Source organism: Trematomus bernacchii, unplaced genomic scaffold (assembly GCF_902827165.1).
Source record: "Trematomus bernacchii unplaced genomic scaffold, fTreBer1.1, whole genome shotgun sequence".
In the NCBI taxonomy this organism is placed as follows: Eukaryota; Metazoa; Chordata; class Actinopteri; order Perciformes; family Nototheniidae; genus Trematomus; species Trematomus bernacchii.
Window position 1 is genome coordinate 16,014,418 of NW_022987564.1, and position 144,179 is coordinate 16,158,596.

The 144,179-nt window shown below is 39.7% G+C and overlaps 2 protein-coding genes across 4 annotated transcripts; both read right to left on the reverse strand.

Moving 5' to 3' along the window:
- Positions 1 to 15,543: 15,543 nt before the first annotated feature.
- Positions 15,544 to 33,110, reverse strand: LOC117478437 (voltage-dependent calcium channel gamma-4 subunit-like). Of its 3 annotated transcripts, none has more exons than XM_034125491.1 (6): positions 33,000 to 33,110; positions 27,423 to 27,715; positions 24,254 to 24,505; positions 22,434 to 22,517; positions 20,131 to 20,271; positions 15,544 to 19,792 (listed from the first exon to the last, which is right to left on the reverse strand). In XM_034125491.1, exons 2-6 carry the CDS (start codon positions 27,451 to 27,453, stop codon positions 18,951 to 18,953), a joined length of 1,350 nt encoding a protein of 449 aa, XP_033981382.1. In that variant the 5' UTR covers positions 27,454 to 27,715; positions 33,000 to 33,110; the 3' UTR covers positions 15,544 to 18,950. The 3 variants fall into 3 exon arrangements, with proteins under 3 accessions (XP_033981382.1, XP_033981380.1, XP_033981383.1); XM_034125489.1 differs by lacking the exon at positions 33,000 to 33,110 and adding an exon at positions 32,712 to 32,880; XM_034125492.1 differs by lacking the exon at positions 33,000 to 33,110 and adding an exon at positions 27,954 to 27,964.
- An 8,433-nt stretch (positions 33,111 to 41,543) lies between these two features.
- cacng7a (calcium channel, voltage-dependent, gamma subunit 7a) lies at positions 41,544 to 82,928 on the reverse strand. The gene is made up of 6 exons (XM_034125268.1): positions 82,846 to 82,928; positions 61,472 to 61,667; positions 55,698 to 55,784; positions 52,358 to 52,498; positions 43,788 to 43,933; positions 41,544 to 42,059 (listed from the first exon to the last, which is right to left on the reverse strand). The coding sequence occupies exons 2-6, from the start codon at positions 61,665 to 61,667 to the stop codon at positions 41,544 to 41,546; spliced, it is 1,086 nt and encodes a 361-aa protein (XP_033981159.1). The 5' UTR covers positions 82,846 to 82,928.
- Between the last annotated feature and the right edge of the window lie 61,251 nt (positions 82,929 to 144,179).

The window sequence follows — 144,179 nt, forward strand, 5'->3', positions numbered from 1 at the left end:
GTTGGCGGCAGGTAAAGGCAATGTGAGCGTCTATTCCCATTGGATAACGGAGAATTTTACACCCGGAAGTAAGTATTCTCCTTACTGTCGATTGATTTTACAGTGATATCTGCACTACTCATCAACTCAAAAACACCAGATTATCCTTGTTAATTACACAACATTGATTGGTTTAAATTGTGTGCAATGCTTTTGTATTTTTCCTCTTCGATTCGGAGAAACAAATATGTTTTCGGAGTTTAGGATGGCAGAAGACACTACACTACCCATAATCCTCAGCTATCGTTTAGGACTACACCATGCGCTTTGCTTGACAAACCCCGTGATTAGTCTTCAAGCTCTGTGATTGGATGTTGGAGTGGCAGTGCGCAAAGTTTACGCCAAGCGTCAAACAGCACTTTGAAATGGAATGAAACCCATCGACGGCACACTATCCAAAACAGGACTCGAACGTGTCCATCCCCCCCCCCCCCCCCCCACACTTGTATTGGTCATGCGTACATAGCTACAGTGTAGTTATGATGATGAAATCTTAGGTCACAGGCTCCTCCAACAGTGCAACACAATAAAACAGATAAACAGAAAAAATTGTGCAAGTAAATACAAAAAGAAAGATAGTAAAATAGTGAAATAGTGCAATAGTGCAATAAGAGTCTATATACAAGTGATTGGAATATGATATATTAGATAAATCATTTCTAAGTCGCAGCCAGATGAATGTTCTGGATGTTGTTTCAAAAGTGCAGGTGTTTAATAGTCTTATGGCCTGTGGGATGAAGCTGTCCCTGAGTCTGGTGGTCTGTGTCCACTCCGGATGCTGCGGTACCGCCTGCCAGACGGCAGCAGACAGAACAGTTTGTGGCTGGGGTGATGGGGGTCTTTTATAATCCTGAGGGCTCTCTCTAATGTTAACCTTGTATTTTTACTCCACTACATTTATTTTAGTTACTTTGCAGATTCTGATTAATGATGTGAAATATAAACAACCCTTAAATCATACTTTAGTTACACCTGAGTAAAATTCAGTGAAGGTGATTCTCAAGTGCCAACAATCAGGCGAGATATTTGGTAGTGGGTGCTTGAAAAGACTGAACAAATGTATCTGCAGATCCCTATAAAGCATATTCACTCGTTATTCTCTACTAATAGTTCATTAAAGACTGTATATTGGCAATAAATCTACAAGAGATTGTACAGTGCAATCAGAGAGATACAGTATGTCCACGTTTTTGAGCAAGTCCACGAATCCAGTCTTCTGACTGGAGCTTGTAACCCGTAGACTGTCGCTCTGCCGTGTTGTTTCCCCGGCGCCTTTACGACGCTGCGATGAAGTGTCCTCTCCATTGCACTTGCCCGGGCGGGAATGAGGGCTCCAGCGTTTCCCAAGCTGCAGGAACCACACTTGGCCGCCGCTGACAGGACTCCAAGACAGAGGTCAATACGTTGGTGCCAACATTGGCTGCAGGAGCACGAGGAGCTCATCCACCCTTTGACAGGTTTTGTATTTAGTCCTGCTGGGTGTCTCCATCACCCTCCACACAAGACCGAGGCCAGGTGGGGGAGCCGGTTTAGTCGCCGACGACCCGACCATGGAACAGCTAGCACTGGTTTACATGGTACCAGTGGAAGTTAAGGATTTAGCTGACTCTAAAGACTGTATATAATGGCTATTTTGCACATCCCTTTCATAATTTCAAGATTTTCTAAGGTTTATTGACATATCATATTATACACAACTACGGTGTAGTTATGCAATGAATGAAAAACTTGGGTCGCAGGTTCCTCAACAGTGCATTACAAGACATCTATCAATATGTGTGTACCTCCACCATTAATCCGTCATATTCTGCACATTTCTTATTCTATCTACATACATCTTATAAGAGTATAATAAATATGTATAATATCGGTTAAAATAAGTGCTTCAACATAGTTAACATTGCAGGAAAGTTGATTGTCAAGTCCCAAAACAAACCATGCAATATATTAGACTTTAAGTACTTTGTCAGGCTTAATATTTATCTGTAGATAGATTTTACTTACATGTATTTAAAAGAAGACCTTAACCTAAATATTCTTTAATGTTTAAATAAAGCCTAATTAGTTTGTCTGTTTTGCACATCCTCCTATTAATATCTTTGTACATCCGGCACTAAACGGTTTTATTCTAGATATCATTTACAGTATCTTCTTGATATTTTCTATTCTATATTTCTATCATTGACCTTCTACTTTCCTCCTATTTTGTATGTACTCTAAATATTTAAATGTTTTCTTCCAATATAAGACATGCAACAAAACATGCAACAGACCTTAGGCAAGGCAAGGCAAGGTTTATTTATATAGCACCTTTCAACACAAGGCAATTCAAAGTGCTTTACAAAAATGAAAGACATTAAGAAAAAGGCATTTTAAAACAGTCATTAAAAAGCAACACAATCTACCTGCATTGCAATTACTCTAAACATGTAATAACGTGCTTTAACCAGTAGGTGGTTTGGGTTCAAAAGCTGTCAAGTTTACAGTGTTAACAAAATAAAATATACTGCTGTTTCCGGTTTAGTTGACGACGGATATATTTTGTTATTGTTTTGATATTTATAACACAAAAGCGATGGAAAAACCCCACAGCAACACAGAAAAGATGGTCTTAACATGACCCAGCGGTCTGGTTAATAAAAAACAATAATATCAAAACAAAATATTACTACTAACTTTATTGTGAAATAAAAACAGAACGGTAAAAGAATAGTTTCCGGTCTATTCTGAGGCCCGATCTCTGTAGATAAATAAAGAACTACGAAAGATGTGTAATATTTAATGCAGCCAAACCATTTATGACTTTCAAAGAGTAAAGCAAGCACTGCTGAATAAAGTATGATTTTATCTTTTACGAAACGTTTTTTTCATATGGAATGCAGTTGGAGGTCAACCAATCACAGAGCTTGAGGACTAATCACGGGGTTTGTCGAGCAAAGCGGAACGATAGCTGAGGATTATGGGTAGTGTAGTGTCTTCTGCGAGCCTAAACTCCGAAAACATATTTGTTTCTCCGAATCGAAGGGGAAAAATACAAAAGCATTGCACACAATTTAAACCAATCAATGTTGTGTAATTAACAAGGATAATCTGGTGTGTTTGAGTTGATGAGTAGTGCAGATATCACTTTAAAATCTATCGACAGTAAGGAGAATACTTACTTTCGGGTGTAAAATCCTCCGTTATCCAATGGGAATGGACGCTCACATTGCCTTTAACTGCCGCCGACATGGACCGATGCGGTGCTTCCCTGAGCGCCAAATACCGCCGCCGATGGGAATACATTGCAATCAGTTGAAAGCTCTTTGCGTCCGTTTATGAAGCTGAAGGAGACTCGGCGCGTCACAACTGCACGCCAAAGGACCCTGACCAAGCGTCGCTATTGGACTATCAGGGAGTGAGACTGTGTTGGTTTTTAAGGAGGGAGGCTCAGAGGGGCGAGGGGGTTTCCCAAAGACGTCTTAGCAAAGAGATTGCTTTTTATGTGAGCTAAAAAGGAATCAATATCATGTTCATGGGAGATTTGGTAGGTTCAGTGACCTGCTGTCTGTCTTGTCATTACAATATTCTTGGTTAGATGAGTTTCTTTGTCATAGTCATTGTGGATCACTGTTGCCCATATATTGATTAAATATTGTTGAAGTTCTTCCTGTTCCCCAAAATGGAGACAGCTACCTTCCAAGTTACAGGGTTTGGAGGCAATTTACTGTAAGTTCATTCAAGTCCTTTGCAAAATGCTAACTTCTTTTGAAATTCTAGCTATTGCACCCGACTTCGCTTTTTGGGTTTTCCCTTTCCTGTAGTGTGTTTTGTTTACATGTAAATGGCCAAAGTTCCCTCCAGAGAGAGTTTCTCTCCCAAGTTTAATTGATTAACTATATTCACTGTCTTCATGATCATATTTGACTTTTACTGTACAGTAGATAAGGAATCCACTTAGCACATACAAACAATGGAAAGAGTTATGTTAAGGATGAAGTAACACAGTGTTAAATCAGCTAATATTGTGAGCAGCAGCAGGCTTTTTACCTTCAGTTTTTTCTTCAGTGATTTATGTTAGAACAAAGAGCTTTTCCGTGCCTGAATGGAAGGTGAACTGCCTCTGTGACTTTTTTTGATCTGAATCGATTGAGTATGAATGACTTCATTTTATTATTAAACATGACATGAATAATTAATGTCATCCTCTCTCAGGTTCCATTTCTCTCTTATTCTGCACTCCCAACACGTTCGCAGCTTACAGTTCCTGCATAGCTGTTTTTATGAACCATCACACTTTAGACCTTGTGATAAAACACTATGCCAACAAGCTACATACTGTATTTTGGCTGTTTCTCATACACTGTTCTGAGCTATACAAAAGGCGATGCACTGTTATTTGTAAAAATCAGTATTGTGTAATCCATGTAATAGGGAACTAGAAAGTATAAAGACCGAAAAAGTATATGTGGGGTGGCAGGATGTAAAAAATACACCAGATGTACACCTAGTAGGCTGCTGTTTGTGTCTAACATGAACATTATTGGGGAAGCAATATTAAATGAAGTGCAGGTGTGGCATTAAAGCTTTATCAGCTTATACCCTAATGGTTGGGCTAAACTTTACAAGTTTTAAGTTTAGGCAAAGACGGTACAGTACAAATCAGTTTAAATTCAGACACAACAACATTTTTATACAACGCCAACCTGGCTCAGACTGGCCCGGGTTTTGAAGCACACCCAATGTTGCTATTTTCTTTGTAATAAATCAGGCTAAATGGAATAAGGAAACAAAAAAGGTGGATAATACATTTTGTGTGAACCATAACTCTGTCACACAGGCTCACTTACAACCCATGCACTGCCTATATTATACAAATAGATTATGCATTTTATTATTACCATATACATTTTAAATGAACTTACTACGTTCCAAACAAACTACCCATTTCATTTTAAACCGTGATTAAATACACTAATAAAGAATTGTCTATAACAGTGGTTCTCAACTGGTCAGGTCTCGGGACCCACTTTTTCCTTTGTCAATAAATCGCGACCCGAAATTTGAACCACTCAAATCTATTCAACAAAAAATCGTGCTGTAATATACGCTTTTCAGCATACAATGAGTACTTTTTAAAAATACTAAAATATAAACTACGCATTCTGGTACACTCTGAGAAGAAAATAAATAAATCTATTACTACCCGACATATCAATAATATTGTATGCCATTGTTTGTTTTTCACTTTGTTCTGACAGCTGAACTTGCTGCTCCACACATGCGGCTTTCACACCAGCGCTTTTCCCTTTCTAGCTCCTAGCGAGAGCTTTTCTGGTTCAGCTCCGGTTTCCCTTTTCAGCTCCCGCTCTGTTCACACTGCCCAGAGCTGCCGCTGCTGCGTCATGACGTCACAGTTTACGTCGCTGATTTTCTCCCACAACAACAATGGGCCGGGGACTGCGTCGGGTCGATGATCGTGTTGCTTTTAATCATACGAAGCCAGATTAAATTAAATAACGACTTCTCCAACCTTATACTTTTCTCCAGAGTGCCGTGGTTCATTGTTTATTAATGTGTTTCAGCGGCATTTACCGACCGCTGCAGTGCTGACTGCACTTCCACGGGAGTTTATTCTCCCGTTAGCTCCGGGTTAGCTCACACGGCTCTAAAGTATTCACTGTCTGACTGTCACACAAGCAGCTGATACATATCCCCAGTTCCCCCTTAAGTGAATGTGTGTCAGTCTGAATTGACGCTGTTTGGCATCACAACGCTGTTATGAAAGTTTCTCTGGTATAACATGGGTGATATTAGCATAGCAACCGAAGCTAAACTGACTACTTGCTAAGCCGTTTTCTACAGGCACATTTTACCGGCGTATTTTTCAAACACTACCAGTGTCTGGGTTGTAGACTAGGTGTGAGAAGGGTATTTTTGTAGGGTATGATAAAAACAGCCCAGCATACCTAGTCTACTCAATCAATGATTCAACTTGTGATAGTCGGACATGACAACCTGTACAGCCCATGTATCTCCACAATGATCAATAACAGCGAACGGATGGTCAAAGTAAGGTTTCCTGCACGCCTCGACGTAAGAGACGTAAGCGACGCCGCGTCATAGCTCCGAAGCTCTTGCCTCTGGACCGACAATTTTTTGGAGCTGGAAGTGAACCGCATTCCGGAGCTATGACGCGCCGCCGCTGCGGTGTGAACAGGAAAAACCGGCGCTTTTCCAGCTCCAGCTCCGAGCAGGAGCTGGAAAAGCGCCGGTGTGAAAGGGGCAACAGAGAGAAGAGCAAAGAGGAGAGAGTCTGTGTGAATTACTTTAAATTGTGGGTAAGGGTAGATAGCTCCCATTGTTCTGTGACCTGTCAATCATCAAACCGGGGGTCATATTTCATTAGGTGTTCATTTTGATCTGAAGTTGTACCCATGAGGCACTTTCACACCGGAGTACTTTTCCCCGTACTTTTCCCTTTTAGTTCCGATAGTTCCTGGGATTTTGCGTTCACACCAAAAAGATCTGGAACTAGAACTTAGTTCATGAGAACTTTTACCCCCTTTGTAGTCCCTGCTTTCCTGGGGAGAAAAAGGTTCCAATTTCTGATTGGCTGGGCGAATTGCAAACCACGCCCCGTGAAACTCGGAAAAGTTTTGTGAAGCCGCCATTGTATTTGCTGGCATTAGCATTATTAGCATTAGCATTAGCCCAGTGCACCAACGGAGAGAGACTAACTTATGGCAACACAAACAAAAACATGGGAGCGGTGGAGTGATGAGGAGGTGACGGCGTTCTGGCGATTTACTCGGAAGGCTTCAGTAGAAGCTGCTGGGAGTCCCAGCAGCTTCTACTGAAGCCAGTCCCCAACTCCGGGGACTTCCGGCCGGGGACTTCGGGTGGTAGTATACGCCGTGAAGTTCTTTGCGGCCTGCCAGTAAACCCAAAGCAGAAGAAGAAGAAGTGACGTCAGCGGCTTCATTTGCCTAATCCTCCCTCAGGAACTTATTCCGGTGTGAACGCATCTACTCCATGCCAAAAACATTCATATCTCAGCAACTTCATGGTCATAGTACACTCCAATTTTCCTCATATTAACGTTCTCAAGGAAGTACATTTTCTACTATAAGAGAGGGAACTGTGGAGGGCAGCAGGAAATAAGAGGAGGGAAAAGGGCCTATGACATACAACAAAGGTCCAGGCTAAATTTGAACTTGGGATGTTGCAGTAGGCTAGCATGTTAAATGCCGTTATACGATACAGTACATAGTTAGACTGCCAGACCACTGGCAGGGCCCTTTACTTTCTTTGAATGTTCATAGTTCTGATATTTCTGACAGCATCTGAAGGCAACATGAAAGAATAGATCACAGGTATGTGATATCATCAATCAATAATTTCATCAGTCAACTTTTTAATATACAAGAGTTACAAACTGTGTTTAGATTGCTTTCACTCAGGATTTCTGCCCCCCTCTCCCTCCACAAACTATTGGTTTGGTTCTCATTATCTTGCTTACTGCACATCTCAGTCACAATACTGACCTCCTTCCTGAAGCCATGCTGTTTTGGCTGCGACCTCCTGGTTAAATATAGACCGTGGCCAATAGGACTGACATGGAAGAACAAACACAAACCTGGAGACATGCTGTGCACAGAAAACACTCTCAAATTCACTTGTTCAAACATGTATGTGTACACTCATTTTCATTCACACGCATGATGTCTTTCCTGTGTTTGCAGGAGGGTACAACACTAAGGAAACACCCTGATCATGTTCACAGTGGTAGCACAATCTAAACCTGCTTTAAACTGAACCTTTACGTCATACATTCCCAGCGTTATCCAATCCACCGCAGAGAATCAATCCTCCTGAAATGGATCTGAGTGAGCACAGAAAGCTTGTGATACAAAACCCGCCTCCTCCTCCCCCGCGTGTTAGGTTGGTTTTTAGTCACAGCCCCTGTCACTCATTTTGATGTGCTGCCTAAGAAACTCTGGGGATAATCGGACACTGATCGTCTGCTTGTAGAACGCCTAAAAAAACTGGCTTACTGCCCTGAACTGTCACTGCGTCGGCCATTTGATATCAGTCATCTTGTCTCTTTTTGATGGCACCAAGGAAATACATCAGTCAAGCTTCAAACAATGTCTTTTTCTGAATGTCTACGTGTTTTACCGTTGTTTTCAACTCCCTATACCTGCTAACATCCTAACCTAACCCCATCTATATGTCTCAACATCAACACATTTCCTGTAAACTGTTGCACAAAAATCAAAGAGCCAGGGGCGGAAACATATCTTGTTGAAATTTGTAACAGCTGCCATATTTGCCAAAACCCAGTATTTCTTTAACCATACCAAATCAAGATCTCTATGTTCAGAAATAAGACGACATTCATCATTGGCAATGGGGTGGTATCGTCCATTTTTTTTTTGCAACATGTTTGAAATACCAGAGAGAGAAAAAATATACGGAAGGGGCTGATCACCAGACATTTACTTTAGCTGCTAACTGACATTCAATCTTATGCGACTTCTGCACAGAAGCATGGTTTAAAAACGTTAATTTAGTTACTTTTAGGTTAGGCTTTTATAATCACTGCTTACACTATTGACTGTTGGTCCACAGTCAGACCTGGACATTAGCAGGACCACCAAAAATAATTTGCTGTCAACATCATTCAATCCACCGGAAAGAAAATAAACTCTTCCAACAACCCGACAAGAGAAGAGTGTACTCAACGGAAACTGATATTAAGCCCTTAAATATTTGCAGCTCTAATGGCTTAAACTCAAAACAGAAGTGTGTGGTAGACGTTAGTTGGCCACTCCTTACTTGTCACTCGACAGTGAACACAAAGCCAGGCGGATATTTAAAAGGTCCAACTCAAACAGAGCAGAGTCCAGCTCCAACACACTACACTACACACTTTGGCAGTATCCACAACACATTAAACTAATATATCAAGAGTTCCACACATGTCTAGACAACCATCGTAGATTTTAAGAAACATAAGTATTGAATCAGACTTTATTGCACCTACAAATACAGCTTCATGTGTGAATATCAGATGTGTTTATAAATAACTATGGCTCTAACCACAGACCTACAATAGAAGGCAAGAATCGTACAGCATATTGACACAGTACATGTTAATACTCTCTGTGGTTTTAATTAAACTATCCTGCTTCTAATAATCTTCATGCAGTTTCAGGTAAGGCTTGATGGTACTTGAATGAATTAAACTTTCCATGACATTGTGTATACTTTAATTTCCTGGATGATCACAGTAACCCAGGCCACTGTATGCGTTACCCTAAAATTAAACCTTGTGGGGACCACCTACATAAATTGCAGATAATCCCCACAATGAGACTCTATATTTGTATTTTTCTAATATGTATGCTAATTTTAGACTTTATCCATTGTTTTTTTTTACAGTAGTTTGTATCAGTCTCGATACACAACCCATTTCGTACTACATTCAAATTAACTGAGGCCTGAACAAGCTTCAGGCTTCTCTCCAATTCCACTCCCCTAAACACACACACTACACACACACACACAATAAATACAAAGTTTGTTAATGGAATCATACAATATGAGTCTCTTTGGATAATTTTTGTAGTTTAAAATTCATAGGTGTTTGACTTTTTAAAGTGCAATATTAATTTACGTCTTTGTTGAGAAAGGAATCAGTATGACAAAGAATGCCTCTAGGAAACCATTTACGTTGATTGTTTCTGGTGTGACAAGTTTAAACAAAAGGAAATAAAACCTCTGCAATACGGGAGCACTTTAAAAGTATTGGATTTTATGATTGTATTTATCAGTTAATGTCATGTTCTAGTTAAACGTCAAATCCTAGTTTAGCCTATAGTTCCTGCAGTTTCAGGTTGAATTCAATATTCTAATAATAACAACAGATATTCTAATATTTGGTATAGAGTATAATATATTAGTAGAGTACGAAGTGTTTCAATTTTCATGAAAGTCAGTGTTAGCTTAGAAAGCTCGGGCTTCCTGTCGTGGGATGTCCCTCTCTGAGTGAGGAAGGATTTGAGCACAAGAGCAAATGAGAGCGTAATCTTGACTGACAGACCTCCTCAGCGGCGTACTGTAGGACGTCTGTCAGCATGCCTGGAGCTGTTATCAGAGACTGCAGGCATGCGCTCTTTACCACCAAAGAGCCCTATAGGGGAGACAGCCGGACAGCGAGCATCAGACTGAATGAGGAGAGGAAATTACAATGCAGCATGTCTTCACAGGTGGCAGACTCCTGTTGACTCATGAAAGCTGACACAAGGCGGTAGCTATTATCATATTTTACTGTGTGTGACAACAGGGATTATAGCTTTAGACATAATAACACAGGAGAGCCAAGTGCACCATGGGGGAATGCCGGTGTAGACTGCTGTGAAGGGTTATATTCGGCTATCATCTTGTTATCGAAATTGGTCACACAATGATTTGATGGAGGTTCTGGGAAAAATGTAATTATTTGTTCCCTTGTATCCACCAAGCCATTCTTTGTCCGTGTTGTGGGCAATGGATTATTATAATACCCAGATGCGCTCCATTAATCCATCAAAGGTAGCTGACCCATTGCAAACACCAAGAAATTATTTTTTCTCTTTGACTTTTTCTTCATTGTTTCCATGCCCATTAGTGTTTTCTTTCCCTGACTCAGCATTCTCGTTCCATATTCTAAACATTGAGATAATAACTTGAACAGAAATACCATTATGGAAATGTCATGGTTTTACTATAGAGTTCAATTTACAGAAGAAGAATAATTGACCTTGTTTGCATTTTGACAACAGTTTAACTATTGCAAGAAGAACACATTTGACAGCAAGGCAGTACACCATGTTGTATCTAGATCTCTTGATCTAGACCTAACAACCTTTATGAAATTCAAATGTTCATCAATATACAAACCAATATATTAATTTGCATCTCAACAGTTCAGCTTTGGTCAGGATTCTTGATTTCTTTTATAAATGTTGAAAATACATAGGCTTGATCCTGTCATGGCCTGGACTTACAGAATCAATTTGTATCTTCCACAAGGGGCTTTTCTTTTCTCTAGAGAGAACATGAGCCTCTTACTGTATAAAGTATTGTATAATACAGCTTGTAAAATGCTTGATCCGTCTTTAATAAAGAGGCACCCTCGGGTCCTCACTTTGAGATTCTGGTATAACATTCATCATATATTTAAGCTACTTACATTTTGACAAGTTAAAAACATTTTACAATTTTTCTTCACAAAATATTAAATACGGGGAATGTGGATAATAGTGTTACATTTGGCATGTTTTTAACACCTGTTGCTATTACCAATGTTGCTTTATGATCTGCCATTTGAAATTCTCTATGAATAAGACTCTTTTGGGCAAGGTTTTAGATCATTTAGACAATATTACTCTTTTAATATCTTGTTCTCTTTTACATTATTCCTTAGGCATATGTCTTTATAATACTACTATAACACAGCTCATGTTAATGTCTCACTGGATAGGGGAACCTTTGAAGTCTTTCTGCCATCTTTTTGAAACCGCAGGTAGCCCAATCACAAGATTGATAACGTGCCCTAGAATTTAAATGATACAGAAACCCAATTTGTGAATGTCAGACCAACATGTCTAGGGGTCTGATGTTTGTTTTCTTCAAGTTGAATACCTGTCCTTTTTTTAAATGTATTTTGTAAAAACTGACACAGATAATTCTTGAATGCTTCGAAGTATTTCTTCCTTTTATTATCATTACCTGAACAGTATGGAAACATATTTTTAGTTTCTTGCAGTAACTGGTATAATTCTCCTAATTCCTTCATTCAGTTTCTTGTTAAATTGCTTCCCTATATATATATATATATTTAGTGTTCTTATGTCTTTGCAGGGTTACAATGAACTGCAGAGGCTGCAGACACGGTAGAGTACGATTCCAGACAGAGAGGCCAACTAATTAAAACTTTGACACCGAATCACATTCCTCACGGCTTCAACCAAACACATCCCCATCTTCAGTGTGCTCTGCCAGCGGTTCTATTGTCAGCGGGATTAAAAACTGTCACATTACCCCTAGGCTGCTGACAGTCCCTCCCTGTGTTTTTCTCTAAGAAAGACATCTCAATAGAGACGGCAAGGTCTTAATTACTGCCTGTCAAAGTTTCCATTTTTAGGTCGGATTTGACAAATTATTATTATCTTTTTCATAGTATGCTACTATCTATCTATGGATCTATCCATCCACATATCGTTCCGTAAGAGCAATGGTTGTTTGTGAATTATAACTGTCAGTAGAAAAGGTTGAAGGATAGTACGTCTACAAGCCATGCACAAAAACGGATTCGACATAACATCCATCTTCCGCCACTTCATGCTTGTCAGTGTTGACATGTTGACACTAGCAAACAGCAACTATCTTCAACCATTTACATAACTCTTTTTCTGAAGTAAGGAGTCAAAAAAAAAAGGGAGGGTCAATACAGTGATCATCATCTTTTCCGGAGACATTCATTTATCTTTGCAGATTAGTAAACTTCCTAGTGTCACGGAGAGTGGAGAAGGTGGACCCAAATGCAGGAGACTGTGAGCCAAAGATTCCAAAAAGACTGAACAGGACTTAAATACAAACTAATCTGACGAAGGGATGAAGTGTTGCTGGACAGAAGCTCAGCTGAGAGTAATGAGGTGATCAGGCTGTGAGCATGCAGAGATCCGATTGGCCTAGGACCTAGAACTAACAAGGCTAAAGAAGGGAAGGCAGGAAGGCTCCTAAATAAGTGAGATCAATGCTTAGGAAAATGTGTTCAATGTGTTCTTCCTTATTTCCTTAAGCCTATAGGGGCTGCTTCTCAATGTCAAGGAAGGATCCTTCAGAGCCTCTATGAAGGATGCTATGTCATCGAATCCCGCCGAAGGACTGTTCCAATGTACAGGATCCTTGGAATTCTACCGAGGACCAAATCCTTCGTTGCAGGACATTTCAAGGCTGCTCATGTGTATCCTCGGCGGTCTTAAATTACCCAGAATTCTTTGCGCACGGACCAATTTCCACGGACTGGCACGGTGGCATTAATAATGCAGTAACAACATAAAGAATAGAGGGCAGTTTCAGTTTACTTGACAGTTATTAATTGTTAGTGGTTATTTTTTTCAAATTTGCAATTTGCTTGTGTGTGAGTATACATTATGAAAAAAACAATTTAAATGTGATTACACATTTTCTCCGCATCGATAAGTGTTAGAACGACTACAAACATGCACAAACTATATATGCAAAATTGACACGGGAGAAAAGTGTTGCTTGCTTATTGTGCGGGAAGCATGAAATAAAGGGAATAGAAAGGGGTGTCTACCAAGGGTGATTTAAACCATCATGACAACTCACAAACTAACTATAGAGTAATTATGGATGCTTCATTTACTTGATTTACATTAGAGAATAAAACTCCTACCGAAGGCAAGCAGGAAGACTTATTTAACTAGAACATCCTCCTCCTCCGAGCAGACAGACACCGACGATACTCCCGCTCTATCTCTTCCTCCATATCAAAGAATTAATGGATAAAAGACAAAAACAAAAACGTGTCCATCTTCGATCTTCGCAAATCAGTTATGAGTCTTCAAACAAATCGTGCACAATAAGGCGGGGCCTTGCATATGACCCACACCTGCACACTTGCTAGCCTGTTCCATTCTTCATTCTCCGAATACTAGGAAGGATTCTTGCCTAGCCCCTGAAGGACCTGACTCGGAAGGACATGTCCTACCAAGGAAGCGTCCTCGACTTTGAGAAACGGCTAGGGTCCAATGAACCATCATTTGTCATGATTTTAGTTTTGTGTGTCTAGTCATGGTTTTATTTTGAAGTTCTGTTCTCCCTGTGTCTTGTCTTCCTTCCTGTGTTTGCCCTCCTGTGTCTGATTGTCTCATTGTGTTCACCTGTTGCCCTTTTGTTTCTGCCTCCCTTGCCCAGCTGTGTCTTGTCCTGTGATTACCCTTCTGTGTATTTAGTCTTGTCTTCCCCTGTGCTCAGTGGCGGCGCCAGGGTATGGCTGGGGTAGGCTACAGCCATACCAAGAAATGGCTTAGCCCCACCTTAGCCCCACCATGAAAAATGATGTTAAAGTAAGCAAAATAAAGTCCGCCAACTCGCGCGGAGTAAATTGCACAGACAGCAGTTAGCAAGATTGATTTCAGTAGCCACTTGTCTGGAAATACCGAAGACTAGAAACGGTTTTGAAAACTTTTGTCACGTAGTGATCGTCTTCTCAATAGAACATCTTTGATAATGTCTTCTGGCCAATCAGAATCACGATAACGGCTTGGTGTTGTTGCAGGACGTCCCGACGGAGAATACTTTTGCTGTAGCACATCTGGCTACATCGATACAACATTACGTGTGGATAGAAATCAACACGTAATGAAATAAGACCCCACGGTTTGATGATTGATAGGTGTGTGGGCTGTCTTTCATTTTGACACACAGAACAATGGGGGCTATCCACCCTTATCCACGATGTAAAGTAATTCACACAGCCAGCCATTGAGACAGGGAAATAATCTAAACCTCACGCGTGGCGTTTCACTGTCAAGGGGGGCGATATAGCGTGTATGTAATTACATTGCAAATACTGACTTGAGCCCCACCACTGTATGGGTTAGCCCTACCATAGATTACCCAACAAAAATACTCTGGAGCCGCCACTGCCTGTGCTCCATGTCCGATCATCTTTGTTGTCACCCTCCATGTTGGTTCCTGTTGGTTTTTCTGGTCTGGATATTCCTCTTGCTATGAATTTATGGATTTATTTGTTCATCGTCAAAAGATTTTTTTAAATTAAAGCTCGCTTTTTGTTATACCTTGTACCTTCTCCTCATTCTGCATTTGGGTCCTGATTTCCCCCCTATACCTGACATAATTTACCAAAGGAAAAGAGATAATGCCTACCCATGATTTCATGTGGCCGCAACATTTAAGGCAATGCACCCTTGGGCCATTCGAAACATTTGCCGTTGCTGTCCTTATGAATTCTCTTTCATGTTTATTACTTTAGTATTCAAAAGAAAAAAAGTTGTAAAAAACATAGCACGTTATTATTTTGACGTTTTGACTGGAGCCACGTCTACAACTCAGTCCAGTCTCAACAAAAGTCTGAGAGCAGTTGGACCTAGAACTCGACTGTGACACCAACAGTATGGCCTACAATCGCTTAAGTCTTCTACCAAGTAAAACCCACTCAAATCTGCATTAGTTAAACCATTGGTCAACTTCTTTATAAACCATGGACAGGACCACTGTATTTGACAGACCAGAATGAATCATTCTTGTAATGGTCATATGGGTCTGCTTGGTAGACAGACACCTTGGAGTTTATGGTGCATCAAAAAATCAAAGCTGTATTTCATTTTTTTCACTCAATAATTCACTTGACAAAACCACATTTTCAAATAGAACTTTAATGAATATATCTATATATTTTTATATATGTATATATACCTTTTTATATTTTTTGTCTTTACTAGTGAGGATCAGTATTTTGTATTGCTTCCCCTTTTCCTTATGGTCCTTTAAATGTATCGGTCTGCTGATTTGAAATATACCAGTTTTCAATTTGAAGAGTTTCAGGTCTGACTCTTGTCAGTGGCCAAAGTGTTGGGAAAAGGAGCTGGTGGCTTTTAAAATGGCTTTTTTTCACATCAGGATATGAACTTAAAACAGAGAAACAGAACCTCCGCTTTTAAATATACTTTACAAAAGGTAAAAAAAAAGATTTGGATGCCTTAAGTAATTTTTTTCTTACATTTCACATATCTCAGAAGCATCATGTTGATGCATTTTGTTTTTCTCATTTGTTTAGCATGTAAACACCACTGACAACACCAACACAGACCACATTTAGCCCACTGTCCCAGCACTTAGGCTACTGACAATATGTCACAGGCAGGCGTGAAGCCTTTATAGCCCAAAGTTACAGGTGTAGGAACTCTGAAACAATATAACATTAAGAATATCAATACATACCACCACTAAAATAAATGGATTAATATACATTCTATCGCCAACACTTATACACTGGTCAGAACATTAAAAAACACTGATTATTAGGCTACGTTGGTAATGTTTAGAGAAAATGTCAAATGAAAGATAAAGTAGGGATGGAAATAGAGAAGAGTAATTAACTAGGACAAGAAAGACAATTGATTTTCGAAAAATAAGTAAGAAAATAATTTCCCAACAATAAAACACAAAATAACATTCACAGTATATGACAACTAGCAATGTACCGATGATCAAGGCACGTAGCGCCCAGTTGTTCCAGGGAAGCAACTCAATTACCAGCGACTACTGGGCGGTTGCCATTTTAAATGTGACAGTAAATGCGAGGTGAAGCAGAGTGTTGCTGAAAAAGAGCATGCACGCTCAGTCAACTCTCCCTATACAGATAAATGTGATGACATAATAAAATAGAGCATGATGTAAAGATGAATTTACACATGATCACCCTCTCACATTGTGCACATGCGTTCCACATAACACCACTGACTTTAGTGTACATAAGCAAGATAAAGACAATTTAAAACAGGAATATAAAAAAATTACAAAAAGAAAAATATTTCAAAATGTATAAATACCCTGCAATAACCATTACGATCATAGAAACACCAGCAACGTGATATTAATACTCAAAGAGTTACAATCTCATTAAACCGAGAGATGATAATCAATCACTGAGAATGAAAAGACAACCAAAGGATTACCATTTACAGACATTATGTGCTTTTGTTGAAGTAAATGGATTGATAATACATAATACATTTATTTTTCTAGTTTGTCAAATAGTATATAGTTATAGCTAAAAGAGAGATGGAGGGAAGGGGAACTGAAGCTAGCAGATATGCTCTTTCCTCTTTCCCTCCTCCTCCAACTTGTCTTCAACCAGGGTTGAATTCAACTTGCCAACGCAATTGGTCCGAAAGTGCATTCAGAGTTCAGTTTGTTAGTCCAAAAGTCAGATTTAGGACATGTGTATAGGTTTCAATTCAAAATGTCACGCAGTACATCTATCACAAAGGTTTATTTTCTCCTTAAAGCCTCTAAAATATATGCTGCGCACAAAATGTGACTTTGTTAGAATTTTTTATAGAGATCATTTATGACTTATTCAATAATCCATTATGTGCTTGTGTTATACGATAGGAACTTGGTTGGATAATATGGTTGATATTTCATATTAGCGTAACACGATTTAAATATTTAGCTACGTTCTAACTAAAACACCACCCCCTGAGTGTAAACTGAATTGACCCCCACCCTGTGGCCTGGTTGCAGCCCAGGAACACTCAACTGATGCTGCCTTGTAGCCTTCGGTATCAACACCTTTTCATAAACAGTCATACAAAGCCTGAAATACATTTTTGCAATTAAACATCACAAATATCTCGTAAAAGTCCATCTTTACAAGTACATCCTTTGACATAGAAGGAGCATTTAGCAACATTTCTACTCTCTGCAGTGATTTAATAATACCTCGGCCAGCTATTGAACTATCTGGGTTTGAAACCATTCTCCCAAACCAAAGCTAAACTACATTTGAAGTAATATCTTGCAATATAATTAACTGTTTGCAAAACGTTTCTGTTGTAGCTGTGCTCCAATTAATATCTTTAAAGAAAACCTCTTTATGTTGCACTTTTTGCAAACAAAGTGATGTTCACTTAAGACGACAACTTGCAGTAAGTTGTTAACGCAATTCCTACTGTCAAGTGAACCAAAAACTAGTGAAACAATAATCGCAGTCTACTTCCATTTGGACAGAGTTCAGCAAATATTTGACAGGTTTAATACAAGTCTCAAGCAATTCATTGCCAGACGAAGTAACTTGTTCAGATGGACATTTGTTACGGTGTTTGCCCAAACTGTGACAAATGGCAGTGGTGTAATGGAGGCGTACAGGGGGAGTCTAGAAGTCTATGGCAGTACCTTTCTCTTGGAGCGTGGAGAATGCCCACCTGTTACTGTAATTACTTTGAGGTATGATGACAAATAAACAGGCTCACAGTGTGTCAGCCTCTTCTCATGTGTGCGTGTATGAGGGTCAGTAGGTTCAATATGGCTATGTCCTACTCGTGGGCCTAGAGGTTAAGTAGCTACTGTTGAACTTGAATTGGCAATCAAGTCATCACTGAGCAGTTTGTTACTTGGCTGAATGTACCCGTCTGTGGCTCTCTGTTCTTTTTAAAACAGGAATGTGACAGAAAATTGTGGCTTGAGTCATTTGGCCACTCTTTGCTTTTATTATTTACGATGCTTTAAAGTTTCAAGAAGTATACCGGAAATAATACCAGAAGGCATAGATTTGTTGGTCTGCAGGATTAAACTGAACGTCTAGTTGTGAAAAAACCTCTAACCCTTACATTAGATTCAGTTCAGTTTAAACAGGGTTGCTAGCGCCTCACAACACTAAAGCTGTACCGGTTCTTCTTGTTTGAGTTGTAGTTTGTATTCCCACAGCAGCTGATTCAATGTAGAAGCGGAGAGAAATAAATAACTACTGAGCTTCCTCACCTACTCAGCAAGGCACTTACAACCAACTGCTGCACCGAACCTAGTGTTAGTGGGAACATCCCAGTTGTGTATGAGTGACGTTGTAAAATAATGAAGCTTCCTTTTTACTGAAGCCTCCACTGCACCATTGCTGTATAAATATCTGACAAACAATGTTTTGCCTCTTAAGTCATGACCATTTAAAGCCGTTGTCTAGAAGTTGTATATAATCTCAGGTGTTATACGACTGTTTATGATATTGGTAAGTAATTATGGCAGTTAGATACCCCAGGCTCAAAGACTCTCCCTCTTTCATCTTAAATACACAACATTTCAACTAATGTATTCCGCCTCTTTGAGTTTTAGTTTTAAACTGGCGTAGTTTTCCTGTTGAGTGTATCCGAGTTGCTATCCCTGTCCCTTTTGGCCGTCAGTCGGTCCAGGGTCCCCATGTTGCCCCTGTCCCTCTCCATGGTGGCTGTAGATATTGGAGCTGTCTGGGCTGGTGTGGTGGCGGATGTGGAGGTATTCAGCGGTGCTGCATTCTGGGCTACAGCCGCTGCTGCCGCCAAGTTGGACTTGGAGTGGGATGGGAGTGTGCCGCTGTTTATAACCGCTCCTCCTCCTCCTCCTCCACTGCCACTGGAATCCTTCGGGAAGTAGTTGTGGAGCTGGTACAAGGTAGCGCGATCCACCGTGCCATACAGAGGTGGGGCGCCGCCTCCTAGGCTGCCAAGCTTGGAGTCCCTCGACAGGGTGTACATGGAGATGTCGCCGCCTCCTCCACTTCCACCGCTGCTGGCGTGGTGCGGGTTGGGCAGAGTGGCCACAGAGAAGGGTGGAGCAGAGGGCGGCAGGCTGAAGGTCTTGGACGTACCAATGGGAGAGTTCTCCTGTGAGTGTGGGGGGTCTGTCGAGCGAGAGCTGGAGCGAGAGCGCCGTCTGAAGCGGTAGCTGGGCAGTCGCAAAACGGCGTGAGTGGTGCTCTTGAAAAGGTCGCTGCGAGATCTGCAGCGCAGCTCCTTGTTCTTCTCGATGTAGATGTTGACAGCGAGGACACCCACCATCTCAGCCAGGATGAAGGACAGGCCGCCAAAGTAGAAGGACCAGCCGTAGGAGTAGTGCCACTTCTTGTCCTCATCCTTCTTGGGGGAGATGTCGCTCAGAGCTGCTGAGATGTACACGATCACTCCGATGATATTGCTTAAGCCTGAGGAAATATACAAGTCTTTAAGTATAATTGCTCCTCAGAGGCACATTAACCTGCAGCTTCATTAAACTGTTTTCCAAGCAGAGATATTGGAACTGTTTTCTTTTTATTATACCGTTTAGACGCAGGCGCCATATCAAAATCTATCTGCATATCATACATAAAAATTCTCATTATATTTGTATAAGCAGATCTGAAATATTAAAATGTATGTGAGAAGCACATTACATTTCGCTTTGAGTGGAATATGACTGAACATTTTAAGCTATGGCTCAAAGCAATGAGTACAAGAACAATGGTTTCTGCCAAAACCAACATAAACTGAAGTCTTACAGTACCTGCAGCTACAAAGAGAATCCCTCCGCCTAGAATTATGTTTCTTTTGCTCTTGTAGAAGCCGCTGGCAGCAACACACACTCCACCCAGCAGAAGCAATATGGCGCTAAGGATGGGGAAGATGCTTGAGGCGCGCACCACACCTGCAGGAGAAAACATTATCAGAAACACATCATGTGTGTACTGAAATATTACTTTTTCAAGACATTGTTGTGTGTAATAAAATGATTCATTCTATACGTTTCAAATGAAGTACAACTAGTGAGGAGACTTTTTGGGTTCAACACCATTTGAAGGTGCAAAGTTAACAGCCTTGTGAAACTCCTGGGAGATGAGGTGTTACCGATACGTGCTACACAGCTGACACTACAACTTGGCTCTCGAACAGTAACTATTTTTAAGTTTTCTACATAATATTCATAAAATGATGTCATTTGGGCTCCGAGGAATAACACATTTTGAACAGAATGCCTGGATTTAAAACTGGTGGTAGTAATTGAAAGATGTGGGGGTTTAAAAGAGGCAAGGAATATTTAACCAAAGTGTGATATTACGTAATTTATAAAAAATGTATTTTGGAGGTTGGAGCCATATTATGCAACCAAAGTCACAATGTCCAGCCCTAACCCTAACCCTAAGCAGGCTTTGTTGACCCATGCAAGTCCCCAAACTTAACAGAACTGCAATGTTAATTTGCTAGAATACTTTGTGAACTGTGTTTGAGTCTATACATTTTATAATAGATGGAAGCAGGACAATCTCAAGCCTAAAACTACTCTACAGTAGTTTATTCTGCAGACACCTTGAACTTTAAAGCAGTAGTGATAACGTAAGATTAAAATGCTGAATAGTTATATCTCTAGCAGGAACATGTGGAAAAAGCAGAGTCTTCAAGTTATCAAGGTGACTTTTCCAGCTGCGTTATCTTTTGTTTGCCTCTGAAGAGAGAAGATACTGCAATGATAAGCATATACTCAAAGAAGCTTCTGTCAGACATGTCATACAGAGGTTGCAAATGTATTGCCATGTCATATACTTGTGTATTCTGCTCTTGCTCTTTTGCACTTTTCTTGCATTTGATGTATTTGTATTTGCTATGTTTGTAAATGTCATTTTCTTAAATGTTTTATGTGAGGGACTGCGGATGGAAAGTAGCTCAAAGCTAAATCCGGCATATTTACGCTTGGCACATTTATTGTTTTAAGTGTTCATTAATGTGCAATGTCCATACCAAATAAACGATTACAAAAAAAAAATAAAAAAAAATATTATTATTATTATTCTCTGCATTTGTTTTTAAATGGAAAGGGGCTCTGTGGCTCGTGTGTGAGTCTTCCGCACATTTAATTGATTATCTGGATAAGTAGCTGATAGGAAAGATTTCTGAGCTTTTGGGTCTTTGTGGTGATTTAGGGGGAAAATCCCTGGTGTGTGGTTCTTAACCAAAAAGTGTATCAAATGATTATTACCTACTCCTATGAGGTTGAACTTTTAGTCCTATCATGTAAGTCAAAAGAAGAGGCAAAATTATTAGTTGACTAAAAGATATGTAAATCAATAGAAATATCATACATCTGCAGCTATTTTGATGACTGCTGATGACAAATTGGTTAGAGCTCCTCAATATTTAGCTTATTTTCTCAAATATAATTGCCCGTTTAAAAGCTTTTGGTTTTTTGTTGGACCGAACATCCAAAGTCACCTATTACATTTGATTTTATTAAAATAAATAAAAAAACTTTGAAAAAACTTAAGATATTTAATTCAGTCAATGTTGCAAAACAATACAGACACAAAAATCTTAGGTAGCATCACAGCTTCCTTCACATACATATATATCTTCTTATGATATATGGATTGTGAAACATACATTTGGTAAAGCAACAGGTTCAGGGCTGTACGAACAGGATTTGCTATCACAATGAAAGCAGGATATGAAACCAGAATCCTGAGCTGAAAATAATCCATTAGTGAAGGCTGTTCTTTCAATCCATCTGTGAAAAAGCTTTCTGTACACCCCCAGACTCCCAACCCCATGCACCTGGGCATTTATACACACACACACACACACACACACACACACACACAGACAAATGCACACACATTTACACACACCTCCAGGAACACTTTGCTTGAATCTGACATCCGTGCATTGATGTCCGCCCACCATCCCCTTCTGTCCTTTCTGTATCCGTGTGTGATGGAAACTGCGTGTGTGTGTGTGGTGTGTTCTGTTGAGATGTGTGCGCACACTGTGTGTACTGCAGGCTCAATGTGTTTGTGTGTGTATGTGTGTGTCACTCACGCAGCAGATACTCTGCAGAATCTTGGTCATAGTCTGCATCGTCTGGGAAATGATCTATCTGGGAACACACACCTCGCTTCAAACCTGAAAAAGGCAGAGCAGAAGAGGAGAAGAGGGTGAGAAGAAGGTAGAAAAACCTGCAACTCACAAGGAAGAGAGGATAATTGATGAAATACAAGATTGCCAGAATGGTAGAATAAAAAAGGAGAAGACAAGAAAAACAATGAATAGAGAGAATTCACAAATTCAACAGATGTAGAGGCAGGACAGACAGACAAATTGATGAAGCAAAATCAAAACATTAGATATAAAAGGGGACAATGAAAAGAAGAAAGACCATAACGTTATTGAACAGAAGAATTCAATATGATGCTTCTGCACTGGCCAATCAGATAAATAGTTGTGGACTAAAAGTGTACACCTGTGCTAACGACTCTATGAGTTAAATGCTAAAGTTAGCCTGCTAACATACTTGAAATCACAAAGTTTGGCAGGTTTATTGCTTACCATGTTCAGTATCTTATGCTAATCCGCAACTAACTACAACTAAGGCTGATTGTTCTTATATTTTGGTCAAATGTCAGCCTCAAGGTGGTGAGGGGAAAAGTCTGAGTATAACCAGTCCATGAGGACACGTCAGAAAGATTCAACCCCAGTAGACCATGAATGTCTGCATTCCAATTTTTGGTAATCCTTGTTGAGATATTTCAGCCTTGTATAAACACACAACATACGATTGTGCTAAACAAACTGTCAGGAAAAAACTTGAGGTACTATAAGATATTTTCAAGACATACTATGACATACATCAATTTGACAGAAATAACAATCTATTAGGACCAGGAATCCACAATTTTCCCAGTGGACAGCAGATTGGGTTGAGAGGGCAGAGCACCTTGGATGATGATTTCTAAAAAGCTTGGAGGGATACAACTAGATGTGTTGTTACCTTTGCTATAGACAACGTGGCAACTCAGGTCATATCACAAACAAGGGTCTTTTCAGATGTAAAAGGTGGCGTAAACTAAACATTACATTTGATGGATATCGACAACATTTTGTTGTTGATTTGATTGGAAAAGGCAATTGAAAAATGCTGTCCTAATGCTGTTTTACTGGTGTTGAAATGCACATGATCACACCTTTCATTTAAACACAATAAACGTACAATAGATACCTGCGTCATGGAAGCCTCATCTTGCATATGTGAGTGTTGTGTGTGCTCTGTTCAATTGAACCTGTCTGCCAGCTTCAGTAATGCAAGGAAACCACTGTATCAGTCACTGCATGAGCCACCACTCAAGTATGAATTCTGGGGCATTGTGATTGTGAGTTTTAAGTTGAATATATAATGAGTGTAATTATTTCTGCTTGTCTGTTAACAAAAAAACGCAACAAAGGAAAAATGAAGCAAAGCACAGCTACTGTTCATACATATGTTCTTAAATGTTCTTATCTGAAGTTCGCAACAATGCCAAAAAGTTATAATTTGCTGTCTCACTGCGTCATAAGTTTGAAAAAATGTAACCATCAACAACTCATGCAGAAGTGACAATTTGAGGCCTGCACCTTACTCACTATGAGATGTTATTCTCATAACTGACCTCATATCCAAATCAAGAGCAAAACACACAAATTAGTAGGGCAATGGGAGTAAGAGAACACCTATGTATGTCTGTTCTAATCACACTGATGATCACATTGACCTTCACAAGACCCTCCAGTGACAAGCACAGGAAAACACACACAAACTTGTTTCCCTCCCTTGAAGGGTCCACATATTTTCTGCCCAATTGTGGGGTCCACACAATCAGCTTTACCTTCTAGGCAGCAGATCCTCCAGAGACCAGAGTGGGTGAGTGCCCCTGGGTCTTTCTTGTCCTTGTTGTTGGAGTCCTCCTGGGACGAGTTAGCCGTGCTGTTGCATATGAAGGCACGGGCGTACAGCCAGTAGTCTGTACCAATGGCCACCGTCATCAGGGCGAAGGCCGCAAACGCCCCCATGGTGGTCAGCAGCACCTGGATGCCCCGCTCACACCACACCAATGCTGGACGGGGAAGGAAACTAATATCTGAGAAGAAAAAAGACATGAATATCAGATGTCTAAAGTACATCCCAGAACACATGATAATACTTTAGATCTTACTCTGCCTGGTAACTGTAGGTTCCTAGACTTGATATCAACCTTTAATGTTCAAGGTGAGAACTGATTTCTTCTTCACATTCTGTAGGTTTACTTAAATAATTAACTTAATTGTAATCATTAAAAAATATGTTTATTATATGCATTTACCACAACTAGCTTAGATTTTCTGAGGGAAACATCGGTTTGAATTCTTAAAATGTAAGTCAGGGGAAAAGTCCTGTTAGCACAGAAATCATGAATGTGCCAACTTATGTGACTAAGATGTGTTTGATTTGAAGCAATTATGATAAAGGGTACCACCTATTTATGAATTCCACATGGATTTCTGAAAGATTATTGTTGAGCGAAAGCTGTGGCAAGATGTATACTCTTTGTATTGATTTCAGACTCAGGTATCACTTGTAATGAGTGATCTTTTGGTCACAAGTTTGATTCTTTTACCCATTCAAACGCCATAGTCATCCTCTACTGATTATCACTGATCACAACCATTGTGCTTGCATACAGGTTACAAATTGATTTTGAGAACTGACACAGCCAAATAAGAACATAATGTATATATTTATATGTGAAAACTAAAAGCTTTTGTTGAAGTCGTCCATTTCCAAGGGTTTCATGCCACCCTGTTCACAATTCATTCATGGACCTATCAGATATGCTATTAATGCAATAATAGAACTACTGTCCCCTATGGGTTTTCTGTGTGTGGGTGGTGTGAGCTAGTGACTTTTCTTTGAGTGACGGCCTAAAGCTGTGAAGAAGAAGAAAATTGGAAGCACGCAGCAGAGAAACAAAATGCCAATCCGATGTATCAACAACAAATATAATATTAAATATACCTACACAAACAATGTTATGTGGAAGATGGACTTCTTGAAGACATACATTCCTAATTGTCAATGAGTTTCCTAAGAAAATGTAAATGAATACAATCCATTCATTGATAGATTAGAGATTAGTGGGTTACTTCAGCAGGAGGGAACATCTGAAATTTGACCTTCCTGTCAAAACCTGCAGTTCAAAATGACTCACTTTTAAAATGCTTTCAAATCGACAAGTTGCAGGTATGAAGAATAATGCTATACAATTATCAAAACACCGAAAGGCAAATGCAGATAAGCAAGACGTAAACGGTTGCAGGGTCTTTAGGTTTACCTTCACATTAATAAACATAGAGGGTAAAATACAACACATCTGTTGTGCTTCAGGAAACATCTAAGGAGACGGAGGGATCTGCAGAGGTTCTATTTAACCATTTAGTGCCTCAATAGGATTTCAACTATTTGAATTAAAATGTATTTAGCAACATGATTTCCGTAAGTGCATTATATAAATGGTAGGTTAATGTAAACAATTGATCGAACATAGAATATTAATCCCAGTGTGGGTTAAACTATTCAGTACATCCGCTGGCATGAAGGATGTTTCTATGGCAACACAAACCCAAAAAATCAGACCACAAGTAATCTGACCCTGAAACTGACCCTTCCTAGGGTTAGTCCAAAAAACACTGAAGGACACTGCAATCATTATTTTTGATTGATTTTGCAGGATTTTGCACGTTAGTTTCTATTACATACTCTATACATAAGTCTGTGTTTGCAATTTATCTTAATGTATTCTTTTGTATTGGGTGTGAAAAGAAACATTTAACAACAAAAATCTTTGAGTTATGGTAATAATAACCAGTAAGACATTGTTGCTTGATTTGATTTGCACAGCAGTATTGTTAAAAAGAGTAACATCAAGGAGATGGTGAGGAAAATCATCGTTACCATTCTAGTTTAGGGCAGAACAAATACTCATACGTTAATTGTAGATTAAAAATGTCTACCTCGAAATTAACAGCTCATTTTGAAAACAGAATATTAAAATGTATTATTTTATAGAATGTTTTATCTTTCATCTACATTTGAATTCAGAACTTTCATAAAATTTCAAGTTTCACATTTTCGATCAGTCAAATACATTCTAATCAATTCAATTGATAGACTGTTGTGAAATATCACGCATTGTTTTATCCATAGACACAATCAAGGATTTCTTTTTTTGTACCATGCTGTTTCATGATGAGATGAGGAACAGTATAATACTGTGCACCCTGGCAACATGGCAGCAACATGTGTCCTCCATGTTCCCACTTAAAATATTTCCTGCTATAACAAATAATACCAACACGCAGTTTTTTCCTGTGTACACAATAAAACACGTGACATTTATTCTTTTACTTGATACTGATTGGTTAACCTCATCAAAAATATATAGGATACATCAAATCAAGGCTGATTTTTGCATTTGAAATGAATAAATATATCTGTTTTCCAGAGCCAAACTGCATGTAAAAACAATACCATGAACACCAAAAGCCATTTCAGAATATTCCAGTATTGCAATTGCTGTTAATTTATGCCATCACTGAATATAAATATTTTAAACAACACGTGCTCTTAAATTTCATACCTGCTTATACAGTATGTCAGCACTCCCTTTAATGATGTCCATTCTACATAAAAGCAAACGTTTAGCTCGCTAAAACCGATGCTGGGGCAGATTAATCAACGCCACTTGCCCTCTGAATCCAGACCTCTGCACACATCTACACTCCAGTGTGTGTGTGAGTGTGTGTGTGTGTGTGTGTTTCTGGTTTCCTGCAAGATTGTTTTCATGTGCTCATGTGTGTGTTTGAATGTGTCTTAAATACCTATAATCATGTGTGGATGTGTCATGTATGTGTATGTGCATACAAAAATCCACATGTGCATCTGGTGGTTTGATGTGTATTCACTTGCATGTGTGTGTTGGTGTGTGTTGGTGTGTGTGTGTGTGAGTGTGTTTGTGTTACCTGAGGGCATGTTTCTGCCTTTTGCCTCCATCGCTTCTCCCCCTTGCTGCTGCAGTTCTTCTTCGTCGGTGAAGAGCGCTCCGTAGCCCCGGTCCGAGCCGCCTCCATCCACCGTTTATCCTTCGCACTTCTCCCCTGCCTCTCCCTCTCTTCTTATCCCTTCTTGTTTTTACTCCTCTTCTCCTTCTTCCTCTCTGTAACTTGAGCACTCCTCTCTGTTCCAGCGAGCGGGGGGGATACTTCACTTGGTGTCCTCTCCTCTCATTGAATTGTCATGGCAGTCATCTTAGCTACTGAGAGTAGAAAGAAAGAGGCGGAGGGGGGTAAAGAGCAAATGAGAGGAGGGAAGCAAAACAAAAGAAGATTTGAAAGAGTGAGAGAAAGAGGGAGAAAGGATGGATATGATTAAAGAACGTGACTTGGGTTTAGAAACCAGGGGATGCTCCTGCACAGAAGCATCTCCTACACAAACAATGTGTTCTACATGACGATGATAATATGTGTTTGAGTAAACAAACAAACATCCATAACCTAATGCCGACGGGAGAAAACGAGCCCCCTGTCAAACAAGAGAAGCTGGTCTGCCTCTACACAGAGAGCGATATAAAGCAATAGAAAAGAACAGGCGATGCGAGTGAGCGTGCTCTAGTCCATTGCCATGGCAACAGTGAATTCCAAAGTCTATGGCGAAGCTGGCGAGTGTGTATGTGTGTAAGTGTTTGTGTGTCTATTGGCGGAGTAGAGGGATGGATCAAGTGTGTAAATTCCATTGGTTTGCAGAGGAGCCTATATGTCATACATGAAAGATGCAAGCTTACACACGAACATACACACACAGGTTTATATTCTGATGTGCAGAGTTGCATATCGCACATGAGGAATGAACATTCACAGGAGAGATGACAGACGTGTGAGTCATTAGCATTGTGGTCACAGTGTCTGGGCATGTTTCATCCATCCAACTTTCTCCCTGTTGGTGCGATGGCTAATTCTCAAACACTTTGTGCTGGTTCATGCTTTGAAATGCACAATGCAGATGTCTCAAAGCTGAAAGATCCGAAACAAGTAGGGAATCGATTCCTTGCTCGAGGACATTTCAGCAGAGCGGCTGCTTTCCTCCTTGAACTCACCTCCTACATTTCAACAAGCAGAATCTTTCAGAAGAGAAAATCCCCGTTAGCACTGACATAGGGTCAGGTTTTTCCTAGATTTTCTGCAAGATGTAGCCAAAACTGTGGAGCACTAAAAACTCCACTTCATAGCTAATAACAGAAAAACAGCAGGGAATCCCATCAACAGTATTACTAAAGGACCCTTTTGCCCACATTTAATTGACAAAGGTACACAATCAGATTTGAATTAGAAAATGTGTCTGTTAGGAGCCCAGTTTTACAACTACAAACCATCCTCTTTTCAAGTTGTTCTAGTGAAAAAGACCTGACGTAATCATGACACTTGTGTCAAGCTAGAAATTGTGAGAATGGATCTTTTGTAACCTCAAATGGTGACTGTTTCGCAAGCAATATTTTGCAGATGAAGGGTTCAGGTGCTATGGGTTGCTTTGGAAGGCAATTGCAAACCCTATTGTCATAGTTTGGAGGAGAAGTTAAGTGTTGGTGAACATTTTCCCCAAAATATGTCCAATGGAGGTCTTCAACATTTTGGACCCAACACAACATGAAACATGTATAGACTTATAGGTAGGGTAGGTAAGTTTGAGAAACCGGCTCGAGATACACTTTTTGTTATATTCCATGGAATACTGTTAACATCCCGATAGCAATGAATATCTTAAGTGCTTTGACAAAAAATCCATAAAAAAATGTCATCTGTGGAAGCTGTAGTACTGTAAAAAGCACGACCAATCATTTTAGCCGGCCGGGCTAAAGTAACTGGATGGCCTACCTGCCTGTCAGCCTTCCATCTGTGCACAAACTTATCTCGTGCCCTCATTGGTCATGTGCGCGTTTGTGTGTTGGAGGAGGGGCTCTGTAAGGAAGTAGCAGATTTCTTCCGGCTGTGTATTTTCAAATTCTAGCACACTCGAGCTGGTTTCTCCAAAATTACCTACCCCACCTTTAACTAAAAGGGGCAATCAGAACATGTCAGAAATAGATCTCAGGATTATTCAGGCAATAAACGTGATGCAAGCTTATAGCCAAAGTGGTATTACACATATTAAGCTACAGACCATACAAAGACCCATGGTAATAGAACAGGAAACCTCCAAGGACTTGATGAGATTCATAATAATTTGGACCTGGTCCCACTTTGGTTCTTTTTTTGTTTTCTTGGTTCCTAAAAAACAGAAGGACACATGAAGACAAACACCCAATAGAGCAGTGTTTATATCGGGTGTAAAACTACAAGTCAACCTTCATGTTGTGCCATGTGTTTGTCATACATAAGTCACATGAAGCTACCTTCACATGATAAGAGATGTTCTCTTAGCCTGTGCTGCTTCATACAGCAATCTTTAGGTTTGCAACTTTCTCTATGGAAAACAAAGCCAGCAGAGCAGTTTACGATGGCTCATGTAAAGGCAGCTTCACTCGTTTTGCAAAGTTATCGTCAACTTCGTCAACAATCACCAACCTTAGCCAAACTGTTTTTTTGCCTAAACCCAAACTTCCTCACTAAAGTTAACATCAACCACAATATTTTCCTAAACTGAGTTGTTGTATTGCCTCAGCCTAAACATCCTGAAAAAATGTGTTTATTATGAAATGACACTACGCAAGTACCGAAACCAAAATAGACACGCCGTCCCTGACACTTCAATCGTTAGAGGGGTACATAGAGCCTTATAGTTGGAAGTGAGAATGTGTTGAAGATTAACAGCAAGAGGAGTGTGACATCTGGATACATTCTCTGCCAGTGCAGCTGTCTGTCCTTTGATACAATATTAACATTGACACTTCTGTAGGAAAGATTTGACTAGATTTTAATAGTTTAAAATAAATTTGATAAGGCTGCAGTCAATCAAGCTCTAAATCACAAACTGTGTGTTGCAACTCAAAGGGTCTCCCATCTCATTCCTTTTTAAATAAATCCCATATTCTGCTGTTGTGGACAAACAAAAACAGGAACTGTTCTCAGTGAAAGTAAAGAATCAAAACAGTCAGAAACTAAAGGCTTTTTTCAAAGAAAGCAAGCAAAGAGTCCATCTAGAAAAAGCTGTACAGACTGTCTGAAACTCTTCAACACCTCCACCCCCACCAGAGAATAATAATAAGAATTGTTATGCTGCCTTGCATAATTTTTGGCTGATTTTCACCCTTTCAACTTTCAAAATGTCCTAGTGGAAGTGTGAAGTTTGCTCATCCATCATTCAAGTTCCTCTATTTGGGACACATAGACTGAGAGAAAAGCATCGATGTGTCATCTGTGATGTCAATCTTGGGTTTCTAAAGAGAAGCTTTGAAGATGGAATTTGAGTTGCCGGCTCAGGGACGAGCCTATGAAGCAAAACGCTGGATGAGCAAGCAACAGAGTCACAGGATGTCAATTAGGCAAGCATGCTCCCTAACATCTAAGTACATTTCTGTTAGAGAAAAATGCTGGTGATTTTTTGCAAGCTACTGAAAGCACAGAAATTGAAGTTATGCCGTAATTAGATGAATCCTTACAATTTTATCTCATACCTAACAGTAAATCATGTTGAAATTCAAAACTGTGGCTCATACTTTGGGTCATCCCACCATCAGCCATACCACCAGTATATACTGTACACAATATCTCAGGACCAATATCTTTTTTCAGACAGACAGCAGCCAACCTTGTCAATTTAAGGCTGAAACTGATAGGCTGACCTGATGTCAGACAAATTGTCAATATAGGTTTCCATCTACTATCTGACATTGGACCATTCTAACCAATTTCTGTGGGAGGGCATCATTTTTCCTAATCACTAAAGACCAATGTACCCACCTGAATCTAACAGCGTTTTGGTCGGCATAGCCATGACAACACAATGGTTTTGCTGGGGTTTTATAGTGGAATTGTCGAATTGTCCAGACCTTTGAATCCGCCCACTGGTTGAGTTGAAATGGAGTGTAATGTGTAGACAATGTTGTCTTCCAACGTGCAACAAGACGACCATAGCAAAGTAAAAACAAACTATGATGTTGGGCCATAATGCAGTCAAGGGAACACAGCTTGTCAACAACATTAATCCAGCCACACAACACTGATTGGCTAATCATCCGCCACACCTGCAGTGCTCATTGATGCAGCTTCATAATTATTACTTTTTGGTCTTGTAAATGCAAATCCTTTAACATTTTCAAAAGTGATCTCCCCCTCAATTGCAATGCATTGTGTTAAACAATTATAATGATATATATTTGGAGTTAATGATACATAGTGTTATTGGATAACACATCTAGTGGTCATCGGAGGAACTGCAGCTGGAAAAGGATTTTACAATTTGCATTCATGTGATTGCTGCTTTTGAAGCCCTGGAGGACCCCTGGGAGGGCCTGCAATCATAGACAACAAACAGTACAAAAGCAGGAACTCAGACATTGGTTATTTTGTGCTCGACCCCCCTAAAATAAACCTGCACTTTAGGCTTTCAGTGTAGATTATTAGGAAGGTTCAGGCAGCACAACAAAAACAAATGAGAAAATACAAGAAAAGCTGGCCAGTGAATGCACAAAGCAGATGCTGAAAGTTCAAGGACAAATAATCCATGGACTGCATCATGAACTCAGCAACAGTCTGAATCCTGCCGTGAATACAGAGCAGCAGCAGAACATGGCATTGGTGAAGATTATAATTGCAGTGGTTGTGAGCCACCATCAAAAAACAAATCCACGGAGAGTAAAGGTGCGATATGATGGAACATCCTGTGATGTGTGAAAATGTACCCGTGTGGCATGTTAGAATTACACAACTTTGCTATAAATACTTCACAAAATGTGTTTTCTTAATTGTTTATAGAGAACTTTTCAAGGTTCTGAAATTAAACAAAGTGAAAGTGGATAGGTATGAAGCAATATCAGTTTCCTTCCCTATTATTATTCAATACTCAGTCGTATAAATCGAAATGCAGACTTCCCACTCTCTGTATAGTACATCCCGATCCTATATACTAAGGACAGGACAATAGATTCTAATTTGTTATAATAAAAACGGGTTAAACATTTCCAGAAGAGATAATTACTGCATAAATCATTAATGAAGGGTCTGTGGTAAGAAGTAGGCACCTTATTGTCCTAAGGTTTCCTGTTAAATATATTCAAACAGGTAACAGTTATATCACATATTTGCAATTTTTTCTCTTACCTTTCAAAAGCGTTTTCACCCTCTGGACTTCAGCGTTGTTTGATTAAAGCTTTTTTTTGTATATACTTTTTAAATGGACACAAATGCAAAGCGCTGCATGGACGTTCACTTCCCAGATGATTACATCAAGAGTACAAAGTGTACATGTAGGTGAGGTGCGCTCCTCTCCAGCTCTAAGCGCGCACACGCGGCTCCCATTGATGCGCGTTCATGTCGTTAATGCATGACATATGGCAGCGGGATATTGGCGATCGGTTTGATAAATATGTCGATCAGTTATGATCTTACCTTAGGGAAAGCAACTTTTGCAGACGGTTCTGATGCAGGTGGTGGCGAGGCTGGTTGTTGGAGGGAGGGAGAGAGAGAGAAAGAGTGAGAGAGAGCGAGAGGGAGAGAGATGGATGGGTGTCACGGAAGTACTGTCTGCGAATGTGGTATTTTTATTCATAAATGGTAAATATAATACATTGGTAGTTTTTACTTACTGTTAACACATTAATTATCATTAATAATGCTAATTATTTTGTTATGCTATAATTATACTTTATTTTAAATACATGGCAGTGGTAAAGCTTCCAGAAATTCCTCATAAAACATTGATTATCATAACAAATGGAGCAGATATTTGTCTAATCTTGTTTATGGTTAATAATTATTTTGAAAACTGTCTTTAGATTTATTGGATGAATGGATAATTATTATTGAGTTGCAATTAGTATTTATAATACCATGATAAATGGTTCATACATAATTTGTAAAGAATCTATAAACAATATTTTACAATACTTACAATACTTTGTCGACAGTTAATAGTTCGTTTTTGGTCCAGCAACTTCATGTGGTTATATGTTTTTTAAAGTAATTTGGTTATCAACCCATACATTAAATAGTACATACAATGCTATAATGTCTGCTTCATTATATAAGGATTTAAAGTCCGATTTAATTTATTAGCCTAGACTTTTATTGATAATGTTTTTTATACAGAGTTATGGGATCTCATTGTTTCTGCTGATGTAACCACAGATGGAACAAGTTGACATCTCTCTTGAATATCTTCAAAATCTTTTGTAAAGGTTTGCCCCAGCACAGAGAGTCCATTGTGGACCATTTGGTACAATCAGAAAGAAAAGCAGGGGTGTGCTAGAACATTAGGCCCCCGCAAAAATAGCAATAAACTCCAGCAGGGGACTATAATATTTTGCAGAGACCACAGCCCCTATTGTCTCTGCATACTTCTTAATAATTCAATATTTTAAATAAAACACACTTATTAAATGAACATCCATATCATTGTCTAAAATCAACATTTTGCCGATTAATCAACAAGTGAATGATTTATTGTAAGCACCACATCAAAACAAAAGTCTTTATTACTACTATCACAAACACGTAACAATAAGAAAATAGAGTAAAACAAGATAATTTGGTGGGTATGTAAAATATTTGTGTCCATATTTGACAACAAAATCTTATATTCCGTCAAATTGGTGGATGTTTCAATGTCAGTCAAATTGCTAGGAAGCTATTCCATTAGGTGTTGCTATAGCAACATAATTTTCAACTGAAACCAAGTGCTGGGGGCAGGAAAAAAAAAGATCAAAGTAGTCAGAGTTGTACATGTTCACTCTTTGACTGTCAGTCAGCAGGGTTTGGAGAGAGGCTAATCAAAGCCTTTATTTTAAAATGGTTTTATTGATAAAGCTGTTTAAAATGACACCCTTGTATGTATGAAATATTTAGGAAAGAAGTATAAGAGTGGTCTCAATTTAACCTTAGATTCATAAAATATGTTTCTGTTTAATGCCATAATCATTAGACTATTGTGATGCTTTCTGTTTCTCTGTTGCTTTCCAGCAAAGGAGACCAAGGCCGAAGAAAGAAACAAGAAAGCGAGGTGACCAGGAGGGAAGAATGAGTGTGGAAAGCAGAACAGACAAGCCTTTACAGGTTTAATAAGGAACAGGGAGGGATCTAAACGAAGACGGATAGTCAATGTGGATCAGAAGGCTCAGGGAAAGGGGAGGGTTAAGATGTGTGTGTGAGTGTGTGTGTGTGTGAGTGTGTGTGTGTGTGTGTGGCTGCGGTATACACTAGAGGGGAGCCAGAGTAATAAAGACAGACGGAGAGGAAATCAATGGCTGGGCCAGCAAGACAAACATTTAGAAATGAAGTGCAGTTCCCCTCTGTAGCGACAGTAAAAGCCAGTCAGCCAGAACCTGCAGTGACATTCAGAGTCCAGTCACACAGCAGGCAGCAGCAGATTACACAAGACCCCGGACACTGTCATAACATGGCAAGCACTGGAAAACTTAGCAGTATCTTAAAGATGAACCAAGACTGTTGGGAAGAAGAGTAAAGTTTTGTTTCAAAAGTTTGGAATTATTTCCTGTTCTTGCAAAGCAGGGACCACCACAATGAGTAGGACATACATGGGTCTCATGGACACATAGGAATTAAGGACGCAAAAGGCTACATGATATACGGTATTTATTTTCAGCATGATCATTTATTAAACTAGCCAAGTAGTTTTCTTACACTTTTGATTTTGCATTTTGTTTTGATTGGCGTTAACGTTAACCCTATTTGGAGAAAACATGCTTGCCTTGCAACATGATGGAGGATGCAGTAAGTTGTATGGGAAAGTACTTTTTTAGACAACTTGGTGAGTGAAAACTATAAAGAGAGAAAGAAAAGTATTTGTCTTGCTCATAGTTTATTTTATGTTCGTTCCTGGGTTATGGATAGTTGTTTGGATAATGGAGTCGTAATGCTACACTACTGCTTGGCTAACAGCTACAGCTAATGTCAACAGACGGCAGCAAAGTGACATTGAGTAACATAATGGTGTGATCGAGATCAACAATTTAAAAATTGGGTAAAGGTCAATCACAATGTGGTTCTTATGTGTTCAAATGCCATCTTGAAATATGGTTGTTTGAAAGAAAAGTTATCTTTCTCTTTCAGCATATATGTCCACTTCAATGTTGACATGAATATTATATATAGCTTTTTATACTGAAGTCCATATGTTTTTCATCTGGCATTAATACAAGTAACCACACAGCTTCAGCTGATTTAACACAACATTATGGTATTGCAAATCCAATAATGATACAATTATAAATCTGTAACAGTTTATGTTATGTGTAATCTCACTAAGAGTTATTGTTATATTTCATGCAATACCTACAGTACACATGCCAATGATAGGCTTTTGCTTACAGACAGAACCTGTTTCTGCAACTAACCTACCTCCAGGTTTATGCATAAAACTGATAGTTTGGGTTGAAATAAGTATGTTTAAAATATTTGGTTGTATTTCACTTGTCAATTCAACGAAACGACTTGATGTTTAAAATTGTGTTTTTTGGTTAAAACGGCAATGGAACTGGCGTTAAGAAAGACAGACACTTTAACACATAGTGAACAATAAACCCGGTTTGCCATCATGCAACTGGTGACTTTTACAATATATGTGTACGAAATCAATTGTGTACTAATACAGATACGAGACTCAGTGGTCCTGTCAACATAGAAACACTCAACATGTCTTGAGTACATTTTCTGCCCAGTAGGCACCTTGACTGGCGTTGGTGCTCCTGCACACCTGATTCCTATCAACTAATTACTCCGTGATTTGCCTCTGCCTGCACAGCTGACCCTTATTGGCTCACAGGGCTTAAATTCTATTAACAATAGTTTGTGTTAGTAAAAGTTGCCTTGCTGATCAAACCAATCTGAATAATTGTTGACCAGGGGTCAAAATAGGTCTTTCTCACCACAAAGTGCTTGTTACTGCCTCCTCTGATCATATCAGTCTGTTCCTGCTGCTAAAATAATAGGAGCAGCTGTGAGATCAGTGGTGCGGACAGAGCTACATCATTCTCACTCGAGTTTGAGAGGAACTTGCAAACCTTAACATTATTAAGGTCACTCTTCCTAAATCATAAATGGAAAACAAGGTTGTCCAAAATAAAACTGCATTTTTAAAACACACTGCTCTTACCAATGAGCATTTTGGCAAACAGCTGTTTGCTCTTACCACCCCCTAAATACCCATGATGCACCAACACAGGTGCTCAGTTCAGGCTGATTAGACTTTTCTCAGGAACATATAGGTAACAACAAGCTTGATTGTCGTCTCATTTAGCAGAATTTTCTGCACCTGTTACCGCAGGCAGGTTTTTCTTCTGACCTCAGGTTATCGGCAGCTGAAAGGTAGTCTTATTAGCTTTAGTGAAAACACCTGCAACACTTTTTATTATGTGCAGTTTATGCGTAAGATTTCATTTAAAATACAATTTTAATTCATATTTCCTCACAATTGCTTTGCGTGTTGTATGCAAAAAAACAAACTTTGAATCCACTTACCTTACGAAACATCTTCTTTATTCATCATGACTAATTTCTGAAAGTGGAGTTGAGTAACAACCCCTTTTTGAAAGCTTAAGATGAATTCAAGACTCTTTTCAATCCTGTTTGGGAATATTCACAGACTTTTACAGTATTGTTTCATGAAACTTAAGTCATTTCCCTTGATTTCGAAGACCATCTTCCTTCATTCAATAAAAGTTTACAACCCCGAACTGGATTGAGAAGCGTTATATAACAGGCCGCCCAATCTCATCTCCCATAACATAACACCTACAATTACAGCCACTATGGCCCTTTCTCATTTCACTAATTTCCCCACCTCGAATTCTCGGTCCTCCGGTTTCAGTGCGCCATGTTGAAGGACATCTCATTTCTCTAAATGCACTTTGAGGACCGAGGATTGAGCATCGAGGAGGCTCTCTGGAGGAGCTATAACCGAGGATACACTGATGGGTCCTCCGCGCCAGTCCGTGGATCCTCCGCGAATGTATTTCCGGCAACAGTGCAGTTAAAAGAGTTGTGAGGCTCTGCATGCATCCCCTGGATATTATTTTATTAACTGCTTTCATGGCGACGCAATATTCACAGTGAGAACAGCTGTGAGGTCCGTGCAGAAAACAGAGCAGTGTGTAAAATATATATCACTCAGTATAACAGGCCTACATTACTCTCTGTATTTGTATGCTCAAAAGTACTGTATGTCCCCCACAATCCATTTTGTAAAACTTGTCAAAGAAAGTATGCAAAATTCTTTAAAATAAAAATAAATCACTTGGAGGAAATATGAAATTAAACTAGAAATGTAGTGTTTTTTCTCTGTTGTGCTCCAAGATTAATTCAGATAAATATTTTTGAATTACCACTCAACGCTGCCATTTCATATAGAACAGAATTCAGCACTTGTAACAAATGCATATTTCTCAAGTGTGTTAAATGAACTATAATAAACAAATACATAAGAGTCTGGAACCAGGCAAGCTTTATTGGTTTGAACTTAACAAAACACTGCTGGCAGATAAAAATCACACTCCTGCATACAGTATAGCATGTTTGCAAAAATTATGAAAAATAAACAATTAAAGTCACATTAATCTTAAGGTCGGGTTTTGACCAGTATTGAGTCAGTCAAATGTCATTGGACTCAACATGTAAACTTTAAACATTTCTTTACCTTGATAATGTCAACACGTCTTAGGTAGACTGTGTAATGTGTGTTCAGTATGAATATTTACACCATGATCACAGTTAGGGATCTGGAAGTAAAGGAAGTAAACATTTGAGAAAGCGGCTCACTGCATCAAAACTGTACGTCTCTGCTGTGATGTCCTCAGAAACACTGTTGGTTCTGATTTTTATGTCTCAGAAAACAACTCCTCAGAAGTCAGCTACATAAATATATGTGTGTGTGTGTGTGTGTGTGTGTGTGTGTGTGCGTGCTTGTGTGTGTGCTCACTACACAGCATGAATGCTCAGCTTTGGCAATTAAAAAGAAACATCGCAAAACATCAGCAAAAGCTCTCATACTCAGCGGCTAAATGATTTCCTATTTATTTTCCACAAAGCAAATATTCATAACAGATGCTAACACAGCAGTTAATTTGATACATTGTTCTTCTCTTAACAGTACCACAGGATGTAAGCATAACATTTTCCCGCGTAGGTCTAAAAATGGCTACAAATAATGCCCTAAGCTGGGCACGATTGTTAATATGCTACAAAAACAAGAACTTCTTAAGTGTGTCACTTACTTTAATTCACTGTGCAACATGAGAACTTCAATGGGAGTCAAACTGAAAATCCTAAATGTCCCCAAAAAATGCCACTCAACATATGCAAATTTCATATTGATTTGCTGATGAGGGCCTTGAGATTGGGTCACAACTTCAGAACAGGCGAGCAAGTGGATCTTGAGTTGAAACAGTAGCAATTCAGTATTCAGTTAAGTAAATCATTCTGTCACAATCTGTCAAAAACTGGATTTAGACATTTCCAACCTCCTCCCTTACATTTTTAACGATAACATAGCCGAAAAACTTAAATATGGGTTATTGAACGCCGATGAAAAAAAAGGCGAGAAGTATTATTTTACCTGGGGCTTTTTGGAATATCAATTTGGCTAAGATGTTGGGTAGTTTACAGTGGCTGAGACAATTCCCAGGTATTTCCAATCAAATGGTACAATAGTCTTTCCTCTATCACAAGACATGAAACCTTGATCTCTGAAATACACTTGATAAGGAATTGTCTGGACCCAACAGATATTAGTGAAAAGATGTAGACTCCAATAAATTGAGACTGAGCTACTTATATGAATAATAGATTAAACCAGGAGGTACATTGAAATGCAAAGCCATCTGTCTCAGGTTTTCAGTTTGCCTCCCATGTACGCATGTGTTCATCAAAGTGCCATATCTGTAGTATCTAGTTCTTAATATAAACCTTATATTATCATAAATAAAACCAGGAAGAGTCGGTTTCCATTTCTGAACCTGGCTTTAAGAGTTCTGCTTTCAAATACCAATATGTACATACCTAAATCACTTCCATGGCAACAGCATCTCCAAGGCAGCCATTTTGATTGTAACCAGTATGATCACGGACAGCCTCTTGTTCAGTCAATGCTAACGTTGCAGAATCCTGCTGACGCGACCGCAGAACATTTCCAACCTCAAACGGCACTTTAAAAAGTCTCTCAGTTTCATCCATCAACATTTAAACATTCACTCCCAAAGCTTCTCTCTTAAAATACAAACAGCTTATAAAATGTAATAACTAAAACACCTAAAACATACTGTAATATATACACCTCATGGTACGGGATTACGTTTTTGTTTCAGCATGAGGGGGAAGAATACTTTCTATACAGTTAAAGTGTAAATCTCTATGCATAAACAGTTTACCTCCGATTGTGTATATAATATTTGTGATACTGTATAAACTACGGATTATTATAATATAGACATTCTTTATCATATCAGTCAGTTCTTCATGAACACGGTTGGGAAGCAATACTGGGAAAGAATCCCTGATAATGCTACATTATAAACAACACATCTGTGTTGTTATTGGCAGGAGGAGAGCTAATTCACGTTAGCTGCTAGCAGTTAGCTAGCCGATGACACATAATAATGGAGTCGTAATGCTACACTAGTGCTTGGCTAACAGCTACAGCTAATGTCAACAGACGGCAGCAAAGTGACATTGAGTAACATAATGGTGTGATCGAGATCAACAATTTAAAAATTGGGTAAAGGTCAATCACAATGTGGTTCTTATGTGTTCAAATGCCATCTTGAAATATGGTTGTTTGAAAGAAAAGTTATCTTTCTCTTTCAGCATATATGTCCACTTCAATGTTGACATGAATATTATATATAATATATTGATTTTTCTTTATTTAAAGGTGGGGTAGGTAAGTTTGAGAAACCGGCTCGAGATACACTTTTTGTTATATTCCATGGAATGCTCTTAACATCCCGATAGCAATGAATATCTTAAGTGCTTTGATTAAAATGTTTTCCGGCTGTGTATTTTCCAATTCTAGCGCACTCCAGCTGGTTTCTCCAAAATTACCTACCCCACCTTTAAGGTTTATTGTAAATGGGTAATATGTTATTAATTTGGGATTAATTAACATGAATAATGAACAATTAGGCATTTCATCGCTGATAGCCCTAATTTGACAATATTCTTGGGTTCCGTTATTTTTACATTCACAGTAAACTGAACCAATATCACTCTGAATTGTCTTTTTATCCATCACCTGTACTCCTTATCATAATCAAAATCTATATCACTGTAGTCTTGTTTGGAATTATAAGTCAGTGTTTTACAGGGGTTGCTCTGATGGTTTCATTATTTGTTAAGAAAGTGGTCAAAGGTAATGAAGATGTAACATACTGTAGTAACCTTCCCAACCATGTCGATGACATTCCAAAAAGATATTTGATAAATTTTCTTAAAATCTTTTTAAAGCAGGCATCCTTATTCCTTGTTTGATGAAAGGATAATACATTTTTAGCCAGATACCTTCACATGTTTGGTGTTTTAGTGAATGGCCAGAGTTGTGGAAATGATTCAGCTTCCTGTTTCCTGTGCTGCTTCACCCTGTGTATCACGGCCCTGATGATGCAGTATGTACCCGTCAGAAACCTCACAAATGTCTTGTTGCTACTAATCATCGTATCCCCTCCCGTTTTCCCTCCCAGCGTGTTTAAAGTTTTGTCTTCGTCTCAGCAGCAGCAGTGAGTCATCCCTCCGCCCACCTGCTTCTCCTCCCCTCCTCCCCTCTTTTTTCTTTCCTCTATTTGATCTCCCTAAACCTCCCTCCTTCATCCACTCTGCTGCATCTTTCCTCCCACACATTTTGTAGATACAGGAATTGTGTTTGTGTGTGTGGTGTGTAAGAGCTATAACCAATCTCTTCCCCCCCCCCCCCCCAGTTGTTTAAGTAGCCTAGCATGGCGAGGCACTCATTCGCATGTGCGCGTGATAGCGCGGAGGAGGCACGGCTGCTGGTGGCACCCCCATCGGCAGGGACTGGGGTGGGGGTCCGCTGGGGTGGGGATGGGACTGAGGGTGGCCATGGGATGCTCTGGGTAGGGTGGAGGTGGCGGCCAGATGGAGGGGGTGTGGGTAGGAGGAGGAAGTGGAGGAGGAGGAGGCCGGCTGGTGCTGGTAGCTGGCAGCTGATGAAGGCCCAGAGGAAGAGGGCGTCTGCTGGGAGCTGCTGCCCCCCTTGGGTTGCGACTTTGAAGGTGGAGTCTGGTTGAGCTGGATGGAGATGTCGGAGGAGACCTCGGAGGCGCTGCGGCCCCGCTGGGGGGGGGGCCAGGAGTCTGGGTGGAGGAACTGGCCACTGTAGTCGCTGCATTCAGACATGCGGGGTCGGTAGAGGGCGGGGTGAGGCCGGTACAGCTCCTCCTCAGCGTAGCGCTTCATGAAGAGATAGACTGACATGACTCCTGCCCCCTGCGACACATAGAGAAACACAAAGATACTAGGGTTATTGCAATATCATATCCTGTATGTCCTGTAGTACACATTTTGTATTGTGGAGTTACTCCTAATGAGTACTTAACCTGAAAAACAAGAAAAAAGGTTTTGGGGACATTTGTTTTTGGTGTTTTTAATAAAGTCTGCAAAAGTTGTAATGAGGACGTTGGGGTGGATCAAACAAACACAGGACTTTTACCCAGAAAACTTATGTTTGTGTTCCAAGTAAAGACCAAACTCAACATAGACCTTTTAAAATGTACATCCGTAACTTAAATAAAGTAACCAATGTAGAATATTAATTTAAGTATTGCCAAAATCATGATATTTCACTTAACCTTACAATTGTATAGTGTCACAATGTCAGACTGGAACAAGCTAATTAGGTGCACCTTGGAAAATGTAGCTTCCTGCTTTTAGGAGCTAGTCCCTGATAAAGCCGTACAAATCAGCACAACTGGGTTAGGGTTTAGGGTTATAGGGTTAGTGTGTTGCTGCATCCATCCTTTTCTCAAATTGCATCTCTCACCACAGCCACCACCAACTTTGTGGAAGGAAAACACTAATTTATCTAAAAATAAATACACATTTCCAGAGGGGGAGAAAGAATGGAAATGGAAAAACTGAGGTGATTTGAGAAGGGAAAGAATAATGGAGGATTAGAGAGGGGAAGATCAAAGAATAAAAGAGAAGAGAGGAGGATAAGACAAAAGGATGACCGAAGGTAAGAGGATAAAGAGATGGAGGCGATACAAGAATAAAAACAGGGAGAGGAGACGATTGGAATAGTGAAAGAACTGAAAATAAAGGGACAGCATAGAAAAGATGGGAAGTGGGGAAATAATGAAAATAGGCGAATGCATGAAAGGAGAAAGAAGGAAATAGACAGGAGATCAGATACAAGACAAACTAAAGGTACATCGGATAAGGGGAGATGGGCGAGAGAGGCTGCAAATGAAGTGGGAGAGAAATAAGGGAACAGGGGAACTAAACTAAAAAACTAAAAAAACACAGAGGAGGGGACGCGATAAGAGAAGAAGAAAAGAGAGGGTGAGGGACAACAGAGGATAACAGAACTGAAGATTAAAGAGACAAGATCAAAGTAGAGGACATAGAGAGAGATGGTGGGGAAAAGGAAGATATAAGTGAGGAGCTAGGAGATGAGGATGAAGGACGGAGAAGAAGGAGTTGCAGAGCCCCCCCCCCAGTGAGGAATATTCTGATGCATATGGAGCTGTGCTCGACAGACCTGCCGCCCTCAAGTATTCAAGCTATTAACATTTATGAATATTGATGCAGGCAGGGCGATGGGCTCCTACGCAGGCACTTTTTAAACGAGTTTGTGTGTGTGTGTGTGTGTGTGTGTGTGTGTGTGTGTGTGTGTGTGTGTGTGTGTGTGTGTGTGTGTGTGTAGCTGAAATAGTCTGCATCACAGCAAGCTGCAAGCAATGTGTAAGTCTGTGTTTGTGCACATGCTTGAGTCTGTGTTGCTAAGCAGTGGCTGGTCCACATCCACGCTGAATTCCAAACACTCTGCGTGTGTGTGTCTGTGTGTGTGCATATTATCTCTTTTGTCAGTTACATAGCGTCAGTAAATGTGAAGCATCAGTATATATTAGTGTCACCGGGAACTGCTCATTGAGTGTTTACTTGAACATCCGAGTGTGTGTGTGTGTGTTTGAGTGTGTGTGGTTGTCTGATTACCTCTTTCAGCAGGAAGGAGGAGGCAGCAAAGGCGAAGGACCAGCCGTAGCGGTAGTGGAAGAACTGCTCCGGCTCTCTGGGTCGGTTCATCACCTCGTCATTAATACTGGAGATATATAACACCAGGCCAACCACCAGACTGAGACCTGCACACACACATTCATTATCGATACTGTTATTACTACAAATACAGAGTTTACAGATAACGCACCAACCCATTTGAGGATGAAACCATAATCTCTTGTAAAAGGCTTTAACACAAGCTCTTACATGGTGCTGATTTTACTGACGATAGACTGTATAAAATAATTGGACACTGTGACATCACACATTGGTTTGTGGACAATAGCTCTGAAACCTCGCTTTGGAATAATATTGGTTATCTGAACCAGCAGTGATACGGGAGGTAGGAACAAAGTACAACTGGAGAAAAACATTTTTAAGCCACCGAAATGTAACAGAATATTTCGTGTTAGGTGCAAATGCAAGATGAGCAAGATGAAAGCATTAAAAACAGAAAGCAACCAGACAGGACAGCCCTGTGTTAGTGACCGGTCAGTAATAAGGTAGAGAAGCCCTGAAGCACTATCGCTTTATCGTCTATTTTTCCTCTTTATGTGACTATGATTTACAAAATGAACATCATGCTCTACTGAAGAATAATTAAAACAAGTGATGGAGATTATACAAAGCAAAATGTTTACTGAGGTGAATAAATCAGGTTAGAAGTAGGGTAATTTTCTTGTTGACTTCTACACAATCCGACTTCTTTTTGCAACCATGAGAATCGCCTCCTGCTGACCATTAAACATAATGTAGGTTCAAGTCTCTTCCGACGTTGGCTTGCTTCAGACCCAGATGTTGCCACTGGGATTCACCTGATTATCCCCTGGCAGGTGACTAACTGTCATACCAACCAACCACCTGACTAATACATGTAATAACCACATCTTCTATTCACCTTACATACACTCTATCTGCACTCTACTGAATCTTAAGAGCTCATGAGAGATGGTGTTTGTCAGGATCTCGACACAAACTGATGAACCCAAATGCACGACCCAGAGACAGAGTCTTGAATGTAGAGACTTAAGAAAAACTTAAGCCTACAAAATTAACAAAAGAATCAAAACCTGACGTGAGTGAAAGTGATCTTTTCTGAGCTGAGGCTTGGCACGACCATTCGGGGAAACAAACAAGACGAACTGACACAGGACAGGGGAGAGACAGGACTATTTAAACATGAGGTGAGTGGGAACAGGTGGAAACAATCAAGGGGAGGAAGAAACAGGGCCTGAAATGAAAGACAAGAGGTAAGTACAAAATAAAACAGGAAATGGAAAACGAGACATGACAATAAACACAGAGGCTGACTAGAGATGAAGAACCTAAATAAACAGACTTGACCAGACGTGAAAAAACATGAAAATGACAGACACATAAACATAACTAACACATTTGACGAGACACAACAGTGTTCCAATCAAACAAAACATCAGAGACAGAAGAGGTATATTGATCTCTACTTTGGCAAACCCATTAGCATGCAGTTGGATAAGGAAGTAGTTCTCCATATACCTGGGCCTTCAACCCATTTAACAGCGGCAACTTGTCAAAGCAGGTAAAGCAGAGCTGGATCAATAACATTAATGCTGACTGCATCCAGGGCTCTGGCAGTGTGTATGCTAACTCCCTGACATGGCTCACTGGGACACTTAATGAGCCATGGCTCATTTGTTTTATTTACCCCTGTGCTTTTCCTAATTTAACAAGTTAACTCCAAGTGTACGAGAGATAATAGGGCCATTTCAACTGAATGCAATAGACTTGGTTGTCTTTTCGACTTAAATTATATTAATTGATAAATCAGTTTCCTATTGATTTTGTCTTTTTCCCGAAAGCTACCTCCTGGAGGTCAAAGAGAAGATTAAAAATCACTGCAGGAACACTCAAAGCCTCTTTTTTGAATGTGTGTTACATGTGCATTTTCTGAGTAAAAAGTATTGAATGCTAAAGACAAACCTTATAAGAGCACTGGAGATGCCAGTGGTCAACTGAGTGAGCAGGAAGAGGACAAGGAAGTACGATAACACATCTTTTTAATGTCCAATCCCTTACAACTGCCCTAAAGACTATAAATCAAAGCAGGCGGTGCAAGGCTAATGTTACATTACCGTTGTTACCCGGTTCTACTAATCCTATTTCAATGGGCCTTCAGTCTCTTTGTTCTTGTGTGTGTGTGCTCTGTAGCTGGAGAAACTAATGATAACGTGTCCTTGTTGTGCTGTAAATAGGCTGAGAAAACCCCAACAACAGGCTGTGCTGTGGTACAGAGATAAACAAAGACAGTCACACACACACCCTCATTAACAGTGTGCCTGTCGAGAGACTAACCACAGCAGCTGACCTCCAAAATCCTCCAGCAGTGAAACTCAACACCACAAAATGCTACCATTTAAAAAATTACCTTACAGCTCTTTCTCACTAAAAACATATCACTGATAGATAATCTGACAACACTACAAACAGGGATGAAGTAAATAAACCCAAGCCAACACAGACTTTCATTTGAAAATATGTTAAGCCAGTTTAGGCCTCTGCGTCAGGGTTTCTCTCAGGCTCTGAGGCTCTGCAGGGCTGATGTGCTCCAAAAGTAATAATGGCAGCGCTGCAGATCCAACATGTTAGCCACCAAACACTTATTAAGGCATGGCAATTCGTATCTTTTAATATTCAATTCGGTTTTCAGGTGTTACCTAACGTCTAATAATTTGCAGGTACCTCAACTACATTTTTTGTTACCATCTTTCATGATAATAATACTTTACTGACAGATTCTTTCTTGAAACAGTATACTCTTTATTGTATATTTGACCTAGGATTGACTGCGCGTTTGTGGATGTATTTTAAAATACATGTCAACAAGTCGCAATGCCAGACTAACACATATATATATATATTTTCTTTAAAATAATGGTAGAAATGTCTAACGTCCTTCCCTTACGTAAGGTGAGAAGGCTATCTGTTTCAATATCTGTTTTATTATTTCATATTTATGCAATAGACAGGCTTAGTCAGACCTTATTTAACCTGACCATCTAAGACCAGTTTAAGGCCTAGACTATTCTTAACGTATCTAATCTAAGGGCCCTTTCCTCATAAAGTGGCGCACATCTAGACTGAAACATGTGCCTTTATATACTGTATGTTTCTTTAATTAAATGAACACAAATTAATGACTTAGTGTAATTTCTTCTTATCTTTAATATTTCTATGCATGTTTCTTAATTAATACTAAGCTATCTTTGGCGCTTTACTACTGTAAAAAAATGTAAATTTCCCCTCTGTGGGACGAACAAAGGTATTCTGAAATCAATTCAAACCTTTAATAAACCATTAAAATCTTGAGACACATTTACATGTTGTATAAAACATTAGAACTTCTTATGAACCAATAAACCATTAATAAACCAGTAAAACCTTTAATAAACCAGCATTAAAACCTTTAATAAACCATTACAAACTTGAGAAACCTTTACATGCTGGTATTCTGTTTCTGATTCTGATCAAATACAATATGCTACAATGTATATTTCAGCTTAGGAGACCTATCTTATTAGTGTGGCTTTAGGAAAAACAAATTCATAAGGAGACTGTGTGCATTGTACTTGCACAAACGTTTCAGGATGTACCTGAAGTGGAGCATCGTATACAACAAAATGGACTGTTATAACAAACAGGAAAAAAAGATTACCAGAGAACCATTTGGTTTTGATAAGAATAACCTGCTCACCGGTGAGATTGTCGGGAGATACAGCTGTGTAAAATAGGGCATATCAAAGCAGGGGACGCATAAACCATAAGGAGACATGCATGAGATTCGTTGTAAAAATGTGAGAGTTGCAACTTTCCTCTTTGGCCATCAGATGGCAGTGTTGTGACTCAATGCTCATCTCAGCCCTCATCTGTGGGTCCCACATGTGTTTGAACTGCTCACACACACACATGCACAAATGGAGAGAGAGGAAAATAACAGAGACAGAATTGGAGGAGCGAAGTTTCTGGAGGACATGAGAGACGAGAATGGGGAATAAAACAGCTGGTCCACAGCAACCACGTTTTAACCTCGGGGTGCGCTGTGACTGATGGGCAGTGTTCCTCATTACAAAAAAACACACATGCCTACTGAGAAAAACAGTTTTTCCTGCAAATTCATTCAGAAATAGCAGTCATTTCAGTTGTTTTCCATAACTCCCCTGCTGGGTGTGAAATAACTGAAGTGCTGCCTTAAAAAACATTGTCTTTTATGGCAAAAACAACACGTTTTGGAGCATTGTACTTTTGCTTTCTTAGAGGTTAAAACCATCGATTTCTGAGCTCAATTATTTCTTTGTGCTATAACTGAAATATTTCTGATAACAAAATGTTTTCTAACTGAAAGTGCTTAGCAATTGCTAGATGTTGAAATTGATGGTTAATGTTTTTTAGACAATTAACATTTTCCCCTTTTTCTAAAAATAAGAATATGTTCTCACATCATGCTGTTGCCAAAGTTGTTTTTGCATTGTCAATTGTGTAACTTTTCTTAAACTAAAAACATTTTGATCATATTTAGACAATGACATAAAATACAATGAAAGAAATGTCTATGCGTACTTATCATATTAAAAAGGTATTTAAACGTTTTATATTACATTTGAAAATCAATGATTTCATGTATAGAATTACTGAAAACTTGCGTCGATAGGTGAATAGTTGACTGTGTATGTATAATTGGTTACATTAAATAAAGCCAAATGATATAGGAAAAGGAATACCAATCAAATATGAACCAATATTCTATAGTGTCTTTCTACTTTACGGAACAAAGTGCCTTTTTAGCTGTTTTTAGTGTACAACTATATTGATCTAATGTTAGTCTAGATATGCATTATAAATCTTCTTGTTTGCCTATGTGTATTTTTGTATGCATGTGTGTTTCTCCATCTTGGCTCGAGGACATTCCCATGACATCATGGTGTGAAGTCAGCACTCCACCATGCTCAGCTAGCATCTGTGAGGTAAAGCTCAGTCATGGAGAAAAAAAGGGGCTAAAACAGGAAGGTGATGTCATCCTGTCTGCTCAGAGACTACAGAGATCCACACAATCCCAACAACCGCCTCATCTGCTGAACGCTCGACCTTGCACTCGAGGAAAATGGACAGAAACGTCACCCAGTTGCCCGCAGCGACACGACGAAGTGATGTCACAATGTTGGCTTCACTGACTCCCCTTCACAAAAGGACTCTGATGGAAATTAAACAGGAAGCTCAGTGAAAGCTTCCACTGCTGTCGTGACAGATAGGACTTTAGTTTGGTTAAATGCCAATCCTTAGTGAAACAGGAAGATGGAATGTTGCTCTATGTGGCATTGTCTGGCCTTTATATACTGTCAGAAATGTTCCAACCATGTTTGGTGTGCCAACTATGTTACCCAATCATTTACAAAGTTGTTGTTTGTCCCTAAAAAAATGTTTCTTTGTTGTGTTGAGGCATAGCAAATGTGGTTCTTTAAAAACATGCTAGCACATTTAAGAAAACAACCGGCACTGTTTACATCAGTGTTCACTAAGTAACAGTCTTCTTCTTCCCTTTTGTTGGCCCATCGCTATGTTTCTTGGCACTCTAACACCGCAGACTGTCGTTTAATTAAAACCATTGGCAGGAATATATTCAGACCCGGCGCCGTGGGAGGACCAGGGAGGGCCAGGCTAAAAAATGAGCACTTTACCCCTGCTTACACCTATATGCCGTGAGCTGATTATCGAGCCTTCATTGTAACAGTCGCGGGTGTACTGTGTATGTGTGGGGATTGTTGCAGTAGAACATTCCACTGTAGCGCCGGTACCTTAATGGGAAGACACCTTACATGTTTGAGCAGCCTCTATGAAATGTCAAGCTACCCCACAGCACCCCCAAAAGAAAATCTCTGGCGCCGCCACTGGCCGCGGCACATGACGGTTTTGTGTGCCCTCCCATGAAAATCATAAGCCCTCTCTGTAGATTTGTTTTGGCGCCGGGTCTGAATATATTGTGCCACTCAGCCATGTTCATATGCTTCCTCGTGCATGTGGGACATGCTCACAGGAATTTTGATTCACAGCACTGCTTATTGATATTTACACAACAGAGTTTGGTAAATTCTCTTTTTAATCCAAATTACTTCTGACTTCTTTCCTGTCAAATTAATTGAAACTCAAAATGAAGTCCTCTTTCCAGCAAGCTCTCCTGGGAGTTGGGAATGAAATACACCCGGTGGCTGAATATAAGTAGACACGTAAACACTATACCCTGTTAAACATGTCATTCTTCTTCTGTCTCATGCTGTCTATCAGATTTTCGAACCAGCTGCTGAGATTTTCGAACCAGCCGCTGAGATTCGCTCCCTTTCAGCATTAACAGCATCCATCTGTGATTCTAGGCCATACATACACATTCCAGCTCATACTAAGGGTTTTGAACAGGGTTGAGGTCAAGTCTCTGTGCAGTCAATTTAATTCACAATTACACTTGAGATTCAAATGTATTTTGTTACCGGCTTCTTCAATACTTTCATTTATTCACTTACTTTTCAAGTTACTGTTACTTTACTGCTTACTTTTTTATTAGGTGTTTTTCTTTTTATTTAATATGCAAGTCCATTCTGTTTTCCTTTTGACTTTTGTCTACACTGCACCTTTGTTGCTGTAATGTCGCACATTTCCCCGCTGCATGACTTTTGAGATTTCTGAGGCGGATTTGAACATATTGGCAAAAAGAAACATATATTCTATAAGCTTAGTGTGGCAGGGGGTGAGAGATGTTGTGAAGCATTGATCAATCTAACACATTGAAGGGAAGTCTGTTTTTATATAGACTACCATGAGGGTCTATAAAAAGAATTGTGTGATCAAACATTTCCTCCAGTGACTTTCCACTCAGCACTTTCAGCTACGTGGATGGAATAGAATTCGACTGCACTAAAGCGGTGAGGTCCAGTCTATTAACTGCAGTGGCAAAAAGGTGTCACCTAGAAAATCTTTTTACCACCTAATTATTAACTTTACTACAAAGTCGCATTCAAGACTACTTGTTTTAAGTGTTAACTTTTTACCAAAAGCCTGCAGTGAAACATCAAATGATTACTGCCCTGAAGCTTCCTCGGGAGATAGCAATTATTTGGAATGAAATCCCATTCACTGTTCAGCCAGCAGCAAGAACAAGGTAAGGTCTGACAAGCTGTCAGCTGGGAAAAGGAAATGAAAAGTGGAGTCTAAATCTTCCATCTTTCATTTTCATTAACCTTGAAGAATTCTGACTTTTAACAAGCTAGCTTCTCTTCTGCTCTGCTGCTTTTTAACTCCATATTTACTTTCACAAACGTATTTTAACATACCTTGACCTTTTGTCCTGTGTCTACCGTCCTGTGGCTTTCCAGATGATATGCAGCAATATGCATATTGTGCAGAATACATGTTTTCAATGAGATTTGATCTTTATATCTTTATGTTTCTTGATCTACAAACTATCAAATGACTTCTCTGAAAGACCTTTAAACGTTATTTTTTACTAATCTAAAGAAACTGAATGGTCATTTTTACACAAAAATTAATTGTGTTAATTCCACAAAACCAGTGGGGGAAAGTAAGTACATTTACTTAAGTGCTGTACTTAAGTACACAGTGCTTTTTATTCTTTATAGTTCTACTCTATTACATTTTGGAAATGTACAAATTGTAATCCACATTTGTTTTACATAATTATGTATTTACTAGTGACTTTATACATTTAGATTTTGACACAAAACATTTAGGAAAAATGTTTAAAATATGAATATTTGCTATGGATTAAAGTATGAAAACTAATTGCCCTGTACTTCAGGGACAGACAAAGACAAAACAAATGTTTGTATTGCTGCAGAACATAAAATAATATACATTTAACAAGTCAACCAACATTAAGGGGTCAGGGCAGTCAAAAGTAATACCATAAACTGCTTAGCCCTTTTAAAATCTTATACAATGCTATACCTTATGCCTTATTATCTGTAACAAGACCAGATTGAAGTCTTTCCCATCATCATGCCAAGCTGTAAAGCCTGCAATTTAAAGTGAGGTAAGAAAAAGAGTGTAATCACTTGATCATAAACCTCAGGGAACAGCTGGTGGAGGATTGGCCATAAAACAGGAATATATTCCTCACAGGAGGGGCATCTGTCCCATTAGTTGGATGGAGCCCACACAATTTTACTTTTGGCATGAATTCACTGAGCAAGTAGCATTTTGTATTCCTAGAAAATGTGTTTGTTCTCCACAGAGTCTCCAGCCGCTATGTACTGAGCTTTATCTCCCAGGCTGCTTTGCAAAGACTACAAGACACAGCAGAATAATTGGAAAATATGGAAACAAACCGTGACAAGAAAAGCCTGGAGCCTGTTGTTCCACCAGAGTATAAAATCTGCTCTAATATGAGGTCTGTGTGAACACGACTGGAGTATGTTCTTTTACACTTTACATTGTGTTTGTACGTGTTCCTTCTGTGTGCACAGTACCTGACAGTATGAAGAATATTCCGGAAACAAAGGCGAGGATGGTGCGCTGAGGCCGGATGTGTCCGATGTTGCTGATGATGAAGGCGGTGAAGACGAAGAGCAAGGAGACCATAGGGAAAGGAGTGGCAGTCCGGACCATTTCTGGAAGATTGTGAGACAGGACATGAGAAGGATGAACAAGAATAAAAAACAAGACCTGAATTCACTTAAAGGTGGGGTAGGTAAGTTTGAGAAACCGGCTCGAGATACACTTTTTGTTATATTCCATGGAATGCTCTTAACATCCCGATAGCAATGAATATCTTAAGTGCTTTGACAAAAAATCCATACAAAAATGTCATCTGTGGAAGCCGTAGTACTGTAAAAAGCACGACCAATCATTTTAGCCGGCCCGGCTAAAATGACTGGATGGCCTACCTGCCTGTCAGCCTTCCATCTGTGCACAAACTTATCTCGTGCCCTCATTGGTCATGTGCGCGTTCGTGTGTGTTGGAGGAGGGGCTCTGTAAGGAAGTGGCAGATTTTTTCCGGTTGTGTATTTTCAAATTCTAGCACACTCGAGCTGGTTTCTCCAAAATTACCTACCCCACCTTTAATAAAGAACGATAAAATGCTGCTGAAAAAGAAATCTCATTAACATTTGAAGTCAGGCCGTTGTTTAAACAATTTATTTAAAAGAATCCCCTCCTTCAATGAGTCAACGTTGTTGCTTTGAGTCTAGAAGCAGCAGGGATAAAAAAAGACTTGAAACCTTGAAAATGTTAACAGTGAATCATAAATAACGATAAAAAATGTCATTAACTCAATTTCTATTGTGAGTCTTGTTCATCCATGTGGATTAAAGCCAGTCAACCAAGTACCGTAAAGGAAACCTTTTTTTAAATGATTATTTATTTTAATTTTCTGCATAAACATGAATGTGTTTATTTTCAGTTTGTGGTAGAATAGTTTGGTATATACAACAGGAAGTCCACATTTGTGAATTTCAAACTGTTTAGTAACCTTGAACATAAACCTCCTTGTTATTGCACATATTAGATGGTTTGATTGTCTTTTAACTCCAATTTGGTGTCCACCAATTCCTGAGCAGAATGTCCGGTTGCTAAATGTTCCACTATGTTAATTACCAAGTCGCTAATTCTAGAGAGACCATGAAAATGGGTAAAAACTGTGGCGTTACCTGCTTTAAAAACAAAAAGAAAGACCCTGAAACACTTGCTAGAGATAAGTGGGGTAATCACAACGTTTTCACATCACACATTGTGTTGGGTAACACTAACATCAAATCATATCTAGTGGAAAATGCTGTGCTGCTGAGTTTTGGAGCATGTTTGTGTGAAGGTCCTAAACCCTAGAGATGTTACGTACTGCGCCAAGGCTTCGGGGTGTGGTGAAGCGTGTATCGAGGCTTGTATCGTTTTAGGACAGTGATGTCATCGATGGGGGTGAGTTTAACCAGAAAAAGAAATTCTGACCAAGTCAAACAGCAACTAAGCAAACATCTGACTGCCAACAATATTTTAAAGTTAGTAACTATTATTACACTCTTTACCTAGGATACATGTATTGCTTCTGCTATCAACAGTGTCAAACACAAGAAGGGACTACTGACCCCCCCTTTCTCTTCAGCCCAGAGAGTCTATACTTCCAAATACCAAAATGACACTACTACTACTAAAACAAGGGTAACGTCTTAATTAGAAAATGCTGCGCACACAAGCATGTTAACCTGGTAATCTATGTTATTGATAAACCTGGAATTAAATGAACTCATTGATGGCTCCACCCTGTTTTCCACTAGGCCCTGGGTGGCCTGAATCAGCATGATGACACAATACTACTACATAATACAATTTATTTCTCAAAATACCCAAATACATATACATTTTAATGGAACCTACTGGGGGTTATGTTGAGAAAGGCAGTATATGATTTATTCAGCAACTTCGCCCACACTGCTCCCACAGTGTTATGACTTGTGTGTCTACCTGAGGACATTTATCGAGCATTAAACGGAATAAATGTCTTCCCTCTGGTGTCTCCAACAACATGGTGTGCTTTACTTCAAAGACAAAGAGCAAACTGTGGTGGGCAGATCACTTTGAAGCCAATTCACAGTGTCAACATCCTAAATCATTAAAGCAGCGCGGAGACAAAATGGATCCTCTGGGATGTAGAGAGCTCTTGACAACCATTTACTGTTTGACCATAAAAACAAAAGATAAATGTTCACAGGGTTCTTAAACAAAATGGCTTTTAAATGGTTATTTTGCCAGGAACGGGGCTTTATGTAACTTTTTGGCAAATGGCATAACATGTATACATTTATTATGTGTCCTGAGAGACCAAGTATCCAAAAGACAAAGTGCTTTCGTGTCAGCATGTAGAAATATCTGAAGATGGACCTATGTTAATGTTTGGTAACGTTATCTAAAATAAGTGTTACAATGTTATGTTTTTAATTTGATGAAATATGTTCTTAAAGCGCAATTCTCTAACATGTATTTAGAGAAGGTATGATGGTAACAACAATAGGATTGTATTGTCGTTTGTTTTCAGGGGTGTCAAACGTACTTTTATCCTGAGCCAAATCAGTATTATGGTTGCCCTCAAAAGGCCGGTTGTAAATGTAGACTCCTAATCATATTACTTTGACTCATTCGATTGATGCATTTGTTTGTTATCACATTTAATACTAACTGAAATAATAACTAGCTCTGAAAGCAGAAGTCTGGCAAGCAGACTTTAAGTGCTATTGCAAGGCCTAGAAAATAAAAAAAGGGTTTTGTGACAGAAACATATGCTTGTGCATCAATATATTTGCATGTGCTTAGACTCAAAAATACTGTATGTGGGCACACACAATCACTTTCTACTGTGTTATTATAACATAAGTCCCATAAAGAGATTAAGAAACCCTCATCATCACTCATCCAACAACATTTTCATTTATACTGTTAAAAATGAATACAAAACTGAGCGGTGAGATGAAGACTAAAACAAAATGCAATACCATTAAACAACCTTTTTCTATTAAATTAAGACAATTAAAAAAAGTGCCGCTGCTGATATTGAGGCACTTTGCTGCCCATGTAACACGGTCGAGGTGAATTGTGGGACATGTAGTTTATGGACAGTGTACTAGTGAAAATCACTATAGAAATGATAAGCAAATAATAATTTTTGCTAGCTCTTGCGGGCCACATAACATAGAGTGCCACAGTGACGCGTCCTAAAACCCGGAAGAAGCTTACTTCCGGGTTTTAGGACGCATCACTGTGGCACTCTATTAGCGGGTTTGAAATGGTTCACATGTACTGTACGTTTAGATGTGACTCACTGAGTATGTTGGCTGTATTTTCTGTCGTGATCTCAATCTCTGGCTCCGTGAAATACTCTGCCGCCACACATCTTCCCTTCTCCGGTCCTGAGAGAAAGAGAAAAAAAAAAGATTGAAAAACGAGAAGAAAGGCAAGAGAGAAGAAGTCGGTTGAGCAGGAACTAGGTCTTATCAGGTCACATACAATATGGAAATATTTGTATCTAGAAAGAAGAATAAACAAACAATTTTAAACAAAAGTCAAGAAAGATGGAAAAAGGGCAGACAGACAGTGGTGCAGACGAACAAAGAGATTTGGAAATGATGAATAATAAGAAAGGTGAGAAAGGATCCCCCAAAGAGATCATGAAAAGATGGGAACACTGAGCCAGACAATGCAAGAGAGAGATATAGTGAATTAGCGGCAGAGACAGATGGAGGTCAGGAGGTTTAGGAGAAAACTGGGCCGTGAGAGAGGAGAACGGAATACAGACACGACAATTAACATCAAAATGTAGGCAGACACAAAAAACTAAATCTACACGGAAATGTGTCAAAAAATGGAGCATCACAAACACAAACACAAACAGGATTATTTGTCTCTCTCTCTCTTTTCACATACACACACACACATAGATGCACAAACACACACAGCCATTCCAAATGCCACCAGCGTTTTCCTCCCCTGACCTTTTGTACCAGGCGTCAGACAACAGGGAAACACAAACATGGCCGCCTCCCCAGAGCAACGCCATCATGACCCCGAAACACAGACAGCTACTGCAATGAGGACAGTTATTTGTATCCACCCTGCTGTGTGTGGTGTGTGTGTGTGTGTGTGTGTGTGTGTGTGTGTGTGTGTGTGTGTGTGTGTGTGTGTGTGTGTGTGTGTGTGTGTCTGTGTGTGTGTGTGTGTGTGTGTGTGTGTGGGTGTGTGTGTGTGTGTGTGTGTGTGTGTGTGTGTGTGTGTGTGTGTGTGTTTAAATCAGTTCTCCAACTCATACGACCAAATAGGTTGATTGTTCAAGCCCTTATTACGACCTATAATCACGTTTTAAAGTTTTCGACCTCTAGTGCTCCCGTTGAATGCAAACGCTACGGAGGGTCGTATATTCAGAAATAACCCTCTCTGGAAAATCCTAAATTGTAGGATAGTTTGGCCATTAAAATGCTTTTTGATTAGATTTCTAGCGAGAAGTGTATATTGTACTTTCAGAATCCACGTCCAGTGGATGTGTAGGATCTATAGTTTGATAGATATTACGAAGATGATTTGAGGTTTCGCCAGGAGAACGTGTAACGGCAGCGTCCATGTAAAGTTAGCGTCAACCCTCACGGGGTGAAAACAGTATTTCCGGTCTCGAAGCTTTCATAATAAAACCGTATTCCCCCCACTGTCAAATGATTTTAAAGCTATATCTGCAGTACTCATGCACTAAAAACATCAGTTTATCCTTGTTAATTACACTACATTAATTGGTTTAAATTGTGTACAATGCTTTTGTGTTTTTCCCATAGGTTTTTCCCTTTAGATTCTGAGAGACACATTTCTTTTTTCAGAGGTTTTGATAGGCTAAAACATCAAACTTGAAGCTCGGTGATTGGATGTTTTAGCCGCAATGCACGTTTGGATATGGTGTTTATGCGATATGAAATCCGATTTTTTTTTTTTTAAATAAAATAATACTTTATTCCGAGTGTGCTTGCTTTTCTCTTTGAAAGTCATCACATAACGGCATTGTAATAAACGGTTCGGCTGCATTAAATATTACATATCTGCCGTAGTTCTCTATTTATAGAGCCCTGATGAGAAGACCTTTCGACAAACTGGAAGAAATGCCGCCGAAACTGAATATGTGACGTGGATCATAAATATATCAGCAATTAAACAACATCTTCAATTTCTCTTCACACAATACGTCTGCTTGCAGTATCAACACTAATTCGGCTGACTTTTATATTTGATCCAATTGGTAAATAGGCTGATAGAAAGGGACTTTTTAAGGGACTTTTTAAACTTTTTAAAGATATTACTGATTTTCTTTGAATATAAGAATGTAAATACTGAGTTGAGAGGATAGTCAGGGGTTTTGGGTGATGGGAGACCCATCTATGGAATCAGCATTTCAATAGCTTACCATTAAGTGATGGATATACCTTTCTGTCTATGTTTTACAAATCAGATATTAATGTGTATACACATTAATATCTGATATATTACATTATATATATCATATATAATATATATGATATATATCATATATATATATATATATATATATATATATATATATATACATTATCAGCTATAATATTTCTATAGAACTACAATATGTGAAATATTATAGCAATATCCTGTACAATTATGTGAAAACATGAATAAAACTACACATCTTCAGATGTTATACACATACGTGTCCTACACTAATAATACAAAGTTATTATGGCATTGTATGCTGTGTATTATTTGTAACATCTTCAGAAACTACACCTTTCCAACTCCTCACCAGCTGACTGTTACTGGTCTATACAGGTTCATGGTACAATGCATAAGCTTCAAATCGAGAGACTGAAACTGTATTTTTCTTTACCGTTCTGTTTTAATTTCACAATAAAGTTAATAGTATATTATGTTTGATATTATTATGTTTTATTAACTAGACCACTGGTATTTTAACCCGCACCGCCTAGTGGTTAAAGAACGTTATTGAATTTTGTGAATATGTTATATTTGATGAAAACTTTTAAATATTAAGAGTAGCCTATATACAAAATAGTGGGAAAGTAGAAGGTCAATGATAGAAATATAGAATAGAAAATATCAAGAAGATACTGTAGTGATCTCTACAATAAAACAGCTAGTGGAGGACGTCCAAAGATATTAATAGGAGGATGTGCAAAACAGACAAACTAATAAGGCTTTATTTAAACATTAAAGAATACTTTAAGTTAAGGTCTTCTTTTGAATAAGAACAAAAAGTTGGGAGTATCAACAGATAAATATTAAGTCTGACAAAGTACTTAACGTCTAATATATTGCATAGTTTATTTTGGCACTTGACAATCACCTTCCCTGAATTTGACTCAGGTGTAACTAAAGTCTGATTTAAGGGTTGTTTATATTTCACATCATTAATCAGAATCTGCAAAGTAACTAAAATAAATGTAGTGGAGTAAAAATACCAGGTTAACCTCTGAATTGTAGTGGAGTAGAACAAAGTAGTACATGCTGCTGTAACAAAAACATTTCCCAACTTGGGATCAATAAAGTATATCTTATCTTATCTTATCTTAAGATGATCGATGGCTACTGCCATATTTGCAAAATGTGCCTCTGAACCTTGACAAGTGCATGTTTCAGGCTTATCAATTAACAACAGGAGGGGTCACAGACATAAGACCAGCTGTTAAATAAAGCTCTTCTGACCTTAGCTGTCATGTGGGTATATTAATGCTGCCCATTATGGACACAAGCTATTTTCACCCATTTATTAATTATATGTTTTAAATTTGATAACACCAATGTGTTTCGTATCCCGTCTTTTATAACTACAATTCCCAGTAGAGATGTGCCATAGAACATGTTGCGAAACACAATAGCCAGTATGTGTAGTTCTGGGGGGTGGGCTGGACCCGTTCGAGTCCAGTTTTGGATAGTCTGTCGTGGTTCCATTCCATTTCAAAGAGCTGTTTGACGCTCGGCGTAACCTTGTCGCACTGCCACTCCAACATCCAATCACAGAGCTTGAGGACTAATCACAGGGTTTGTAAAGCAAGGCGGATGTTGAAGTCCCAAACGATAGCTGTGGATTCTGGGTAGTGTAGTGTCTTCGGAAACTCTGTAGTGTCTAAACTCCGAAAAAACTATTTGTTTCTCCGAATCGAAGGTTAAAAACACAAAAGCATTGTACACAATTTAAACCAATCAATATTGTGTAATTAACAAGGATAAACTGATGTTTTTTAGTGGATGAGTAATGCAGATATCACTGTGTAATCATTTCACAGTGAGGGGAATACTTCCGGTTTTATTATGAAAACTTCGAGACCGGAAACACTGTTTTCACCCCGTGAGGGTTGACGCCAACTTTACATGGACGCTGCGTAAAGACGTAGTACACGTTCTCCTTGCGAGACCTCAAATCATCTTCGTAATATCTATCAAACTATAGATCCTACACATCCACTGGACGTAGACTCTAAAAGTACAATATACACTTCTCGCTAGAAATCTAATCAAAAAGCATTTTAATGACCAAACTATTCCACAATTTAGGATTTTCCAGAGAGGGTTATTTGTGAATAAACAACCCTCCGGAGCGTTTGCAATCAACGGGAGCATGTTGTTTCTTACACGACCACTAGAGGTGCTACACTTTAAAACGTGACTATGGGTCGTAATAAGCTGCTGAACAATCAACCTATTTGGTTGTTTTTCGTAGGAGGACAGGCTGGTTTAAATGCATGAATGAAGCTTTGTTTTTTCTTTTTTGGGCACCATGATCTTGAAAGGCATAATTCAACCAGAGGGTACACACTGCTTCACTAATTGTCTCATGACCTCCACCAAGGAGGTTATATTTTTGGGTTCAGTTAGTCTATTTATCTGTTTTTCTTTCAGCAGGATTGTGAAAAAAATCTACTAGCCCGATTAACACCAAACTAAGTTGAAGGGTGTAGCATTGAGGTAGAGCACACAAACATTTGGAATGGATCCAAATGACAGCGGATAGGAAAAAAATCACTAATTATGTTTCACTTTCGCTAATATTGCAAGCACTTGTGGTGAATTGATGTGAATTTTTTTTTCTAAACTGGAAAATGTGTATGAACGCCCCTTGAAGTTAGATCAACAATGGAAACAGTCATCATAGCATTGTTTAAACACTATGCAATAAAATAGTACATGTTTTCACATTATGACCTTCAGCTCATGAACACATCAAAGCCAGACAAACGATCCAGAATTACGACACGATTGGTTCATTTACTCTCTATTCAAATGTAAAAAGTTAGGTTTTAAACTAATCTTTGGCTTTGAATTAAGTTAATACAAATGATGTTTCGAGGTTATAAGTTAATACAATTAATGCGCGTTGCCCAGTCATTGTTCTATAAGTGTCATAAATACTGTAGGCAGAGCATGGGGGACCCAAATGCAGGATGTAAAAGGATTTAACAAAAACAAATCTGTAATTGCAGGTTATCTTGTAGAACCAGGCAAGGCAAAAGAAAAGTAACACAACTCTCCCATGGATGAAAATCAAGGATCTGACACCAACAAAAAAACAGAACTTAATTACATGCATAACTAATCACAAGGACAAGACACAGCTGGGCTGGGCAGGAAAAACACAAGGGCACCATGTGAAGAGAATCAGGTAATCAAACAGGAGGGAATACACAGAGACAGGAAGTACAAACAGACATAACACAGGGGGTGAATAAAACAGGAAACACACAGACAAATTGTGAAACTTAATTGCACTTTTGTGTCAAGAGAGATGTCAATCTTGGTGGTAATCTGTCACACTTTGACTAGAGGAGCTTATTGAATATTTAAGTATGAAATATGATATGTGAGTTCAAATATTGTGATCATTGGGAATATGGACTCTTTCAAATGTTTACCCTGCAAAGAGGGTGAAAGATTCATATAAAATATAAATATAAATGTTTCTGCAACACCAACACTAGCATTGAATTAGCATGACAGAATGAAGATACAACCAACATAGAAAAGACCAGGCCAAACAGCTAAACTTTTTTAGCAGATAGTGATTATTGTTACCAACCTGCCACAAAGCAGACCCTCCAGAGGCCAGAGTGCAGTGCCATCTTCACCTCGGTGGTCTGGTTCTGCTGCAGGATGATCCCCTCCTCCATCAGCAGCCAGTAGTCTGTTGACACGGCGACGCCCACCAGCAGCAGACCACAGGCCCCAAAAACCGACGAGAGCAGCGTCAGAGCCCTCGTACTGAACGAACTCATCTGCGGAGACAAAGGAAAGAAACAATCATTCATACTGATGTCAGTCTGCATTTTTATTTTGAGGATAAGAAAAGTGGAGAAAAAGATGCCAAGATGAGAGAAAGAACAGGTGAGGAGAGGACAGACAAAGATTGATTTACCTCATTGATTTTTAAATCCTAAAATATGCAGAAGCACATCAGAGAGCTACGAAAAGGAAGAGCGAGGAGCCTCTGATTGAAATCCGTCTTGACTTTCATTGACTCACGCTGTTAAATATGTATGCAATATTGGACAGGAGACGAGATGAAAGACGAGAGGAGAGGAGATCCACCGGGAGGAGAAGAAGAGAACAACCTTGGAAGAAATTAGCTATTTTCATGTTGAAAATATCAAAGCATTTGAAAAGCTTCTTATACCAATCCTGGGGTTTCAAGATGTTTTTCTTAACATGCCAAAGAGGGGACTATAATTGAAAGCTCTTTCAAAATACATGCGGTGCCAAGAACACTAAAGGACCAGGAAACAGATAATGGATTTTGATGGATATTGAAAAAGTGGAATACAAAGAAACATCATAGGCAGAAAAATATCCCCGACAAGAGAAGTGATGCCTTTAAAGGGGCCCTATTACGCACATTTTGAAGTTCATATTATTTATTTTTCGCATATACAGTACTGTGACATGTTTACATTGTTTGAGGTTCAAAAAGTGCTTTACATGTACTGCAGCACCCTCTGCCTGAAACCAGAGCCCTGTCTGCTCTGATTGGTCAAAAGCCTAGAGATGTCCCGCCCCTTAGCCTATCACATAAAATGTGTTGGAGAGCTAGCCAATAGAAGCACAAGTGTTACATAGTGATATCATTATGTTAAGGAAGAAAACAAAGATATCTAATTGAGGTGTTTCTATGGTCTGCATGGTCATTTGAAGACCACTTAAGTCTTACAATATAATGGAATGAAGGTTGCCATTAGCAAACAAAAGCATCAGCCTGACACAAAGAGAGACCTTCATCAACATCTAAATATCATCATCAGCGAGGAGAGAAACACCACGAAATATTCATACCATCTTCAGGATGGAAAACTTTCTTTCGATAGAACAGAACAGAAAGTAAGGAGGTGAGTGATGTTTTGAATACCAATAACAAGTTCATCCTTCAAGATACAAATCTAACCGAATGGAATGCAATTTAATTCAGTGACCCAAACCGAAAACTCAAATTATACAGAGGGCAAAGAAGAAAGATAATTTACTTTTAAATGATGGTAATACTGCTGGCTCAAGAATGGGAAAACATGGTTAAATTGTTTTCCTTTTAGGACACAGAGGTATATGTTTATGAAGTATTTGAGTTTATTCATTCTTGCACTCAGTTAGTTCTGGATATAGTAACTAGAAAACAACCAAACTTCTTCTGCCAAAAGCCTCTTTATACAGATTAATTGTTTAATCCAGAGACAGAAATTGGAAAATTGACAATAAGAAAAAACATTAAAAGTAAAAATTAAAATAATTGATGAATGCAAAATTGTAATGTCAATTAGATTAGATTAGATTACTTTATTGTCATTACAAAATGCAAGCACAGTGTAACGAAATTAAGGAGTGTCTAACCAGAGTGCAAAACAGTCAGTTATATAAACAATTATCAGAAGTATGTACAAAATAAATGATACAAAAATAAAGGTAAATAGATGGGAAATGTATAAATAAGAATAAATGGTTAGAAAAGTAATGCAAAAATATGAATGGAGTCTGGCAAGGCCGTAATATGTTGTGAGTGCTTCAGGTTTTGCTCATTTTGAAGTACAAGGACGCTGCCTGTAGCTGTGATCACAGCCCTGGTGTCTCTGGTGATGTAATGAGCCCCCCCCCCCCCCCCCCCCCCCCCCCCCCCCCCCTTCCAGGTAACATGCAGTGCAGTTTGACACTCACTAGGTGGCAGAAATGTTTCCTCTGGCATGCATCATTTAAGCTTTTCACACTGAAAAACATCCCCAATCTCTCACATACACACAAACTGTCATTCACCAAATGGAGGTCCCATTCAACCTGTGTGTGTGTGTGTGAGTGAAACACACCAAAAACTGCAGTTACACACACACTCTCTGCTGTCACCAAACACAACCGTGGACTGATCAGTCCCCTTAAGCACAAAACCCTTGACTCAGACTTCCCTTTTGTACATAATACAAGGACATATGTGTCCAATCGAACTGTTTTCATGTGAATGTAAAATGCTTTACAGTGTAAGTCAAATAACCCGCCGAGCCTGTAAAAGATTATTTCACATGAAACTCCTATCACAGTCTAAACTGTAAGCTAAAGTTCAATAAAACATGCCCTTGGGTTTATTTAAATTGACAACATGTATATTGTCTTCAGTGCTGTGGGTAACCAGGTTTTATGTGAGTCTGACACATAGAGTTTCAGCGGATAATTTATAAGTTATACATTTGGCAACACATGACCCAGAAAGAGGACAGAGTGTCAAAATGTTATACAAAAATGTAAGTTGTTATCTTTCTCTGCCTTTCTCTGGTTATTTATTTTGAGTTTATGTAGAGATAGAGTTTCTTTATTCTTAAATATGACATTGAACAAAAAAGATAAAGAACAACATTTTGGCTAATGTTATCAGATTGTATTATTGTCTAACATCATATTACTTCAGTTGCAAATTTGGACAGTTTCGTTTTAGGGTGTAACACTTAAGCGGATACCATTAAATTCATCAATATAAATATGTAAAGCAGATATATACAGCCTACAAGCAGGCAGATGGTTTCAACTCTTAAAGTATTTCATGGTTTGTATAAAGCTCAAGTTTAACTGTGATTAAAACAGGATGTTGAAGGAGGTTCAGTAACTTTTTAGAATGTTGTTTATGAGGCTGAGAAAGAGCTGAAAAGCCGAGAACAAAATGAGCTTAGAAGACAAGATCAGAAGAGAAACAGATAAGAAGCAAGAGAAAGTGGCTGTCAGGCGGAAGAGAGTGAGGAGTGACCTCGTCACTCAGCGCTGCGGAGCAGATTCAGCGCTCTCAGGAATGAGTCACACGGTACAAATATTTGATATGGTAAAATCCCGTCGCCCCAGGTGAACCCAGACAATTAAAAAAAATGAAAAGAAAGAGGCAGTCGTGTATGGAGTTGATCTTTCATGTGTGAAAATGTATCCATATAGGGGGAAAAAATCACATGAAGAAAAACATACATGTGCAAGTAACTTTAAAGACCCAAATTAAGTCTGGTCCCTGACTTTTACTACTATCTTAGTTTATTAGCATCCCCATTAACACTATATAATATGCTATACCTCTAGGGGTCAATACACAATCATTCAAATGCATATACAGTACAGTATGCTATGCACTATAGCCATAAAAGCAGAAATACAAAATAGAAACAAAATCAAATTTGTCATCTCTTTGAATTTACCCTCATTGAGTAAATCAAACAATTCCTCATACAGATAAATAGTAGTTCATTATTAACATAAATACTTGTCAGTATGACCTTCAATTGTGTCTTTATCAGGCTTGCATGTTTGAGCCAACAAGTCCTCCAACTCATACGACCAAATAGGTCGATTATTCAAGCCCTTATTACGACCAAATAGGTAGTTTGTTCAAGCGCTTAGTACGACCTATAATCACGTTTTAAAGTTTTCGACCTCTAGTGCTCCCATTGATTGCAAACGTTACAGAGGGTCGTTTATTCACAATTATAAAACGGACAAGTAAAATCAAGCAATCTGATTGGTTCTTAGCCGTGGTATACTGAGCGTATACCACGGGTAGAATTGTAAGTTACTTTTCACAACAACTCAGTATCCCTCCGCGTCTGAGATAAACAGTATACAGTTGGGCTGAAAAGCAAACTGCCTGCAGTTTGCTTTTCAAACTGGAACAAGAAAGCAGCGGAGAAGTAACGGGGCAGAAACCCTCCTTTTTACGCAACGGTCCAGACATAGACATCAAACGGCAAAAACATATTCAGTGTGCAGTTCCTTTGGCATTAGGGCAGGGATATTTAGATACTTTCCAAGGTTTGACATAATGAATTGTGCTACTTTTAAAGCAAGCAACGATGTTTTCAAATCTGTAATCAAAAAGGTCCGCAAAAACATTTAAGATTAACTTCGACCTCCGGGGGGGGTCTTACTATGGAGGAGTGGATTGAGGAGTGCCTATCTCCAGAACAAAAAGCACCTAAACGACGACATGTAGAGCTACGTGAAGAGCAGGTAAGACCAACTGGAAAAGTATCACCATTCAAAAGCTTTCTGATGCGGGTCTTGAAACAAAGCAGAGAAATTATGACCGTTAGTGGCCACAGGTGCGAAAGCTCTCTCCAGATCTACTGGAAGCCGAATCTCGGGGACCGGAGAAAGTGGAGCAATATTCTCGCCACGCCAAGCAACAGCCTAGAACAACCTCAGCCTATACAAGTAACCACGTAAGCCATGCTACTGATGCTGGACAGTTTTTCAGTGGGTGCACAATAAACGGCAACATACACATTAATGTAAATAAATAGCCAAATAATGGATCAACGCTCTCTGTCTAATATGTTCGCTAGCTGTTGTTAGTGTTGTTGCATAGCAACCACCTCGCACTATGTTTCGTGCAGAAGGCAACAGAGGGACTATTTTATTTTGAACATCATTATTTACTAATAAAAACTATTTAAATTAGAGTGTGTATTTTTCTTTCATATTGCCACACTTGGTAACCGTTTTATAAAAGCAATAGCTCACTTCAGGCCGTGATATATGGTCATTATATCACAGCTAAGGGGGTTGTGCTTAATTATTACATGGCTTAGTTGAATACTCGATTCTGATTGGTCAATTTAGAACATGTGACACGTTGTTAATCCAGAACAGACAGACCGCTGTCAAGGACTTATTGACCGTTGTTAAGGACGCTCACATCTGCACAAACAAGTCCGGTCGATTGAACTGTATACAGTTTGGCCGAAAAGCAAACTGCATGCAGTTTGCTTTTCTAACTGACAAGACAAGAGCGACAAGAAAACAGCGGAGAAGTAACGGGCAGAAACCCTCCTTTTTACGCAGCGGTCCAGACATAGACATCAAACGGCGACACATATTCAGTTGCCAGTTACTTTGGCATTAGGGCAGGGATATCTAGATACTTTCCAAGGTTTGACATAATGAATTGTGCTAATTTTAAAGCAAGCAACGATGTTTTCAAATCTGTAATCAAAAAGCTCCGCCTTCCTGCCGTTGCGTTGCTACGTTTTTTTTTTCAAACGGTAACAACGGACTATTTTCCTTAGCGGATGCATGTCAATTTAAATCAATACATACAACTATTTTTTAAATCAATAAAATCATTTTCTAAATCCATAAAAGCATTTCAATTAATAGTGGGAGTCATATCATTACTTTGTTGAGAATGTGGCCATGTAATAAGCGGGATAATGTGCAGCGACTTGGTCATTATGGGGAAAAGAACACCTTCATGCAGATCTAGATCCCTCCGCTTCGCGTCAGGCTCCTGATCAGCCTGTCGGTGTTCTTTTCCCCATAATGACCGCGTCGCTGCACATTATCCCTTACATAACCCTCTCTGGAAAATCCTAAATTGTAGGATAGTTTGGCCATTAAAATGCTTTTTGATTAGATTTCTAGCGAGAAGTGTATATTGTACTTTTACATTCTACGTCCAGTGGATGTGTAGGATCTATAGTTTGATAGATATTATGAAGATGATTTGCGGTTTCGCCAGGAGAACGTGTATATGCGGCAGCTTCCATGTAAAGTTAGCGTCAACCCTCACAGGGTGAAAGCAGAATTTAACTTTATCTCCGGTAGAATTCTGATCAGGCATTAGCTCCGCCTCCTCTTCTTTCTTTTTTTTCAAGCTAAGGACCCAAGATCCACGTTTCTCTAACAGGGCTTCAAAAGAGGGGTTTGAGCAATATGAGGGATGGCTACAACGGGTGATCTGTTTGGTATTTTGAAAAAAAAACTTCACAGACATGTTTTGTATATGTATGGCCCTACAATATATGTTTCAAATAAAGCATGATAGGTCCACTTTAAATACACACAAGCAATGTTCACCCATTTATTCATTATATGTTTTAAAGTGGACCTATCATGCTATATTTGAATAATATAGTGTAGGACCATACCTATATAAGGCATATTTATACTTTTTTTTTTTTCAAAATACCAAACAGATCATGCATTTTAGCCATGCCTCATTTTGCTCAATTTGACATTTTTTTGCTCTGTTTTTGCAAGGGCAGATTCTGTGAAAACAGCACCATCTACAGGCATATGTACTACAGCGTCTCCAGCGCTTTCGAACGGCAATGGCCGTGGCTTTCTCCTCCTGATTGGTGGAGTTGGCCCAATAGCCGTAGCGCCACTGTCTTGACGTCAGGACAGTGTTCAAATCTGGATCAGTTTTTATCAGATCCGTTGCAGCCCCTTTTTTAGAGATTTGGGTATGGAGGAAAATAGAGAGGGTTGTGTTTTCTGACACTTGGTGAGTTCCCTGGAACACCGGGGACACATATTCATGTATAAAAGACGTACAAAAGTGCATTTTGCATGATAGGTCCCCTTTAAATTTGATAACACTACTGTGTTTTGTATCCCCTAAACCTCCAGGGTGTACACAGTTTAATACTGGCAACTTCTAATTGTGGGAAATACGAAAACGTCTTTTAAAACTGCAATTCCCAGTAGAGACGTGCCATAGAACATGTTGCGAAACACACAATAGCCAGCATGTGTAGTTCTGGGGGGGAGGGCTGGGCTGGACCCGTCCGAGTCCAGTTTTGGATAGTCTGCCGTGGTTCCATTCCATTTCAAAGAGCTGTTTGACGCTCGGCGTAACCTTGTCGCACTGCCACTCCAACATCCAATCACAGAGCTTGAGGACTAATCACGGGGTTTGTAAAGCAAGGCGGATGTTGTAGTCCCAAACGATAGCTGGGGATTCTGGGTAGTGTAGTGTCTTCGGAAACTCTGTAGTGTCTAAACTCCGAAAAAACTATATGTTTCTCCGAATCGAAGGTTAACTGATGTTTTTTAGTGGATGAGTAATGCAGATATCACTGTGTAATCATTTGACAGTGAGGGGAATACTTTCGGTTTTATTATGAACACTTCGAGACCGGAAATACTGTTTTCACCCCGTGAGGGTTGACGCCAACTTTACATGGAAGCTGCCGCATATATACGTTCTTCTGGCGAGACCTCAAATCATCTTCGTAATATCTATCAAACTATAGATCCTACACATCCACTGGACGTAGATTCTAAAAGTACAATATACACTTCTCGCTAGAAATCTAATCAAAAAGCATTTTAATGGCCAAACTATTGCACAATTTAGGATTTTCCAGAGAGGGTTATTTGTGAATAAAAGAATCTCCGGAGCGTTTGCAATCAACGGGAGCATGTTGTTTCTTACATGACCACTAGAGGTGCTACACTTTAAAACGTGACTCTGGGTCGTAATAAGCTGCTGAACAATCGACCTATATAGTCGTTTTTTGTAGGAGGACAGGCTGGTTTGAGCATATCATTCCTAGAAAATAAGGATTTTATAAAAAATTCTGTTCCTAAAGGGCAATATCTAAAATCACATGTGCTTACATTAATAACACCATACTGTACATTTCCACACACACAGTTCAATTATAGTCCCTAAAATGTTTAAAGACTTTATTGCTTTTACTAGCTTTTGAAGACATTTTTATATTCTTTTGGAAAATAGGCACGGGCAAAAAGAATTACCTGACAATGACATTTATTTTGTCATACTTGCTTTCTTTTTAGGTAGCATAAACACTCTTTCTGTTGCATATCGTATTGAATATTAATGTTGAGCAAACTGAGAAATAGTTAAAGCTCCCATGTCATGCTTTTCCGGTTATTACCCATCCCCTTGTGTGTTATGAAGGTTTTTATGCATGTAAACGGTGTGCAGAGTCAAAACCCTCAAAGTACACCCTGTAGCGAGTAAAACTCTAACACAGAAAATACCTCCCCAAAACGCCTCGTTGGAGATACGTCACTGCCCATTTGAGTCTTCCATTTAGTTCCGGGTACGGCCTGATGTCATGCGGTACCCGGAACGAAATGGACCAATCCCGAAGAGCTATGGCCACACCCAGCGGCGCTGGCCGCACCCTCTGCCAGCCTAACATTTACTGTTGGAAGCTCTGGTTCAGTTCACAATCGATCCAGTCATGCCACTGCCAAGGACCTGTTTCCTGAAATGTGAGGAGAAATCTGAGCTGTTTGTCCTACCGACGGAAGAACCACGACGAAGTCAGTGGTTGAAATTTCTTTTTAACACTGTTCCTCCAGAGGTTCGAAGAACCGGCATTTCACAGACGAAAGCTTCCAAAACATTGCCCAGTTTGAGGCCGGATATGCACAGCTTGTTTGGACCGTTTGGAGCAGGGGAAGATTCGGGTACACAACCTGTAAGTTTGCATTGTTATTTGTGTATTTATCAAACAAGGTATCTACCACGACTGTTTAAATGTGTAAACATGTTTCGGACTGCTAAGCCAGTGCTAACTGTGCTAACTAAGTTGCTAGCGTTTCCATATATCAACTCCAATATTAGCAGATCGCCTTACATACATGTTCCTCATAGCTGGATAATGTCTGCATTCACACACAAAATAGTCATAGACCGTATACTCCTGGTGATTTACCGTACGGTCAGTCGCGAAACGTAATTACATTATAGCTGGCGTAGCGTGTATGCTACCAATCTAACCGACGGAGCTAGACCTTAGTTTGGTCGGAAAAACATTTTTGTTATGCTACGTTGCTAGCGTTTAAATATATCAACTACAATGTCAGCAGATGGCCTTACATGTTTGTCATGGCAGGAGAATGTCTGCAGTCACACACACGGAATACTCATACAGTATACTCCGGGTGATTTACCGTACATTGTGACAGTACATGTATACTGCATGTATAGCTAACGAGGCTAGCTGTATGCTAGCGCAAAACAATGTATTCATGCAAGTTACAATGTATGACCGAACGTAGCAGAATACCCGTATAATATTGCAATTATAAACACGTTATTGCTAGCCTAATATGAACCACTAACTTTTGTTCATAGTAGTTTTATTACACTACATTATAGTTGCCGTTCCTCCAAGCTAACGTTCATATCGTGTTAGCTACCAAGGTAAACAAAGCTAGGTTAGCATATTAGCAGGCAAGCTGTTCATTAGATAGATCCACACTCCTACCACAACTACTACTAACGAATCTAAAACAACTAAGTTTCTCTAATATTTTGTGATTTGCATTTTATTTTGTCCAGGTAGATCCTGCCGGACAATACATGACTGGACGACCACACTGAGGCATCGTCTCAAAAAGCCCCGGCTGCTATAAGCAAGATGCCGACAACGGGGAGTAATTGACGATATACCGTGTATATATGTATATTTACGTTCATTTTGTACATTTCTAAAAATAAAGTTTAATGGAAATACTTAGTAGGCCTATCCTTTCTTCCCTGAATTATTTGCTCCTATAACATATCATTCATATATAGCAAACCATGATTTGATTTCTCATCAAACAGTAGTAGTTTATAACGGGTAAAAATAACTTACTCTTTGTTATGACCGGCTCGTAGGCCACAACGGAAAGACAAGGAGACATACACGAGTTTACAAAACCACGGCACATTTATTGTGGTAAATGCAGAGATAGGTGGTCAGGGAAGAGGATCGCTGAGCTGCTTGGAGGGAGAGAGGGGCTGCCGTTTGACTCCGGGCAGCTGGCTAGCACCTCGGCTCCGGCCAGGTGTCCGTGATCGCGCTGATTAGCCTCTTCAGCTCCACCCCATCGTAAGACAAAGGCCCTGGGGCCGTCACACTCTTCTATAACAACAGTTAAAAAAATATATATGTATATAAAATATACGGCTGTACCGACGCCATGATAAGACTGATGTTCGGCTGAGAGCAGCCGTTTAGACATGGGCGCAGCCTCTCTGGTGGTTGACTAATCAGAACAGAGTGGCCGAGCTGACCAATCGGAGCACACTAGGCTCACAGGGAGGGGGGGGCAAGAGTTCCAACGAGTCGTTTAGTGGAGAGAGTGAATACTGCTGAATACACATGCTTGACAGAGATGCTGTATGCGAAACCAATGTGAGTTTGGAAAATTGCACAGTATAAATCTATTTTAGTATACCTCAACAATGTAATTATGATCAGTGGAAATGGCCATGACATGGGCCCTTTAAGCTTTCTGGTGTGACCTTGAAAAAGGACCTTGTAAAAATCTCGACACGTGCTTGCGGAAGTTATAAATATTTAAAAGTCGTAAGAAGGATATTTGTGTTTGTAGTGGGAGGCAGACAGCTTTTTTAGGTAACACATGCATTTTAAAGCAGGACCTTCAACTCAACATAATATATCAAAACTGCGAAAGAGCACAGAGTTTAAAAAGTTCACCTGTTGTAAAAGTGCAGATAGAAGGAGTGAGACAGGGTGCTGTGACTTTCTCCTGTCTGCAGAGTCAAACACGAGCTACGTCACTGAGATACGTCCGACATTTGGAAACGTCAGCGCCTCTGAAAGTCACATCCTCTGAAGAAGACAAAGGTGATTTGCGCTTGTCTCGTGTAAATAAGCACCGAGTCTTAGTGCTGGAAATGTCAGGCTCAACATGAGAGGCAGTCAGACGCTCAGAGCTGCTGAGTCAAAACACACAAATCCATCCTCCACTCAGAGCGGAGGAGAGGAGTACCAGGACTCAGATAACTGTGTCACCCTGTGGGCTTTCATATTGCATCTCCTCACTAAAACATACACAGCATAAAGAGTTTAACACTCGCTGCAGGGCACTGCGGATAGGGTTGTTTTGTTTGAATTAAATGAATCTTTTGAGATCCAGTTGCTCATTATTTCTCTGAAATACATGAAACTGTGCTGCCCTACAAAAGCAAAACGAAGAAACATACAGAGGCAGAGACGTTTAAGAAAGAAAGGGTTTGTTCGGTTTTAACATAAAAATGAAATTGTGCAAAAAGAGTGTATTAATCCTTGCAATACTTTTTTCTGATACCATTTCAATATCCTAAGTTTACGATTATAACAAGACCAATTGGAAATTAGAAAGCAAGACTAACACACCAATTAAAACTAGGAGAAAAACAAGTCACATATGATATTACTACGAACGAAAATCTACATTCAATTCACTAAGAATGCATGCAATAGGGTTTCATCATTATTATTTTTCATCAACTTTGTTGTTCAGTCTCTTTCTTTGTTTCTTTAATTAAAGGTGGGGTAGGTAAGTTTGAAAAACCGGCTCGAGATACACTTTTTGTTATATTCCATGGAATGCTCTTAACATCCCGATAGCAATGAATAGTGCTTTGACAAAAAATCCATAAAGAAATGTCATCTGTGGAAGCCGTAGTACTGTAAAAAGCACGACCAATCATTTTAGCCGGCCGGCTAAAATAACTGGATGGCCTACCTGCCTGTCAGCCTTCCATCGGGGCACAAACTTATCTCGTGCCCTCATTGGTCATGTGCGCGTTCGTGTGTGTTGGAGGAGGGGCTCTGTAAGGAAGTGGCAGATTTTTTCCGGCTGTGTATTTTCAAATTCTAGCGCACTCGAGCTGGTTTCTCCAAAATTACCTACCCCACCTTTAATGAATTAATTAATTAATTATTATTGTTCCATATCCATTTTCTTTGTATGTTTATTTTGTATTTCTTTTGGAAGAAGTGCAATTTTGTTGAAATGTTGAATGTAGTGTATTTGCTCATTTTTACCCATTCAGTAAAAAAGAAAACTATACAACAAAAGAAAAAGAAAGACAACTTGGTAGAAAAATAATAATGTAGAGTTAAAAGAAGGGGTGTAGTCACACATGGCTGCATCTACACAATAAAAAACAAAACTAGTTGTTCAGTTTTATTCGAGTCAATATACTGTGCATGTTTTTTTTCTGTGGCTTTAAAAACGGAAGCTGGAACAAAATGTGGGTTTGGAGGGCAACAACTGCTGTGATGGGTCAGTGCACCAAGATTTTTTAAGCAAGCCCTTGCACACACGTACACACACACACACACACTGAAGCAGCCCTGTGTGTGCTTGCTGAGATAGCTGACGACAAATGGGCCGGGATGAGCTTGTCTTTGTAGTTTAAGCCCTGGGAATATAACCACAATTCCCAGGTTGCACCACGCGCTAACTAACTGTGTGCGTGCCGGGAGATTCCAGGAGCAGAGGCGATGTAATGAATTACAGATGAATGGAGCTTAGGAACAAACAGTCAGAAGTAATGATGTGGGGAGGAGGAGTGAGGGAAGGTGGGGAGGGAAAGTAGAAGAGGAACGAAGGTGGATGTTTGTGAGGAAGGATATAGGAGGAGAAGGGAGGAAATAAAGGAGAAAGGAAAAAAGGAAAATAGGGTAAAAGGAAGTAAAAATGGGAAAGGATGATGGACGGAGCAAGAAGGGTGGAGGAGATAGAGGAGGAGTAAGTGGTTAGGGAGGGGAAGAAAGGAGGAAGCGAAGGCCAACAGGAGAAGGGTGAGGTGGGATGAAAAGGTATTAGATGGGGAAAATTGAGGAAAGGAATAAAGGAAAGGCCGGTAGGGAGATATAAGGAGGGCATAAGGTTATAAAGGACACATGAAGCACATAATAACTGATAAAAGGACATTTGGTTTTACAGGGGAGTTTATATACATTAATGTTTTATAAAAAAACAAAAAGGGTGTGTTTGCAATTGATATGTTGTGAAACACATTTTTAAAATTGGTATTGGTTATTTACTTTAATAAAAAGATCCACTAAGGTCTGCTTTTTGTATATATTCCAGATACATTTGGTTTCCTCTTTATTAATATTTTGTATTTTTGTCTCTCCCACCTTGACATGTTTTTGCATATGTGAGATTTTCCCTTTATCTGTCTCGGATTTTATATGAACACATTTAAAAACCACTGCAGAAACATGAGTGGAAAAACATTTTCCGGAGAGGCAGCAGTGAGCAGCAGGCTGAGGAGCTGTCCACCACTGTGGCGCTCATGCTCATTCATGTTCTCTCTCTTTCTCTACCAGGGCCAGATGTGTGCGCTTTTTCCTTTAGGCTTTTTTGGAAAAACTGGAAAGGCCAAGTGTCGATTGATATCAAGTGGAAATGGAATAGATCAGCTTTCCAAAGGGTCTCAATGTTTACTTGACCCAGTTTCTAAACTCAGTTGAGACTGTCCTTGTTTATTCAAACAGTTAGAAGACGTAACAAGGAGCTTTTGTAGTCCTGACTGTTGTGCAAAGCGCAGGAAGTAGCATGGTGTTGATACAGCACCACAGAACATCATAGGACGGATGTTAACGGATGTGCCTCCAATACAGGATCCAAAAAGGATATCTAGAAGTTCAATTTTGTTTTTTTTGCAATCACCTACTTCTTGTGACGGCAAGTTTCTCTTCAGGAGGGAAGGAGAGGTCAGAGGTCAGGGTATGCTGCAGTGCTGTATTTACTATAGAAGAAATAGCTTTTTTTTCTTTTTGAAGGCCACAACAGGAGGGATGATTCTCTTTGTTACGATGTATTTCTTGCTGCTGCCTGTCATCTTGTTGAATGACCACATCTGAATGTTGTTTTCTTTGATAATCAACTATAAAACTATTATCAACAAATGGAAGTCCATAAACAGTGCCCCTTTAGTATATATTACAAAAGAAAAAATATGAAAAATACCAGAAGTTAAATATAATCTAGCGGCTTCATTACAAAGCAATAGGGCTGCCGTAATAGTCCTCCAGACAATTTACATTTTTATATGATTTATTAATTCTGTTTAATTTTATTGGAGGCTTAGAAGCATCCTCAATGAAGACCAACTTAATGAATGAGTGTGCGTTGCTAATTAAGGCATTAACGTGGGGTTGTCAGTGTAGGAGTGCTAATAAGTTCCCATAATTAGGAGCTTTGTACGTATGAATTAATTTCCAGAAATAGGCCATTTACTTAATAAAGAGCTCATTGTTCAGTACAGTGCGAGAGACAGGTTTTATACTATCAACATGTCTCTTTATTATAAATCATTGCGTTGGTAGTCGTGCTTATCCCTTAATGAATAAAGACACAATGAAAGCCCTTTCTCGGACACACAAACAGTGTGAACTAAATTGGTAATCAGATGAAAATCTAGCAATAATAAGGGCCAGCTAACCAATCAGAGCAGACTGGGCTCTGGTTTTAGACAGAGGGTGAAAAGAGGTGCTGCAGCACAGGCAGTATGAGAAAAATAAAGACCTTTTTGAACATTCAAGCATGGAAACATGTCACAGTAGAGGCAAAGAATACAAATATGAACCTAAAAATGAGTAGAATAGACTCTATAGAGTAAGTATAGACCATCACAGTTTCATAGCTGGCATTGCAGGGAAAGTATGGTCTATACATTTGAGATTTCTACAAGATTATAATTTAGCATTTAAATTAATACATATCATTATATATTGAACATATTAAAAAGGTGGTTGTTGGCTGGTGATATTGGGTTGTTTTCTATGAATTTGGACTAATAACCTCAGTATTTCTATACCAGATCCAGAACTTATAGCCCTGAGAGGATTACAATATGAAAAAAGAAGAAGTTGCGAGAAAAAAAGGTAGGAAATCAGATGAGGCAAAGATTAGGTCATTATAAAGCAAAGCAACTGCTGAGCACCACATATCACGTACCATGGTGCCGGGCGTGGCTCCACAGATGGCGTTCACAGGTTAGCTTGATAGCATTAGGGGGGAGTGGGGGCTTGTTTTCTGTTGAGAAGGCAATATGTCCCTCTGACGGCAGTGAGGGGCTTGTGCCAACTGGCAAGAAAAGAGAGGGATATTTAAAGATGGGAAGAACGGAGGACAAGATAAAAAGAGGAGAGGAGTCATGTAAGAGGTCGGTGATGAAAGGAGGGACAGAAGGAATAAATAAAGAGGGAGATAAAAAAGGAATAGGGAGGGTTAGAAGGTCAGATCTATTGAATGAAAGGACTCAGGATGATTTTATTAAGGGAATAATCACAGGAGAAAAGAAAAGGGAAAGGTGAATGCGATAAGATGGAGGAACTAGTCAAAAGGATTATGTAAAATAGGGATGTAGTTAGGTAGGAAGGAGAAACGAAAAGAAAAAAACACAGGAGAAAAGGGCCAGTGAAGAAGGTATGTGGTGTTATAGAAAACATATCTGCTTCTAAAAGGCCCAAGACCAATTCGATTTTAAAATAGCATCACATTTCTCCAGATGAGACATTCCTCGGATCATCGATGAACCACGTCCACATCTCAAAGCGGTACTTAAGACGATGAAAGCTTTGGGAAACAAACCCTCTGCAGTCTGTAGAACGACTGCTGGACTGATAAAGATAATTAGCTTATGCGGCGGGTAAGAAAAAACACACACACACACACACGCACACATTGAGAAAAGGCTTGCAAGAGACTGTCTGTTAATGTACTGAGGGGAGGAGGAGAGGATAGAAGGAGAGATAAGCAGAGATGCAGTGGGAGAATAACAGAGGACGGGAGAAGAAAAGGAAAAGGGAGATTACAGGGAAAGACCTTGGCCCATAAACGAAGGAAAGTCCTTGTACTACACACACATATTTGACGTCACACATATGCGCACAGGGCTGGCAGGCAGGCAGTGTGAAGTGTGACACATCCTGTAAGCCTGGGCAGAGCAGCATGCACCAATTCCTAAAACCAAACCTGCAATTCCAGGTCACACACATCCATTTACCTTCACTCTGTCTGAATGTATGATTTGAGTTTGAGTTTATATTACGCTTTTGCCGTGTGGCGAAATGGGTTGTGTGTTGGTATTCGGATCAGGTTCAAACCCCATTGCAGTCAGCATGTCGTTGTGTCCCTGAGACACTTCACCCCAAATTGCTCCTGTGGTGATTGTCCACAGTATTGAGTAGTAAGTCGCTTTGGATAAAAGCGTCTAACAAGTAACATGTAATGTAATGTAATATTTTGGCCAAAAGGGAAACTGTGCACATTTTTTGGAGACCAGCTTGCACAGAATGTTTGCTTCTCAGAAAATAAACAGCTGTGTTTTCAGTTTCATTGCACCGATTTGTCCTAAGTTCTAAGTCTATGTTTTGCTTTTAAACCTAAAAGGACCCGAACAAATACATGAATCTGGCCCAAAGTTGCATAAAGGCAGATTGTTACTACTGCGTACTCCTAACACATACCTCCCTACCTCCAACCTTTATGACATTAGAGTTGAGGGGGCCACATCTAAATATTCTCCGAAACCAAAAATCCCATTAGCACGCCGACTTTAAGCAGTTATTGACCAGATGTGCACAGGAGAGATAACAGGCAGGTTTTCTAATTGTTTTTCTCAAGCTATCTTTCGCCATTCCTCACCCCACTACTAACTTTGCTTTGTATGAACTAAGGGGTGCAATATTATAAGAGACACTTTATGAAAGTGTTTTTGCCACTGCAACGCCCCTGTATTTCACATAATAGTGCATGCCCCATGTACTAAGGCTGAGTTCTTACCAAAGAGAAAGAATACAAACCGCAGCCCTTCGCTGCTGATGGATCTGTACTGTATTATCAAAAGAGACAAAACAAGACAAAACCAATATTTGGAGTTCTCTTATCCCAATGTGTAGGATTCAGACGCATTACAACTATATCAAGCTACTTCCACCATTGCTTCTCAGAACCAACAGTCATTAAAAATACAGCCACAAGAGGTCGCTTGTGAAACAAAGATACCTCTAAGTTTTAATGAATCCAATGCAAATAAATAGCAAACAGGGCAGATTCATAATCTCCTTGGTTCAAATCAATTGTTCACTTCAAAACTGCTGTACAACTCTCAGTCCACTATCTTTGACTTCTACTAAATACTATTATCCAAACATTAATAGCAATGTTTTCCAATGCTTGTTAAAATGTGGTTATAGGCCTAGCTTAATCTCTTTAAATTCTTAGAGACGGGCTGTTATCTCTCCGGTGGACAAATATACCTCAAGGACTTTACTGTACAGTAGCCCTGGTGCAAACTGCAGCTCTGACCCTACCATGTTGGTGACTCATACCGTCAATCAGGCGTTTGAAAAACCGAAGTGTGTGATTTATTTTCCATTACCTCAGAGAGATGTAATGCTTCACATCTTATACAACTAGAGTGTACATCTGTAGACATCTCTACAGAGAACTAAAAGGCCATAAAGGATACCTGACCTTCTGTTCTGACCCACTACTGGGCCTTCGAGCCTCCTATGCCAGAGTCCTAAACTTATTTTTAAGAGGGTATTATACATTATAAAATGGACAAGTCAAATCAAGCAATCTGATTGGTTCTTAGCCATGATATAATGAGCGTATACCACGGGTAGAATTGTAGTTACTTTTCACAACAAGTCAGTATCCCTCCGCGTCTGAGAAAAGCAACAACCGTTACAACTGTTAATGTACATTACGTCCGTTACAAAACTAACTAACTAACAAAGCTTAAAGGGGACCTATCATGCAAAATGCACTTTGTGATGTCTTTTATACATATATATGTGTCCCCGGTGCGTCGGGGAACTCACGCAGCGTCAGAAAATAAAACCCTCTCTTTTCCTCCGTACCCAAATCTTTTTCAAACGGGTGTACAACGAGCGGATACAGATTCCATCCGAACTGACGTCAAATCGGCAGCGGACCCACAGAAAGTTGCTATCAGAAACAATGCCTGACGTGTTTTGGAAGTAATCTCATCTTTGTTTACATTAGCAAGCCTCGCTAACACTCAGAGCTAACCTGTATTGTAGAGCACATGTGTTTAAAAAGCAGGAAATAAAAAAAGAACTCACCTTGTGATAAACCTGCAAGAGAAAAAGCATTTGAGCTCCATACTATTTCAGAAATAATCCTTGACGTGGTTTAAACAGGATGGCGTTTTAAAACAGCAGAATTTAACTTTATCTCCGGTAGAATTCTGATCAGGCATTAGCTCCGCCTCCTCTTCTTTCTTTTTTTCAAGCTAAGGACCCAAGATCCGCGTTTCTTTAACAGGGCTTCAAAAGAGGGGTTTGAGCAATATGAGGAATGGCTACAACGGCTGATCTGTTTGGTATTTTGAAAAAAAGACTTCACAGACATGTTTTGTATAGGTATGGCCCTACAATATATGTTTCAAATATAGCATGATAGGTCCACTTTAAGATGGAAACATGTAAGGGATAATGTGCAGCAAGGACTTATTGACCGTTGTTAAAGGACGCTCACATCTGCAGAAAGAAGTCCGGTCGATTTAACTGTATACAGTTGGGCTGAAAAGCAAACTGCATGCAGTTTGCTTTTCAAACTGGGACAAGAAAACAGCGGAGAAGTAACGGGGCAGAAACCCTCCTTTTTACACAACGGTCCAGACATAGACATCAAACGGCAAAACATATTCAGTTGCCAGTTACTTTGGCATTAGGGCAGGGATATCTACTTTCCAAGATTTGACATAATGAATTGTGCTTCTTTTAAAGCAAGCAACGATGTTTTCAAATCTGTAATCAAAAAGGTCCGCAAAAACGCTATCGACCAATCAGATTGCTTGATTTGACTTGTCCATTTTATAAATATATTTACATTCCGTCCGTTACGAAACAAACTTACAAAGCTTAAGATGGAAACATTTAAGGTTAACTTCGACCTCCGGGGTGGTCTTACTATGGAGGAGTGGATTGAGGAGTGCCTATCTCCAGAAAAGATAGCACCTAAACGACGACATGCAGAGCTACGTGAAGAGCAGGTAGACCAACTGGAAAAGTACCACCATTCAAAAGCTTTCTGATGCGGGTCTTGAAACAAAGCAGAGAAATTATGACCGTTAGTGGCCACAGGTGCGAAAGCTCTCTCCAGAGCTACTGGAAGCCGAATCTCGGGGACCGGAGAAAGTGGAGCAATATTCTCGCCACGCCAAGCAACAGCCTAGTATAACCTCAACCTATACAAGTGACCACGTAAGCCATTCTACTGATGCTGGACAGTTTTTCAGTGGGTGCACAATAAACGGCAACATACAAACTAATGTAAATAAATAGCCAAATAATGGATCAACACTCTCTGTCTAATATGTTCGCTAGCTGTTAGTCTTGTTGCATAGCAATCACCTCGCACTATGTTTCTTGCAGAAGGCAACGGAGGGACTATTTTATTTTGAACATCATTATTTACTAATAAAAACTATTTAAATTAGAGTGTGTATTTTTCTTTCATATTGCTACACTTGGCAATATGGTTCGGCCCGACGCGAGCTATTGCTTAATTATAAGCATTAATGGTCACTCCACCAATAATTCTACCTCAGTTCCGGTTTTAAATTGTTGATTTGGCTAAATTGTACTTGTAAAGAAAAAACATAACTGTTCGCCGTGAGTTCTTTTCCTTAAGTTAGTTATTTTGGATTGTTAAAAGATTAGTGCAAAGAACACCCTTGGCGTGTTCTAGGATTAAGGGCAAGTGATTTCTTTTTTTAGTAAATTGCTAGTTGCCATTGTACAAAGGACTTTAACATGTGAATCAATGGTTGGTAGCTCTTATCTTTCTAAGTTTCTAACTACCCTTTTCTACAGCTTATTCCAAACAAGCTGATAATACTGCTGCTAGAAACATAAACATAAAATATCAACGGCAAGCCCTTTTTAGAAAATCTCAGTTCTTCTTAGCCGGCCAAGTTTCAAACTTAGTGATATGTTTCTCATTGCATCAATTACCCAAGTCCAGGGAGATAGCAGTTTATATGGAGTCAGCTGGAACGTCAAAGAAAAATAATTGTGTAGCAGATGATCCCAAAAAAGTGTCCGTTTATGCTGCATCATGCCATATGGGAGTGACTAGATAAACCATTATTGGACTATCAATTGGGTCTCAGGAAAAATATCACTTTATCATAAAGACCTTGATATATCAAGAAACATATTTTTTATCACTCAGCTTAGGTCTACCAATCAAAGCCACTGCACCATATTTGGTAAACGGACATTATATATCACACTCCCTGACAAACGATTGTGCCTGGAACCAAACCTCAACGCCATGATTATTCATTTATGTAAAATCCTTATTACTGGTAACACTGATAATCTCTTAACCTTACAAACATGGCATCATAAGGTCTTATTCTACACTCTAAATGCTGTGGGAAATTGTATTATGCTCACTACTGCAGGTTCTGCAGATTGCCTTTATCTTTTACAGAGAAGTCTACAGTGGCTCACCAGAATGCAAACTGGAAAAATATGGAAATTAAAAAGAGAAACAAGGACCTTCCCTTCGTCTCTCGCTCCTTGCTGCTCTTCATCCCACCACACACACACACACACACACACACACACACACACACACACACACACACACACACACACACACACACACACACACACACACACACACACACTATACAGTATACACAGTAAGTAGAGAGAGAGATCGAGAGACATAGACCCAATAACAAGTGCTGCAGTCCACTGGAACAGTATGATCTGTTCCCCAAGAAGACTTTTTAGGACATACACCACACACACACACGTTATTTGCCTGACTCCTAGATTCTCCTCCCCATATTTTCCCATTCTTGACACGCACACGTACTGTAGTGACACAATCACATCATCAACACACTCTCCCCTCCCCTCCCTCTCCACTCCTCCGGCGCGGCTTTACTGTGCTCTTCTCCAGACTCTATACTGACTGTACAGTAACACCGGCGCGCTTCCTCCAAATGCGCCACTCTAATCACCGTACAGTGCATTCCTCCTTAAGCAAGCCAGCAAACAGCCGCGCAGACACACTCATCTGCGGCTGTCAACTAAACAGCGCGCAAACCCCTTCCCTCCTCAAACCGAAAGACTTGAGGCTCTTCTCTTGTACAACAGCCTTCGGTTCTTGTTTTTTAAAGAGAGGCTAACATTTACTGTAAACACAGTCACGTGCATGAGCATCTCCTTAATGCAGCCGAAACAGAAGTCCTGACGTGCGCAACCGAAAGAGCGCCTCAACAAGCCTGAAGAGTGCGATGGGCTTTAAAACAGATGCAAAAGAAGGGTGGAGGTTGGACATGGGAGAAATTAAGGTTTTGGTAAGACGCAGTAAATAAAGGAAGGCTTTACTCACCCTGCAGACCGGAGAGCTGGTCGGATGGTGCAGCCGACGAGAGATGTGTGCGCACTGGGAGACCTGACCACCAAATTTGCAGTTTTCCCCCTTATCTCTCACCCTCCCTCTTTGCTGCTCTCGCCGCACACTCTCTCTCTGTCTCTCTTTCGTGATTCCCCGTTCTCCTCTCCTCTCTTCTCACTCCTCCTCCTTCTCCTTCTTTACTTCACTCTGCTCTTTCAGCACTGCGGAGAATCGGTTGAATGGGCTTCACTGTAGTTTGGGTATAGGGAGGTGGGACTGGTGTGTGTGTATGTGTGAGGGGAGAGGGGGTTACAGTGATGTAGGCTGAAGGAAGAAGAAGACGCGCAAAGACAGCATGGCATAAGAGGCTGAAATTGAGGGCACATGCAAGCTGACAGCATGACTGATTCGAACACAGCAACAATTAGCATCGTGTAACTCAATAATGAGCAAAACACACAAACATGGATCTGCGGTGTGAGTGTGCATGCATTGTTTTCTACATAATTACTGAGGGAAATTATTAACAGCAGAGAATACATCTCCAGTGCAGCCGGAGCAGTGAAATTAACTCAAGTTTCATCCAAACTGCCGGTTGGAACAGGTCTCTGTGGAAGCCATAGTACTGTAAAAAGCACGACCAATCATTTTAGCCGGCCCGGCTAAAGTAACTGGATGGCCTACCTGCCTGTCAGCCTTCCATCTGTGCACAAACTTATCTCGTGCCCTCATTGGGCATGTGCGCGTTCGTGTGTGTTGGAGGAGGGGCTCTGTAAGGAAGTGGCAGATTTTTTCCGGTTGTGTATTTTCAAATTCTAGCGCACTCGAGCTGGTTTCTCCAAAATTACCTACCCCACCTTTAACAAGCCATGATGAAATTATAAAAGTAAACATGACAATCAATAAGTTTAAATCTAACATTCTAGTTATCAGTTCTTCGGCATTGGACTTTGCTGGCTGGTTGTGTTCTGAGAGGAAATGAGTTTTGCAGCACACTAACAACCTGGTTGATTGAAAGGTAGGCCTACTTAGTAATAAGCATAGTGTAAACTATTGTAACGTTCCACAATATAGGAGTCGGAAACAGGCCTCAAGTCGGTTTAATAACTCCTTTGGTAGCATACAAAGTTCATAGGTTACAGGTCGCAGGCATAGACTGTATGGACGTAGTGTCCGTGACGTCACCCATAGGATTTCTGCAGAGTTGCCGAGAAGCCTAAAGTAGGCGGTGTCGGCCACTAATGGCTCGACAGTGACGTCAGAGTCTAACTCCCGCCTGCTCCAGCCTGATCCAAATAAGGGCAAAGAGGCGGAGCCGAGGCGGGATCTCCTGCCACCGAGCTGAACGTTCCAGACCTAGCTGAGGCTACCAAGCTAAGCTAACATGATCAGCAGTGCGGCTCTGTGATGCTAGCCGGCTAACCTACATCTGTTGCTCCCGGTCTGCACATTTTACGTTGCTTAAAGTGGACCTATCATGCTATATTTGAATAATATAGTGTAGGACCATACCTATATAAGGCATATTTTTTTTTAAATACCAAACAGATCATGCATTTTAGCCATGCCTCATTTTGCTCAATTTGACCATTTCTAGCTCTGTTTTAGCAAGGGCAGATTCAGTGAGAACAGCACCATCTACTGGCCTGGCATATGTACTAGGGATGGGAATTTGAAAGCAAATGTATATTCGAATATTCGACCCCCCAAAAAACGGTTAACTGAAATGTACATATCCTATAAATAAAAAATTGGGTCAAAAAACAAATCTAACATTTTTTTTCGCAAAAAACATTTTCAATAACTTTTGGAAATAAATAAATACATGTTCAAATAAGTATAGAAACCAAGTCGAATTTGTCAAATGTATTGAACTGGTGATCACAGTTTGACAGCTATAGGCCTACAGCTTTCATGTGCGGAGGCGATTCACAATCAGGCCAGCTGTAAAGAAGACCCTCTCAGCTGGAACGGAGGTTGCGGGTATAGCAAGGTATAGTATGTACTGTATATATATAAGTTTAATTTGGCATAGTTTGCACTCTACACCGCACTCACTAACCTGGTCGAAATATTTCCACACATTACTCCTTTTTGACGCCATGTCTGTTGTGTAGGACTCTTAGAGTGTAAATAATTACCGGACTATGACTGGTAAAATATGTTGAATACCGGCAAAACTAAATCTCTCCTGTCAAAATGTCTATGTACTTTGCCGCCACACACGGTTGCCACTCATGTGTCGCGAGTGTTGACAGGGGGCGGGGGAGCACGCTCATGAACTGTTAGCGCCGGAACCTCGCAACGGCTGCGGAGCGCATTTGCGCCGCATTTGGGCATAAGATGAGGTTTGAGTCTGCGTGATTTGCGTGTAGGCAGGGGCAGCAGGCATATCATTAGCTAGAACTAGCTAGATCTGATGGATTTGGACATAAACGCGAGTGAAGTACCGGACGCGAGAGAGAGAGATCAGCACCTGCAGCTCTGCCCGCTGTGAGGGACCAGTGAGCGGAGCAAAACACACCTTTAGACGTCACCCAACACATTTAGCTATGGCACTGTCGTATACATTGAATCAATTTGATAATATGTAATCAACTTAGGCATCCCTCCCAAAACAAGAAAAAAAAAAAAAAAATAATAAAAATATTCATAACTCATATTCGAATACCTGAATAATTATTCGAATACCTGAATAATTTCGAATATTCGATTAATCGTTCCCATCCCTAATATGTACTACAGCGTCTCCAGCGCTTTCGAACGGCAATGGCCGTGGTTGTCTCCTCCTGATTGGTGGAGTTGGCCCAATAGCCGTAGCGCCACCGTCCTGACGTCAAGACAGTGTTCAAATCTGGATCAGTTTTTATCAGATCCGTTGCAGCCCCTTTTTTAGAGATTTGGGTATGGAGGAAAATAGAGAGGGTTGTGCATATGTGGGACACATATGCATGTATAAAAGACGTACAAAAGTGCATTTTGCATGATAGGTCCCCTTTAAGGTAAGTGAAGTGAACATGAAACTATTCAGCAAAACTTTCAATAATAATCTAAGGTATTGAGTTTTTGGGATAATACTTGCATACAAATCTTAAAATGCCTTCAGGTTTCTAAAATATATATCTTGTGGTAAATTCAACAGTGGATCCAGCAAAGATTCAAATATGTGCATGATTTTAGTTATTGATTTTTTGCTGTTTCTTTTTAATAAATTCAATTCAAGCTTAGTTACATGTGATGGTAGCTAGTTAGTGCTCTTACCTGTGTGCCTCCTCCACAACCAGACTGTATTAAAACTCTTAAAAGTGGGGTAGGTAATTTTGGAGAAACCAGCTTGAGTGCGCTAGAATTTGAAAATACACAGCCGGAAAAAATCTGCCACTTCCTTACAGAGCCCCTACTCCAACACACACGAACGTGCACATGACCAATGAGGGCACGAGATAAGTTTGTGCACAGATGGAAGGCTTACAGGCAGGTAGGCCATCCAGTTATTTTAGCCGGGTCGGCACGCTTTGCCGAACTGCATTGTAGGAGCGTTGCTTCACTTTGCTCGCATTGCTCGCTTCAAAAGTTGAGCAATGTTCAACTTTTGAAGCTTCGGCGGAAGCGTCAGCCAATCAAATCATATGCCAGTACAAGCTCTAGCCAATCAAACCGCGTGCTTGTGTGTCCGGGGCGGGAGATTCATGTGATTGGTTGTTGGTCGAGTTAGTAAAGCATTGACTACACAATTGTTCGTCCTTAAATGCAGGCATTAAGCTACATGTTCACGTTCTGCTGCCACAATAAGTCGGTTTCTACAGTGTAATGATAATAAAATGCTTACTAGGTATTGGTAATAATATTAATAAAAACAACAACGTTTGGGTTCGTTCGTTTATTATGATGGTAACGTTAACCAGTAAGCTTCAATAATGAACTCCAGCTCAACAAACCATATTGCAATATCTACGTTAACGTTATTTCTGGAACCATCTGGAAATGTGAGATTCATATTTTTCAGATACACAGATCTTATAGTGAGGTTAATCTCATATACAGTACGCTGCTCTTCAACACTACTGTGACGTTAGCTGTCTGCATCGTCGAGCATAGCGAATTTAAATAAACAATAACAATGCATACAGTTATCTAACTAGCAAACTATCTAATGTATGACCTTATTTTACCAACCTCACACAGAAGCCGTTTGTTCTACAGTATAATCCTTCTCAATGTTTTACACTTCTCTATTATGTTTTAACTTGTATGCTACGGATAGCATCGTTAGCACAGATGTAGCTTCCTCTCGCTCGTTAGCTGAATAAAAAGACCAGTAAGAAATAAAGTGCTTGAATTTCACTTAACGAAGAAACTGCATTCAGGGACGGTCTGTTTTAACCGCAGAGCCATAAAATAAGTCCGATATTTAAATGAAGAATACTCCACCAGGCACCAACACAACAAACACGTCCGAGTTCAAGTTGTGTTCCCGGGATCAGCCGAGCAGTTGAGCCCCTGTAGCATCCTGGAGCTTACTGAGCTAACGGAGCTACTAGCAGAGAGACAGAAAGCTAGAAGCAGCAGTAACTGCAGAGACCTGTCACTCAAGGTGACCACGCCCTAATTTATGCAAAAACTTTAAGACCTAATATAACTAAAAGGGTTGCGTTATAAAACAATTCACCCCCACACAGTAGTCATGAAGGGGGAATCTAACTATACAGAGAATATGTTTTTTTGAACCACGATGTAAACATGTTTATTTCTGCTGTAAAGTTGGTCATTTTAACATGGGGGTCTATGGAAATTGCTCCCTTCTGCAGACTGTTCCTACTGGCCACTAGATGAACTGCAGTTTGAGGCACTTCCTTATGGGCCTCCCGGCTCTGCCCCAGAGTTTGCCGCTTGGTCGCAGGTTCAACGTCACTCTAGTACTCCACTCCCTACTCCACTCAGTGAGAGAGATCTGATAGAGAGTGTGGTGTGGCAGTGACGTGACGTGGCAAGATGGCGGCGGGCATTTCTGGCGCAGTGGCAGCGATCTATCTGTGCATGGTTGCTCTGAATCTCGGGCCTCTGTTTGGCTACACCACTCATCTTGCCCCCTTGGTAAAACAACAAGCGGGGGATACATCATTATTTGCACCAGCAACATATCAAGCACTTCGGCCATGGTCGGCAAGTAATATACAGTACATTCATCTGGCACTCCTGGCAGACTCTCTCCAACCCAAAAAAGGGACACAAACGAAAAAAGGAGAATATTGGGCTATTGGCTCTACTGTGTCTCTTGCTCTCGGGAGATATCCACCCGTGTCCGGGTCTCAGCTGACCTGAGCTCCACACACCGCCGGCCGGTTTCCGAAGAGGCTGGCTAGCTGGACAGCTAGCACCACCAGCGGGTCTCTGCGGTCTCGCGCTGATGGCTGCCGACCTAGCAGTAGGACCTCTACCCACACCGAGGCCTGGTAGCCGAGTAGCAGAGATCCACACACAACCATCTAACCCCAGAAGAGGCCGGATAGCTCCCACACCACCGGAGAGCTGCAGGTCCGCGCCGAGGGTTGGCGGCCAAGCAGCGGAGATTTGCGCATCGCCGGCTGGCTTCGGACGATGCGGGCTAGCGGAACAGCTAGCTCTGCCAACGGGTCTCTGTGGTCTCGCGCTGACGGCTACTGGCCTAGCAGCAGGGTCCATCTCCACACCATCAGAGGACTGGGGGCCCGCTCCGAGGGCTGGAAGCATAGCGGCGGAGATCCACGCGTCGCCGGCTGGCTTCAGACGAGGCGGGCTAGCTGAACAGCTAGCTCTGCCGAGGGACTGTGGGTCCGCGCCGATGGCTAGCGGCCTAGCAACAGAGAACCACAAACCAACAGCTAGCTCTGTCTGCTCCACTATCAACAACGGCACCGAGGTAAAGCCTAGAAATCCGGTATTTAAAAAACACCGTTTCAGTGTGGGATCCTCGGTGCAAGCCGAAGGGACTATTCAGTGGACATATACATTTCCGCAGCATCTGCAACAAACATGAACAGTTAGAACATCTCCTCCTTGAGTCCAATATTGACTGTTTGGGAATATCTGAATCTTGGCTAAAACAGTCGTCACCATCTTCTATTGTATCTATGTCAGGATATAATGTGTTTAGGAAGGACAGACTGAAGGGAAAAGGAGGGGGCGTGTTGCTTTATGTGAGGAATACCATTACTTGTAGGGAGATTGCTCTTCCAGCTAATGTTGATTTTGATTGTGTTGGTGTGGAAATCACACTATCTGAGGAAATGTCCCTCACCATGATTTGCCTGTATCGACCACCCACCGCTAAGATGGATTTCTATGACCAGGTAAAACTCATGCTGAATTCCTGTGACTCCAACAAAGAGCTAATTATTTTAGGACACTTTAACATAAAATGGAATGACAAACAAAATAGAAATAACTTAAAACGGATCACGGATAAACACAACTTAATACAACTAATGGATCAACCGACTAGAATTACCAAAACCTCCAAGACTATGATAGATTTAGTATTTACTAAAAAGCTGACTGAATAGTTAAAACCTACAACTTCCTGACTGGTCTTTCTGACCATAATCGTGTTCTTTTTGCCAGGAAACTCACAAAAAAAAGGTTCATGGCCCCACCTAAAACCCCTGCCTTGGGTTCACGCTTCAACCCCAAAAACCTGCAACAACATTTTTTGGATGCAGTGAAAATGATTAATTGGGGGGACACTCTGTCCTCTGAAGATATTGGTGAAAACAGTGATCTGTTTATATCTCAAATTAATGATACAATGTCTTCCTTCTCAAGGAGAGGGTGCCTTAGGGACAAGAAGGAACATCATCTTCCCTGGCTGAATCTACAGTGCAGGAATTTTATTCTATCAACTATTAAAGCAGAGCTTGAAATCCGGACTATCCACTGACAGACAGAAATTCACTCATGCTCGTAACAAGGTAACACAAACAATAAGACAGGCCAAAGCAAACCTTTACATCAATATAATTGAAGGTGCGAAAGGCAACGGTAAAAAAGTTTGGCAAATCTTAAATAAACTATTAGGTAAACATACCAAACAGGAAAATAATGTACTAGAATTAAAAATCAATGATGCCCTGATAAAAGACCCTGCAGTGTTCGCCAACTCTCTAAATGAGTATTTCATAAATAGTGCTCTGGACATTACAAAGCTCTTCCCGCCATCTGAGGTCTCACCTAGCCCGATTGTCGATACACACCCCGTTTTTGACCTGGAGGAAATCACAGAGGTTGAGGTAAAACATGTAATCTTAGGGTTAAGAGGTTCTAAGGCTAGGGATGCAGATGATTTAGACACCAACTTCATAAAAACACATATCGACGGTCTAATACAACCAATTACTATGTTAGTAAATCAATCTATCAGCACGAGGGAAGTTCCATCATCCTGGAAGGTGGCCACGGTGACACCGATCTTTAAATCTGGGGATAAGGCAATAATGTCCAATTATAGACCAATCAGCATCCTCCCCTGTGTCTCTAAGGTAGCTGAGAAATGGGTGTCAAAACTAATCACCAAACATTTAGACAAAGGTTTCGCTCCACTCCACCCAATGCAGTTTGGTTTCCGTGCTCACCACTCCACTGAGACAGCTATCTATCTCTTTGTGGAAAAGGTTAAATGTATGTTGGACACGAGCCCATATGTAGGTGCTGTCTTCCTTGATCTCAGTAAGGCTTTTGACACTTTTGACCACAAAGTGCTGCTTACAAAGCTGACGTATTTCAATTTTTCGGCAGATTCAATACAGTGGGTTAAGTCTTACTTATCAAACAGAAAACAGTGTGTTTTGGTCAACGGAGCCAAATTCCCCTACCTTGTGAACCCTGTTGGGGTTCACAATGTTCCATTCTTGGACCATTACTGTTTTCTCTGTACATTAATGACTTGCCTAATGTATGTCCTGAGTTGAATGTGCAAATGTATGCCGATTATGTGGTCATCTTTGTACATGGGAAAAACACTGAAATTATCTCATCCTGTCTCTCAAATGCTTTGGACAAGGTTCAACACTGGCTGAACAACATTTGCTTACAGTTAAATGCAAAAAAAACAGTATGCATGATGTTCAGTAAACGACCAGTCAAAATCGAAGGATCCAATGTGTTTTTAAACGGAGCAGAAATAGAACCAGTCCCCCAATTCAAGTATATTGGAGACATAATGGACTCGAACTTGACTTTTAAGAAACATATTAAGAAAGTATCCAATACCATTACATTCAACTTGCAACATTTTAAACAAATTAGACCTTTCTTAACTGTCAATGCTGCAAAGTCATACCTCCACTGTATGTTTCTATCCCATATTGAATACTGTTTTACAAACTGGTCGTTTGCTTGTGCCACAAACCTGAAACCAATAGAACAGCTGTACAAGAGAGCTATCAAGGTTTTTGACAGAAAGCCAAATTCATACTGTACCACCACTGTACCATCCTTGAAAAACACAATTTCTTGAGTTTTGACAATTTTAAGTCTTTTAAAAGTATGTGTTTTATTTATAAATGTTTACATGGACTGGCCCCCCCTCCTTTAGGGGAATTCATCCACAAAAAACACACTGGACGCTGCACTAGGTCAGAAACCAGAGGATACTGTGAAGTCCACCATAGACGGACCACTTTTGGACAAAATGTCCTTTCCATTAAAGGCAGCTCTTTGTGGAATAGCCTCCCAACTGAGATACGGGATTGTCACACTCTCAATAGCTTCAAAGGTCAACTCAGAGAATGGTTGAGAAACAAACATCCGTGCAATCACCGCTAAATGCACTTTAACACAGGGGTATCTCCTCTTGCACTTTATGTAGCTCTTGTATCCTCTCTTGCACTTTATATGTCGTTGCTGCTATATTGTATTCCATCCATCCATCTTCTCCCGCTTATCCGTGGTCGGGTCGCGGGGGTAGCAGTTCCAGCAGAGAGCCCCAAACTTTCCTTTCCCTGGCCACATCAACCAGCTCTGACTGGGGGATCCCAAGGCGCTCCCAGGCCAGCGAAGAGATATAATCCCTCCACCTGGTCCTAGGTCTACCCCTCGGTCTCTTCCCAGCTGGACGTGCCTGGAACACCTCCCTAGGGAGGCGCCCAGGTTGCATCCTTACTAGGTGCCCGAACCACCTCAACTGGCTCCTTTCGACGCAAAGGAGGAGCGGTTCAACTCCGAGTCCCTCCCGGATGACTGAACTTCTCACCTTATCCCTAAGGGAGACACCAGCCACCCTGCGCAGAAAACCCATCTCGGCCGCTTGTATCCGCGATCTCGTTCTTTCGGTCATGACCCATCCTTCATGACCATAGGTGAGGGTAGGAATGAAAATGGCCCGGTAGACAGAGACCTTTGCCTTCTGGCTCAGCTCTCTTTTCGTCACAACGGTGCGGTAAAGCGACTGCAGTACTGCTCCGATTCTCCGGCCCATCTCACGCTCTATTGTTCCCTCACTCGAGAACAAGACCCCGAGATACTTTAACTCCTTCACTTGGGGTAAAGACTCATTCCCTACTTGGAATGGACAGTCCATCGGTTTCCTGCTGAGAACCATGGCCTCAGATTTGGAGGTGCTGATCCTCATCCCAGCCGCTTCACACTCAGTTGCGAACCGATCCAGTGAGAGCTGAAGGTCACGAACCGATGAAGCCATTAGAACCATATCATCTGCAAAAAGCAGTGGTGTAATGCTTAGTCCACCGAACTGCAGACCCCCTCCCCCATGACTACGCCTCAAAATCCTATCCATGTATATTACAAACAGGATTGGTGACAAAGCGCAGCCCTGGCGGAGGCCAACCCTCACCTGAAATGGGTCCGACTTACTGCCGAGGACCCGGACACAGCTCTCGCTTTGGGAGTACAGAGATTGGATGGCCCTGAGTAGAGACCCCCTCACCCCATACTCCTGCAGCACATATATTGTATTACCATGTCATAAATACTTGTGTATGCTGCTCTTGCTCTCTTGCACTTTTTGCATATCATGTATTTTGTTTTTGCTATGTTTGTAAAATGTAATTTTCTTAAATGTTTTATGTGAGGGACTGCGGATGGAAATTAGCTCAAAGCTAAATCTGGCACTGTTACGCTTGATACACTTTAACGTTTTAAGTGTTCATTACTGTGCATTGTCCCTGCCAAATAAACGATTAAATGAAAATAAATAACACACACAACACAGCAGGGTCAACGTCACACACTCTCCAGCCCTCCCCCTCTGCTCCCCCAACCACAGGCCCGCACACCGACCAGCATTACTCTGCAGCTCTGGGATTGGCAGAGAGACGGGGGTTGCTTGAGTGACCCACACAGCACCCTATACAGGGTCACTACACTATTAACAACGTCTAAATATGCATTCATCCATAAATACAAATATCAATCTATTATACAAAATAGATGGACATCAATTGAAGTACTAATAATAATATAGTGGGGAGGGCAAGAGGGGTTTTTTGGTTTCAGAATCTGATCATTTAATTGTATCCACTTTAAATGAGATAATGTTACTTGACAACATTTCAAATTAGATAATGGAGATGTTATCTAATACGAGTTTTAATTTTAAGTGACACTGATATAATAAGGATGATGATAAATCATGCAATATTGTCTAAGTGTAAGATGAAAGTGATAACTAACATTGCTGATTGTCATTATTACAACATTATTTAAAACATATAGGACTATATGGAAATGAAGGGGTTTTAGATTTATTTAAAGGGCAACAGCCCCAGCGCCTGGTCCCTAGCAGACCTGAAGGCTTCAGGTTAAATCTCCATGCCCCTTAGATGGTTAATCTGGTCCAGTTACATTCCAGTTTATCCCCACTTATCTTGCTGTATAACCAAACACCAGGATTGATAACATATCAAGAAAAGTGTTTAATAAAGCTTCATTGTTTTTTAAGAATTGTAATTTTATCAGGATACAATTTAAAACAGATTACTACTGAAGACTGAGTCCTGCTAGTCTTTGACCCTGACTGCCCTAACCACTGGCAGAAATCAGTGTTATTGCAACACAGCTTGAATTTGAACTGTTGAAAGACATAAAGAGATAATCTCAAAAACACATATGAGATAGCACAGGAACAGGATGTCACTTATCAGAATGTGCATGTGTCTCCCTGTGCTTTTACATGTGATATTGTGTGTGTGTGTGTGTGTGTGTGTGTGTGTGTGTGTTTGCTTGTCTGTTATGCCTCCGTACCCTCTTTCATGGTTGAGTGGCCCCATCAGCCCCTGGCGACCCACAGATACAGTAGGCTGCCATGCCCTGTGACTCACTCGTGTGTGTGTGTGTGTTTGTGTGTGTGTGTGTTTGTGTGTGTTTGTGTCTGTGTTGGTGTTAATGCATGAGTCCATGGGATTTCATCCCACCTGCCAACACTAACTTCACACACAGATAATTGTTTACTTGTTGGTTATGATGGCAGATTGTAGGACAGAATAGTAATTATATTCATGTTCTACTGTAATACCGTCATACCGAATTAAATAAAAGATGATAAATACATTATTAGAATTTGAGCATCAACTTGTACAAGAAAAAGGTGAAAGTTGGTAATAAATAAAAGTTTAAATGACCAATGCCAACATGTTTTAAATCCTCCATTTTTTAAATACGGTATATGTCCTTGTTTTGGTTGGAGTTAAATAAAGTATTTGCTACAACTACAATGTTTATACTAGGATGAGACACAACACGGCAGCATGGGAAAACACCATGGGGAAAACTATATCATTTAAAAAAATTGTGCATGGATGGCCCTGTATCTTATCATCCTTTCAAGTGCAACGAGAGCCTGATGTGAGCTGACATGTCCCATGTGGTCTCTATAGGGTACAGAGTCAATGGTAATCACATCTTTCAGTACATGTTGACACACCACAGCCACTGGCCTACATTCTCACACATTTTGATAGGCTCTGCCTTTAGAGAGGCATAAGAGATAAGTTCAGCCTCAAAATGGGTCATCCCCACTTCAGGTACATGTAGGCTCTCATCACTCAGCGTTACAGGACTAGCAATCTGCTCCCATAAGTATGGATCCCAGGGGAGACCACTAACATTCTTATTCGGGACTGAAATGTGTGTGAGCTGCAGGGAATTTGGATTCATCACCTGCAGATCTCAAGCTTCATGGAAATAGTTCTGTGGTTGCAGTATCGCAAAATTGTTGTATTTTCTTTGATAAAACAATAAAAGCAAATATTTTGTTGCCATTTTTTTGTAAATCTTTGGCACAATCAACAATTTGTTTTAAGTCTCTATCAGACATTTTTCGTATTGTGGAGTTCCACAAGGTATGATTATAGGTCCCGTTAAGATTTGTTTTGTATCCTGGAGTTCCACAAGGTTGATTTTAGTTCCTGTTAATATAGTTTTTTTTACTGCAGAGTTCCACAAGGTTCAATTTTAGGTCTTATTAAATTCTCTTTAACTCTTGTTTCTTAGAAAACACAACATCCTTTGACACTGTCATGCTATAAATGTTTGACTCGTTATCACAAACATAGTAATAGCGAGGGAGCACATGGCCTATTTAACTGGTTATTCCCGAGCCAAGCCAACTGGTCCTGAGTCAAATTGCCTTCTGCTGCTACACAGATCAGGGAAAAAATAACTTCTGGTGCATCCGTCCGACATTGCTGCTGTCAAACTATTTCACAACTGCTCCAAATTCAAGGTATCTTTAAAACAAATGCTCACACTTGAGCCATTATGAGGTATATTAACTTAATTTCCAGCATCCAGGACATTTTGCAGATAAAGAGACAGAAAGTAAACAAAAAAGGGTTCTGATGACAGTTGCAATAAATCACTCAATCAATACTAATATCCCTTCAGAGACGCAGAATACTTGTTTGGAAGACGGAGCGATTATCAATAAATGCAAAGGTTAGAGTTCAGAAAAGGACATTGTAATAGGTCAGAGTGAATCTTAAAATAGCCATTCACCATGAATTTGTCCAAGGATCTTAGCCTCGTGAAATGATATCTGTTACATGAGCATGGCCACTTACATATCAGCATATTAGCAACTGGTTTCTGGCAGGAAATGACCAACAAAACGAATCCTATCCAAGAAAATAATGTGCAGATGCATAATGAAGCTAATTAGCAGAAGCAGTAATTTCAACAGCTATTTCCAATTCAACCCTGAGCAAAAAAAACGACATACTTCCATGTCTCCTGAATACCAATCAGCCTGATGTTCACACCAAGCTGGAAGCCTTGGCTGCAGCAGCACGATCTGCGCTGAACAAAAGCTTCTGCTCAGCACAGCTCATAAAAACCTCCCAGTGGACACGGAAATCTACTATTTGTGCCTGAGGCATCCTTTAAGAGCTCCACTGTTGAGCAACTGGAGTAAAACTCCCTCAGCACCAAGATGCTAAAGGGATAAGTGGGCACTGTTCCACAAATGTTTAACGATACTGTCATGCATCACTGTCATTAAGAATTGTGTTATTTGGCAAGAAACAATTATGATGGTGAGATAATAAAATCAAGCTCATTGTCCAGTTATTTCCCTTAGGAAAGTACCCTGCCATCAGAATCAACGTTCTGCAGGGAGGAAGAAGGTAAAAGTAAAGCTGCAAGTTCAGCAAGCAGAGTCTGTATAGATCTTCCTCCTCCTCCTTTATCCTTCTGTGCTCATCTTATTCCTTTGGGGTTTCTCTCGCCCCCACTTTCCTCGCCCCTCATTCTATTTATAGCTCGCTGCCAGGGAAATCCAATACACCAGCACTGCTATATATAGCCTGCTGTACATTGATCTACACATGTGAGCAATAGCACAGAAAGGAGGGATTTCTACATCAATGGACTGCAGAGACTGGTGGTGTGGTAATGAGGGATAGATATATCCTTTGTCTGTAGTTTACTGGCGTGGTACGGTACTGTATGTTTTGGGTAAGGGTTTTATTTGAAAATGCAATTTTTCTGTTTACTCATTATTAGTTTTTGAAATAAGCTAGTGAGACAGACAGCTGATTTCAAGGTTGGACAGATTGGTGCTTACAGTATGCATCTCTATGCTAGCCACACCTATTAGTGCATTTGTAATGCTAATGAATGATTTAAAAGACTCCACACAACGATGAGCTGTACTAAAAACGTTTATGTTCTTGTTTTATTCTGTGATCAAATCTGATTTAAGTCTGTTTTGTGTGTGCTTTATGTATTTATACACACATTACAATTTATTTGATGCCTTAACTGTCTTGCCATACACCTACTGAAGTACAAATGTGATGAACACTTTGAAAATGTACACGCAATAAACAAAGAGAGCATGAAATCGTTGCAAAAGCACAGTGAACAAACTAAAAAGCACATTTGGAATTAATAAGAATCACTATCACTTATAATTAATCTACACATGAGTGTGGCATGGTTGAGACTTCTGGGTAATTTGCACTGCTCAGTACATACAGTAGATGCAAATGTTCCACTACACTCCATCCTAAGACCTGTACACACAAACAAATAAGATGGGATAGGAGCGTCATTTAGCTATTATAAGCTGTGTAAATGTAAAAGGACTGAAGTTTGTGTTTTTATTTGCATGTGTTCGTCCATGTAATCTGACTGTGTACATACAGTCATCTCATCATGTGTACAGTATTTGTGTTGTGCAGTGCATGTTTGCACTTTCATGTGTGTGTGTGCATGTGTCTGATGCATTTGGCATTAACATGCGCTCTGGATGATCTGATTGTGTATTCAAGTGGAGCTGAATTCATTAGATCTTTATGTTAAAGGGGCCCTATCATCCTAATTTTCAGGTTTTATAATTTTATTTTTGCCTCTACTGTGACACGTTTACATGCTTTAATGTTCAAAAATGTTTTTTATTTTTCTCATACTGCCTGTGCTGCAGCACCTCTTTTCACCCTCTGTCTGAAACCAGAGCCCAGTCTGCTCGATTGGTTAGCTGGCCAGCTCGGTTGTGATTGGTCAACCGCTTAGAGATGTCTCGCCCTTTAGCCACGTACAATGATTTGGAGTGCTAGCCAATACGAGAACGAGTGTTACTTAGTCATGTCACTATTTCCCAGAGTAAACAAAGGAGTCCAATGGAGGTGTTTCGGGCACTCTCTGGAAGGCCCTTTGAGATTTTAGCCTTTGCAGACCGTTAACATGCACAAAAACCTATATAACACGAGAGAGAAGACCCAGAAAAGCATAATAAGGCCTCTTTTATAACCTTCTCAAAAAACCTCCCTGTGTTTAGTCTGCATTGCATACAGAGACATCTGCTGGGGAAAATATGAGTTCTATCTGCCTCAACAAGAATATTAATGCAAAATGGCTGGTATATATATCTTTAAAGATCCCATAATCCGTTTTATTTATATTTACATTGAATGAAATGGCTGTGTAAAGTGAGGTGTTGCTCGTAAAAATATATGATTATCTAGCAATTCCGCCACTCTAAAGAGCTTGTTAGCCTCTTTATGCAAATTGTATGTTTACAGCACTTATATTGTAGGTTTCAGTCTCAGCACTCTTGTTAACCCCATTTTATGAGCAGCCTCCAGCTGTTTTCATCTGTGTTCAGCTCGGATACATCTACTGTATGCTACCTGCCCAGCACCAGACAGCAGAAAAAGTAAGGTACGTATTACATCTAGCAGCTATATCTGTTTCTCAGGATTTGTTTTACGTGTAACTATTAGCGCGTTCACACCGGAGTACTTTTCCCACAATAGTTCATCAGAACTACGATATATTTGCGTTCACACCAAAAAGCCCCCTGAACTAAATTAGTTCATCAGAACCATTTTTACCCCGTTTTCAGTCCCTGCTAGAGAGCAGGGACTTTCGTGGGAGAAAAAAGTTCACACGTCTGATTGGCTGTGCGGAATGCAAACCACGCCCCGTTTAACTCTGAATAATTTCTTTGGAGTGGCCATTGTATTTGCTGGCATTATTAGCCCAGCGCACCAACGAGAGTACTTTTGTGAAAGCAGTTATTATGGCAACAATAAGAATACGAAAATCATCGGAGCGGTAGAGTGATGAGGATGTGTCGGCACGTCTGGCGATTTACTCGGAGGATGGGATCCAGCAGCTTCTACTGAAGGCAGTTTCTAACTGCAAAATGTATCAGTGTTGTTCGGTAAAGTTAGCCGACATGGGAATCTTCCACAGCGCACACTCATGCCGGGACAAAATAAAGAAACTAAAGCAGGACTACAAACAAATAAAAGACCATAATAACAAGAGTGGTAACGGCCGGAAGACCCGTAAATGGTATGATCGATTGGATGCTCTGCTCGGCCACAGACCCTCATTCTCCGGCACTTGTGGTGAAACGGCGGATTCAGTAGCCTGTGAATTGTCCAACGACGACGATTACGAAGGTAAAATAAACTACATGCACTGCACTGTTTTAATCTGCACAATACTGGTCTCAGATGTACTTTTATTTGTTCAGTAGATCGAGCTAGCCTAGTCTTGAGTGTGCTAGCCAGAACTGGCTAACACTGCTAGCCAGTTCAGCCTAGCATGGCTAATAACATCATTCTCGGCCGCTATGAAAACGTTTTTGACTTGTGAATAAGTGTGTAATGTTTTCTGTAAATTGCTTCACTAACTCATGGCACTAATCGTGTGTTTCAGGCAAGGCAGGACAACTCTCTGGATTGGAAACAAGTGAGCTTTCCCCTCCGGATCACAACAGCAGCACTTTCTCGTCTCCTTTTCAACCATCCAAACGCAAAAGTACGTACAAACTAGGGCTGTCAGTCGATTAAAATATTTAATCACGATTAATCGCATGATTGTCCATAGTTAATCGCGATTAATCGCAAATTAATCGCACATTTTTTATCTGTTCTAAATGTACCTTAGAGGGATATCTTTCAAGTTTTTAATACTCTTATCAACATATGAGTGGACAAATATGCTTTATATGTTTGTTTATTATCATTTGAACAATGACAAATATTCTCATGAATATTAAACACAACAACCTCTGAACATTACAAATATTCGCTTCAATTCAACCTGGAACCTCTCTCATACAATAATACTGTGTGTGTGTGTGTGTGTGTGTGTGTGTGTGTGTGTGTGTGTGTGTGTGTGTGTGTGTGTGTGTGTGTGTGTGTGTGTGGAGCGCTCAAGGCATATATGCTCCAACGGGAGCTGCCTGGATGCTGCAATCATGTTGCGCGTACTATCCGTGCTGAGTGTGCTGACTTTTCGTACAATGTCCCACTGTCTGGCTACCTGCATAAAGTCAAGTGCTCGGCGCAGTTGTCGGCGAAATGTCATTGAAACAGCTCCTTATATCCGTTAGCGCAGCTAGCTAGCACCAGATGCTAACAACAACAACACGTAAGGTGTGCCTCGCTCGCGCGAGTCGCGCCACACATACACACTCCCTCCCGGTCCTCCCGATGGCCAGTCCGGGCCTGCCAGTGAGCGTGGAAGTGTGGTCTGCCACAAGCGGGCGGTAGGAGCGGGGCTGTCAGCATCAGCTTGTCGATGGTATTTTAAACTCGATGCGCTCTGAAACTACGGCGGCCGAGGACAAAAAATACACATGCGTTAACCGCGTTAAAATAATTAGTGGCGTTAATTATTTTTTGCGTTAACGCGTTATTAACGCGTTAACTTGACAGCCCTAGTACAAACACACTGTAACTACTCTGGTCTTGAAAGAACGTTACGCATCGAACTGATGTCCACTAATCACATTTATTTCCTTCTTGGTACAATTATGAAACACCGTGAAAATACATCGTTTACACTTTTAGCGCCCTTTTCACTCTCTCATAAACATCCGGGCTAGAGGTCACAAACTTATCATTTTTGGACAAAGTTCAAGCGTACATTAAGCAAAATATAAAACAATAAATAAGGGCACTTTGAGCGTCAGCTATTTGATGCTATCTTATCTTCTACTTTACACCTGCATTTTGTACACTGTCCCTGTCTGCACCCTGTCCAATGTTGTCTCTGTTGACAACCTACTAGTAAACAAATTCCTAGTATGTTATAAAACTTCATGGCGATTAATCTGATCTTGTATATTTCTCCTCATAGGAAAGCGGGCACGGGATGACAGCTTCCTTGACACCATCATGGCAATGGAGGACCGCCGTGCCATGGTCAGCAAGGAGAATGAGGACTTGCGTGCCAAGGAGATGCACGACAAACGGCTGCTGCATTCACACAAGGCCCAGGAATCGGACGACCAGCTGCTCATGGTGATGCCGCGCCATGCTGACTCGGCGGCGTGCCAGGCTGCGCGCCAGGTGGAGGTGTCGGCGCGCCAGGTGGAGCAACAAAATACCTTTCAGGCTGGGCTTCTGGCAGTGCTAAGCGAGCTGATTAAATCCAACAGGCCTTCAATAAAAAAATTAAGAAAAACTTGTCGTTGTTGATAAACTGTACAATGACTTGTTGGGAGGCGTGTGGTGCAGTGGATTAGTGCGTTGGTGTTCGGATCAGGGGAGCACAGGTTCAAACCCCACTGCAGTCAGCATGTCGTTGTGTCCCTGGGCAAGACACTTGACCCCAAATTGCCTACACCTGGGACAGTTAATTTTGTATTATTGTGATTATATATATATGCCACTGTTATTAATACTGACACTTCACTTTGCACTAAGGTGTGTCTGCTGCTGAGCCTACCTATTGTTATTATCAAATTAACATCAAAACATATATATATATATATGTTTTGATGTTACTGACACTTAATTTTATATTGAAAATGTTAACTTCTATTTACATGCATACGACACACCTGGGACAGCGTGATGCTGTTATTGATATTGTCTTGAGTGTGCAATAAAAGAGAACCTACATGGCGATTAAACAGAGCCTGTATCTTACATTTTTCATTACATTTCATGTAACTAAGCTTGCTTATTTCTCCTCTGACACTTTATCTTTACAGTGACCTGTGTAGCATCCTATACATTCAAATAAACAAAGTCTTGGCTTTCAGAATATTAAACTTGTTTCGGCAAATTTAGATGATAAATACAACTTTGAAGCTTGTAACGGCATAATTACAAGCGGAGAACGGAGTAATTTAACGTCACAGCAGTTATGACAACAGCCGGTGTTTCTCGTGAGTGTTTTCCCCGGGAAACAAACACAATATACACAAACGCAAAAATACACAAACATACACACACACACACACTCGCGAGCTTCCCCCAGACCAGTAATCCAAACGGAAATATTTTCCCTCCGGACTATTTTGATCATTTGCTCCGCTAATAATCAATCAGATCGATGGATTCCAGAGAAGAGGAAACTTTGAAGGCCTTTTTCTCAAAATGATGACTCGGTGACAGTCATTATATAATGTGACATATTTTGCTTAATATTTGGAGTACAAAAACAATCCTGATATCATTAGTAAGCTAGGAATCTCCTCTTTCCAACAGTGTATACAACTCAAAATGTGTCTCCGGGTCAATGCGACTGATTTCGATAGAGCAGGTCACATATAATAAAGGTGTGTTAACTGCTGAGCCTATTTACAGTGCATACGACACACCTGGCACAGTTTATTCATTTCACACAGGTTACGCAATCCATAGCGCGTGCATGTCGTCATCCAATCCTTTGTCAATCCTTCTTAACCGCCTTCGCTTCCGAATCAGCATTGCTATTGCATTTGACTGGTCGACGATCTGTATTTGTGTTTGCTTAAATAACTCAGACAAAGCTCATGTCTGAGGTCGGAAGGTAAACAGACGCCTCATATACAGCAGGTGGGCGCGGCAGTATACGCGGGAGGTTTTTCTTCTTCTTTTTCTCTCGGTTTTTTGGCGGATTGCAACTTTAAGGTGCATACCGCCACCTACTGTACTCGCCGTGAAGTTGTTTGCGGCCTGCCAGTAAACCCAAAGCAGAAGAAGAAGAAGTGACGTCAGCGGTTCATTTGCCTAATCCACCCCCAGGAACTCATTTTGGTGTGAACGCGATCTGCTTTAGTTCATCAGAACTAAAAGAGTTCTCATGAACTGAGTTCTCGTGAACTATTGTGGGAAAAGTACTTGGTGTGAACGCGCCTTATGAGAAAATAACACTTGTGTCTGGTACTGTGTGCACAATATGTGCAGAGGATTGATGTGTTGGAGAACAGTAGTAAACCTGCTTGGAAAACACCACCTTTGCTTCTGTGAAAGCTTGTTTTGAATACTTCGAAGTCATTATCTGGTTGCTGTGACAACAGGGATTTCAGAGAAATTCCAGTGGGAAAATAACATTGGAAGAGGTGAAGGTGAACAGAGGAAGAGGTGAAGGATGGAGGGAAGGCAGCAGTGAGAAAGAGATTATAAAATCAGAGGAGAGGTCTGAGAGTGAGGGAAGGAGGGGGGTAATGGTATTAGAGGAAAGAGAGGGGGGAGGAAAGGAGGAGAAGATTAAGGATGATGGAAGTACAGAATTAAGGAAGAACAGGAAAAGGAGGAAGATGTATAACAAAGAAAGGATAGAGTAAGACAGAGGAGCAAAATACATTGGAAGGAAGGAGGGAGGGATGGAGGGAGGAAGAAAATGAAATTAGGAATAGATGAACAATTGAAAGTGGGGTGATGTGAGGACAAGAGGAGGCTGATGAGGAGCCGTTGGAGCGGAGAGAAGAGCAGCGGGAGGGGAGAGGAAAAAATGTTTAACAAAACACTGAGATGAAAACATGAGTTGAATATTAAAAGAAACATTAATTATGTTTATTAGTCATGACTGAGGCTGTCTGACAGCTAGACACATGCTGGAAATATAACGTAGAGAGTAATTGAGTGATTATATTTCTAGTAAATGCGGCAGGGTGCTGCTATCTAAAAGTTATCAAATGGAGTTGACGGTTCACTAAGCTCTGACACCTTAGTTACTGTTGCTATGTGTGTAAAGCTTTCCAACCTAAAACTGCACATCATTCATGCCGTTCAGTTTACTTAAACATCTCTTTTACTGCTGAGAATGGGTTTTGTCAACTGAAACTATAACCAAACTGTAGGTAGCTACTGCAATGCTAATGCCTCTGCAGCCAATGCTCATGCTCTGAGTCGCTAAAAAAATCTATTGTTTTATTTGCATTTTTTAGGTTGAATAGGTACCTGACACATTTTTATCTTGATGTTTGTATTCATTTCTGCCCTTTCTAAAGTATCCTTTGTTCCCTATTGGAGTTTCAGGCAGTGCAAGCTCTGCTCTGATTCTTCTTCTATGAGGATAGATTGACTCAATCTTCCAGATCATAGCTTCCTGAGTGATGAAAGCTTGTGTCTGTATTGCTGTTCTACTTATTTGACAAGGCCTGACAAGATTTCTTTCTCAAATGGAAATGTTGCTCCAATAAATGTACATTTGTGTAAGCTACCAGTACAGTGCACAGATCTTTTGTCTAATTTCAGAATAATACATTATGGTCAATATATAGTCGATATAGTATAGCTTGAGTTATGACCTTGGCAAAAAGTCCGTATCTGCACAACTTAATGGCTATATCACAGAAAATGATTTGATGATTAATTCAAATCGATGAGAAGTTTAGCTTGAATGCACATATCCCCAAATCAACCCCTGATCATACTCTACACTCTGATGTAGCATCTTGGCTACCACACAGTGGATGTTCCAGATGTTTGTTTTACATTACCCCTAACACTAAAATATAAATCAGTTAGTTAATAATGTTTAATTTGCCTAGTATTTTAAGGAGTGGGCTTGTAAGCAAGGCATGGCAATGTTTGCTACTCAGCAAATAAACAGAGTTTAACCCCAACCCTACAGTTGGACTCTTGAGTTTTGAAAGCACATTCAACAGCCTTGATTATTGCAATTACTTCACCCCCAGGCATACTGTTTAATCATGTGGATAAACTAAAAGTATTAAAGACCTGCATGCCCATGTACTATATTGGGGCACAAATCATCATTTTGAAGGTACAAAGGACTTATTTATAAAAGTTATGGTACTCAGTAAGACTTTTTCTAATGTCGTTGTACTTTATACCAGTGAATAATGTTATTGTCAAACAGGAGTGAAGGGGTGTTCCGAATGTCTGGAAATTGCAATTTCTCTGGAGTTGCAAATCTGATTACACCATTTTACATGATTGGCTGGGTGTGCGGTAGTGTGGAAGTTTCACAGAGCTAACTCTGTTACTTTCCTTGTGTACTAGTGAGTTTTGCACCTTCAATGCCTTTAAGGAGAGAGGGCCTGTGTTTTGGATTCATGCATCTTGCCCCCTTGTTAAACACCATCCTTCAGTATGGCCATTTGATCAAGTATACCAGTTCTTGCCTTAAAAAATGTGATGGACAAACCATTTTTTTCTGAAGCATACTAAAACCTTAACACTACCGGACACAAGGTATGGCACTACTCCATTTGAAAACCAAACTAATGAGTTACAGATGATGAAAATAGGTTTACATAATCTAAACTACATATGCTCTTGCACTGTATTTTATGATTGGCAAATATAGTGAACTGAGCTAAGCCACAGGATCAAGGGAGGGATGACAGAGAGGCAGATTAAGGAAAGGAGAAAGTAGTGATTTTGTTGCCTCGACAGCCACAAACAGGAAGGTCAGCATCTTCAAAGAACATTCAGGAAAATTAGGCGAGAAACGAGGAGGAGGATAGAGAGAAGATGGCTGAACAGAAGATGAGACGTACTGTACAGGAGAGGGCTGTTTTGCAAATCAAAATATATATTAGGTTTGTATAGTCACGTTAGTCCCTTAAATCAAGGATCATAATTCTAATTCATGTGATCTTATTATTATGGTTATGGTATCCCAGTAACCTTTAAGATGGCAGAAACATTATTTGCTCCAAAAGTCGGAAGTAAGACAGTAAAAGTAAGAAAGCCAAATCCACATTGACATTTAAAGAGCCCTGCCCTTTAAAATAATGTTCCTAAACTATTCAACATTTCTGGTTTTAGTGGCCTTTTACACATAATTTCCAAACCAAAACAGTCAAGTGGCATGCTACTTCCTACTGTAATTATTAGGGCTGTCAAGTTAACGCGTTAACGAAAAAAAAATTAACGCCACTAATTATTTTAACGCGATTAACGCATGTGTATTCTTTGTCCTCGGCCGCCCCGTAATTTCAGAGCGCATCGAGTTTAAAATACCATCTACAAGCTGATGCTGACAGCCCCGCTCCTGCCGCCCGCTTGTGGCAGACCACACTTCCACGCTCACCGGCAGGCCCGGACTGGCCATCGGGAGGACCGGGAGGGTGTGTGTATGTGTGGCGCGAGTGAGGCACACCTTACGTGTTGTTGTTGTTGTTAGCATCTGGTGCTAGCTAGCTGCGCTAACAGATATAAGGAGCTGTTTCAATGAAAACAGAGGAGCGACATTTTGCCGACAACTGCGCCGAGCACTTGACTTTATGCAGGTAGCCAGACAGTGGGACATTGTACGAAAAGTCAGCACACTCAACACGGATAGTGCGCGCAACATGGTTCCAGCGGCCAGGCAGCTCCCGTTCGAGCATATATGCCTTGAGCTGCACATAGCTCCAACGATCCATCACAGTGTCTCTCCACACACACACACACACACACACACACACACACCACACACACACACACACACACACACACACACACACACACACACACACACACACACACACACTTTGTATTGTATTATTGTATGAGAGAGGTTCCAGGTTGAATTGAGGCGAATATTTGTAATGTTCAGGTTGTTGTGTTTAATATTCATGAGAATATTTGTCATTGTTCAAATGATAATAAACAAACATATAAAGCATATTTGTCCACTCATATGTTGATAAGAGTATTACAAACTTGAAAAATATCCCTCTAAGGTACATTTAGAACAGATAAAAGATGTGCGATTAATTTGCGATTAATCGCGATTAACTATGGACAATCATGCGATTAATCGCGATTAAATATTTTTAATCAACTGACAGCCCTAGTAATTATGCTTTAAAACAAAAATCATGGTTTGGCTTAGATGTTAATTGAAATAACTTAACAATGACTTTAGGCTCACACATGCCACAAATTAAGAAAAAAAGTATTCTGGGTGAAAATCCTTGCTCTGTTTACCTGTCCATCCCCCACTACATTCTTTCTGGAGACCTTGATTATGAATGTAACTGTGATACCGGAGGAAATACATGAAAACGTTATTGACAATGCAGTTCCGTTGGATTGAAACACCATTTTTAGGATACCAGGGTGATTTTAGACACCAAACATGATAGCTGAAAAGTTAACCTCTTAAGCCCTGAGCCTGTTTTTCAGGTCTTAGGCTCGAAAATGACATTCCCAGAACAAATGACCATATCTTCCCTTCTAAAAGGGTTAAATTAATAATCTTTTTTCTCAAAGTAATGATAAACCTGTGAGTTGGATGTAGAAAAGTCAGAATCAATATAGATGTTTTTTATTTTAAAGAAAATTCAGATTTTACATAGTAAAAAACTGTAAATTATAGTGTCCGTCCAAATATTATTTTTTACTTATAGTGAAAACTACCCTTGGATGATGGGTTAGTAGACTAAAAGCTTTAGGAATCCAAAGTACAACATATAATAAGTACCCTGTATCAAGATTGATGCTAAACAAGTGACATTTGACCTTTTTAGAGAGATTTAGCCAAAAACCCCCACTTCTGTGGTCATTTGGGTGGATTTGACCTATCTCTGGCCTCCCTTGCTCGATTTTGATGAATGAAATCTCTTTATAACCGCTAGAGCCAATGGACTAGAGGGAAAGTTATATACACACCAAAACATTAACAAATAAGGAGTGAGAGTGACGCGTTACCAAAACCGGAAGCTCCATACACTCTGGTGGCTACCATTAGCAGCTAACTTTTCCGCTCCGATTTTTACATAAAAAATGAAATTATGGATTATAAATAATTTCTTCAAAGGCACAGGTACATTATCAACCTATGGATCAACAGTTGTAGCCTTTTTTTTTTTTGACAGCTACGGTGAGACGATCTGCCGTAAAAGCTCCGTAAAGGTACGTGTTGTGATGTCTGTGTTTGCTTCCCCTGTCGCAAGTTCGGATCGCTCAGTGATGATACTATACCTAAATAATCAGTGGAGTCTCAGCTTTAATCGGCTATATTGTATGTGCAGCTATGAAAAGTAATAAGGGTATTTTTATCTTGAATTGTGTGCCGCAGTGCGTTAGAATCTTTTCGCTCAGGGGTCATTTAGACGCTTCTTATGAGACTTGTGTTTTGTTTTGGTAAAAATGGTTCATATCTTCAGTTAGCTGAGATTCTTCCCGTTAATCTGGTGCTACACATTAATAGTTTCATAAATGTTAAGAAGCCCTGAGACATTATCTCGAAAAAGAAACGGTGGGAGGGGTCCAATGGGGGGACCGCCGTGCTTAAGAGGTTAAGATGACATTGGATGTCATGGATAAAGAAGTAAACTGGACCATATTTTTGTTATTAATATATTCTTGTTTGAATATCTTGATGGAGGAGAAGTCCTAATCAATTCAGACATGGAAAATCCCCCAAAAATGTTAATGTCAGTGAAAATGTGTGATAGTGAAGTTTATTTGTTGTCATTGCTGTTTAACCTTCTTATTGCCAAGTCTTTAATTGAACCTGTAGTAAACAATGTTTTGGGTTGCAGAAGCTACTTAAAGCAAGCATCAATGAAACTTGACTCTTGTCATGTATGCACCCTAATGAAGTATCAGTCTTGTTTATGCCCCTTTATTATGGACCAGGCCTCAATTAAACGCCTGCAGCTAGTCCAAAACGCAGCTGCACGTCTTCTGACTGGCCATAAAAAGCGTGACCATATCACCCCAATTCTGGCTTCCAATTCGGTTCAGAATTTATTTTAAAATCCTTTTATTTGTTTTCAAAGCCCTAAATGGGCTGGCTCCAGCCTATATAGCCGAACTCCTCCAGCGCTACACCCCAGCCAGAGCTTTAAGGTCTGCTGACCAGCTGTTGCTGGTAGTGCCCAAGACCAGGCTCAAAACCCGAGGTCACTGAGCCTTCGCAGCAGCTGGCCCTAGGCTCTGGAACACTCTGCCCCTCCATGTGAGGTCGGCCCAGACACTAGGGTTTTTTAAATCCTCACTAAAAACACACTTCTTCTCCCTGGCCTTCTAGTCAGAGCGGAGTATGACACCTGACTATTCCCTGTGTTTTTGTTTTTTATATTTCTGTTGTAAATGATTGTCTTTTATTGTGATTGTAGTCATGTGTTTTTATTACATGTAGCACTTTGGCTCGACCAAAAATCGCTTTTAAATGTGCTATATAAATAAAACTTGATTTGATTTGATTTATTAAATGCTAAATGTATGGAAACATTAATATGGAACATGTTAGCTGTCGAGGCCCGGCTGTCCTTGAAAAGTGTTTGTCAGCATGTGCATTATTGTTGCTGCTGCTGCTGTCAATACTGGACTGTACATCTCGGCACCAATTATGATCATTCGTGTCGAGCGAAGGAGAGGACGGTAGAGGAGGGAGGATGAAGGAGAGGTGAACGAGAGGAGAGAGGGAAGGGCGGTGGCAAAGGACGAAGAGAACAATACGAACAGGCGGCACAATGGCTGCCAAGAGAGAGAGTCTGAAGGGAGATGATGGTTGAGGCTTAACCCTGCAAAAATCACTTTTTCTCACATTAGCAAGGCCTTTAGTCATTTTATATTTTGCTCTGTAAGTCTAAAAAGTCTTTATGGTGTGAGAATCTCAATCATATTAAAGCTCCAGGATATGATGCCTTCTGATGGACCAAAAATTGCATTAAAGATGTCGTAGCTGTCAGCATGTTTTACGGACAAATTTCACAGAAAGAATTGTAGTCCATTCACTGAGCAGGACATTTTCTGTTCAGCTGAAATGAAAGAAATCAGCCAGCAAGATCAGCTTAGTCACAGGAGCACAAACACCACATACATGATGTCAACAGGGTTTAGCATTGACATCGAGAGCAGCACAGCCGCAGAGAGATGCAAGGAGACAAGAAGGCAAAGAGAGGGACCCGCAGAGGGAGAAATGGTGATAGAGGAAGAGACAGATAAAGAAAGTGGATTTAAGAGGAGGAAATAAGTCGTTTGCAGAGGGTGCGGAGGATTTCACAAGGCAGGCATTATGTCTTGGCTCAGGCTTTTCTCTTTCTCTTAATCCTTCCAACTTCCTACTGTATCACAGCAAGGAAAGACACAACAGTGAGGATCCACTTAATGTATTCCCACTTTAGTCTGTGCCTCTTATCAAATAACTGTGGAGCTTACTGATAAAGCAGCAAGACGAATGAATAAAAGGAGAGGCGTTAATAGGGTAAGATGTTCGAGAAAGTGCCCAGTTAAAGCATGTAGCATGTAAGATGGCCTGATGTTGGAGCTTTAATTTGCAAACTGATTTGAACTTTGGGTATGTGCTTTATCTGTTCCCAGAAACAGCCGCACCTGCCTCAGGCTCTGTCCAAGTGCTCGCAAACACTTGAAATGAAATATGGCAGCAATCAGACCCGAAGCAGAAACCAGGCGCACTGACGTGGTTGTCATAGTTACATAACAAGTGACACTGTCCCCATAGTGTTTTCAATGCCTCTGGAGTATTAGCAGTTAGAGTGCCAATCACAGCCTGTGATTCAGGATAACATTTTTTGACATTTAAAAGGGGCCCTATGAATGCCTTTCTCTTTCATATAGTGTGTTGTATAGGTGTTGTATAAATGGTCTGCAAAGGCTACAATCCCAAAGTTCCAAAACCCACCCCTCCCCCCATGTTACATAGTGACATCACTATGTAACACCTGCACTTCTAATAGCTGGCGCACCAACACATTGTATGTTATTGGGTAAGGGGCGGGACATCTTTAAGCAGTTGACAAATCACAACAGAGTCGGCCAGCTAACCAATCAGAGCAGACTGGGCTCTGGTTTCAGACAGAGGGTGAAAAGAGATGCTGCAGCATGAGAAAAATAAAGCATGGAAACATCTCACAGGCACAAAATAAAAATATGGACCTGAAAATGAGCATAAGAGGGCCCCTTTAAATTAATATTTAGGGACCAACACTGCAATCAAGGAGAACTGTGCATTTTCTATAACAGAGAAACATATCCTCCAATAATTGCTAAAAGTTAAGTATTTTTGTTGACAGAAAAAGGAAAAGAGTTGAATTTTTTTTTTAAATATATTCCATCAGATCCGAAATTGAAAAGCATCAATATACAGTATGACAGTTGACCTGCAAATACATTCAGAAATAAATGTTATCTAATTCATATGAGATCGTGCTCCATATGGTGACATTAGTATACAATATGGTGGGCAACATTAGGGAGGAGTCTTTATAATAATCACTGCAGCAGTCGGATACATGGTTATTCATCTCAAATCGGAATATATATAATGACACGATGTCAAAGTGTTAAGAAATATATAAAAGAAGTGCTTGATTAAAAAGTGGTTTATGTTAAATGGATACAACTTGGAATTAATAATGGACATGCTGAATACCAAGCTAACTCCTAGCCACCGTTAAAGCAGTTTTTCTGGCAAACAGAAAATGATTGAAATCCTTCTGTTAAAGGTCACCTATTGTGCAAAATCCACTTTTTCCCTTTTGTCCCCTCTGTGTAAAGAGATTCTGAAAGTTTCAGGAACAAAGATTAGCTCACTTTCTGTCCTGATCCATTTATATAAAAACGTGTCTGAAAATGTGCTGATCAGATTTTGGCCACTTTATGATGTCATAACGATGTTTTGGCTTGTGTAACCATTAGCCAATAACCAACCAAGGTAAGACCCCCCCACCTTATCACCTGAATCTCCTCCAAGAGCACCATTGTGTTCTTTTTAACCAAATATCTCTCAGAGGGGTGTGGGGAGTGGCTCCTTATTTTCATCTAAAGTAACAGACAGACATTCAGCACATTTGAAACAGGGCTGAAACAGAGGGGATTATGGGATGCTACAATGGGTGATCTGTTTGGTATTTGGAGCCAAACACTTCAGAGACATGTTTTGTATATATCTGAGACCTATAATATATTGATGAAAAACAGTATAATAGGGGACATTTAAAGGTTAAATAGTTCAATATGTGTTTTTTTTGTTATGTACTGTGAAGGAAAAAAAGTTAACAGATGTCCATGTTTACATTAGTGGAAGTAATTGGATTTCCATGAAAAGAGATGTCTGATAAACGCAGCTCTCTCTTCCCTCTTGCTCCCTGTAAAAAAGGCCCAGAGCTACATTGAGTTGGCAGACGCTGCCAAGGCTTAAAGTGACCTGGAGCTCTGAACTGACTATATTTACCCCTCTGTCACACACAAACACACACAAACAAGTATGTAGAGTCAAACACAGAAAGACGGATAAACATAATGTATTTCATATCTCATCCAGACAAACATATAATAAACTAAGCTTGATGAAGCACGCACTCATACTAGAGCTTATTCAAAAAATACTATGACCTTTGATTACATAATGAAAAGTGTCGTCATCGATTATGTCAAAACGAAATTCTGAAAACACTTTTGATACTAAAAATAAAAAGAGTGTGTGTGTGTGTTTAGTTTGTGTCTGTGATGCTTCTGACCCATTTAGGGCCTCCTGCTCAGCCAGATGAGCAGATGAATGTTTTTTTGCCTTCGGCTACTCAGCTCAGGCACATCTGTGGCAGACTGCAGCACTGGAGGCTGGACCTTGACCATGTGTGTTTGTGTGTGTGTTGATTTTCTGAACTTGAATGTATGTGAACTTATAATTATACATTTAGAAGGCTGCTATTAATGTTTTAGCAATGTATGCGCAATATGTGCATGCTTTGAAACTGTTAGTGTTTCGGATTGCAAGGACACACACACACACACACACACACACACACACACACACACACACACACACACACACAGACACACACACACACACACACACACACACACACACACACACACCACACACACACACACACACACACACACACACACACTATTATTCTGGATTCACAAGGACACAGGAAGAAAAGGATAAGACAAAAAGAAACGTGCAGTGTTAGTGTTTTACCACTAGCTGGCAGCAGACTATTCTCCTTCTGATTTGATAATCATCAGTGTACAGGTTCCATCTCATAGCAAGACAACGCACATGTGTATAACCTCCTGGCAAAAAAGGCAAAAGGACATTTAGAAAAGATATGGATAAAGTACCAACTTATTATTAAGGTTTATTCGCCACTAACTGATGTGATTTAATATTTATTGATCAAATTTAAGAATGCGATATGTTATTTCGGAACCAAGAAGTTATGTTTTGGCATCTTTGTATTTGAACATGTTCTTCCATGAGAAATGCGCCTCCTCATGAAAATCTTATTAGATAATGAAATGCCTGGGGACAACCATAACATTTATATTTTTGTTGGAATTTGTTTCTCAAAAATGTGCAATGTCAAGAATATTGAATCTCATCTCATTATTTTATTTAGTTAATAATGGTTTTCATAAATTATCTCAAAGTTTTGACCTTAAATTAAGTAATGGAACTAGTTAATAAGGTAAGTACCTAATCATTGTCATACACAACATCTAACATATTCAGTTGCCAGACAGTAAAATGAATATTTTGCAGGTTCAGACTGTGTCTCCTGGTGGCGAGTGCCCACATATCTTTACCATCTGCCAGGTGTCACCATCAGCTCCAACCATCTGCTGGTCCAGGTGGGGGGGAGTGTGTACGATGCAGTGTGTAAGAGGTGGCCGACCTTTACACCCTCTAACCTGCACACACAAGCTAACACACGCTGAACAGGTATCCCAGAAATGACTCAAGAAAATGTTCTAGTTGTTGGTTTTTACGGGCCACGACGAGGACTTTTAACAACCCTTTTATGAAACTGGGGTCCCTTAATTTGCATTTTTTAATTGCTGCAGGGATGTATGGCATGGGCACACATCTAAAAAGGCAGGCCTGCCCTTGTGATGTTCAAACTTCATTAGTTAAAGCTACTTCACTGGGCTCACTGTTGTTGCTTCAAATTGGCATGTTTTTCTTTCCGTCCACCAGATTCACAATGGAAAATCTTTATTCTCATCCAGTTGTTTACAATGAAATGCTTTAGAAGACTTGAAATTATATTGATGAAATGCCACTTTAACTTCAAGCTTTTTAAAACCATTATCTGCCAATATAAAGTCTGGAGTTGGAATCTTTTGTGTGAAGAATTTCAAAGGAACGCGTTTTCCAAAACGTAATGATTTTGCAGGACAGTTACCGAAAATACAATAAGAACTATAAAGCCTACCTTTATCTCGACCCATTGTGACTGTATTATTTCTACTGTGGCCTTTTTAAACTGTTCTCAATCCAATTGGAATTTTTGATGACAAAATAGATCTTAAAATGTTTTCATCTCCAATTTTGCAATTATTTACCCTATCAGTTTTTCTTTCATTCTGTTCTTCGACACTGTCCTGTGACAAAAAATGTGAGCATCAGTCAAAATGGAAATGGGAAAAGCACTCTTCCATTTCAACGGCATGTTCTTTTTCTCAGTGATTAACTTCTCTTTTGGTTTTACCTCCAGATACAATTATATGGTTTCTAATCTAACTGTGTTTCTTTGTCACATCAAACTTTGTAGCAATGCAATGTTATCATAACTAATGAAGATAAAGGTATACCATCCAGTGTTTTCTTTGAAAGGGGCCCTATTATGCTAATTGTCAGGTTCATATTTGTATCGTGTGCCTCTACTGGGACATGTCTCCATGCTTTAATGTTAAAAAAGTGCCTTTATTTTCTAATACTACCACCTCTTTTCTATTCACCCTCTGTCTGAAACCAGAGCCCAGTCTGCTCTGATTGGTTAGCTGGCCGTCTCTGTTGTGATTGGTCAACCTTACCCAAAGGTGTTACATAGTGATGCCATTATTTTACGGAAGTAAAGAAGTCCGATGGAAGAGTTTCAGGCAGGGGGGGAGTGTGTGGGAGAGGAACTCACAGATGTTAGCCTTCGCAGACCATCTGCACAAACACATGTAAACACACTACAGGAAAGGGAAACCCAAAACAGCATACCTGTAATCGGGCATCTTTAAATCTAAGCCACTTCTAGCACTTTATGACTGGTAAGCAGTCAATTAAGCAAATAATCTAAAACAACATATTTATGTTCAAGTAACAATGATTATTAGTGAAATTAAATCAGTCAGGATAATATGCATCCCCTAACCCAGCGCCATATAGAGAGAGAGTTACGACAGCGGAAGTCCAAAATGCTTGATCGTCACGTGGTTCAGGGAGAGGCAATAGTTCCCCGGAAGTTCGTGGCGGGACATATGAATGCATGATTACCGGAGATAGAACTACGATTTTTGGTAATAAGTAGTGAATAAAGGTCTTGATTTGCAATATTTATACAACATACCGATATGTGCATGTATTTACATCAATATGTTTTAAAAAATAAAATAGAATCTGCTAATATTTATGGATAATATTAGGAATAGTGTGAACAGCTAGTATACTTGTTAACATATACATGTTAGGCTGTTGCCTTGGTTAAAGAGCCTGTTGTTGTTGTGTATTGCTTTGAATTATTTAAAACAAATATTATCTTCTTAAACAGGTATGGTAGTCAGGTGCATCACTTCCTAATGTTTATTGATATATTTAGAGGGAGGGGATGGTAAGGAATGCTTCAAAATTTAGATTAGATTCATTTCTACCATTTTTTTAATTCATGGTGGTTTCAGTAATCCCATGGTACTTGAGGACATAAGTAATCTAAATGACTAATGTACTCTTTATGACTTTCAGAAAGGACAGGAGACCAACAGGTGACTATCAATGGACGAGCAGCAACATGATTATGACGTTAAAAGTGTTGTTTTAGGAACATCCATTGTAAATACATGGAATTCAATAAACATTGAATAGCATGTCATGCAGTTTGTCTGTGCCTTTTCCTCCGTGTTGTCCTGGCATATCGTCTCCACCATGGTTTGCTGTGCTGCCTGGGGATGCTCCAATCGCTCAGAGAAAGGAGTAAGAATCAGAATGTACGGCTTCCCCACTGACACAGAGGAGGGAAAAATGGCTAGCTCAAGTCAGCAGGAGCAATTTAACAATCAAAACAGACAGCCGCAACAAAATATGTGAGGTAATCATATTCAAACACTGCATTTGCACTTTTTCACAAAACGAAGACCACACCATTGGGAAGCTTAATGTTTGGTTTAATACAAATAACAGGGAAAGGCTTGAAGAACTCTGAGAGTTGAGACTCAGGGTGCAGGGTGAGGGTCTCAGTGCAGGTATTCAGGCTCTATTGAATCCCCCTCTGGTTCTTGTGCTGAAAGAGGGAGAAACAGACAGGAGAAAGGGTTATACACACCTATATAGCACATCTATTGGATGGGAAATTGCCTTGGGGAGATTAGGTGTGGTCTTTGTTTCCAACTGAAGTTATGGAACTTTATTATTTGTGAGTTTAACAAAGTATGACAAATGGCATCAGTAATGGATGTGATATGAATTTGTATAAAGTTGTCTCACATTCTTGGTCGTATTTTACGTACAGTATGTAATGAGTGTATACATGTCCAGTAAGTCCTCCACCTGTAACATCACTGCCCCTCCACCTGCCATACAGTAGGTTACTAATATACACTAACAAGATTACTTATATAATACAGTGATAGAATACATGTTTAGTATGCTTACTTATATACAACAGTAGTATTACATTTACCTTGTGTTTTCACTCTCACTTTGCCATCATTTCAAAATCAGCTGAGCTGCAACATAATACAGACGGGTAATAATCAACAGAATACACTAAAAACACTCACCCATAAATTACGTTTTTGTTTACTGTTTGGAAGTCTCAAATATGCACTCTAAATTAATATCAAATAGCTCTCTTCCTTATTATTGTGTAACGTTAACTTTATTATACTAGCTTGTAGGTCTACTCCAAAATGGAGATCGTAATTTCTCCACTTCCACTCATTACAATCACACGTGCCCCAATGTTATATTTAACTAATATTACATTCCTCCACCCCACAAAAAAATCACGTTTAGAAGCCCTTTTTCTCTAATTCCACAACGTTGGATGAAATAACATTAGGAGAACGGATTAATAGCTGTTCATGGTTAACGTGTGTTGCTAACTTTATCCGGTATCCTAGCCTAATCTGTTATCTGTAAACGTTCCCTAAATCTACTGATTTAGGGATAATCCACTAACATCCTTTAATACACATGTTCATTTGACTCAGATGTGCTGATAATATCCGCAATATAAATCTTTAAACGTCTTCTTACCTTTAAAAGTCCATCACGAACGCTGCAACACTACTGCGCTGCCAGCCACAGATCGTGGAGCCTCTCGAGTCAATAGTCCCCCGGAAGTCAGCGGCAAGCTAACTTCCGGGGAACTATTGGCGGCTCCACGATCCGCCATTGCTGTAAAAAAACTGGTCCATTGGAGTGAACGGAGATGTCGTAACTCTTCTATTATACGGCTCTGCCTTAACCTAAACAAAGTAGGTGTTTTAACCAGAAATCCAGTATTCATATAATTTAATCATACAAATGTCAGCCATGCTGGGATCGAATCCGACAATGTGTGTACGTGTGGAGGGCACATAAGTAATTCCGTATCTAAAATAACTTGTATAAAGGTTTTTCTCAAACATAACTTTTTGCATTATTTGAAACTCATGCACTAACACGTACCATGTTATATTCCAATTTTCACATAGATACTTTGCTGGTTCAGGAATCACGACTGACATACAGAACCTGTTATTCTCTCTTCTGTCTATTTCCTGCACGCGCACGTACACGGTCACAGAATCACATTTTCACCCCCCTCCGTCGTCCTCAATGCTGCTCGTCTCCTCTTCTCTCGCTGATGGAGTCAGGCTCAGGGGGGGGGTGCTGGATCTCCCGCTGACTGTCATCAGCCAAAGCTTCACCTACACAGATACACACAAAATAACACACGAACACATCTATCTGTCGTGCCCTGCTGCAGAAGCCAATATTAGGCAGCCAGCACTTTATTTATTTTTATTACCACACCATGTGATCAGATAATAAGAGCTTTACAACAGCAGACACACAAACACATGATCAGAAGTTATCTCTCTGTAAATTGAGGCATCTGAAACCCTTCCCTGTTAATGGAGCGGTGTGGTATACATTGAATCAGCCAATCATTCTTTATGTGTCTGAACTGTTATACATTACATTAAAGCTTTTTCAGATGATAGAAACTTGACAGGCTTTCAACAGTACATTTACATGAATCCATTTGTAGTTGCTGCTTTTCTGTTTCTAGAACTCTGTTCTGTAGTCCATTAAAAACATGAGGGTCAGAAAGATAGGATCTTATTAGATAAATGCTGTAGCTCTCAGTATATTAAGGTAACTCAGACTGATCTGCTCTGTAAACTGTGCAATATCTTGGTTCAGTTCCTATTCTTAAACATAGTCTTTCTTTAATTGTAGAAATAAGCATCAGAAGTATATTTTACTGAGACGTCTGAATGTAACCGGAAATCAAAACCAGTCTGTTCCTACTGACAGTTATAGGCCGTAGTAAAAATTGAAGATCAGTCGGATAACTCATAATTCAGTTTTAGTATGAGGGGCCATTAGTCAAGTTAAAATGGTTGATTTCAACTGGGTCTTTTTCAGTTGTTCTGGTTACATTGTACCCATCAACGTCAACGCAGAGATCTCATAATGCAGCGTTGTAGGAAATCACTATAACAGTGCAACAGACGAGAAGGAGAGAACTAAGGCACATGATACAATTACAAACCTCTCTGAGAAAATATAAAGCTGCATCTGCTGGCTAAAACAAATATTTCTAAATCTTAGACTCTTGCAGCAAAGTGGAGTTGTCATTTAGGGTTAAGGAGCTTTCATAGTGCCGATCTGGATCATGAATTTTCCAATTGCATTCACTGTAACTCACCTGAGTCCAGTTCAGACCGTTCTATTGGATTTCTGTCCATTCCACTCCAGTCTTTACAGTCCAGCCCAGAGACAAAAAGAGGCATGACAGCTGGCTAGTAATTACACTGCTGGCCCCGGTAATGTGATTTATTAGGTCAGGCTGAAGAAGCTACTAAGTCACTCAGCCAAGCAGTGCAAGAAAGCATTCCCAGTCCTCGCACTCTGACAGGGAAAATCACTGCCTCTGGCACCCTCTGGTGGAAGGAACCCTGAAGTGCACCCTGCATCTAAAAACATATGGTCATTATCTGCTGCCCTCAGCTGTGAAATGAAGATTGAACTTATTGTCATTACACAGTACAGGTACTATGTAACGAAACGGTTTCTCTGCATTTGACCCATCCTAGTGTTAGGAGCAGTGGGCTGCCATTATGTACGGCACCCAGGGAGCAGTGTAGGGTGCCTTGCTCAGGGACACCTCGGTAGCACTTGGTCTTTCCGGGACTTGAACTGGTGACCTTCCAGTTGCCAAGCCAAGTCCCTATGGACTTCGCCACCACCGCCCCAAATGAGATTATAGGTGAGGTGAGGTGATGATTCTCATTTATAACTGAGGGAGGCAGATGATTCCTGTCAGCAGGAAACACTGTAGGCCTGATACAAGTATTCTCCATGTTTTCCTCTTTGAATTGACAAGACATGTCGATAATGTAGAATTTCATATACTGTATGGCCCTTTAGTTTAGCTCTATAGTGATCTTAGCTATTACCTCTCCTCTCACTCCCCTGTCTCATGCAGGCAAAAGGCCTTGCAGCTTTAACATCCTTTCCCCACAGCTGTGTCTTGCCCCAAAACATTCATAAAACAGTCTCTTCCTCAGATAATAACAGGACAAAGCTGACTTACAGTGAGAGCAAGGACATCCGGGAGGCCATCTTATATATATCCTTTATTTAACCAGGTTAAAAGTCTCATTGAGATTCAAATCTGTTTTTCAAGAGCAACCTGGCCAAGAAGGGCAGCATGGACAAAGTGGTTATCAAGTGGATAGTTACCTGGAGCCAATCACTCCCTGCTAGGAACAGAGCTTGCTTTGACTGGTTATCGAATGTTGATTATTCTCTCAGGAGTAGTTAAATATTGAAGAATGAGCAAGAGAACTTCAGAATTGGTTGGGCAGGAGCTGAATCACTGTGTTGCTGCAGCAAATGTCTTTATCAATTCTCATGCCAAAACGTCCTATACATCTTCAGTGTCTGAGCTCAGTTCTAGCTCTCCAATGCTCTCCTTGTGTTTTGAGTCCTTGATCAGCCAGAAGTATTCCGTATCCTGCCAAAAGTATATATACGAAAGGTATTGCTGAAAGACAAGTTGCAATGATTTTTCTCTAAAAGATTGGTGATCTTAAGAATGTTCTGTTCAGATTCAAAAAGATTCAAAGGTTTTATTGTCATATGTTTGTCTGCAGTGTAGAAATGACTATGACATTCTTCTGACCTGAGCTCTTCCAACAATGCAACATACATAATAACATACAAAAATACAAAATACAAAATAAAAAGTAGTGCAAAAAGTCTATATACATGTCAATAGGAAGCCCCATATGCTAGATTACTACTAGGTTGGTTTAACAGACAGGTGAAATAAACAGTTCTGAAACCCATGCCCATTTTAGTTGATGTATTTTAGGCATGGGGCTTTGTATGAGGTTCATACTAGGCCCTGTTCCATTTTCTAATAATTGTAGCCTCAACGCTGCAGCATATAATTATGTTTTGGACATGGACATTAGCGTTTCTCTATCTGAATGGCTGTACTGTATCTTTCTTCTTTTTTTGTTTCTTCCCTGTTGGCCTCAGCCAGTCCATCATCAGGCGTTCCTTTCACTTCGCCTCCATGTTTTTAGATACGCTTCATTCATGGTACATTTGCCCTACATCTCAGGCCACAGCACCCCATCAGCTGCCTGATACTTCAATCAATGATAAATCAGCTCATAGCTTCCAAAGGAACGGAGGGGGGTCGAGGGTCGCACGGCGCTCAGTACAATGTAAGGTTTGCAATCACAACTGTGGGATGGCGATGTGTATGATGATGAAGATAGGTATGACGCATGAAAGGCTATTATTCATGTGAGGGTGCACGAGAGGATTTCAATTATAGTAATGTCACATGTGTAGGTGGATGTCACAAAGGAGGTTTTTGAGCATATACTGTGTTTGTCATCGTGTGTGTATGTGTGGTAAATTATTGTTATGTCACTCCTAGTTTGTTTCACTTTGAGTCCCCATCAGAGGACATCAAGGAGCTGATGTGGAGCATGAACTCCACCCAGAGTGCCCTCCTCTGGTCAGTGGGGGGATTATTATGTGGACTGCCAAGTTAAAAGGGTCAATAAGCTCTTTATTGCACCATAGCTCACAATGACCATAATATTATATCTGTAGAAGCTTGATAGGTTTATTGATCAATACAAATAAGTGAGTGGGTGCTTTTAAACTGCCTTGATTGGTTTATTGTAAGTGTTAGAAGTTCAAATAAACTGCTGTCAAGGCATTTCTTTGTAATATATTTTGGTTGGATGACTGCTTTAATTTGGTTGGTTAGTTGACGTATTAAGGACAACACAAGTCCATCTACTTTAAACATATTGGTTTATTCTTTGAATCAGTGTTTCTGCATATGATTGTGAATAACTTTGAAAATAATTATTCTCACGCATTGCATATGCAATCTGTTATTTTTTCTCATCGGCTATTTCCACAGTATTGTAATTATTTTAACCCCAGGTAAGCTTCACCACTTTAAACAAAAGCCAATTACAACATATGTTTGGCTGTATTCAAGTGTGTTTGTGTGCAAATTGAAAATATACAAAGTCATTTTCTTTTCTTATTTATTTCAAGACCATAGGAATTCACAGCAATAATATGATAAGGTGATTGTCAGGGATTAAGACTTAAGTGTGTTTATTCAGTTATTAATTCACAAGGTGAGGGTAGCCAAAACAAAAAAAATAGGTTTAACTTGGAGTGCATTTACCCAGGAGTGTAGAGACTCAACAATGTGCAATATAATATAGCATATTTTTTATAATGAAAGAACCCAATTAAAAAGTTTTGACACGTTGTGTGGGACGTCTTCGGAGGTGAGTCTCAAACTTAATGCCAAGAAGAAGAGGTGGAAAGTGGAGGAGTGGTGCATTCATTCACTCTGCAGAGCACTTTCTTGTTTCATGATTTAACAAGTTCTCAAATTAATAGGAGTAATGGCCTTCACAGGATCCCCAACAAAGAGTTGAGGAAGGAAACACTCTGACAAAACAGGAAAAATCACAAAATGCACAACTTTGGTTCCAAATTAGGCGATCCCCTATTGGAAGAATGTTACAAATCGCAATTAAAAGCAAAATCTGTCATGACAATTCATCTTGTTTGAGTTTCATTAAGATGTTTGCAGATTAACAGGCTATAAACTTTTTCTTGAAAGAATATCCATGTGTAAATAATTAAACTAACTAAAAGAAAACGTACTTACATAAAAATGTGTCTATGTAACTACATTTTAATGGCCTTTGCAATCAATCCTTGCAATCAACCCTAAAATATGTTCCTGCATTGTGTACTTCATGTGATAATGACATACACAATTTATAAATCCTATTAAAAGCTAAATAAAACAACATTTGAGTATAAAATCAAAGTAAGGGTCATAAAAATAAGCTCATAAACCATGATAGGAAGATAATTGCAAAGTAAGCATGTGAACAGTAAAACGTTTTCCATGTTCTGGAGTGAGTCATATGAGTGAGTCATATGAGTGAGTCATATGAAAGTTAATGAGTTTGGAAACAGTCATGCAGTAAAAGAGATAAATGAAATATTTAGAAAACTGTAAAATGGTTGAGAATATGTTGATTTGTTTTTGGTTCTGACACATGGAGAACCCTCTTCAGAGCTGGACTAAAATCTCATTAAATATGCCATCGATACCCATGATATTTTTTAACAGACATTTATGGTCCGTAAATGATGAATCCCACTGATTCCCCTTAAGCAAGTGGCAGCATCAGGTCAAAACTTGTGATTTCTCCAATGATTTTGTTTATGAGCAAGCAAAACTAATTACATTCCTATAAACTGCCCTTTGCAAATAAGCAAATGCTAGCATACACTGTAAAAAAAGTCTGTGAAATTAACAGGGAAAAGCTGTAAAATCACAACATCAAAAAACTGTAAATAGAGAAACAATGAAGCAGTGTTTAATTTACAGTAATATTTCGTGAAGTACTGAACCAAACAAAACTGTTAAATTCACATTAAGAATATGTTAAAATAATTATATTTCATTGTATAATTTACAGATTACTGTGGTTTGAACACAGAACAACTGTAATACATAAAACAATACAATACAGTTAAAATTACAACATGACAGTGTTAAAATCATGTTTTTTTATATTTTTTCATTCTTGAATATACTATAATATACTTACTTCTTATTTCTATTTGTTTAATACATATGTTTATTTTTGAAATTGGAAATAACCCAGTACTGAGATATTCTTGGAAATTAAATGAGAATCCATAAAACAGCTGGCGTTTGGATTCTGCGGCAGACCGGCTATTTGGAGTGGAATGCAGCCCACGGCAGACAGCTCAAACAGTAATCGAACGCCTCCGAAGGAAACGGCCGCTGAACTGAGACACGCCTACTGAGCAGTAGAGTTTGTTTCTGTTATTTCATTGGACTATTTAATTATCGCGGGAGCTGCCACTTTTTGCAGGTTAACGGTTACGGCTCAGTGCGCGCCAAGTCTGTCTCTCAAGTCTGCCTTCCACGGACCACGGAGCTGTGTGCACATGAGCGGAGGATCACATCTGTAGCACTGGTAAGCTAACCGTTTATTTTCTTCAAACTTCAATTATAACACGGTGTGTTGTCAGGACAAAACTAACTTCTGTTTGTGATTGAGTGCATTTTGCAGCAAAACGTTGAGGGTTTATGTTCTGCATTGCATAAATGTTTTTTCAAATGTGTTGGCGCGAACTGCAAGCAAACAGGTGTGTTGTCAGGACAATGCTAGCTTCTGTTTGTGATTGAGTGCATTTTGCAGTCATAGTTATAACTTCTACTGACCGGGAGTTAATTTAAATAGTCTGGTAACGTTATTGAAGTATCATGCTAAAAGCTGAACTCTTTATTTTCGTTTAATTCATGCTGTTGTGAAGCGGGGGGTTTGAAGCTACATCTGAGGGGGTTCAAAGTTAACGGGCAGTCATGTTAGCGTGCTAAAAATGATTACCTGCCGTTTTTGCAGGTTAACGGTTACGGCTCAGGGCGCGGCCAAGTCTGTCTCAAGTCTGCCTGCCACGGAGCTGTGTGCACATGAGCCAGGATCACATCTGTAGCACTGGTAAGCTAACCGTTTATTTTCTTCAAACTTCAATTATAACACGGTGTGTTGTCAGGACAATACTAACTTCTGTTTGTGATTGAGTGCATTTTGCAGCAAAACGTTTATGTTCTGCATTGCATAAGTGTTTTTTCAAATGTGTTGGCGCGAACTGCAAGCAAACAACGGTGTGTTGTCAGGACAATACTAGCTTCTGTTTGTGATTGAGTGCATTTTGCAGTCATAGTTATAACTTCTACTGACCGGGAGTTAATTTAAATAGTCTGGTAACGTTATTGAAGTATCATGCTAAAAGCTGAACTCTTTATTTTCGTTTAATTCATGCTGTTGTGAAGTGGGGGGTTTGAAGCTACATCTGAGGGGGTTCAAAGTTAACTGGCAGTCTACTTTTTTTTGTTCTTTCTGCCACTTCTTTCTCTCTTTTCTGTCTAATTTGAGACGTTTATGTTGCACAATGTTTTTTGTTACTGTAAGCTCGTAAAGGGCTAGTTTGGATGCTTATGGATACTTATCCATAGTCAGTGCATTACTTGCATGTCTTTGGAGGAACAGGCAGGAGTACAGGTACGTATGTAAAGCTGTGGATGGGTGCAGCAGCGAAACGTATTTTAGCCACCTAAAAATTCAGTTTACGTGTACGCTATATTTATAATATTGTCACAAATGTACCCTGCTGCTTCAGTCCCTATCAGAAACAGACTGTATAGCTGTCTGACAGCAAGGTAGAGCTTTGAAAATATTCTTTAATATAGCATACACTAAGAGTAATATTGTTTTAGTTTTTTTGGTGGCTTAACTATGTCCACAGCAGTGCATTGCTTAGCTGTCTGCTGGTTCTCCTCTCTGTTTCTCCAAACTGTAGCTCCTACAACCCCCCTTCAAACAATATGAACTATCCCCTAAAAGCAAGTCAAATTGACATTACATTTATCTCCCCTTAACCTGCAAATACACATACATACATTTTTGTATTGATGGTGAGCAATTTAACAGACCTTAAAATGTGTGCTAAAATTGTTTTGTGAAATATTTCAGGAAGACAAGTCTTGTTTTAATTTAGTTTGAATTGTGTTTTTCTTCTTTTTTAGGACGATCATGCTATTCTTCAAGGCGATTCATGCTGAGTGTGGATCGAAACATAGTACAGGACAACATCCCCTCCTTGGTTTCTGCCCTGTCCATGATGTTTGGGAGCTATTATTGCTTCAACATCGCCTACCCGTCAGAGCTGGCATCCACCCTGGAGTTTGTCCAGAGGTATGTGTTTTTTGGGATTGGCTTTATCCAACAATTTATTTTATTAAACTGCAACAAATCTAAAGCAGCTGCTTCAGTGAATTGGGGGTTAAGATAATTGTCATTTTGGCTTCAAAATAATAAGATTGATGTGAAGTTTTTTTGTTGTTAGGCAAGCTATTTTATTATTAATTCTGTTGTTTGTTTGTATTTTTATTTTAAGGTGTTTTTTCTCCATCAACCCAGAGAAGGGCACCAAAGTGGAGAAGACACGTGCATCCCGTCTTCAGGTGAACCCGAGAGTCCTCACCTTGATACAGGAACTTTCGGACCATGAGTGGCGTGATGTCTGAATATGGACAGTAAGATCAATGGCATGTGGCGATGTGCCCAAGTTACAGTTTGTTTGATTGTTTAAATTGTAGTTAAAATTTGAAGTGCCTTTTTTTTCCATGTTCTTTTAACTAATTAAAAAAAAATGCAATATGTAACTCTCAAAATGTCAAACTATTCTTTTAAGGTCATTGTAAAAGCTCAGGACATCACTGTTGAGTGTAAAAATGTTGATGTGTTACACTCCACTGGGTGGTTTTGTTTTGTTTTCCACTTGGGTTTTTGCTTCTGAAGTGAAGGGTCTCTGCTGACCCTACCTCTTCACCTATCTCACTTAGACACACACACACACACACATGTGTTTTGCAACTGTAGCTTCATCACGTACACACTTCCTTTAGCAATGAACATGTATTCAACTAAGACAATCCCTTATTTTGGCTAAGTTACAGCTCAGTCTGTGGCTGTGACAGTCGAGTATTATATTATACAGGTGCCCACTATAAGAGATGAGACATATAAAGTACTAAAATATTTAAAAACATTATTTCCCATAAATCATTTGATGTGATGCAAGTAACCTCTCAACTTTGTTCAGCTTGAATTTCCTGGACAATGTGAGCTGTTTATTTATTGTGCAGCCTTAGTTTGTATGTTTTACCAATATGTATGTTGAGAAATGACAGATGTTTTTGATCACTGCTATTATATATATATATATATATAATAAATTCTTGGAAAGGCAAGTTCTTGTTGGAATTTTTTCAACTTTTAATACAGTGGCTCTTGAGGTTTATCTAGCTTTGCATTTTAAATTTTAAGTGCTTAATCTGTGTACCCTGGATTACATTCTTCACATTTCTGGTAATAGTCAAACATATATATACGAAGGCAGTGTAGTTTAAATGAAATCTTTCAATCTGACTAATGTATAGGAAAAACATTTTTATATATCAATAATCCTTACAGGCGGTTTTATACTATATATATATATATATATATATATATATATATATATATATATATATATATATATATATCGTCATTACTACGGCAAAATACACTAAATTATACACAACTTTTGATTACAATTTGCGGGAAAATTCAGTTAAATTACAGCATTACACTGATGCTTTTACAGTTAAACAGTGTTATTTGTTTGTTATTTTTCTGTCAAATTGAATGGGATTCAATGTACAATAGACAACAACTGCATGTAAATCTTACTGAAATAATCAGTTTAATAGCAACGTGATCATGCTAATTCAGCAGAAAAGGGCTGTTGAAATGACAGATTTAAAATGTAAATTACAACAGTTTTAAACTGTAAAATATACACGTTGTTCTGTAAAGTTGTTTACAGTTTACCGTATTTTTTACATCATTATTCTGGCAACAAAGCTGCCAGGTTTTTACCGTAAAAACAACGTTTTTGTTTTTACAGTGTACCGACACGCTCAATTTAGAGCGTGCACAAGGTAAAAATGATGTGTCATATGTATCATCAGCATGTAGGCATGCTACCGTTAGCATTTTCCCTAAAGCAACCTGTACAAATGTGGAACTTCAAAGAGCCGCTAGCAGGGCTGAAGGCTTTTGGTCTTGTTCTTATCCTGTTAATTAACTTGTAACCCCAGGATACCACCTTTTGAGCAGAGAGATTGTTGTACAGTAAGGAAAAGAGGGACGTCAGGGATCAAATTAATTAAGGGAAACATATCTACACAGGCCTCATAATAAACCTAACCATTTAATGTCTGGTTCTCAGCTTATTAAAACTCTCAAGGGCTCACAAGATAATTTAAGAGTCTTTTGAGACATAGAAATGTAGTATTACATAATTTTTCCTGGTTTTCTACCACTTTCATCCCTTTTTCAGAGACTTCACAGCCTCGTTACATGCTTATTAAACAAAGGAAACAACTCCTAAAAATGGCAACCTAAAATTACATTTCTGTACAGAAATGTAATCTATAGATCATGACGGGAATCTAAGCGCACAGTGCTTAGTTTGAAGTTACGTCTTCAATTGTCTGAATAATTCTCCATCTTAATATGCCGATCAAACAGATGACATAAGATGAATAGATTTATCGGTAGCACTTTACAATAAGACTACCCTTATAAAGGGTTTACGAATAGTTTGTAATTGATTTATTAATTAGGTAGTGAACACTTCATAAATCATTAATAAGCTTTTATAAGACATGAGATAAACAGGGTAACTGTGACCGGTTGCTTGCCAAATAGTGACCCCACATTTATCTGTACTGCTAAGCCTTATATTGGCTACTTAGCTTACTTCGTCTTCTTCATCAGCCAACATCCTTGGTATCTGTTGCTCACTGAGTTGATTCTCCCCCCATCCATCTTGATGTTTCTTGGCATCTCTTATGACCATTTATGAATGAGTTACTAACATTTATAACTGCCAAAAGGGAGCCTTATTGTAAAGTGTAAAACACATTCCCATTTATTAATGAGTCACAATTATTTCTAATTGGTAAAAGGGAGTCTTATTGTAAAGTGTAAAACAAATCACCATTTATTAATGAGTTACAACCATTTTATAATATTTTCACAGAAATGCAAAGTAAGATGCAACAGAACCAAGCAAAACATGTTATTCACACATGAAGAAAACCAGGACTCAAAATAATGACTGTTTAGTATGACTGATACACATATTTAAACATAAAAGCTTTTCTCAGACATAAATGAAAGACTTGGTAAGACATAACGGTACTCAGACTGGAAAGGCTTTGTGTATATCTTTGAAAAAGCGTCCAAGCAGTCCATCAGGGTGAGCAGAGCCAAGCCAAGATGACCATTCAAGAACCTTGAGGTGTTCCTCCAACAAACTCTCTGTACGGTTTCCTCTCAGTCTAAGGACATGTCCTTTGACAGTCGACCAAACTCTTTCATTATGTGACTGCCGTCTGGGGGTTCACCAACCGCCTGCTGTGGTTTACGGTGTAGTGGTTGTACCCCATGTTACTCAGCACTCTCCTGTATGCCCTCCACTCATCACTAATATTGCTATTTCCTGACTTAAAGGTCCCGTGTCATGGCCATTTCTACTGATCATAATTCCATTGTTGAGGTATACTAAAATAGATTTATACTGTGCAATTTTCCAAACTCACATTGGTTTCTCATACAGCATCTCTGTAAAGTATGTGTATTCACCAGTATTCACTCTCTGTCCTAAACGGCTTGTTGGAACTCCTGCCCCCCTCCCCCTCCCTGTGAGCCCAGTGTGCTCTGATTGGTCGGGACGTTGAGAGGCCCGTTGCTGCGATCTGCTGCGGTTTATAACGCTGTGAGCATGGGTCTGCGGAGAACATTTCTCCGCGATCCCAACTTAGTAGCCCGAAAAACGTTTACCCATTTAAACAGTTGTGGTAGATACCTTGTTTGTTTTAAACATCATACAGACCGTTTACATGCATAAAAACCTTCATAACACACAAGGGGACGGGTAATAACCGGAAAAGCATGACATGGGACCTTTAACACGCCGTCTAATCAGAGGGACAAGGTGGCATCTTGATCGTTTCTCCACTAGTTTCAACACTAGTCTCTGCCTTTTGTCTTTAACTCCCATCATTCCAAAGACCCATTTCTTCCTTCTCCAGGTATGTCCAAAGCGTCCACGTGCATACTAACAAAAAATAAATCACAACATTATCTTAGTTAATAACAAAATGCACACAAATTACAGTAAAAATGGTTGCACATCATGTTTCAAAATGCCATACTTGTTTATTAGGTGCATTGTATAACATCATTTAGATAATTATACAGTAATGGTTAGGGATGCTCCGATCGCCAATTTTGGGGCCGATCGCCGGAATCAGTATCGGCCGATACCGATCACTGATCCAATCGAGTGGGCGGGGCCTATGGGGATCTTCCATTTAAAGTGATGTTTAAAACTCAGTTAATGGGGCTCATTCACTGGCGCTTCCACAAACAACAACCAACATAATTATTACATTCAAATGAAGTACATTATTCAAGTTTACATTAACTTTGGATAATAACACGGGAGAAATGAGCGGAAGCGCTCTCTTTTCCTCTCCCCCTCTCTCTCTCTCCTGACAGCCTGTCAGTATCTCATGCAGCTCACTGATCCAGTAATGAGTGACCCGACAGTGAAGAATAAACATATTTATAACTAGTTTAGCTTGTTCCAGAGGTAGATAAAATAGCTAAGTGTGTAAGGTCTAACTCTTAGTGTGTGTGTTGCTCCGCTCACCGGTCCGTCACAGCGGGTGGAGCTGCAGGATTTCTGCTTCACACACACGTTGCATACCGCTATTTTATTGTCCTTTTCGGACACCTTAAAATACTGCCAGACTGGTGAAGCCATTTTGGCGAGCTTGTTTTGCCACACATTGAGAAAAGTGTCATGTATTTTACGTCCTAATTTTACGTCATGCGATCGGCTCTCGCGATCGGCATTTTTAGAGAGCACCGATCGATCGGTAGAGAGTGAGTATCGGCCGATATCGATCGGCGGCCGATCGATCGGAGCATTCCTAGTAAAGGTCCATATTGATTTTGTTATTCTCTTGTACAAGAAAGCCCAGTAATGACTGCCGAACATAGGAACTATAGGGTACAGTACCTTCTCCCAGACACAAATACTCAAATAAAATAGTTTACTTTATCAGCATTGGTGTTACCAATGCTTACTATTTATTTGATACCAATTTGGTAATACAATTAATACAAAGAACAAGGTGTGGGTTCGTTCTTCAGATATGACAGTGACGTTAATGTGTAAGCTCAATAATGAACTCCAACCAACCATATAGAGTGGCGAAGTCCCTCCCCTTCCGGTTGAGCCCCATGGGACCTTATTTCGGAAAAGTTATGCATTGAAGTCAATGGAGAGAGAAAGATTATCTTTCGATCCCGTTTGAATTGTGCCACGAATTACACATATGATGTTTGTCAATTTAAAAGATAATTTTGCAAGTCAAAAAAATTAAAATGTGTCGTAAAACTGTGAAGTAACACATTTGTTTGTGTGAAAGGCTCAATGAACTACATCTCTGGTCAACCACACACGTCACCAAGATGGCCGTCACTACTGTCTTGTCAACAAACGATTGACTATCACCACAATGAAACACGTCCTGAAGAATGTCATGCAAAGCCTGCCTTCATTTGATTCTCTCTGAACTGCCTGGTCGTTTTAATGTTTAATGTCAACCATTTGTGCAGATAGCATGAAGTAGAAAAGATCGCCGATGCTAACGTTAGCGTTAGCATTTCTCCCCCGGAATTAAATGGTGTATTATAGAATGATCACACCGGTGACAGTACTATTCAAAGGGTTCACGAAATATGACTACTACTCTTACTGTTTAACATTTTGGGTTACTTAATGTTACTTCATGTTAAGGCTAATAAAAATGACAAGGCTGTAATGCTAACTAACGTGCTAGCTACTAGCTAGGTAGCTAACTTGATCAAGCCACTCCTGGTCGTTTCATCAGACGGGAAGCAAAAGAACGAGCAAGACCCATTGCTGGTATAATAACAACCTGGTACTAAGCACACAGGCATCTTGTTAAAGTTATCTTATCTTAGCCAGCGCCATATAGATAGATTATATCTATATTGCGCTGATCTTAGGTATCTGAATGGTGGAGGTAAACAATTGTGACATCACTTACGCGACTCTGGGATTTGTAGTCTTTCTAGTTACGTATTTTTCGTAGTCTTATATTTCAACAGTTTTACGACAAACTGTGACTTTTTTGACATGGAAATGATTTTTTAAGATTGACAAACATCATATGTGTAATTCATGGCACAATTCAAACGGGATCGAAAGATAAGTTTTCTCTCCCCATTGACTTCAATGCATAACTTTTCCGGAATAAGGTCCCATACCCCGGAAGTAAGTGGGAGGGACTTCGCCACTCTATAGTAATATCTAAGTAATCATCTTGAAATATGACAATATTATTTGTAATATACACACATCTTATTGTGCAACACACTCTCACTCCTTAAGCGTCCAGGAGCGACGCTTGGTCAGGGTCCCGTGGCGTCCAGTTGTGACGCGCCGAGGCTCCTTCAGCTTCATAAACGGACGCAAAGAGCTTTCAACTGATTGCAATGTATTCCCATCGGCGTCAGTATTTGACGCTTAGGGAAGCACGGCATTCGTTTGTGTCGGAGGCTGTTAAAGGCAATGTGAGCGTCCATTCCCATTGGATAACGGAGAATTGTACACCCGGAAGTAAGTATTCCCCTTACTGTCGATTGATTTGACAGTGATATCTCCACTACTCATCAACTCAAAAACACCAGATTATCCTTGTTAATTAAACGACATTGATAGGTTTTAGTGTGTGTACAATGCTTTTGTCACGTTTTCCCCTTCAATTCTGAGAAACAAGTCGTTTTCTATGAGTTTTGGATGGGCCGAAGACATTACATTACCCACAATCCTCTGTAGCAACCATAGACTGTATAAAACAATTAAATAATACATTATTCCGAGTGTGCTTGCTTTTCTCTTTGAAAGTCATCACATAACGGCATTGTAATACACGTTTCGGCTGCATTAAATATGACATATCTGCCGTAGTTAACTCTGCCCTGATGACAAGACTTCTAAACAAACAGGAACTGTCGCCAAAACTGAAAACTTGACGTGGATCATAAATATATCAGCAATTAAACAACATCTTACATTTCTTTTCACACAATACGTCTCCTTGCAGTATCAACACTAATTCGGCTGACTTTTATATTTGATCCAATTGGTAGATATGCTGTATTTACGCCATAACGGTGCACAGCTGATAGAAAGGGACACCTACTGGTTAAAGCACGTTATTGCATTTTATCATTTTATTATTAGATATTAATAGGATCCCTATAAAGTATATTCTTTACTCGTCGTTATTCTCTACTAATAGTTAATTAAAGACTGTATATAATGACTATTTTGCACATCCCATTCAAGATTTCAAGATTTTCTAAGGTTTATTGACATTAAAGACTGTATATAATGACTATTTTGCACATCCCTTTCAAGATTTCAAGATTTTCTAAGGTTTATTGACATATCATATTATACACAACTACGGTGTAGTTATGCAATGAATGAAAAACTTGGGTCGCAGGTTCCTCAACAGTGCATTACAAGACATCTATCAATATGTGTATACCTCCACCATTACATTGTCATATTCTGCACATTTCTTATACTATCTACATACATCTTATAAGAGTATAATACACATGTATAATATCAGTTAAAATAAGTGCTTAAACATAGTTAACATGGCAGGAAAGCAATATATTAGACGTTAAGTACTTTGTCAGGCTTAATATTTATCTGTAGATACACATTTTGCACATCCTCCTATTAATATCTAATAATAAAATTATAAAATGCAATAACGTGCTTCAACCAGTAGGTGTCCCTTTCTATCAGCTGTGCACCGTTATGGCGTAAATACAGCCTATCTACCAATTGGATCAAATATAAAAGTCAGCCGAATTAGTGTTGATACTGCAAGGAGACGTATTGTGTGAAAAGAAATGAAAGATGTTGTTTAATTGCTTATATATTTAAGATCCACGTCAAGTTTTCAGTTTTGGCGGCAGTTCCTGTTTGTCTAGAAGTCTTGTCATCAGGGCAGAGTTAACTACGGCAGATATGTCATATTTAATGCAGCCGAAACGTGTATTACAATGCCGTTATGTGATGACTTTCAAAAAGAAAAGCAAGCACACTCGGAATAATGTATTATTTAATTGTTTTATACAGTCTATGGTTGCTACAGAGGATTGTGGGTAATGTCATGTCTTCGGCCATCCAAAACTCATAGAAAACGACTTGTTTCTCAGAATTGAAGGGGAAAACATGACAAAAGCATTGTACACACACTAAAACCTATCAATGTCGTTTAATTAACAAGGATAATCTGGTGTTTTTGAGTTGATGAGTAGTGGAGATATCACTTTCAAATCAATCGACAGTAAGGGGAATACTTACTTCCGGGTGTACAATTCTCCGTTATCCAATGGGAATGGACGCTCACATTGCCTTTAACAGCCTCCGACACAAACAAATGCCGTGCTTCCCTAAGCGTCAAATACCGACGCCGATGGGAATACATTGCAATCAGTTGAAAGCTCTTTGCGTCCGTTTATGAAGCTGAAGGAGCCTCGGCGCGTCACAACTGGACGCCACGGGACCCTGACCAAACGTCGCTCCTGGACGCTTAGGGAGTGAGAGTGTGTTGTATTGTGAGGTTAATTTCACATACACTACGCCGCTCTTCAACACTACTTTGACGTTAGCTTGTCTACATAATCGAGCATAGCGAATTTAAATTAACCTTAGCGATGCATAAAGTTACCTACCTAATCAAATATCTCTCTAACTTACAAGGATGACCTTATTTTACCTTCCTCAAACAGAAGCCGTTTATTCTACAGTATTAGCCCACTTAATGCTTAACACTTTTCTGTTACATTTTAACTTGGAGGCTACGATTAGCATTGTTAGCACAGATGTAGCTACCACTTGCTTACATGCTAACCCAAGCCTTAACATTCATTAACGTTAGCCTACTAAAAACATAAGCAACACATAAATAAAGTACTTGAATTTCACTTACCGCAAAACCGCATTCATGCACCGTCTGTTATAACCGCAGAGCGAGTCACAATAGTCCGATATAAGCATGAAGAATAGTCCACAAGGTACCAGCACAACAAACACGGCCGAGTTCAAGTTATGTTCCCTGGATGAGCTGAGCAGGCTGAGTCCCTGTAGCATCACAGAGCTTCTAGCAGAGAGACAGGAAGCTAACAGCAGCAGTCACTGGACAGACCTGTCACTCAATGTGACCACGCCCTAATTTATGCAAAACTTTAAGGCTTAATATAACTTAGACAAATTATAAATGGTAGTAACTCATTAATAAATGGTGATTTGTTTAACACTTTACAAGGCTTCCTTTTGGCAGTTATAAATGTTAGTAACTCGTAAATAAATGGTCATAAAGAGTTGCCAAGAAACATCAAGATGAAAGGGGGGAGAATCAACTCAGTGAACAACAGATGTTGGCTGATGAAGAAGAAGAAGTAAGCTAGGTAGCCAATATAAGGCTTAGTCATCTTGCCAAATAGTGAGCCTGTGTTGATGTATGAAAACTATGTTAGAACTGGTTTATAAATGGTTCTTAATGATTAATAAAGTCTTTACAACCTAATTAATAACCTAATTATAAACCCTTTATGAATCCTTTATAAGGGTAGTCTTATTGTAAAGTGGTACAGATTTAGATTTTTATTAAATTTATAACCATTCCTCAAGAGCCAGCAGATTGGATTTGAACCAATAATTAACACAATATATTCACGTTCTTAGTACAAGAACAATCTCCATTATCAGGAGGGGTCAGCCACTTCAGTTTGGGTCGCGCACATTTAAAATTACTATCTGTCAAGTGGGCGATAAAACAATTTACTGGACCAACGCATATTTCAGGGACACAAGTTCACTGTTTTTTTAATTTTCTTTTTATAATTATACAAGTTGTTTATTTAATCATGCTTGGTTTTCCATAGAATACAATACCAGATGTTCATCCATCCAGAAAAACATTTACTAATAGGGTGTCAACAGGTATTCAAAACACAGCGTGCAACACAGCATTAATATCAATATATAAACCGCAGTTTGCCGCTTATTGTTTCTTGAGGCAGTACACTATCAGAATACCAGGTGCCATGACTGGAATAAAAGAATGTCCAATCTTAAGAAATTAAATATTTGTATAAAACCAAATTGGTTGTTTAATACAAAGTTAAAAAGTCTGTTTTCACTCAGTCTATTTTTAGTAGAATGTTTTCTCATCCCTAACGCTGATCTGATCCCCTTTGCTGATCAGCATGGTGCCTCAACATGAGAGCCATGGCTCACTGTGTGTTGTGTTATAACTAACTAACTAAGGCCTAGGCTCCACGGGAACGAAAACGGGTTGTATCCGCATATTTCTCTTGCGTATAGCCCTTTTTGCTACACGACGCCGTAACGGAACGGTAGAAACGGACCCTGCAAACGACAACGGGTCCAAAGGTGGATAGATCTGGGAACGGAGCGCTCTGGGGGGTCCAACGGGGCCGTGTGGTAGCCTATACGGTCATCCTTTTCTGATAATGACGACGCAATAGCCCCGCCTCTCCCCACCTCTGCTGCTCACCCCCGCAAAAGTACACTGCACACTGAATTCAGATTATTTATCTTTATCTCGATATGGACATAAACGCGAGTGAAGTCTAATCTGACAGGACGGAGACACGCAGCTCCTCCCGCTGTGATGCAGCGGGAGCAAAACACACACTTCAAGTCAGATCATCACCCTTAGCTATTTTAATTACCTCTCAAACTACCTAAACTAGTTATAAATATGTTTATTTTTACTGTCGGGTTTACTTACTGGATCAGCTGCTGCATGAGACAGACACTGACGCTGTCAGAAGAGAGGAAAAAGAGACAGGCTCCGTGTATTTTATTATTATATATCATTATATATCGTCGTTATTCATTTGTTTTAAAGCTCAATAAATAACAAAGAAGACCTTTGACCGGCACTTTTATAATTTTGTCCGGAAGATTTCAACTTTAACACACGTTGACCGGCGAAAAACTCTGCCCGGTTCCCTCGGCCCCCACCAAGGAGAATAAACAGAAGTGCAGCCATGACAACCATTCTTCTTCGCTGCTTTTGTGGAGGAAGTTGCTGCTTTTGTGGAGGAAGTTACAGCGCCACGTACAGGCTCGGCATATGTACTGCAGCTTTTCCAGCGGTTGGATCTAAACGGAGCTGTCTCGTGTAGCAAGACACTATCAGGGTTGCGGTCGAATACTCCAAAAAAACAGCTCCTAAGTTCTAACCCTATCGTCTATTCCTTGACCTCGGAGTGAAACGTCATGGGGTTAAGGGATAGTGGATAGGAGAATTCAAAAGGATTTAGGAGAAGAGACTGCGGTACTTTAGAGAATCCGACTGCACTTTCACTATCCGACGTGTTTATGATGCGCCAGCGGAGGTCATAAATGTTGGAAACTACAGTTTTCTATACAGCGGACTACATGGATGTTTAATAAGAACGAGGGACTACTGTAAACTCATCTAGAGACTCTGCACCGTGCTCTGATGCTGTTGTTTTATGCTTTATGAACGGGGACAACAGAGAAACATATTCTTCATGACCAAAGTTGGAATTGAAATAAAAAAGGAAAGTGAAACTTATGCTCGTCACCCTCTCCCTCCGGTCCACATCAATACAAATGATCCCAATATGTATGATTGTATGAAAATATCTTAAAATCAATACAAATGTATTTATTATAAACGTCAGTCCTTAACATCTATCACTGTGTATATCACCATTCAAACATCTTTTAAAAGTTGAACAACCCCCACACAGCTCAGTAAAGACTGAAATGTTGACTTTATTTGATCATTTCAGTAAAAACTAACGTTCATATTTCTCTTTTTGATTATAATACTGATGAACGTTCAAAACAAAGCACTTTGGCAACTTACCACATACGTTTTAAAATGCTTAATAAGCACCATAACTTTCATGATATCATTTCTCGTTCATAATCGGTTGTTTCCGTGAACGGCCGACTGTTGTGTGACGGCAAATGCCGCGGCCGCAAGGCATTGTGGGGCAGCATTTTCTCCTCTCCTTTCGGTTAGGGAGGTCCAGTGGTTCCTAAGCTAAAGGAGGTTATAAAGGAAGTTTGAAACCTCCTTTCCTTTTAATTTAGAGAATTCAAACGGCACTTATCATGGCTGCCACTGAGGGACTTCCGGGTCATTTCACTCCGTTAGGAAGGTTCCTAAGCTAAATGGACTATTCGACCGCAACCCCGGTGTATATTGCGTGTGGACGGAAGCTTTTTGGCGATTGCGTTTGCGTTAATCCAATGCGTTTTGCCGTATGCGTTCCCGTGGAGCCTGGGCCTAAGATGTCTCTGCTCCACTGTCACTTGGAGAGTAAATTCTTGCTCTGATTGGTTCCTCAGAGGAGCTCTACAGTGCTGAAGCATCAAAGACTGTGTGTCAGAAAAGCTATTGTCCTCCTCCCCCCCCCCCCAAGATGCTTTCATGGACATTTCATTTTCTGCTGGAAAAAATAAAATTGACCAAATTGCTGAAAAAGTATTTAGTGGCATTTGCCATAATTTACTAAACTTTGCAGTGCTGCTGGGTCCTGTTGAAAAAACAGAAACATAAAAAAAGAAAAAGTGAGAGGTCTTTCATTCTGGAAATAATAAGCCTTATTTTTGGAAGAAAATATTGATATGTCTGAAGCACTGAACAGAGAAGAAAGGTATGTTTTTTTTAATTTGTATTATTAATATATATACATTTCTTTATTCATTATATATATTTATTTTTGATAATTGTTTTTATTATCTTATCCATTACTTGTATGTATTTGCATTAAGTGCATCCATGTCTTTTATTTATTTATTTGATTTAGCATTGTTTTTATGTATTGTTCCCTGACCCATAATGTCTCATCTCCTCTGCTGCAATAACTGTTGTACATTTTTCAGATCCTACCTCTTTGTTGAAAACGGCTTAGAGTAGAACTTTTCTAAACCAGTGTGAGTTTGTTATTTATGTCAATCCATTAAATGCAGTGCTTTGTTAAGGAATTGGAAATGGGGGTTATTGAGGACATGATGTACGGACGAATGGCTGCATGTGTGAGCAGCATGGCAACACGGTGATCAACAAAACACTTTTATAACGTACATGTGTGTGCACAATTTTCTCAAAGCAACGGGTGATTGAAATCAAATCAAAATAAGTGCTTTAAAATTGGTGGATACTTATCTTTTCAGCTTGTGAACAAAAAATGAAGATAAAGCAAAAATCAGGAAATTAGAGAAAGATTTGATGAAAAAATAAATGCAATGCTTGTATCTTAAAAAAGGGGCCTATTGTGATAATTTTCACTTTTGGAATTGGGATTTTAACTTTTGCAGACCATTTACATGCACCAAAACATATATACACCATACAAGAAAAGGAAAATCCCCAAAAGAATAATAAGGCCCCTTTAAATCTTTTAAATCTAAGTAATTCCCATTTTTGACCCCTCAGATTTAAGGAAATCCATAATATAATATCAGGGTTGTGACATTTTGGAGTTTCCAGGTGTATGTGCTTTTGTTGTTAAAACTGTTTTTTTTGCAAATATCACAAAAAAAGGTACAAAGCACTCTCTTTTCAAACAATTGCCTTTTTTGTAATGGGATTTTCATGTTACACCAGAAAATCAATTGGGAAGTGTTACAACAAGCGGTTACTGGCAAACTCCAAACTGATATCTCATTAATATTAAAGGCAAGAAAATACTGCGAGAAAGTTGAATGAAGTTGAGAAGAATGGCAAAGATGAGGACCAATTATAGCGATGTTGACACGAGGTGACGAGGAGTTTGAGAAAATACTCATCCTAACTTATCAGACTCTTTCTTTTGCCATCTGTCATCCGCTTTCTTTCCCTACACCTGTTACTTTGCCTAAGCCTATCAAAAATATCTTCTCTCACTTCCCTCTAACTCTCCGGGTCAATCTCAGTCTCTTTAGTTCTATTTCTCTCTTTTCTCGTTTGGTTTTTCTCTCTCACTAAGTCTCTCCATGTCTCTCGCTTGGCCTGATTTCCACTCCACTACCTGTATGTCTAACAGTGATAAAAGCAAAGAACAGAATGTTTTTATTGTGTTATTCCTCGGCATGACACCATACCTTTCCAAAGAATACATGAATATATATTTACCAGGAATACATTCTCAAAATGGTATTCATACTCTCAGAGAAAAAATGTAATCTGTTTCAGTGGAGTGGCATGTTGAGACAGGTGGCAGGAATCTGTATTTTCTCAGAGAGTATGTGACAAAACTGACAATCATAATTTACAATGGTTTGCTAAGATAAATGTAGCCATTGTCACATCATGTATACAAAATTATTAGGGAAATTTGTGTTAGAAACAGTGAGCAGCTTGAATTTGTTGTTATACAAAAGAGAATCAGAGCTAGACATATATAAGAGATACTTTTTTTTGTTATTCGGGAGAAAAACATGTTTTGTTACTTCTGACGGCAGAATGATTGTGATCTCAAACATTTTCTCTTGGTCGCAATAAAAAACTAAACAATTACATTAATGTCCTTTCCTGGCTTCTGTAGAGGAGCTGATCTTGAGGTCAAGAAAGCAAGCAACTGTAAATGTCAAGCACCAGCCATCCATCCATCCATCTTCTCCCGCTTATCCGTGGTCGCGTCGCGGAGGTAGCAGTTCCAGCAGAGAGCCCCAAACTTTCCTTTCCCTGGCCACATCAACCAGCTCTGACTGGGGGATCCCAAGGCGCTCCCAGGCCAGCGAAGAGATATAATCCCTCCACCTGGTCCTAGGTCTACCCCTCGGTCTCTTCCCAGCTGGACGTGACCTTTGTTGCATGTGATTCTGAATCCCTCTCAACTCAGAGTTTCTACCAAGTACTAATCCATTGTATAGTTTCCTTCGCCCCCCATTTAAAATATGTAAACCCCATCGATGAATAAAGAGAACTAGAGCAAACAGCGTTGGAGTGGGGCCCTGTTCATTCCTATAAGTATTGCTCAGCGGTGCATTAAGCCAAAATGACCTGACTCTTGAGTACAACAAAAACTTGTATCCCTCAGCAATCTTCAGAATCGATTGGTTCCAAAGAGCATGCACACTTGGATTTTTCCTCAAGCCCCACAATCCACTCTGTCTCAGATAATCTTCACACACCACTTTAAGAATGTTTAAGCATACTGTAAATGCAATTGCCAGAAGTAAAATAACTAACGTAGGCTAACGTAACAAGTCGCATGGCTGCACATTACAAGCGTGAAGCTAAAGTCAGACCCTTGTTGACTATTCTCATTTAGTTACTTATGACACATCAAAGTGTGAAAGTATATTAAGATTTTCTTAACCACAGATCTTATTTTAGGCATCTTACCTAACCCCCCCTCCCCCCCAAAATGTACTAAGACAGGGGACCAGAAGTGGTAATGTTATTTTAAAGGTCCCATCATATGCTTTTCTGGTTATTACCCGTCCCCTTGTGTGTTATGTAGCTTTTTCCGCATCTAAACGGTCTGCAAGGTCACAAACCCTCAAAGTACATCCTGTAGTGAGTAAAACTCTAACACAGAAAAGACCTATTGAGATTTTTATTTTTCCATTTTCTTCTTCCGGGGCCTATTGACATCACTACGTCCGCGGAGCTCCACACAGACACTCACTCACTCAGCCTGAGCTCCGCGGTGCTCCGACCCCACGCAGCAACCAGGAAACGACACCAGTAACACCTCACACTGTCCACTCCTCGAGCCCCACAGGGCAGAGCAGCGAGCCCCGCAACGTCCCGCCAACACGGCACCCAGACCCCACGCAGCATTCTCATCTGTTTGTCATTACTGGTGTCATTTTCTGGTTGCTAACAAACGCCATTGTAACACATAAACACTGATCTTCAGCTGTAACGGTGGTTGACTAATCAGAACAGAGTGGGCGAGCTGACCAATCAGAGCACAGTGGGCTCATAGGAAGGGGGGGCAGGAGCTCCAACAAGGCGTGTAGGACAGAGAGTGAATACACATACTATACAGGGAGATGCTGTATGAGAAAACCAATGTGATTTTGGAACATTGAACAATCTAAATCTATTCTAGTAGACCTCAACAATGGAATTATGATCAGTAGAAATGACCTTTAAATTGTAATGTAACTTATTCCTGCAGCTCTTATTGTAAGTAATTTGGAAAAAGTATTTGTGCCCAATGGCATCACACAACTGACAAGTAAATTGTAGTATTGTCGGTTGGCCGCTACCAAAATTAGCTTCAAACCCCCAGCACACTTCCTGGTGGATTGGTATCCCCCCCGCTGTATTCAGCTCATAGCTAATATTGAGGATAGGTGTTGTTCCGGCACTCAAAACGATGGCCCATGTGACTGAAAATCGGCTTTAATAATGACATGAAAACCACACATGACCAAACATGTTTTTTTTCTCTGCAGAAAAAAAACTGAATAGATTCAGAGGCAACACACAGCAATGGGTAGGCTATGATTGCAGTGACTTCACTATAAGCAACAGATGAAAACAACATGAATTTAATGTATTTTCAGAAAAATAAATTGCAATTTGATGTGTTTGTAAAGGAATGAATCTCAGAGAAAATGAGGCCAACTGAGGGTAAAAAAGTCTGTAAATAGGAACATTTAAAATAATGAGAACCCTGTGTTGCTCGACAAGCATAATGTGTGTCTCAGCGTAGAGATAACAAGCTACTGCAGATGACGTTAACTGCAGCCGTAGACGCTGGGGTTAATAGTTCATTTATTTATTGCCTTTTTCTGAGATCACAGCAATATTACTTGGCCAAATGAATTCATTTTCTGTGCCTTTGGAGACTCGACACAAACTCGATAAACAAGTTCATTTTTGCCTACACGGCTGATGTTGCTTAAAGGAATGCTTGTGTCAGACATTACACGTTACGTCAGAGAAAGTTTAACGGCCAACTGAGGGGTACATCTGAATACCCAAGAAAATGTGTCTGTCTCATATCTCGATATGATGTAAATTAAATGATCACTCAATGAAATGTAACTTATTTTATTTTTTACCAATTTAATATTCAGTATAAAAATGCTTCAGTATGAGCACCTGTGGAACTGTAGAGGATTTGGTAATGACAGGCAATGAAAACTGGAAGAGACAGTTACTTGCGAGTAATGTTTTAATTAAAGGACTAAAAAATGGCCTCTGAGCTTTGAATTTATCACCAATTAGACACTTTTTAGCCATTGCAGAACAATTATAAAAACAAAAACCTTTATAACACTACAGGAAAGGGTAAACCCCAAAAAGCATAAAAGGGGCCTTTTGAAGTCTGGAATCAATGCAGGGAATTTCTTTTATTTTTTAAATGTGGCGTCACTGCCTTTGGAATTTTTAAACTCACTTTCTGCAATCAATCTGGCCTCCAACTATTTTATTTAAGTTGATTACTTGAAGAGAAACCTTTACTTAGATTTTTGTTGTTGGCTCTAAAACACTTTCCAGCTTTTGTATTATTGTGATGACAAGGACACATTCTGATTCAACAACAACATGGTGGATTACTTATGGGCATAGATTTGTCTCATCATTATTTGTGTGAACATAAAAATAATTTGTGTGTAAATATGTGATTTGTAAATGTAAAACACCATCCATAAATGCATTTAAAAGATTTGCAAACTCACAAATAAATTTGCAAATGTAAAACGGATCTGCGAATAGGCTAAATATTTTCACAAATAAAAAAAAGATCTGTGAATATCTCTTTAACATTGACAACTTTCGATCAGGCATTTGTGAACCCATTTTGTATTTGTCGACCAAAAATGCGCTTGTGGATCTCAAATCTCTGCTTGTGGATCGTCTTTTTACACACACGGAGTTTTGAGACAAACTTTCCGCCGGTCTCGGCTAAAATCTACTCGTGTCACTCGGAAACCACGTGATGACCTGCTGATGACGACATTTCCGCATGATTTTAAAGTAAGAGCATGATGGTTTGTTTAATGTGCTGTTTTGTATTATTATGAACAGCGGAACGTTAGATGCATTCTTTATCACCATCATCATGTTATAGTGATACAGTTAGTTTGTGTTAGTTCGTATGCATTGATGTTGAAGTAGGCTATAGGCTACGCCACTTTCGGGTCCCGGGGAGCTACAGCAGCCCCAGAGATAACTCTTTCTTCATTGTTTTTTGTGTATTCAGTCAAGCGAGTATATATATAGTATCTATCTATATATGGATATATAGATAGATACTTAATTCATCCCAAATTGTGAAATATGTGGAAACAAGTATAAACATAATAACATTAAGCAATAGACAGGAATATATGCATATACAGTAGAAAGGACACAATGAATATTATAACATTTAATCTAGCCTTACTCTGAAGACTAACCTAAATACGGTGCTTTTCTACAGATTACTTTACCACTGCACTGGTAAGGTAAAACTAGGCCGATTAATAAGATGTGAAGTGCTTTGTAACTTTGACCCGCTTGACTGAATACACAAAAAACAATGAAGAAAGAGTTATCTCTGGGGCTGCTTCGCTGCTGTAGCTCCCCGGGACCCGAAAGTGGCGTAGCCTATAGCCTACTTCAACATCAATGCATACGGATGTGCTCGATATATGCTGTATTGAACAAATAAACTAACACAAAC

Bases quoted from the DNA above. Each gene is read 5' to 3' on its own strand.
- LOC117478437 (XM_034125491.1), bottom strand. From the start codon at position 27,453: ATGGAGGCAAAAGGCAGAAACATGCCCTCAG. The intron at 24,506-27,422 runs GTAACACAAACA...TTTTCTTCTCAG, and splicing joins AGGCAGAAACATGCCCTCAG to ATATTAGTTTCCTTCCCCGT. The intron at 22,518-24,253 runs GTAAAGCTGATT...TGCCTTTTTCAG, and splicing joins GAGGATCTGCTGCCTAGAAG to GTTTGAAGCGAGGTGTGTGT.
- cacng7a (XM_034125268.1), bottom strand. From the start codon at position 61,667: ATGAGTTCGTTCAGTACGAGGGCTCTGACGCTGCTCTCGTCGGTTTTT. The intron at 55,785-61,471 runs GTTGGTAACAAT...TCTTTCTCTCAG, and splicing joins GAGGGTCTGCTTTGTGGCAG to GACCGGAGAAGGGAAGATGT. The intron at 43,934-52,357 runs GTACTGTGCACA...GTGTGTGTGCAG, and splicing joins AATATTCTTCATACTGTCAG to GTCTCAGTCTGGTGGTTGGC.